Source organism: Centroberyx gerrardi, chromosome 1 (assembly GCF_048128805.1).
Source record: "Centroberyx gerrardi isolate f3 chromosome 1, fCenGer3.hap1.cur.20231027, whole genome shotgun sequence".
In the NCBI taxonomy this organism is placed as follows: Eukaryota; Metazoa; Chordata; class Actinopteri; order Beryciformes; family Berycidae; genus Centroberyx; species Centroberyx gerrardi.
In genome coordinates, this window is record NC_135997.1 from 24,261,691 (window position 1) to 24,405,869 (window position 144,179).

The 144,179-nt window shown below is 42.0% G+C and overlaps 4 protein-coding genes across 4 annotated transcripts; 2 read left to right on the forward strand and 2 right to left on the reverse strand.

Moving 5' to 3' along the window:
- Positions 1 to 1,267: 1,267 nt before the first annotated feature.
- Positions 1,268 to 69,932, reverse strand: igdcc4 (immunoglobulin superfamily, DCC subclass, member 4). The gene is made up of 21 exons (XM_078284177.1): positions 69,927 to 69,932; positions 69,556 to 69,703; positions 36,729 to 37,043; positions 27,479 to 27,620; positions 24,358 to 24,491; positions 16,752 to 16,886; positions 15,860 to 16,012; positions 15,063 to 15,473; positions 14,499 to 14,663; positions 13,736 to 13,873; positions 12,761 to 12,943; positions 10,374 to 10,586; positions 9,182 to 9,283; positions 8,782 to 8,971; positions 7,718 to 7,845; positions 6,109 to 6,279; positions 5,686 to 5,820; positions 3,120 to 3,222; positions 2,700 to 2,931; positions 2,477 to 2,605; positions 1,268 to 1,804 (listed from the first exon to the last, which is right to left on the reverse strand). Exons 1-21 carry the CDS (start codon positions 69,930 to 69,932, stop codon positions 1,268 to 1,270), a joined length of 3,870 nt encoding a protein of 1,289 aa, XP_078140303.1.
- A 12,746-nt stretch (positions 69,933 to 82,678) lies between these two features.
- On the forward strand, positions 82,679 to 90,193 carry LOC139907820 (secretory carrier-associated membrane protein 5-like). The gene is made up of 7 exons (XM_071894301.2): positions 82,679 to 82,800; positions 83,314 to 83,376; positions 83,622 to 83,741; positions 85,718 to 85,874; positions 87,028 to 87,129; positions 88,153 to 88,270; positions 88,798 to 90,193. Exons 2-7 carry the CDS (start codon positions 83,370 to 83,372, stop codon positions 88,975 to 88,977), a joined length of 684 nt encoding a protein of 227 aa, XP_071750402.1. The 5' UTR covers positions 82,679 to 82,800; positions 83,314 to 83,369; the 3' UTR covers positions 88,978 to 90,193.
- A 2,320-nt stretch (positions 90,194 to 92,513) lies between these two features.
- Positions 92,514 to 99,827, forward strand: LOC139907817 (secretory carrier-associated membrane protein 5-like). The gene is made up of 5 exons (XM_071894299.2): positions 92,514 to 92,529; positions 93,137 to 93,293; positions 93,997 to 94,098; positions 97,326 to 97,443; positions 99,771 to 99,827. The coding sequence occupies exons 1-5, from the start codon at positions 92,514 to 92,516 to the stop codon at positions 99,825 to 99,827; spliced, it is 450 nt and encodes a 149-aa protein (XP_071750400.2).
- A 7,693-nt stretch (positions 99,828 to 107,520) lies between these two features.
- On the reverse strand, positions 107,521 to 125,383 carry loxl1 (lysyl oxidase-like 1). The gene is made up of 7 exons (XM_071894302.2): positions 124,059 to 125,383; positions 117,539 to 117,647; positions 116,396 to 116,533; positions 111,961 to 112,117; positions 111,130 to 111,225; positions 110,514 to 110,629; positions 107,521 to 109,032 (listed from the first exon to the last, which is right to left on the reverse strand). Exons 1-7 carry the CDS (start codon positions 125,155 to 125,157, stop codon positions 109,026 to 109,028), a joined length of 1,722 nt encoding a protein of 573 aa, XP_071750403.2. The 5' UTR covers positions 125,158 to 125,383; the 3' UTR covers positions 107,521 to 109,025.
- Positions 125,384 to 144,179: the final 18,796 nt, after the last annotated feature.

The window sequence follows — 144,179 nt, forward strand, 5'->3', positions numbered from 1 at the left end:
ATTCAGAATGAAGGTTCCATCGTTATTATGTGAATTGCAGTTTCAATTTTTTTTTTTTTTTTTTTGTACATTTAGCGAACTGGAAGCAAATTGACTCCAACCCTGCTAATGGCCCAGTATCTTGACAACAGTGTGGACATCGGTACATCCCTAATTGGGAGCCAAATCAGGAGAGTGTTCTACAGATGGGTTGTTATAACATCTCCTCTATTTCTCCCACCAACATAATTAAACCAATACCAACATGTACATGTGAAGAGTTTCATTCCAAAATGAGATATCCACCATTTGAAAAACAGCAAAACTGCTATATGGCATTTTGGAATAGAATGCTTCATGTATTGTACCATATCTGTCTCCTCCATATCTTTTTACACTTTGAATGTATTTTTTTTCCATTTTCCTTCATGTTGACATGTGTTTCCTACTTGTATTGAATATAATCATCTATATAAATATACAGAGGTTATAAATGCGCCTAGAATAATTAGGCACCTGAGACCCCCACGCTCCAGTCAGGAAATGTTAATCTGTGTGTGGGTTCGTGTGTGTGCGCATGCAAGTGTGTGTGTGTGTTTTTGAGAGATATGATGGAATAAAGACATTTATGCAAGTGCATTAGCTTTCTGTGTGTGTGTGTGTGTGTGTGTGTGTGTGTGTGTGTGGACCCTGAGACAGCAGGAGGCTGGAGAGAGACACAGGTGTTCTGCACTCTCAGAGTGTGTAGATACTCTTTAAGGCTTATTCCTCAGTGCCACAGTAGAGTAGCATCCATACAACGAAGCCCAGGGAGACCGATTGAGCCCGCGGTTCCACTCCTCCCATCCACGATGATAGCCTGCCCAAGTGCTCGCTCACTCAAGGAACGTTCCAGACTTTCTCACTCCTGAGTGGAACGGAGCCATGTGCGACACAGTGGGAATAGCCTCCTTCAATCTGCTTCCATCTGGTTGGTTAAGTCAAATCTTTTTCTTTTTTTCTTTTCCTGTGGGCAGGAAACAAACCCAGAGGAAAGCATGGTTGCAATGCAAGAGAATGCATACCCATATACTCTAGCACTAAAAAATATATATACTGTATATACACACATATGAAACAATGGATTCAAAGTACCTATAAAAACTTAGCGAGGAAAGAAAAGAAATCCAATAATGAGGTGCATAAAAATAATCCTTCGGGGTTCTTCCTGGGTAAATAAAAGAAGGGAAATCAGTCTGGTGTTTGTGTGTGTGTGTGTGTGCAGGGGTTGGTGCCCTCCCTGCAGAGGCTATGGGCACAGGTAACTGTGTGCTGTTGAGGTAGAGTGGACAAGGCCGGAGCTGACAAAGGGGGCAGGGGAGAGAGGCAGCCCAGAGGAGATGGCCTTCCCCGGAGCTGAAGGGCAGTGTCTGGAGTCCCCGTTCTCCAGGGGCTCCGGCCTCAGCTCCGCCCGCAGGGTCTTGGGGGAGTGGAAGCCATTGGTCAACCCCACGTCCTGGTGCAGCTCTACGCCCGCGGTCAGCTGGGACCCCGTGCCTTCGAGCTCCCCGTTGTGATTAGCCACCGACTTCACCGGGGAAGGACCCGAAGGGCTTTGGGCCAGCAAGAGTTTTTCTAGAGGCTCCTCTTTTCCCGGCTGGCCGATGGGCGAGTATCTGCCGTCGCACAATGAGGGTCCCCTGGTGTCGTCGGAGTCCTCCTCCCTGTCGCTGCCCGCCTCCTCCTTCTCCTTCTCCCTCCCCGGATCCGACAGCTCCGAGTGAACGATGACCTCTGCCTCCACCTGGTTACTGCACAGGGATGTACACAGACGATCCTCCAAGTCCTGCAACAAAACAATATCGATATCACATCTGGCCGTTCTGTGTATAGTTGATATTAGAGGTAACAAACATGCCCATAACCTTCTATTAGGGATGGGACGATATGCTTATCTTACAATATGATTCAATACACAATACGAGTTTCACGATTCAATACAACCACGATACATTGTAATAAATAAAAGTTCAATCACAATAAAGTCTGACTGTGCAGAATTATGTTTATTTCTGAGCTACAAATATTTCTAGCAATGGCATTGGCTTGCTAGAATGTAAACAACAATGTAAAAATGACATTACAAAGTGCAAATAATATAATTTGGATGGAGAGCTTGTGAAATTATGATGGTCAAGTCGTCTCATTTGTGATTACTACAGAAGAATAAAATGTAGCTAATATCACAATTCATTTTTCTGCCCCACGATACGTATTGTCACATTTTTGTATTGTGATATATTGAATTTCGATATATTGCCCCATCCCTACTTTCTATATATGTATATGTATATGTATATGCTAGCTTGTTTTCAATACCCATCCTTAGAGCAGGTTGGGTTACATTTCACACACATATTAGGCTGCCTTTGCTCAGGAGCACTTTTGCAATGTGGATCACTGTTACCAAATCAACCTGCTTGTTGATAGATAACTGTATTTAGTTAAGTTCACTTACCTTGCTGTTATCATTAGTTAGCATGTTGAGAGTTCCATTGATGAGCGTAGGAGATTCTTCTGTTATGGTGTCTCTGTATCTGGTGATTCTGTTGGCCCAGTTACGACTCACAGAGCCGTTCCAAGCGTCCTGCAAGAACAACAACACAAATGCTATTCCTCTATCAACAAATGTGAAAAAATAATAGAATCCTCCTCCTCCTCCTCCTCCTCCAGGTTTTGACCTTGGGCTCAGCTGCGGGGCCGTCCTCCCCTGCCCCTGGGCCAGCGCTAGCCATCAGGCTTTGCTCCTCGGAGGCCTCTGCTAGCGACTGGCCGGGCTCCTGGCTGCCCGGGGGCATCAGCGTCTCCAGTTCGTGGCAGTCGCTGCACTCCGGCACGGTGGAGGGCACGGGCCAGCCCCCTCTCCTGTACTGGGGGGTCACAGCTGCGGAGTCCAGCCCCCCAGATACCTCCCTGTTTGGAGGAGAGATAGGAGGAGGGATAGTATAGGAGTTAGGGACTATAGGAGACTGAATGTGAGACAAACCGTACAGTTGCTCGGGTTGTGATATGTAGGTAAGTAGGTCAGTAGATACTGTAGATAGGTATATACTAGGGAAATGGGTATTGTGACTGATAAACAAGCACTGTTGTTACCATACCTGGCCTTGCCGTTGCGGAAGCTGAAACACATGCAGAGCAGGATGCATAACAGCCCCAGACACACACCAACTATGATGCCGGTCACTGCATGGATGTCCAGCTCTGTACAAACATCAGACAACATGGAGGAGGAGGAGAAAAGGTACGAATCAAGATAAATAACTATCTGGACAGCACAGAGCAGGGTGTACTTGGATACTTGGGGGCTGTGCGCATGTAAGACAATGTTAAATAGTATTTGCAAATAATTCACAGTATTTGTTTTAACCTGTTTGGAGCACCAGCTTGATGCGGTTTACCACATCACAATAATTCAGATAGTATCAGATACTGTATGTGGTCAATCCCAGACATGTAAACCATATAGACTTTCAAACATTTTCCTCAATGGCCGCAAACTGTATTTCCCTATGTGGAACCTATTTAGTGCTCTGATGAGGTTAAAAAAACACTGTGAATTCTTTGCAAATACTATTTGGCCCAGGTCTGATGTAAAGATGTAAATCCTAGCATGTATTGATTTCTTAATTTAAGACAAACTTCCAGCAGCAAAGAGGTACGAGGCAACATTGGGGAGAGCAGAGCTTCATTGATATTCAGTTATGAGGGTATCTTTGGCAGTCTGGCCACGGACAGGAGAGGAAACAGATGGCGAGAGCTCTCACCCGCCCACCAGCCACCTTAGTCTCATTCACACTGCATACTGGCAACACTATCACAGCCCATGTGACCAAAATAAACCTGTTACTCTGTCTTTTTCAAGGCACGGGGATTAGAGCCAGCGATGTGAGGGTGGGAGAGACACCTTCACAGGCAGGGTGAGATTCAAGCTTATTTTGTTATTCTACCCTCACACTTGGGTCAAATATTAGTGACAAATCATTCTCACTGTTTGTTTTATCACATCAGGAAAATTTAAACAATATCAGGTAACTGCTCAGTAACAAAAGAGTATACTCGACAGACTTTCAAATGCTTTCCTGTGGTTATATAAACCTTTTGGCAATCAAACCCCACCCATTTGGCACTTAAATAGATAAAACAAAACAAGCACGTAATTTGTGACAACTTGTGACCAGATTGGTGCAGGTTACCTTATTGGGGCTGCTGTGACAAGTGGTAGCCTCAAGTAGGCCTATACTTGTGCAGTCACTGATTGTGCAGTCACTAATAAGGATGTTCATGAATAGGCCTAATCAATGATCTTTCATTTAGACCTATTCTTGACTGTGTGCAACATCAATCAGTATAATTAAACTAAAAGATTAATTTATGGTGTGGGGTGTAACTGTTTTCTCAGTGTCTTGGTGGAAAAATGCTATCTTTTAAGTGGACCATGTCAAATAGCATAATGTAAACATTGGGTTCAAGAGTGAAACTCTGTTTGAATTATTCCATATTTCCAACACCGGGATTAGAAAGCAGCTGAAGTAGCCAGTCTGAGAAATTTACAGGTATTGTATCTCTGTATCCTGCAGCGCTATATGCACAGTGGGGTTTGTTGAAATTTCTGGGACTGATAGGCCGACCCTACCAACACTACCAAGCGACCAAAGCGGCTTATACTAGCTGCTGGTCACAGCTAAAAAGTATTTATAAGTAGTACAGGTTGTGGTTTATGTCGTGTGCACAGCAGCACTCCTCTCAGGTGCCCATCTGAGCGCGTTTAAATGCATTAAGTAATTATACTGCACACTCTTAGACTTCACACCCATTAGTTTCACACCCATTAGTTTCAATGTTGAGTGGACTGTTGGCAAGTGCTGTTAGACCTCAACATCAACAGTGCCCCTGACTGAGTCTGAGGGGTTCATGTTGACTAATATAGTTCAAGGATGAGTTTAGGGTTCTGGATATATGACTCTGTATAAAGACAGAGGGGCATATAATGATTGAAGGTGATGCTTAACTTTGATTGATGGAATTACAAAGTGCATAATGAGGTAGCAAGCTCAACCTCAGATAGAGAGTGATATGAGAGTTGAGAAAGTGCTTTTCACAGCAATTCTGCAAGGTAGAGAGAGCAGTAATTCAAAGATCTCCCAGGGGGTCGCTGATGAGACCGCCCCTTTGATATCCACACGCAATATTCTCCTCAAAAGAACCCAGAATAAGAGGAGGGAAATAACAGTCATAACAGTCTCCTGCAGCGCTAGCTGTCTTTACTGGCAGGGACAAATTACCCACTTTAATGCAAAGGTGTGTGTGTGTGCAGCTGTGTGTGGAGTGACAGAAACGTGGAGTGCCATAAGACAGAACGCCAGAAAAAAATACAGGATTTACTGTCATCTTACTGTAAATGCTATAGGTGACTGTTGTTTTCTGTTCTGTCTATGTGGACAGTGTCGTGATTATGAATTGTCCTGTGTAATGTGACACTTGTGGTGTTGAAATGATAACAGAATATCCTGTTGTAGGATCAATAACGTATTACTACAACTACTGCTACTACTACTACCACCAATACCACAATTACTGCTACTAAGACTATTACTGGCACTATTACTACTGTTACTGCTGCTACTATTATCACGACCGCCTCCAGATGTGTCATTTGACGCTTACCGTATTTTTGAGGGGGAGTGTGTACGTCCTTAACAGGCGAGTAAGGCCCCTGCCCCACCTCAGTACACGCTCCCATCTTGAAGAAGTAGCGAGTGCCGCTGGACAAGCCCTGGACCTCCACACTGGTAATGGTACCTGAGAGAGAGAGAGGGAGAGAGAGAGATTTTAACCAGATCCATGGTCCTTCACACGGTTCACATTTTCTTGAACATTTCAGAAGAACAAAGGGAAATCATTCCACTTGTTTCAAGATCAAGGAAAGATCTTTATTCAAGAAAAAATCCTGAAAAGATGAGTTGCACTGAAACTAAGTGAAATTATGTCACCACAATGGCAGGCCTGATTCGAGAATAGGAGTTTAAGATGAATGTGTTTTCATGCTATGCAGAGCCAGTGCCATGTGTCATGCCAGGCAGCACCCACCATCCTGAGAGAGGTTCTTCCACAAGTGTTCAGGCTGGCTGAGGTTGCCGCTGTACAGGATCCTGTAGCTGATGATGATACCGTTGGGCTCCAGCGGAGGGCGCCAGCTCACCAGCACAGAGGAGGAGTCCAGAGCGCTCAGCTGCAGCTCCTCCGGAGGTGTGGAGGGCCCTGGAGGACAAGGGAGGGGGTCAGTAATTAGAGCCCAGAAATGAGGCACCGCAGCTGGGGAACGTATATTGTCTTGGTGGGGGATTTGACATGTCATGTGCCAGCCATCTGGGGTCTCATGTCCCTGCCACCTGGGTACAGGAGAGGTGGAGGGGGGGGGCAAGGGGGAATGGGCTGGGGCTCAGGTGATGATGCATGGTAGTGGAGAGAGTGACGGGGTGACTGGTGGTAATAATGCCATTAAAAGCGGCGCTCTCCTGACTCGCCCGTCCTTGCCACCGCTTGGCTGACGGACGGAGAGAGCTGCTGGCCAACATGAGGGCCACCTCTCCATCTGGGTGTTTTATTACAGCCAATTATCAGCCGCTGATGCCAACTATTAATCCCCCTGTCCGCTGGCCAGCCGCGATCACACTCGCTGAATAGGCTGATCTGCACGTGTCAGTGAGCACACACACACACACACACACACACACACACACATACACAAACATGCATGCATACACAGGCATACACTCACACACACACATGCATTAGGGTATCTGCAGGCTTGAGAAATTTAGACTTTTTGAAACCTTTTTAATGCTACCTGGAACTGAATTTAAGACCAATTTATAAACTAAAATAAATAAGCAAAACATAAATAAGACAATTAATGTTTGAGGGACAAGTCAAACTGTTTAGTAAAGCAGATATGATGAAAAAACACATATTGTATATTGTACAACTGTATTAATCTAAGAGTGCACCTGTCATTGCATGGTGAAAAAAGTAAGGCCCAATATCTATATGAAAACTTATTCCTAATACTTTATGAGGTCTTAAATGTAGGTAATTTATTTTTAGACGCGCACCTCTAGCTGTACCAAATAAAAACCACCACTAAAATTCTGGTCAATGCCACATTACTAAAATGAAGCAGCTCTTCAGGTTCACCGACCATGCTTCCTCTTTTCCAGCAAAGCCCTGCATCATCCCCACACAGCTACATCTTACATCATCATCGTTTTTCATTCATAAATAACAAGTGCATGAGACAGACTTGGATGGCCCACTCAAGTGTATTTTCTGACCAATTAAATACCATAAAATGTGTTTTTTCCTTATATCATAGTTCTACATGAGTTCCAATGCCCTCTCCCCTCTACCCCTTCTATATACAAAACCTATGCTGCTGATTACCAAATGAAAGGCTTTAAAGGCCATAAAAAACCTGGAGGAAACTCTTTGTTCTCTATGATTATCGGATGGTGTCCTAATTGGCCATCTTTTCTTCCGTTTTTCTTTTGTTATGCTGTATTTCTTTGTATGTCTTTCCTAGCAATTTAATGTCAATGTAACATGTAAATGTAGACTCTATACAGCATTCTGTCTTTAACATGTGAAAATGAAAACAACCTTATCTGACAAAAGAGATAGGAGCATACTACAGACTCACGGTCAGACAGAGTGGACTCCTCCACGGTGCCGCTGAAGGGTCCGACCACGTCCACTCCGTTGGACTGCACTGCCAGCTCGTAGCGGGTGAAGGGCTTCAGCGCCCCGAGCAGGATCTCCTGAGCAGAGCTGCAACACACACAGGGAGAGGGAACGATCGAAAGACCTGTGAGTATGCACTGTATGTTTTATATTATGCATTGATAAAAGGAATAATTTACTTTTGTTTACTTTTAGTCAATCAATCAGCGGAACTGACTGCAACTCCACTACTGTCACTGTGTAGACTACAATATTTTTTATGACCTTTTTATTATTTTTTATTACTACCAATACTGTACTATTTGTAATGCCTGCAGTATGCCACTTTACCCATGTCCATGCTACATAAAACTCAGAACTTGCTTACCATGGACATTGGTGTGGTGACTTTTTTGTATTTATGTAAAGTGACATATAAAGTCCACTGTCTATTGCTTGTCCTGCATTGTTCTCTAAACGTGAGGTCCTGTTGTCCCTGTGCCATGTGTGTCAGTCTGTACTGTGTGCGATGTTGGTTACAGTATTTCTCTAAAACAACGGCACCAAGACAAATTTATTGTACTTGGCAAATAAAATGATTCCGATTTAGTTTCGTTTATTTGTGCAAATGATAAAAACACTGGAAAAAAAGAGAGTCAAATAAGTACAAACTGTGGAGGCGACACCCGAGAGGGGCTTACGAAAACAACAATACCTCCAGAACGCCTCCAGAACAGTCAATTTTTTTTTGTGTCCCAGAACTGTGACCTCTGTTTTATATCACACGGTTTTGGATTTGCCGCAGTGGAGATTTAAACACACACTGGCCTTCAAATAACAAGAGGTGCACTTGAAATGAATATTTTTCATTTGGAATTTTTCATTTTCATTTGAATCTCGAATGTGAGAGCTGTGAGAACTGCAAATAAGTACCACACTCTGTGTCTGAAGTTGTTGTGTAAATTCTGAAAGAAGTCCAGGGGCAGTGCCATTTATAACATTATACGTTTGATTAAGTTTCAGTTGTTCGGCCTGAGTTCTGACCTGGTGTGGTAGGAGACCAGTGAGGCGTTGGTGATGCCCGCCGGGCTGCAGCGCACTGTGTAGTTGATGATGCGTACGTTGCTGAACCGCGGCTTCTCCCAGCGCAGCCAGATGGAAGTGGAGCTGTTGGCCGTGGCTTGGACGATGCTGGGGGGCAGCGGAGGGGGGCTCCCCATGGGCAGCAGTGATGCTTTAACACATATGTACACATGATTTGATTCACTTTTGTTTTGATTCCAGGAAAATTCAATTGTTACTGAGGTAAGGTTCATATATTACAAGTTCAATATGGGGTTTAAGGGCCGCTCAAGGATACAAAAAAACCTGATCACCAACACATGCTCACACACACACCAGGCATAGGTACAGGCACATACACACATGGTAAAATAAATCTTACTTCTATCATGGCCCTTTTCTGTCCTTCCCTTCCAGACGGCAGCTGCTCCGTCTGTTTGCTTGTTGAAAGCCCAGACTCTCACCTCATACTGCCGGTCAGGCACTGACACACACACACACACACACACACACGGAGAGAGGGAGAAAGATAGAGAGAGAAAAATAATTTATAGATAAACAGGACGGGTGGATAAAATAGTGATCTTGGTAGCCATACATACAGTAGACATACTGTACCAAGCAAACCTGATCATGATTAATGGATTTCCCAGCCCCCTGAACAAGCTCAATCACCTCTTGACCACAATTAGACCATGTGAGCAGCATTGGCTCTCACCAAGTGCACCCTCTTTCAGAGATCAGTCTTTTAAGTACTGACATTAGGCTCTACTTTTAATCTAAATGCAGTCAATTCATGTCTGCTCTCTCTACACACGTCCTGAAAACCACAAATGGCCACTCTCAAAGTGCTACAGCCTACATTCAAATGCTTTCAACTGAGAGCCAGCTTGTCTTTCAATGAGACTATGACTTATTAATTTTGTCAACATACCAGCCATCTATTAAATGAGAGGTGTCTGTCAAAGGTGAAAATGTGTGAAAGCAGGTTTTGAATTAAGCTCTGCCTGAAGTCTGCCAAGGCCACCGGTGAACAAATGAATGGAAGCCATCCAAATCTTTAAAAAATTACATTGCTCATGATTATCTCACACTTTTTTAAAGCAAAGTGGTCACCACTTCCTTTAGTATTTTGTCTTTATTGAGACAGTTGGAAGAGAGAAAGAGTAAGGAGCGAGGGCTGTGGCAGGATTCAAGATGAGGTACATGTGTGTACAGAGGTGAGGGTCTGCTGTTCTGAGGCTGCACAGGAACACTGACTATAATCACTACATCTAAATACAGGTCTACTAGGCCATTGCCTGCTTTGTAGCTTGATTTGCATGAGTTCATTCATGCCATTTCCAGTCCCAGCGGAGTTTAACCATTCAGGCCATTCAGGTGTGCACATGGTACTAAAAGGCAGAAAGTGAAAGAAAAATATAATTGAAAGCAAGTTAAATTTGGAGAGGTTTCTGCCTACAACTCATTCTTGGTAACCCAGAGTCGAATCAGAATTTTATATTATGTAGGATTTATATATATTTTAATATGGTAATATTAAAATCTGACTTGTGAGATTAGCTACAACGTACCCAGCCCAGTGAGGAGATGATGCCTGGCCTTCTTACGGAGCCTGATGGTGTGGGTCTGTGTCGTCCTTTCCCCATTGGCTGGCTCCTCAGCCTCCACCTCTCTGCAGGAGAGCTTATAACCAGAGATCTGCGTGTGATTGGGCGAGGGCTGCCACGTCACGTTGAGGGTGTTCACTCTGGCTCTGACTTTCAGCTCAGTGGGGGCGAAGATCACTGAGAGAGATCGGAAGAGGGAAAACAAAAGGAAAACATCAAGCCCACATGAGGTGACATTACGGCTAAACACATGAGAGACTCTCACTCTGGCTATATATTGACCACTTGTTTCTGGAATAGATCACTGATAGTGTTTAGATACATGCAAAATTGCTAATAGGTCACATGTCATATCCCATATTTGGGATAAGCTATTCATGCTCTTCCTATCCATCGTCCTATAACTCTCTATACATAAATTAGCAGAATATTCAGAATATTATCTGTGAATCAGAGCTCACAAACAACGAAAACAACAGTAAATTGGAAGGCGTTCACATGCCTCAATATCCCAGTTACTATCAGCTATCATAGTGGAGTTTCTCAAAATTGAGATATGAGATTAGCCCATCTATTGTAAGCACAATACACAAATTAGGCATTCAGCTGACACGTGTCCAAATTGAGCAGGAAAAGGTTCAGTGGCTTGGCTCAAGGACATTTTGACAGAATGTGTGGCTGTTGCAGGGATTGAACATGTGACCTTACCATTATGGGCCAGCCTGCCACCTATTTACACAGAATATGTGAGTATCGTAAAAAACAAAACAAAACAAAACAAAATAAAACATAATATGAATGTGCGTGTAAATACACACCCCCACTGACACAGTGGCAGGATGGCTTTTCCTGAAATGCCATGTTCTTTTGTTGGTACGTGTGCATGAGTGCTCAGTCACTGACATTCTTTTGTTGGTGTGAATATGTGAGACCTCAGGCGCCAAGCAACAGACACAAACACCACCGCAGCAGACAGGTGCAATGTCCTGCTGCTTCCAGCTAGAATATAATAGTCTTCAGTTGGTATGTGTATGTGAGCTGATGCACAATATCTTGGAAGTACCACATGCATAACTAAACCGCAAGTCCAAGTGAGCTTCAAGGTTACTAATGCTCAGTGCATTCACATTTTCTTTATGTTCTGTGCTTGTGGGTGTGTGCATGCATACTTATGTACTTCCTTTGACGTGTGCATTCTCTGCGCCGACATTTGCATGACCAAAGTGTTTTATATGCTGCCCACTGCCGAGTACGTTCTGCACTTCATCTTCTGTGCTGGCCCTTCCAACTGGATCGCTAACTTGACTGGAACGATGAATCCAGAATGTTAACTTAATGCTGCTCACTGCTGTGTATGATGCTGTGCTGTGTCTTACACCCCTTTCACTAGTGACGTGGGAATACCTGGGAAACACTGATTCACGGGGGATATGTTGGATAACCGTCAGTGTGAAAGGGTCGACCCCGATCAAGATCAAGAGAGCCAGATCAAACTCTGCCCCACTTGGTGTGAAAGTTCAGTGCTTAAGCTGTATGGCTTTGTGTCTGAAGCCTCATTGTGTTCACCATATTGAACACAGAATGTAAACACATCTGATTTTTATGCAAGGTGACAGACCATAGGAAATTCCTCTGTAGTATTCCAGGGTTGTGTGTGTGAAAGTCCTGGGTCAAGTAGTATTTACAATTAAGTCTAAGAATTTGTTTTAATGTTCTTGAAGTACCAGGGTGGGGCTTACAGTATCAGGACAATTTGAAAGTGTCAGATTAGTTGTCAATCACAGAGTAGTATACTAATTTTACAATACTTTCCTATGATTGCCCAGCCTTTCTGGCATCCATTGCATTATCCTATGAGGAAAATGCCACTCATCTGGCACCTACTGTTAATAGGATAAAACAGTTTCCCACTGTGGCCCTGATGAAAAATTCCATGACTTTTCCAAGACTTTCCATAACTAAGTCAGAACGCTACTTTGACCTAGAAATGTCATTTCTTCCTGGTTTGTTAATGTTGTTTTTCGTGGTGAACAGTCAGTATTGGACAACTATACTTACCACTATAGTTGGGTTTACTGTGGAGAAAAACACCTGAAAGCTACCATTTAATGCAACAAATGTGTGAAACAAGTTGGAAAATACATTCTGGTACTATATATTCCTGTGGAGTGAACTGTTTTCCCTGATATTCCCCCACTTTCCCAGAGAATTTATCAAATCATCAGACTTTCCCTGTCTGGAAAACAGCTCTCAAAATTCCATAATATTGCAGAAATTCTATGGGAACCTTAGATGAAACAAATCACATGAAGAAAGTGCAATGTGACCCAGGTCTGGTTCTGGTTTCCTACCCATGCTGTGGTTGCTGTGGTTGTAGTGGGCTAGTGTGTGGTGCAGTGCCCACTCTGATGGAACCCCAAAGCCGGCTCCTGTGCCAGCTGCCATCCTCAGCCGGTAGGCCTGGTTGGGCTGCAGCTCTCTCAGGGTGAACTGGGTCTCATTACCCCCCACCTCCACTGAGAACACATTGTCCGCTGTTGGAACACACACACCCAGATACAAACACACACACACACGTCATACACAGATATACTACTAATGGACATCTTGTGTATCTGATGCACAAAATGTCCTTTTTAGCGAATATGCACCATTATATTCTTTCATAGCAGCTTGATGATTCATTAGACAGTTTGTGTCATACAAGAAAAAATACATGTTCTTATATCTACTGTGCGAACATTGCATTTTATCCCAAAACAACAGGCACTACTTTATATAATACTGCAAATACACTGCCCTCTCAAGGACAGCTTGTTATGAAAAGAGCTCCATTCCGAATGAACTTGATCACCCTATATATTATAGAGAGTCATATATTATATATATATGTTAGTTATTTAGATTATTCTGCTCTGCAGTTTACTTTGACATCGTCTTTATAACATTTTATATCTTGAGTTCATGTGTGCATAGCCCTATCAAACACATTTCTACAAATTTCCTATAACACTCTTTAGCCATTATGACCTGTTTTCAGAAAAAAGAATAAAATAATGAGGAATAATAAATAATGAAATAAAATAAAATGAAGTAGACTATCAATTCTTCCCTTCTGATGAATAACTGAAACTGAAAGAGATTCCAACATCTGGCAGCAAATCTGGCTTGCAGAAATTCTAGCATTTTGCAGTAAGGCTCCTGAATTATATTCTTGTTTGTAGCAATATTATATGAAAGTGTGCTTTCACCGCCTAGCAGGTACCTTCTACCAGTACAAGCCAAGCTTTTTTTGTCAGTTTTGGGGTCAGAGTTAGGTTGCTCACCCTGATCCAGAGTGGTGTACTCGATGCGGTAGCGGGTAACGGCTCCTCGGCTGTGCTGGGAGGACAGCGGGTGCCACATCAGCCTGATGTCTGTGGGGGAGGTGCTGGCTATAGACAGCTGAGGAGGCGCACTGGGCACTGGAGGAGGGCAGAGGAGGACATTATGAACAGCCTGATCATGCACAATCTTTGGTTTTCACATCTTATTGATGTGTACAGTCCCTGGAAACTTGTAAAAACCACTCTACGTATTACGAAACTATAGTTATTAAACCTTTAAAAGCCATGGAGGTGTGTACCAAACCAAACTACGGAAGGAGACAAAGAGGCTTTCAGCGGTGACCTGTTGCACAGATGTGGTGACTCTACTACATAGATAGGTTGATATCAGTGGTAACCACATTTGATAGATAGGCAACAACAATACACTATATAATCACTGAGAGTACTGTAAAAATAATGCTTCAGTGGATTAAGGTGTATCAGGAGGATATAAATAAAACTGAATTTTAAAGAAGAGTGAAAGAGAGAGAGAAGTTTTTTTTTTATTCACTGTGCGCTGAAGCTGTGTTGTATCTTTACTTAGCTACAGAGTAAATTTAACTGCATTTTAAATGGCTGCATAAACTACTGGTGATTCATGAACTCTTCAAAAGCCTTAAGAGTTACAAAGCTGGCAGGCTAATAAGGTTTACACTGTGACTCAGTGAAACATTGGAGGTTGACCTTATTTTGCCTCTGTGCACAATGTCTGATTACTCACCATCCTCCAGCATCTCCACGGTGACAGGCAGGGATGGGCGACTGGCGCCCATGGGAGAGTAGGCCACCACAAAGAAGGTGTAGGCTGTATGGGGGAGGAGCTCTTTCACGTGATACTCTGTGGTGTCGTTGTTCATCGCAAACTGGTACTCCACATTATCTGAGCCTGGGACGGATGAGAATACACAATCGCATCTTACAGGGTTTTCTATGACAGTGTGTACACACTTACTGTATGCTTACATGCACTGCAGCACCATCTCCACCACAGGATACCAATGACAGCCACATACTGGCTATCATTATCACCCTTGTATCTCCAAAATGTTTAAAAGAAAACAGCCTTGGTTTTAGCTTGTTGACCATTCATTTTTGAGTTTATCCAATTGATTTTTTAAGTGTTCCATGACCCCAAGGGTTGTAGAATTATCTCAACCTATAGAGGAGCATGTGATCCTTTAATTAAAGTTAAAAAATGAAAATCAAGTCATCAGAGTTACGAGGTTTTCTCCCGCCAGCGACGATATGCATGCAGGCATAAAGGCGCACACTCGCACAGACGCACCTGCGGCGCGTTGGCAGTGCACGGAGTAGCCGATGATCTGGTCGGCGTTGTGCTCGGGTTTCTCCCAGGTGAGCAGGGCGGTGGTGCTGGAGTAAGGCGCGGCGGACAGGTGGCGAGGAGGGCTGGGCAGACCCTCCCTCACGATCACCGTCAGCTTGGCGGTGGCGCAGGCCGTGCCCAGGCTGTTGTCCGCGATGCACTGGTAGTAGCCCGCGTCCTCCAGTGCTAGTTGGTTGATGAGCAGGACCCCGGGGCTCTGGGTCTTCACCCGCCTGTAAGACTTGATGGGCTGGCCGTTCTTCAGCCAGTGCAGCGCCGGGGGAGGCTCCCCAGAGCTGTTGCACACAAACCTGGCCGTGTTTCCCCGGGAGAGGGACACCGTCTCTGGGGGCTGGAGAATCACCGGAGGGGCTGGTGGAAGGAGGGAGAAGAAAGCTCTGACTTATAAGGGACACTGATTATACCTACACTACAAAATAAAAAGAATGAGTATTTTGGCTTGAAAACTATTAAGTATCTATTTTTTCAGATCGGCAGAGGAGAGGCAGGATCTGAATTTACAGATGTTTTTAAGAGTTTGTTCCAGAGGAAAGCAGATTATGAATGAATGTCTATGACATTTCCAAAGCTTTTTGCATATGTATGATTTTCCATAACTTTCTCAGTCCTCTAAGACAAAATTTTAAAACTCTTTGACTTTTACAGGTTTTCCATTACAATGGGAACTTCAAGATAAACTTGCTCTGTGACTTATGAGCAAACTAGTCTCAGAGATGCCTCATCAATATGAGTCTTACCAGGCACATACAGCTCAGCAGCAGCGATGACAAACTCTCTGGTCTTGGGTTTGTTGGCCCGGCAGACATAGACGCCGGCATGGTGACGCCTAGTGTCCCGGATCACCAGGTTCGTTTCCAGGACGACCACATCAGTGGAAATGGGCTTTCCGTCTGATCAGAGCGGAAAGGAACAAAGGACTGTCTCAGAGATCAGGTATGATAGTGATGAAAGTGAGATTGGCCTTAAGAAAATTGGAGATAATTTCTCAGGCTTTCAGTTGCCTGAGAAACAGCACAAAGGACAGAGGCAGCAGTGTGTCAGCGGCAGGTGATTTGGCCTGTGTGATCCCACAGTCTGACCAGCAGGTGGCTCTGTGACATTCCAGTCTGGGTTCAGGGATGTTTCTGTATTGGCACGTTGCTCCTCGACTCTCTAAGACAACTGGGGAGACATTGCCAAATCTGACAGCAGGAGAAGGGAATTCTGACAGTTTCACATGCCATCATTCTCACTGGGGCCGCGTTGTTTACAAGTGTGTGTGTCAAAGCACCGGAGGTGCGAAAGAATCGCCTTGACAAATACCACAGAACCACTCAATGTTCCAGCAATCAGAGCTTATCTCATGTAAAGCATGGCTCACAACACTAAAGAATAATGGAGGAAGAGCCGAGAAGAGACAGCTATTATCTCCAAGGTCAGTGAGAGAAAGGCCATATTACTGTAATGCTCCCAAGTATGCAAATCTGATACTGCAGTGTTGATGTTCTGTCTTTGTGTGTGAGAGATAGAGAATGAGGGAGAGAGACAGAGATATTGAAAGAGAGCGACAGATAGAAACAGTGAGTGAGATAAATAGACAGGGTGATAACTAGAGAGGGAAAATAAAGTGAGAGCGTTTGGTAGCTTTACCTTGCCTGCTCCAGGATACCAGAGGTTTTGGCTGGCCTTGTGCCATACACTCCATCACAGCAGGACGGCCCAGCACCACCGTGGCATTCTGAGGTGGTGCCACAATCACTACTTTGTTCAGGGCTTGTGTAGAGCCTATAAACAGAAAAACTGGTTAATTTGTAATTTGGGTTTGTGGTTGCCTAAATGTTAGAGACGTGTGCTTGTAACTGGAAAATTGCCAATTTGAATCCCCAGCCCGGGGGATGAGTAACGCTATCCCCTCCCTCACCAACTACTGTTGAAGTGCCATCAACATTTCCTCATTTAACCCCCATTTGCTCCAGTGGCGGTCCAACATGGCCAACAGTAGCTGATTGTGGGTGTACTGGGTAGCTTCCAGGCTCCCATGGGTGTAACTGTATGAATGCGAGGCAGGGTGTATCTGGAAAAAGAGCATGCATGCTCAGCAAAACTTTTCACTGAATAAATTAAGGTTAATAAGATGAGGGGAAAATAGAGAATGGCAGCCCTCGTTGCACAAATTGTTAGAAGCGTCACCTTTATTTACTACATATTTCAGAAAAACTCTATGGGAAGAAAGTCATTTATTTATTCACCATCTCTTTTTTCAATTTGAACAAGCTGCCCACTGTAAACACCACAATTCAGCACAGCATGACACAACATAACGTGACAAATATGTAATATCAACAACTGCCTCTACTTTTTTACTCTGGTTACTCAGTATACAATTAACTTGCACTTCCCAGAATAAAATAATTCTTTTGCACGTTTTATCAGTCAAAAACCTTGCATTTCCAATGCAAGTACATTTTCAGGAATTTAACAAATTTGGATGGTATTATCACTGATGTCCATATTTTATTGTTGACCTTTTACAATACAATGGTTTAACTTGTTCCCTGGGTCCATGACTCATGACTGCCATCTGTCAATTACAGTACAAACCTGAGATGGATAACTTGAATAGACAAGATTTCTGAGGTTTCTGATCAAGGCTCATCGCGATTTCTGATGACACTAATGATGCTTGCTTTCCTCAATGGAGTGCCACCATGTATACTGCAATAATATTCTATCAGTTAAGTGTCCTTTGGACGCGTGGTGTCCAGTATTTTTAAGAAAAAAAATTCTTTTACCATCTATAGGTGAGTGTCCACTGCCTACTGTGACATAGATTAAGTGTATATAAATATAAACACTGACTAGCCTTGACCTATACAAATGACATCCAGACAGGGGTAAACCCCATCCTAACCTCTATGGACAACATCTCATCTCATCATCATCATCTCATCTCTCAGCAGGAGCTCTGACCTCAGGCCAGACAGATCAGCTGACACTGACACAACAGTATCCTTTGCCCTGGACACAGGCCATGATGTAAACATGTTTGTGGCAATGGAGATGGTCAATACTGCTATTGCCTACAGCAAGGATGAAGCTCATCAAAACAAAATGCGTGTTGTTGATGTAATATTACAGACTGTGAACAAGTGAACATATAGTACGAGATATATAAAAATCAGAGAAAGAAAGAGGGACAGAGAAAGAGAGAGTATATAGTATAGTATAGTATACACATAATAAGGTCCCATGTGAAATTTTGGTCAATAAAATGTTTTATTCATGTAACTGTGCAAACATATCTTAACATGTGGCTGAAATGATTTTTATAATGTTTATAAATAAAATAAAATAAAAAGGGTAAATTGTCTTTCCCTGGGGTATTTGAAAGCTTTGATGTTCAATTTCTGACTTTTTAAGAAAATGACTTTGACAAAATGATTTTGTCAAAATGCTGCCTAGTATTTGTGGCGGCCTTTGCAGCACCAAAGAGAAGACTGGCAGAGACAAAGGCTGCAGACACATCCCACAATGCCCTTCACTAACAGAGAGCAGATACACCAAAGCACTTACGAACCACTGACTGTGGAGAAGGACTCACTGAGGGGAGAGAAGAAGAGGAGGAGGCGGTGTTTCCCGAAGAAAGGAGAGGGAAAGAAAGAGGATGGGAAAGAAAGAATGCCTTTGTGAGAGAAAAGGCAAAGGCTTACTTTTAGAGCTGAGGCACGTCTCCTCTACATAAGGATATAATTCATTTTTCTTGGAGACACTGTGCGTGAGTTCCCAAAGTACCAATGGTGTCAGAGGGCCTTGCGCCACTGCAGCCCGGCTCAGCCCAGGCTGTCTCAGCAGCGCATAATGCTAATGATCCCCAGAATGCGGCCCGGGATTCTGTAAACACGTTATAAATTAATCATTGAGATTACATACGGCACTGCTTGGTTATGCATGAGGCTTTAAGTGGGTCAGTCTGCCTTTGCAAGGACTGCACTGCAGGGTGCGCCTTCATAGGGGTCTTCTGTGGATATGAAGGGTGTGGGTGGTGTGTAAGGCACGTAAAAAGAGAGGGGAGGGCAACTGAATGTTTCATATTTTCTCCATGTTCTCAAGTCAAAGAAGTGAACTTGATGCCCTCAGCATCAATCTCTCAAAGTGTAGCCATGGGTGTTGAGGTATTCTATTCATAGAGCTCTGAAGTGGAGGCGAGTAAAGTGATGGCATTGAATCTGACATCTGTTTCATGTAACGGCTCATAAAAGAGCCTTGAGTAGCTTCCTCCTAGGGTTCCGTGGCAGCAGCAAGACCACCAAGGGAAAACAGGCTTGGTGCATCAGCCTCCCTTATAATTGGAGGTGTGAAAATAAAAAAAACTGCACTTTCTCCACTTAATTTCCAAGTATGTTTTGTATGTGCCTTGAGTGTCCAAATGGTAATGTATTACCTGTTGTATGTGTGTGTGTGTGTGTGTGTGTGTGTGTGAGAGAGAGTGTGTGTGTGTACATGCAAGTTCTGTGTATGGAATTTGTATTTGTGCTGCCAGTAGATACACAGATAAATCTTCAGCTCTACTTCCTTGCCTTGTCCACAGGGTAAACTTATGTTGATTTGGTCTGGTTGTGTGTCCAATGCGCTCCACACAACCTGGGGGGTATTATTGAAACCCAGTGGTTTAGTTGGTTTAGTTTAGGTTTGGATTGTCAAGAGGGGGTTTGTTTGGGGTTGTCAGGCCAACATGACCTCTCAGTCGGGGGCAATGGAGGTGGTGCCGCTCTACCATGGGCTGCGGCAGTGGTGTCCCAGGTCTAAATCAGTCCATATTAGATGGCTAGAATGAAAGCCAGCAGTAATCTGGGTCTCAATCCCCAATACGGGAAGTGGAGACTTCATCCAAAGGTAGTAAGGCACACCTGGATGTGGTCACAGACATCAGACGGTCATTCTTGTATGAGATGCTAGACAAAGGAACGGCCTTTCCACTCTCAAAGTAACAGTACCAGGACATTCAGGTCTTAGGGAGTAGTCTAAAGGTCTATGAGAGGGCATCCTCGGCCAAAGTTAACTGAGTGAGGCCTTGTTATATCATGGAAGGGGGGGGGGGGGGGGGTGACACAGTTGTCAGGCCAGTTGCAGTGGGGTAGAGAAGGGCCGAAGATCTTAGGGGTTAGGAGGGTTGGGTCAAAGAGGAGGGATTTCCGCAGTCATTGGACTCTAAAGTGACTGTGAGACATTCTGACTGGCTGTTCTGGGCCCTCCTGGAGGCCTCCAACAACGTTTACAGAGGAAATTGGTGGACTTTTTTTGGTCTGGACACCACTGCCTTAAAGCTGCAGTCCTGCCAGTGCATGAGGCAGGGCAAGGGCTGATGAAACTGGAGAGTAGGACAGTGGCTTTTAGACTCCAGGCAGCTCAGAAACATCTGGACTGCCAAGACATCTGCTGGGGGGAATCTGAGGGTTGGTGGATCAGGGTTGGACTGCCAGTTCTTTCTGATGAGACTGGACAGACTGGTATCTGTTTGTGTCTACATGAGTGGAGTGCGTAGAGCCTGGACCGTGGGAAGAGACAATCTTTCACATCCCACTCGTTCCAGTGGAGTCGGTGACATCAGACGCTGTGAGGCTACGCATCATGAGGAGTGGTGTTACCACACTTGGCCCCCAGAGGCAGCTGGGGACAGAGAGGTGGGAGACCCTTCAGGAGCTAGCACAGCAGACTGGTATAGCATCACTGAGACTGCTGGAGAGGCTGAAAGGAGAGGTGCCTGGCCCAGTGCTGGAGTCTTTCGATCAGCCCCAGTTTCCCTCTGTGACTGTGTCAGCCAGGACAAGGGACTGGCGAGAGGAGAGTGAGTGGCTGCTGACCTTTGACACTGAGCCTGGGGTGCTTTGAGGAGTTAGGGGGGGAAGGGGGAAGGGCTTCTATGCTGCAAGTTTTAAGACCAGAAACGTTAAGGCTCTCCACTATGTTAGGTAACATCAGTGGCAGGAGTTTCTAGGGGGCATAGGGTTTAGATGGACAGTGCTTTAGGAGCCTCCTTTGTCTAGAGATCAGGTGATCTGCAGTGGAGGATTCTACATGGGTCCTGGCAGCAAACACTTTATTATAGTATTACTATATTCACACAAATACAATCAATTATATTTACAAAAAGCATACCTGCTTTAGTTTGTTTATGTTTGATTTTAAATTCATAACTACAAATTATTTTTGTTTCTGTATTTACTGCCAGTTTAATAATTTAGTAATGATAGATTTAGCTATTTTTTATGTGTGTGCATGTGTGCGGGTGTGTGTGCGCATGGTGAAGTGGGTATGTGAGGTGTGTGCCTTGGGATATGGATGTGAATGGGTGTTTTTTATTATTTATTTATTGTGAATTGAGGATGTCTCTTATTTGCTCTGTGGATTGATGATGTTTAATTAAAGAATGTCAAAAGTCAGTCTCTGTCTCCCTTCTGCTTTCACTCAATCTGTCTGTTTCTCTCTCCCTCTCTGTTACCCTTTATTTCTTTATTTCTCTCTCTCTCTCTTTCTCTCTCTGTTTCTCTCTCTCAAAAGACACAAAAGCTGTGCCTCACAAAAAAGACACAATGGTTTCCACACAGCGGCCAATTAAAATTGACTGATCTCTCCAGTAGCTAGTGAGAGAGCTTGATAATGTGGCATGGCTTTAATGTGGACTCCCTAATGATGAACACCTCACATTGTTGTTGACTAATTGACTGCACAGTGTAATTCACTCATGTAACACCTTGTAGTTTGCAGTAACACTGCAATTTTGACCAAAGGGAGAAGGGGCGTATGCTGCCATCCGCATATTCACATGCACATGTTCAAAGACATTTTGTGAATATTTTATGCACAAGAGGGACAAGAGTGCATTTATGCACAGTATTTGATTTGACTCCATTGAGAACAATGCTTTGTGCACTTTGCATATAACATTAAAAACATACTACACAATGCCAAATTATATTTCAACAAAAAGGGAATAAAATCATTGCACATATTTAGAGAAAAAAAAGCACATTTCTGACTTTTTTCAGTTATCGCTATTTTGTATTGTGAAAATAGTATGATTTATTTAGTTTGTCAGCTCCCCAGAGAGAATTTCATTTGAAAGGTGCATAATAGACATCACCTTTCCTGTAGCACTTTCCCTGCTTTCCTGTCATGCTGATCTGTGTTGATACATGACATTTTGAAGCACTCTTGTTTGGTATTTTGTTGTTCTGTGCCGTCAGGGTGTGCAGTAATCCTTGTAGTAATGCCAGGAAAATGACAGAAAAACAAAGGCTATGTTGCTCTCACCTTGTAGGAAGAGACATTCCTCTGATACAACTCACTGTGATGTGTACAACATTTGCAACGGTGCAGTTTAAGGCACTATGATAAACATTGTCGAGAGGTGTTACAACGGACAATCCTGCAAACATGTAAATGTTTTCCCCACCGACCAACACTTACCTAACAGCATAGAAAGAGATTAGTGCCAGCAGAGATTGTATTTGAATTACATACATTTTAAATTATCAGGCCCATATTGAACCACTGAACTGAACCGCTGAACAATTTGCCACTCTTTCACCAAGTGGGAAGAATAAGACTGTATCATTCGCTGAGGAGATGAACAAGGCACAGGACCACATGGCTTGTGGTTGGTTAAGTGCAGACTGTTGGCTCACTGTTGGCAGGCTTGGAGGAGGTGACTGCCTTCCTGTCAACACTCAGGGATTAAAAATAATTAGAAATATAGGAAATTGGAAATAGGAAAACTGAATGTCAATTGGGAAAACCAAATTTGAAGTTATACCTAAAAGTTAAATTCAATTAAAATCATATTCAATTTCAAGCCATTGCATTAAATTTCAAATTGTGTCTTACAAATTACATTTTTAAATTAATTTATTCAACAAATACGTTCAATATGAGCATGACAAATTCAACTGTATGCAATTCAAATACTATCTCTGCTGGCACTAATCTCTTTCCAACAGCTGTCTAAATTATTTTGTCCTCTATTCTCACCTGCAATTAATTTTCTATTTCTTCAATCAGAATTCTAAAAGATATGCTGTAATCACTCTAGTTTCATACTATCTAGAGAAAAACATGAAATGTTACATTTGGATAAACTAATATTTTTTGAGTAGAAACAATTCTTAGGCTACATGATGGCGTCATCTGCAGAGACGTAATTTGTAATTGTTCATTAGCAACCCAATATCTATGAAAAATAGTGCAGCACATAGACGTGAATTCTGGCAGACATGATGCTGAAAAAACAATCCACTGAAACCCCCATAGGCATTGTCTCAAGGCCGGAAGAATGTTTTTAGGCAACTAAGAGTATAGATATTCAAAATCAATATCAGACAACATCTGTAACAAAAGAGCATGGTCATCAGTATGAAGTACTTTCGACACATAAGGCAGCATAAAGGTGATAGTTGTCAACAAAATTCACACTATAATGTACTACTAATGACACAGCCGAGACAGTGTTATGGCCAGGCCTAAGGCTAGACTGGTACACACCTAAATTAGATTTTTTTTTTAAATGGAAATAATTAACTATTCAAAAATTGAAGAACAGGATGGCCTCGAAATAGCTTGATAGCTATTTAGGTCACTTGGATCACCCTCCCTCTAGTGTGAAAAGGGAGTACAGTGGGACTCTCTTGACACTGAGAATTACTCTCAGCAGACCAGGTGGGATCCCTAAGCCACATTATAATACACACTGAGAGCGATGACTGAGGGGCTCAAGTGACTGATGTGGCCCCCTCTACTTCTGCAAACTCCAGAAATCATTAAGAAGGTCAGTGCTAAGGGTGTTAGAACGAATTTCAAGATTCGAATTTCAGTCAATTGTCAAATATTTAGAGTCCCAACCTGCCCATTGAATGCATCAAAAAACATCAGTTTTTCCATCAGTCAAATGAACTGAACGTGTCACTGACTCCTCACTCCACCTTGGCTCCACAGACTCTCATTCTCTGTTGCTCTTGCAATACTTCTACTAGCAGCACTGCAATACTTCTACTAGCGGCATCATGGCAGAAAACACTCCTAATTTAAGAAGCTGTTTGGAAGATATTTCAAAAACAAATCGAGCACAAATCGCAAATTGTATTTGCTTTAAGCAGAGCCCCACAACGTCCCACTGGAGCAGTCATCTATCACACATCCCAGCCAGTACCAGCAAGACTTTCTCTGCCTATCCAAATACTGTAAACACTGCAGCGGACCCCACCTGTTGTGACGGCGAGGCTGGCTTCGCGGCTGAAGTGCTTCCTGGCGGAGTTGGAGGCGACGCAGCGGTAGGCGCCCTCATCCTCCTTGGTAACCCCCAGAATCTGGAGCACCCCATTAGGGAGGGAAATGAACCTGTCGCACACAGGAAAAAAGACAAGGAAAGGAGGAGAATGAGACATAGAAAAAATATGGATAAAGGGCTTAGTGCTGTGCTGATCAGCTCTGTATGAGATGTGCCGTGTCCTCACAGACCTCCTTCCTCATTCATTCAGGAGGGAGACAATTGAGTACAACCAATACTCAACTCAAAAAACGGACTGAAAACGAAAAGGCAGGAAAAGAAAGGAGAAGGTTGTTTACTGGACAAAAATGAGCTCTCAATCTGGGTCACAGAGAGAGAGAGAGAGAGAGAGAGAGAGAGAGAGAGAGAGAGAGAGAGAGAGAGACACTTGTGCATCACAGAATCCCCCCCCAAAAAACATTAGTTTTTAAAAAACAGTATTTAAAAAACAATGGTTGCAAGTATGCATTTTATCTCACGGGTGCAACTTCTACTTGTATTGTTGATCATTTCTATGTCTGCCTTTCACCCACATCCCTCCATTTCTTCCCTCTCCTCTGGAGGTCATGTTCCGGACGCTCTATCACTCACAGTCTGGAGGCTTCTCCCCCCAGGGCCTGGCATTCAACTGCCATCCCACAACCTCTTACAGCCTCTATCATAGCCTATTAATCCCACCAAAATATGATCAGTGGTAGCCCAGAGGGAGGGGAAAAAGAAAGGGCAATGGTGGAGAGGAAGCAGGAGCCAGAGAGAGAGAGAGAGTAAAGGGGAGCAGAGAAGAGAGAAAACAAAGGAGGATAGGGAAAGAAATAGATTGAAAGGAAGATCGGGAGGGAGGGGATAGACGAGCCAGAGAAACAGAGATGGAGAAGGGGGAATAGAGAAGAGAAAGAGACAGAGGGAGAGAGGGGTAATAGCGAGGAAAGGAAGTGAGACAGCGAGGAAGCGGGAGAGAGAACAGAGTGAGAAAAAAGCCAGTGATGTACCACCCATCCATTTGCTCATCTTTGTGAGAGGCCATTAACAGCGGCTGGGGTGGGAGAGCCACATCCCACCAATAAGACCTTATAAGCAGTGAGCTGTTTGAGGGTCATACAGGGCTGTGGCAGCCATTAGCACTCAGTCCTGTGCAATAAGGCTGCAGACAAATTCCAAGGCGCCAGGGCTAGTACAGTCACAGTAAAATGTCAGTACCTTTAAGTGGCCCAATAAATGAGAATATATAGAGTATTTTGTGTGCCAGAGAGAGCACTGCCATTTTTCATGGCTGTGGCTGTATACATACTCATATTTTCAGAAAGCTTTTTCTCTAGGTGTAGTACCATACAAGCTTCATATTGAGGAGTTCTTTTAGCCAGTCTTTGCCTTTCCATCAAGGCAAAGACTGGCTACTTTAAAGAATCTGAAATATAAGATAGTTTGGATTTGTTTAACACTTTTTTGGTCACTGCATAATTCCATTTGTGTTATTTCATAGTTTTGATGTCTTTACTATTATTCTAAAATGTGGAAAATAGTAAAAATAAAGCAAAATATGGTGTGTCCAAACATTTGACTGGCAGTGTATATGTATATATATATTTCCCAGGTTCACGTTTAAAGTGCTAAAATAATGGCCTCTTGGTATTTATTTATAGAAGAATATCTAGACTAAATCTCATTGTCTCCCCCTTAAATGAGCTACAGTCGGGTTCAATTTTAGCAACTTTGATACACTTCTGATACTCCAGTCTATTTGTGCTAAATACCAGGAGTGATTGAAATGACAAAACCTTGGGGGGGGGGGGGTTTGGATCTTCTAGTAATTCAACCACAGAATTCAGAAGAGCGGGTAATTACCATTGTGTTGTTGCACTCCATTCACAATTAGATATAGATAAAACCCAGCAAAGCTAGAAGGAATAGGCGTCATGTGAAAACCCTTGGCCTCTGTGCAATTACTGAAACAGAACACATGATTATCACAAACAAGTCTTTCACTCCATCTGTCCGTTTGCGTGTGTGTGTGTGTGCGTGCGTGCGTGTGTCTGTGTGTGTGTGCGCGATTTGAAGCAGCATGCATGCATACACAAGGCAGCCTATGGACTCTGCTGAACTCTTGATTGAGCTGTGAAGTCTTTCTACGAAATCAGGTAATAGCAAGAATGAGTAAGCAGATGGACAAAAGGGATATGGGTGTAATTACATTTCAAAAGCACCAAAGCCTTAAAAAAAGAAAAGCCTTGATAAAAGCAGGATGAAAGGAGTGAGAAGAGTGAAGGGGCTGATAGAGGGAAAGATGGAGTGGCAATGGGGTTGCGTGGTGCGGGTTAGTCACGTCCTGTGGATTGTGCACAGGAGCCGGCAGGTGCTTGATGGCCATGGGGGGGGTTTTGGTAGAGTGGGGTGGAGTGGGGCGGGTTGGGTGCTGGGGGTGGGCTGCCTGCTGCGTGGTGTAAAACAAACAAATGCAAACGTAGAGTGGCCTTTGGCGGCCGTGACCTTCTGCCTCTATTACGTGCACACACACATACAGTATGTGCACAGACACATACACACACACACACACGCACACACACACTGGAAGCCTGTCCTTATCTCTGAACTGTACTCCAGATGGTAAACCCACATGTATGCTACGTGCAGCTGGAGGGTCACAGCCCACCTGATTCAGCTGTTCAGATCTCTCCAATGGCTTCCCTGTTTTGTAGCGCTTCACATCATATTTACTAACATCAGCCTATACACACACTCACGAATGTATGTGAAAATGTTCACGTGCACACATATTAAGAGCGCCTTACATTTTACCAGTAACTCATCTCCCAGATGACTTAAGGTTATTGTGTCCTCTGTTTATACGACTTTGCTCTTTTGCTGCACAAGTCTTGTGGCATGACATAATGGACACTTTACCAGGGATATGACTAGGACAACACACAGGTGAAAAAAAGCAGGAAATAAAAGAAGCTGCATTAGAAATGAATGGAGTCTCTGAGTCAAAATCCCTAAAATCCTGAAAAAAATAAACTACAACAACAACAACAACAACAACAACAACACAAAGCCGGCTCACCTTGTCTCCTCTGGGACAGCCACGTGGTCCTTCTCCCAGGTAATAACGGGTGTGGGCACTCCTTCAACCTGGCACTCGAAGCGGGCAGCACCCCCAACAGGCACTACTTGGGGTGCCGGGTCCTGGTGGAACTGAGACAGGCCTGGGGGTGGGGGGGTAGGGGGAGGTATAGGTTAGGTCGAAGAGCTTTCACCATGCACTCATATGCATACACACACACACACACACACACACACACACACACACACACTCTTTGGCTGATTCGTTCAGGTTGAAGTTGAGGTGCTAGTGTGGCTTTATAGTTAGAGAGACCGTCTTGTAAGCAGAAGGCAACAGGTGTGATCCCCTAAACAGCCAAAGTGTCCGTCCCTGTGAGTGTACCTGAGACTAAATGCTTAAGTATAAAGTGTGTTTCACAAGGGGGAACCAATTAACAGGTTACGACTAGCCCTAATATGTGTTGTTCTCTTTTTGTACGGGAGAGAAGTTTTGATGGTAGATTCATCACCATGATTCACCAAGCAGCACTTATTTCAGTAAAATTTCATCTTTTACTACTGGTTATTCCTTTGTCCTCTTCCACCAAAAAACATCAAATTTTTTCTGAAATTAAGGCTGCCCTCAGGTTCAGCTATTTTGTTAGTAATCCCTGTGATTATCAGTTCATGACTAGTGGATTATACTTTTTAAGACATTTTTAATATACTACTAATATACTAAGTGGATTTGAGACCAATTTAACAACCAAAATAAACAAAAAGATGGCAAAAGCAGAATATTTCTGATTGAACATAGCTAAGGAAAGCTGTGAAACAATGACTTAGCAGTATAATGAAAAGGACACCAGAAAAGTTTATGTTTAGGGACATGATGTCCACAATGTTTAGCATGCTGTACCTAAAACTACCTGTCCCCCAAGAGTGGAGGACAAACTGCATGTGCAAGTAATATAATACACCCTAAGAAAATAAAACTGACACTACTGCTGATCTGATGAGTAAATATCACTGTAAACGTAAAACTCAGTTAATACCACAACTATCTAATTTTCAATAGCAGCATGAAAATGAAACTTAATTAAAAAATAAACCTGCATAACATTTTTGAAAAAAATAACCTCTAATATTTTTCACACTTTTTAAAGATCTGCAAATAGAAATTTGGGGATTTAGTCAGGCTTGGACAATTTGTTTTCAGGGCTGCGGTCGAATAGTCAAAAAAATACGTCCTAACTCCTATTCCTAACCACTTTTCCTTGACCTCGTTGGAAAACGTCATGAGGTCAAGGAAAGATGTGAAGGAGAATTCATAAGGACTTAGGAAAAGACAACCGCGGTGCTAAGAGAATCCGACTGCACTTACACTAGGCTACGTAATTATGCGACGGCGGATGTTAATGACGTGGGTCTGCCGTGGTGAAACTACAATGTTCCGGAGATGGACTACTAAAAGCGCATCTTAGATACTTCGCCCCGTGCATTCTTATTGTGTTGTTTCATGCAGGCTATATAAACGTGGACAACCCAGTGAAAAATATTGCTTCATCACCAAGGTTGGAATTGAAATAAAAAAGGAATATAGGCTACCAGTCACAAAAGTGAAACGAAATGGTTGTCACATTGAGAATGGTTGCTCACGCTCACCCTCCTGTCCACTCATATTTATCGACATGAATCCCAATTAGTATGATTGTATGAAAATTATTGTTAAATTCATGCAAGATAGGCATAACTTGTTAGGCCTACAAATCTGCTACTGTACATATCATCATTCTTAAGTTTCAAACATGTTGAATTAAAAACATAATCTGGCTAAAAACGTCTCATATCCCTTTTTCTTGAAAGACAGACTTCTGTGTTATGGTTAATATGCTGATTATGATCTGATTATAAGCCTATGCATATAATAGCTTAAAAACCACCACACAACTCAGTAAACACCTTGAAATGTTGACTTGATTGTGCTTTGAAGTTGTTATGGCTGATACAGGCCTTTATTAAGGCAAGGGTTTCAGCATCTGTGACTGAAGTAAAATTAATTAATGATATTCCTAAAGGCTGGCAATACAACAACGCTCAGAATGAAGAAATAACTAATGCAAACTGAGCATAGGTTACGCTACAACGTTAACTTCACTTTGATCATTTTACAACAGCAGCGTAACGTTCATAGTTCGCCTCTATGGGTTTAACATATTGTTGAAAGTTCAAAACATATAAGCATATTAGCAAGTTATGGCATAAGATGGAACATGCTTAATAAGCAACGGTAACCTGCTTGATGATCTGCGTCCCTTGTCGGTCATGATCGTTTGTTTTCGTGAACGGCCGAATGGTGCGTTGTTGCTGCCGCAAAGAATTGTGGGACGGCATTATCTCCTTTCCTTTCGTAAAGGATGGTCCAGTGTATCCTATGCTAAAGGAGCTAAGTAAGGAAGCACTGAAGCACCTTTCCTTAGCATGTAGAGAATTCGAACAGCTCTTATCATGCTGCCACTTAGGCACTTCCGGGTCATTTCACTCAGTTAGGAACCTTCCTAAGCAAAAAAGACTATTCGACCGCAGCCCAGGTCTGGGTTTGGCTGGGCTTCCATTTTCACAGCCTGCATGCAGTTACACACAGAGGAAAGCTTCCAGGGTAACACTGGGCAGCAGGGGGCAGCAGTGAGCGCTGTCTGAGGGCCTCTAACCTCTGACCCCAACAGGCTGTTGGAGAGGAGGACAAAACTGGCTGGCTGGCCCAGCCACCTCGACTGTAGCCCTGACTGGGGAGTAGAAAAGGAGGGTGGATCACAGGAGAGAGGAGAGGGAAAGACAGAGGAGGGAAAATAAGGCAGAGAGCAAGAAGAAAGGGTCGAGAAAAGAAGTAGACGCCAAATCCCAACTGACATGACTGTGCTGAGATTAATGTATATGGAGGGCAAGGCAGAAAACAACATTAGCCAAATGATTCACAATGAATCACATCATTTCCATGTACAGCAAAATGTAACAAAACAAGGTGAAACATCCTTAACACAAAAGAACTTGGTAATCAGTGAGTCTTTGTGGTTTCGGCATCCCACTGTAACACATGAACTCCATGTGGAGCCAAATGCGGAACTGATTCAGAAAAGATTTACAGAATTAGTCACACAGCATGAAAACATGTAAAGATTATCCAGCAGTGCTACATACATAAATCTACCTACGCTATTTTTTGAAGGAGGGACAGAGGCAATTCACACATTGCAAAGTGCTGCTGCTAGCAGATGTAGTGTTAAATAGGTGGGTAGCTGTACTATGAACTCCAGTCAGTGATCTCCATGAGGTGAAGAACACCCAATATGAACAAAATTACCACAATTACCTTTCAGCAATAGATTATATTATATTATGAAACTTTAATGATCCATTTAGGGTGTCATGTGCTTGTAAAGATCCAATTTTCACTTACTCACAACTTACGTCACTCACTATGCTTTATACTATGAATTTATATCAGAAACATCATCAGCGTGTCAACTGTATTCCACTTAGCTTGATCTTCATGATTAATTGGTTGGTATTGGAGTGCATAAAGTGGCAGCTGGTGTCCAATTCACTCATCGGGTGAGTGACATATTGTAAACAAATATAACCCACACTTGGCCGATTCAAAAAAAGCAAAGCTTCACCAGTCAGGAATATAACCAGCCTGCCCTTGGTGACCGAGTTGTTACATTTAAAGGAGCACAGACAGGATAAAGCCATGTTGCCAGCTCCACAGCACATACACCCACACCACCAACCCTAACCCTTAAGCCTAGGTCAAACTACAAGACTGTTCAGGTCTTGCCCGAGTGTTTACAGCTGGGTGTTAACACTAGGCCACAGGACAAAGATGGCCGTCACACATGAACACGAGGGATCACAAACTACCCGTTCAGTCACAAAGGGGATTGGACCATTTATAGCAACAAATGGTTATACAGTTGTATTTGCCGGAAAAGTCTCTGCTCTTGAGGATGCCCCCCAAATGAATCCAAGCAGCATGTGAGAGATTCTGTGGGGAGCGAAGTAAAACCCCAAGCCATAGTGGACTCATTCAGTAATATGAAGACCAACGTAAAACCAGACATAATTCAGAGAGAGCCTGCACAAGTGCCCTGTGTACAAATAGCAGGAGGACGTTGGGGAGGCGGAGGGAGTTTTGCATCGACTTGGGTCAACAGCAGCAGCGGCATGAATGGGCAGTGTGAGCTGTCAGATTATAAAGACTGCCTCATTGACTTGTTTGAAGTCAGTTTGAGTCAGCTGATAGCCGATCGTCTGACAACATCAGTGTTGTCTGAACTAACGTGATGCTCCACATTCTGTCATTCAAAAACATCTTTCCATTTGCTCAGAACAGTACACTGTAAATACAATTACAAAATAGCTGTTCTATAATTTCTTGCTTCATGGGACAGAAGCTGCACATTACATTTACATTACAAATGTATTTTGAAGTGACATTATTACAAGGCTAATATTGCTGGAGAATTTTGTATGATACTTGTATGACAATTAATTTGTAATTGCATACTTATATGGATTGATTCAGCTGATTCATTTAATATAATTTTATATGAGATTTATTTCTCCAAATTGCATAGCGACTTATCAATAGTTGATATAAACTATCTATGTGAGTGGGCGTTGTTGCTGTTAAATGTGACTTCTCTTCCGGTTTATTCTCTTTTTCTTCCCCTTGTATCTAAACTCCCATTGGCTGTTGCCAGGGTCACTCTCAGATTTCAGTCTTTTACCACCTCACACTACAGGAGCCCGACCAGACTTCATGATTGAGAGACTTGATTTCACAAAATCAAACATGTTTGAAAAAATCACGTCGGACCAAACGGGCAGCGACCGCAGTCTTCCGACTAGCTGAGGTTCAAAATCGGGCTTGGGATCGGCGTTAAAATCGCGTAGTCTGACCTAGGCTTAACTCACCAACTGTCGGTCATGGCAACAAGCTGCTCTTCAGTGTTTTCCTACTGAGCAAAATGGAACAAAGTTTCTCAATGAGTACACAGAGGCTGACTCACATGCTTGGCCGTGGTAGCAGACTGCATTTTATCCATTTCAGAAAAGCTTGCAGCGGCTGTTGTGTGGCTAGTGTGGCAGGCGGAGTTGATGATTAACCCCTGCCACTTCCAGCCATTACACAGCATGATACCCTCATGTAAACACACCACCTGTAATACTGCCAGAGAGCGCCTGACGGGGTGCCAGACCCACTGTGTGTGTGTGTGTGTGTGTGTGTGCGCGTGTGTGTTAGTGCATGCGTGTGCATGTGAGTGTGTGCGTGTGTGTGTGCGTATGTGAGTGAGAATGCTTGAGTGTGTTTGACTGCATGTGTGCCTAGCTGCTTGTATCTCAGTGTTTACTCAAGTGTGTGCCTTGATGCCTGTACACAGTCTGCCTGTGATTACATTAGTGGATCACTCTGCATGTGTGTGTGTGTGTGTGTGAGTGTGAGTGTGAGTGTGAGTGTTGAATAACAGCTGATCAGCGAGAGTGCACATTAGCAGACATTAATGCGAAGCGGGTGGGGGGTGTTCAGAGAAGACACTTTGCCCATGCTGCGATGGAACAATGGCGGCTGGCTGGGCCTCCACCTCCGCTCTGTCAAAGCATGCGTGGAGCAACAGCATAATCATATTAGTCTTTTCCCAAGACTCTCCATGCCTTTCCCCGGGCTTGCTATGACATTCCATGGCAGATCTGTCTGACACCATGCAGAGAGCGCACACTCTGATGTTGCAAAGTTGACAGTGCTTTACCCTTTGCGTGTGATAATATACTGGGCTGTTTTTCAGGCCGTGCAAATGAGTAGCGCTCCCAGAAAAAGGCGACAAAGCGAAAAATCTATTCAAATGTTTCCTAGCAACAAGATCTTCCTATGTGGTTAAAGAAAATTTGGGGCCATAACGACATAAGAAGCACACAGGAAGCTCTTTACATTGCCCATAAAGAGCTTCCTATAGCTTCCTGTAGAAAGTCACTACCTCCTCTTTCTTTGCTGTCTCATTTGTCTTTCTTCATTGCTTCCTTCTCCCTCTCTCTCCTGCCCTTGACTTTACCCCGTCTCTCCCTCTGTCTTTGTCCGTCCCTCTATCTATGCCCCATTCTTTGGCCCCACAGCTATCAGATTGCAGCTTTTTCCCCTCCCCTTGTGCTAGCAGATAATTCTACCCATGACCTCCTCGCTACCCTGCTCTATGGCTGAGTAACACTATGATAACCCATCAACCATGCTATCAACTTTGATAGATATTTGTAATGGTTATTGGTAGACACTTGCCATATGAAATTTTCATTTCCCATTTACAATACACTACCCTTGAGAGCTTGAGTAGATGCAGTCACTTCTGTCAGTTTTGGCAAGCATGCAGGATGGTAATTGGCAACCTTGATGAAGAAAAGCCATTCATGGCTGTAATACTGTTAATTTTGAAAATTAAAAGGTTTCAATGAGTCTGCAGTGAAAGGTCCTGTTAGATGTACTTTTAGTGCATTCATTCTCTGGGAGAGAGATTCTTCTACTTTCAGGATAAATGGGTGCATTGGCATTATACATCATAAGAGAATGAGAGTTTCATCTGCATTAAGATTAGGTTTACTAATTTGCCTTCAGGACTTCTCATGTAATTAATCTGACTGAAGATGTAGATGAAGAGAGATGAGATGCTGTGATGAAAACGCCAAAGTAAGCTCACAGAAGTGTGCACAAAAAAAAAGATGCACATTATCTGTCTCTTAAAAGAAAGATGAAAATGCACTGCTCTGCACTGTCCTGTATAAATGAAAGCCATTACTGCATCAACTACATGTTTCAGGTATATGCCTTCGTCAGAGCACTATGATACGAAATGCACAGCACTGTGACAAAGACATAAAACCAAAACATGGTGAGGCTATAATCAGTTTATTTGCATGGAGGGAAGAGCGTGGGTTGAAAACCGTTATAAAGCTGGTAGGCTCACTGCAGCAATCTGTGTTGTGTTGTGAGAGAGGTTAACTGGCCTGATTAATGTCAATGCTGTATTTTATCCAACGTTATCATTTACCCATGTGTGCATTTGTGATTGGCATGAGGAAGGTAAAGTATTTTTGCACATGGTATGCAGCCTCTGGCATCTTGCCAAGAGAAGAGTGAGTGAGAGAGACTGACAGGCTCTACACATTTTTACATTTTTATCTTTATTTAAATAGGGATACGGTCTCTTTCACTGTCTCTCTGCCCTCTCCAACACATTCACATGCGTCTGGACAAAGCCACGTGCATCACACGGCAACCTGCACTGAGAGCAGGTGACTTTCATAATGACTTTTCCCAGATGCAATCTTTGCTACGTTCTTTCTTCAGTCTAATTTCTGGTAGTTCAAATACAGCAGGAAATGAGAGTGTGCGTTCAATGTCAGCCTGGCTGTTCTCCTTCAGCCCGCTGGCCCTGTCTGCACACTGGTCACATCTATCTCACAGCCTCTCACCATAGATCAGATTCACCAGCCACACACACATGCACATATGCACGCACACATTGAAGGACATACTTAATAGTCTCCAAGGCCTTTCCTTTCACCATCGCCACAAATTCCCTTCAGCCTTTTCCTCCCTCCCTCCATCCCTTCAACTTTCCCCTCCCTCCCCTTTCCTCCTTATTGTCCCCATGTCCCTCAAACAAGCCATCCTCATAAATAGGCATGTGACAGCTGACAAAAGAGGGGACATCCACTGAGGATACCGTCTCATTTTACACAAAGCTAATGACTGAATAAAGACTGCCACTTAAGAGTGTGAGAGAAAGAGGCCTCCTTGAAGGGGCGATTAAAAAGCTACAGCCTTTCCTTCCTTCCCTCTCCCCCTTATCTCCCTGTTTCTTTCTCTCCTTTCATCCCTCTCTTCCTCCACCGCCTCCTTCTCTCTGTGCCTTTTAACAGAGTGTTGCTTAATAGTGTACCTGTTCCCAGGACACTCGCTAGCTCTCCACCAGACAATAAGTCCCCTGTCTGAGGCAGAGGAGAACCAAGTTCATCTCCAGCCATGCAAGGAAATCCCCTTGAGGAATCCATCGGTGTGTGTGTGTGTGTGTGTGTGTGTGTTCATTTGAATGCATGCGTGTAAGGGACAAATCCATTTACATTACATTTACATTTAAGGCATTTAGCTGATGCTCTCATCTAGAGTCATTTGTAATACGAGACCAGGTAAATTTTTTGTGTCTTGCTCACGGATACTTTGACAGGACACATTGGCTTTTGCAGGGATCAAACCAATATTCTTTCCATTACATTAGTGGTTTTCACCCTTTTTTTCCAGCTATGCTCCTTTCTTAACGTTTAGAGAATGTTTTTTTTAATAAAATTGGTTCTGCTTGATTTTTCCCCCTGCCTCATTGCAATCCCCTGAAGTTCTCTAGTGCCTTCCCTAGGGAGATGCGCCCCACTGGCTGAGAAACACTACACTGGAGTTTTAGTTATACAAACATTTCTCAGAGGCAGAGCTGCTCTAGGCACTCATTGGTATTTCATTGGTGGAGTGAAACCTCAGTGGGCGGAGCCAAAGAACCACAGTTTTTCAGAGCTTTTAAAGATAGCTGGAAAACTTGAATGGCAAAGAGTGAACTCTGGTGAAAATATAAATAAGCAAGGACACTGTTATAGATGCCAAGCACCCTACACAGTTCAGCAGTATTGCAGAGAGATAAGATGTATGATCCTGGTTCAGTGTGTTGTCTGTAAACATTGCTATGCCTCCTAATGGCCACTAGAGGGCAGATAGGCTGTGAGTGAGTGAATGAATAAACGAATGAATGAGTGAGTTACTTTCTGGATCCATGAGGTGCTTTGCATCTTCATTCATGATTTCATGACACATGATTCATTAGCTAACAAGCTAACCTATAACTTAGTATATAAGCGCTAGCCTTCATGATATTAGCTACCTCCTCTATTACCTCTTGCGTTTAACACTGGGCTTCAGTGTAATGTTACTTTTTTGGCTCTACCTATTGAGGTTTAACTCAACCAATGAGATTATCTCTGCTTCCACAGCAGCTCTGCCTCCAACAAATGCTTGTATAACTAAAACTCCACTGAATTGAATTATAGGACATTCTCTCTCTCCCTCAAGCCCACCCGTCCACATCCCCATCCCCATCCCCCCAAAGAGCCCTGGATGCACCCTCCCTGCTCCAGGAGATGCCCCTACTCCCCTTTGGAAGCTCTTTCTGGACACCTACTTGCCAGGAGCACGGTGATGGTCCGGCTGGTCAGGGCTCCCAGGGCGCTGGCGCTCACACAGCTGTAGCCCCCCTCCACGCCCCGCGGAGGCTGGCCATCCTGAGAGCTGGGCAGCAGGAGGAGCGATCCGTTGGGCAGATGCTGTAGGAAGTCGCCCCCATCCAGAGGCAGGGGCCGGCCGTCCTGCAGCCAGGTGACATTGAAAGGCGCGTCGCTGGCCCCCAGGTTGCAGTCCAGCAGGAGGGGCGATCCTGGCTCCAACACCACATGAACGGGCCCGGCCCCGCAGCTCAGCTCCACCGAAACAGGCTTCTCTACAGGGGAGAAGGGAGAAAAGGTTGATTTACAGTAGCGTGCCCTGCACCCGCCCTGTGATCCCTACGATTTTTCCACTTTCTGGTGCATTATCGCAGTATCGCAGTATCGGATTGCAGAATCTCTCAACAGGAATTCATGGTTACATTTTTGCTAGTTGGGTCCTACAAACTTGATCTGGTAACCTCTCATCGAATTGGTCCATCTTGGATGAGTTGTATGTAGCGCCAGAAGGGCCGTGAGGTAGTTTTTTCACTGGAAAATTGTATTTAAATTATAAATCTTCATATCTTAGTTGCAATTTCAAAAACCAGGCAAAATATTTCTCTGAGATAATCAGTAAACATTCTCACAGACCTAAAATTCTGTTCAGCACTATAAATTCTCTTCTCAATCCCCATATCTCTCACGATGTTGAAGCATCCACGGACATCTGTGTGATTTTTTTGAGGTTTTTCACGGAAAAAAAAAATTGAAAACATTCGATCACTGTTCCCTCCCCCTCTCTCTGACACCCGCCCCAAAGCGTAGGGGGCTCGCCTACCTTTAATCATTTTCAACCGGTTTCCTTGTCTGAGTTGAGGAACATAGTCATGCACATGAAACCCACTACCTCCCCCCATGATGTTGTGCCCTCCCATATCATAAAAGATACTTTTGATATAATTGGACCTAGCATCCAAGTTATTATTAATTCTTGCTTAGCCTCTGGCACTGTCCCCGCATGTTTTAAACACGCACGGACATTCTCAGTGGCTATAGGTCAGTTTTCCTCTTCCTCTGCCCCTGTCACCTATGGGGTCCCTCAGGGATCCATCCTGGGGCCAGTTCTATTTTGTCTGTACATGCTCCCTCTTGGAAACATTATTAGGAAGTATAACATCTCCTGTCACTTTTATGCTGATGATTCACAGCTGTACCTCCCACTCAAATCTAGGGATTCCCTACGGCCTCTCCTGGACTGTTTCGAGGACATTAAAGGCTGGATGGCAAATAATTTCCTTCAGCTAAACAGTAATAAAACTGAAGTAATTATCTTTGGTCCCTCTCAGTCCAGAAGCCATCTCGCCAGTAAGCTAGGCCACCTCACCCCGTATGTGAAGTCACATGCAAAAAACCTGGGTGTTATCTTTGATTCTGAGCTCTGTCTCAAATCAGTTCTGTTGTTAAAAATAGTTACTATCAGTTAAGAACCATTTCCAAACTCAAGCCAATTCTGTCTTTCAATGATATGGAAAAAGTAATTCATGCCTTCATTACATCACGACTGGACTATTGCAATTCCCGTTATTTAGGCCTTCCCCAGTTTTCATTAACTCGCCTGCAGATGGTCCAAAATGCAGCTGCAAGGATGTTGACTGGTACTAAAAAGCGCGAGCACATCACCCCAGTCCTAGCCTCTCTTCATTGGCTCCCTGTTCATTTTAGAATTCAATTTAAGACTTTGCTGATTGCTTTCAAAGCTCTTAAAGGTCAGGCCCCATCTTATATCACAGACCTTATTCACTGGCACTCAGCTCCTAGGTCTCTTAGATCTGACAACAAATTTCTCTTGTATGTCCCACGGTCACGACTAAAACTAAAAGGTGACACAGCCTTTGCAATTGCTGCTCCACGATTGTGGAACCAGTTGCCGTTAGATATTAGATGTGCTCCCTCCATCTCTGTTTTTAAATGTAGGCTGAAGACACATTTTTATTCTCTGGCCTTTTTGGCCCACTAATATTTTAATCTGTTGTCATGTCTATAACTCTGTATTTTGTCCCTTGTTGTTGCTTATTGTTGTCGTCGGTATGTTTCTCCTTGTGTTTTATTTTTACTTTGTAATTTAATGTTCTTTGTACAGCACTTTGGTTAGCTCAAGTTGTGTTTAAATGTGCTCTAGAAATAAACTTTACTTACTTACAATATGGCATTTTTTCTTTTCTTTTTTTTGTTGTTGTTTTGTTTGTTTTTATATGTGCAATGAACTTACACTTTAAATTCTGTGGAGGGAGAAAAGGTAAAAAAAAAAATAGGGGTGGCTCGTTAAGAGAGAAGAGAGTGAATGAAAAAAGAGGAGGGGAGAGATTGGGAAAGAAAGGGAGAGAGAAAAATGGAGAGGAGGTGAGGAAAAGAGTTAGAGTCCAAATCCCGACTGACACCACAGCGCTTAATTAGCGTTCATGAGGAAGCGGGTTCGCGTGAGAAACAGGTTGGGAATGAAGTAAAGGTCAATTGTAGCCTCACACTTGCACATGCCATTCTTGCACTACCTTCAGTAGGCTAAGCTTATCTGCTTATGTATATTTTATTGTTAATGGTTTTAATGTGCACTGTCTACTGTTTTATATGTTGTGCACTGACATCTATTTAGTATCTAAATTAAGTTCTACTCTTTTCAACTAGAAAACTACTGGGAAATGCAATATACTGAATGCTTCCCTTAATGCTCAAATAAAGTACAGTAGCAAAGCATCTTGGTACTTAACACTTAATGCTTTTTCAGGTGAAATTTTAGCTGGGAGAAAGAGAGAGACTAATCGAACCTTTTCAAGCGTTTGGTTCATAAAGATCTCTTCAGATAGCTATAATTCACGTAGACTAAGTGCATATTGCGATTTAATTCTTTACCAAAGTTGACAAAAGATGGCCTTCAGTTTAGTGCTGCATAGCACAAAGTAATAATGAAGTAATTAATACCTGAAGAATGTATTTAGCTTGAAAATACACATTCAAACACTAGCTTCCATATCTGACATTTTCTGCCTATTTCCCATTTTTTTAACCATATTTTGGATTTTGTAATCAAAGTGTTCATCCTGAGAATCTCTGTGTTGGTGAAGGGAACGGGGAAGGGAGCTGACACTGAAGTCATTTCCAAGCATGTTCAAGGGATAAGCATGTGGTAGAGTTCCCTGCTAGTACTGTCATTGCGAAAGGCGTTTTGACATCTGGCTTAAACTTTATATCTACAGTATGGATTAAATAAATTAAGTTAAATTTGATTTCAACAAGCACGTAATTTGTGATACGCTGTGAGCGGCTTGGAGCTTTCAGAAGGCATGGCGGTCATGTCACTTTTTTTGTTTCAGTTTGTGGCCTCAATCAGGAATCTGAGCTCCTGGCACAATAAAAAGGTTAGGCTACTCTAGGCTATATATTATATATATATATGTATATATATATACATATATATATATATATATATTCATTTATAGGCACAGAGCCGGCAAGATAGATAACTAATTAGGCTACAGAGCAATCTAAGACAGAGAAAAAAAGGCACAGCTTAAAAACACAGAGCGAAAAATCACTATAATATTCCTATAGTATGACAAGGAATAAGCATGTGGTAGCATGTGATAGCTAGTGTCTCTGGTGCTCTACAGCGAGTTCATAGTGAGTGGGTATCATCGTTCATTCATTGTTTTCAATCGAGAAACTGATTTTCTGTGACTTTATTGTGTATAGATACAAGTCAGCAACAGGATAACATGGCTGCGTGTCGCTCCGACACACGTGTGTCTAAATGCCAGATCAAGAAACCGTGGATATTGGCCTTGAACCCAGGATGTGTGGCGTGGTAAACCTATTCATTACCAAGCTAAACTCCGTGATGCAGCCAAAGTGATGCAGCAATAAGGCTCATAGAATCTTTATAGCTGTGTCCCGCAATGACACACAACGCACAGTAGCCAAAGTTTTTTTGACATTTTTGGGACCGACCGACAGAGTGACTTTTACAGCTGCTGGTCGCAGCTAAAAACCAACATAAACGGGTGATACACTCCTATGAAAACATGAGGCCTTTGCAAGTTTTTTTTTTTTTCTTGAGCTAATTACCATGTGTGATGCTTTTTTATAACTGTTCCAAGTTTTTGGATCTAATTATAAGTTTTCAAGTTTTCATTTTGGACTTAATTATCAGTGCAATGCCTTTTCTATTAATATTTTCAAGTCTGTGTATCTAATTGTCAAACTTGGCTATGATTTCACCATATAAATAATATTGAGTTAAACCTAGTGCAGATAAGCACAGAATCAAACCTCTCTTTACCAAAGATCTGAAACCGTTTGACCTATTTTCAAACTCGTTATAGAGTAGAGCCACATAATACACACAAATATCAGCCTGTACACACACACCACACACACATATACACACAAACACGTGTGCATCCGCTCTCCCACATACATGCAGACACACACGCACACACGCACAAACACACACACAGCGGCTGTACGGGCAGGTTTCCTTCAGCTTTTCTCTCTCTCTGGCGTTGGATTAATTAAGTTAATGGGAGATGGAATTTTTTTCCTTGATTAAATGAGGCCTGACCCCCCAGCATCACTTCCTGATGAAGAGGCTGGGTAATGTTCTGAAAGGCTGCACGACTCTCAGGCACACACCTGCCACCGAGACAACATACGCATGCATGCACAAACACGCACGCACACAAAACACATGCAAACACACACACACACACACACACACACACAAAGACTTAAAAACATGCACAAAATCTTACACGCGCACCAACACACACAGACGTAGATCACCTCCGCGGCTCCTCTCTTCCTCTCTCCCATTTAAACTAATTAGGTCTCATTAAGTCATTAAAACGTTAGCAGCCATTTCCCAGCTCACTGCCAGTGGTTTCACTTGGCCAGGGCTAGGGATCACTCTGAGTTGGATATGGAAGCCATTACGCCGAGTAGAGGTGTGATGAGGAACACACACACACAAAAAAAAACCCCCCAAAAAAACCCCCAGGAAAACAGGAATCTCCCATTTAGGAAGGAATGTTTAGAAGTGTTCCTTTTTGAAAAGAAGAAAAGAAAGATTCTGAGAAGAAAAAATCACAGCCTTCTGGAGTTATAGCTGTATGACAAATTGTTCATTTTTCTCTGGGAGACATGATACTGCACTTCTCTGGGCCACAGCAAAACAGATCATTACTGTAGTGGGTATTGTATTCTAAAATGAACATATATGTATATATTTCGAAAACAACAACAACAACAAAAACCTTGTATGATCCAGTCCCTTTTTTCAATTTTCTCAATCAAGGACTAACATAACCTACTAGCCTTTAAAAAAGTAGGTGGGGTAAGCATAACACATTTTTCAAATGGCAGCGATCTCAACTGGGAATAAAACTCTTCATATTCACGCACAAGATACATGTCCTAGATCTGTGCCTCGACATGTACAGTACACACACTAACACATACCTGCACACATATCCCCCCCCCCCCCCCCCCCCCCACACACACACACACACACACACACACACACACACACACACACACACACACACACACACAATAATTGTCAGTGTCCCATGAGGACACAATGCAGTGAAGAGGGGGGGATCTGTGAAGTGGCCATTTTGCCATTTTACTGTACTGGTGGGAGCTGCTGGAAGGGGCAGGGTGCACTCTGGGATACGGCGGCTGTGCACTCTCACTGAGCTGTACTGAATGGATTGTAATGGCACAGCGCCAAGTAGCTCACAGCTTACTCAAAGTAGAGAAAGTACCATGGTTCACACAAGGGAGAGAGAGAGAGAAAGAGAGAGAGACTGAAACAGAGACAGAAACGGAGAGAAGGGGAGACAATCAGAAACAGAACAAAGACACGATAAACATATCCCTCCCTATGAATGCTGAAGTCCCCCTCATGGCCAATCAGTAATAAATGTCACCTTGTTTGAACCTGTAATTAGTTAGTGTGATTCTGATAATGCCACAACACACTGATGAGATGCATCTTTGCCCCACATTTCGTCAAAATCTAATCGGCAGCGTTTAGGATATCGGACGGGCAAATGAAGGACTGAACGAACACACAGAGACTGATCCATAGCCCCGCTCATGATGAAATAAAGTAGACAAAAACAAAGAGAGAGAGAGAGAGAGAGAGAGGTGGGGGTGGGGGTATTTAGGGATCTGGAAGTTCCCCCCTCCGGTCAATCAGAAAGGAAAAAAAAAAAACAGAGAGAAAAGGCAGGGAAGGGAAAAGATGGAGGAGTTAGGAGGGCAGCGCTCTCGATACTGTCAACACTTATTCTGCCTGGCCATTTCTGTTAGGGGCTCACCTCTTCACGAGAGGTCAGATGAGGAGAGAGAAACAGGAGGAGGAGGAGGGAGAGAAAGGAGAAGGTGGAGAGAGCGAGGAGGAGGAGTAGGGTGACCCAGCAGCGAAATGTTTCACCTGGCCCAGCTAACTGTCAGCAGAGACTGGACACCCCATGGCCCCGGGGCCACAGCTCAGGTTTCCACAGCCTCTTGTTAAGTTATACAATACCTCAGGCTTTTAATGAGCTGGAGATACACACAAACAGGCAGGGATAAGATGATAAAAAAAAACAAAAAAAAAACACACATGCTAGTGGGGAAAGACAGTGCTGTGTTTTCACCCTACAATGATGTGTTTTTTTATGTAATGGACAGGTTGTATTAGGACTGGGCAATAAGGCCTTACATTTTTTACCTTGGTCCACAAATATTGCATTCTCCATTAGTGTCATGGCCATTAGTGTCGTTAGCATTACTATGTTAATTAAAATAATTTTGCTAACAACAAGCTAAACACTTGAGCGCATATAATTTGCATAAGTCCATATTTAGGCAACGCTGACATCAGACTTCCGAGGTCTATGGCGAGTTGTCTTTTTGCCCCTACCACTAAGGGACTCAAAGGGTCGCCAAAGTCATCAAGTTTCAAATTCTACTGGTAGCTTTACATTAAAAGAACACATGCACTGGACTGCACTGGAGGAATGCACTTACCAAACATACCGATATGTGGAAAATTAGGTCGGCGAAAGATTCATAGTCTCGGTTTCGGTAAATTTTCAGTATACCGCCCAGCCCTATGGAGTGTTTCTTTAACCAATGTTGATTTTTATCCCACAATGTGTTTTTATCTTATGCTGCTGTTTGTTGCTGTTTTCATGTACTGCTTTTGATTTGCTTCATGCTGCTGCCACAAATTTCACTACAGGGACAATAAAGCTAATCTTGTCTTATCTTCTCATATTCATACCCCACTCGTAGAGCCAAGCATCCAAGTCATGACTCTGTAGATTGTCGGTGAACCAAATCTAAACTGATTTGCCAATCTGACAACAGATTAGTTGGCCTGTCCTAATGTACATCATGTTGACTTTTACATAAGTGACCGTCTCCGCTGTCAACAGACTGAAAAATGGTTACGATTAATGGCTTTGTAACGCTAACAGGCATCAAGAAAGACTGGTAACATCACAAGCCGTGTGCTGCAGGTACCTGGGAGGTCCGCATGTACTTATAGTCTGGCAAGTGGATGAACAGATCATGTACTCATAGCAGGGTGAAAGTGGTCAAAAAGAGCATGGGAAGGGATGAACAGAGGAGTGGGGAGAAAGTGTTTGAGAGACCGAGAGAGAGTGAGAGAGAGACCGAAAGATAGAGTGAAAGAGAAGAGAGAGCATTGCAGATAAGAGAGAGCAGCCTTGAGACTCGATTGAAAGAGAGCAGTGAAACATGATTAGAGACGCTTTTGTGAAGAGGGACCACTAAAGCATTCGAAAGCAGTGATAACTAGATTGCCTTGTACATCTCCCAAATTGACAGAGCGGCAGTAGATAATTGCTATGAGTTGTGCCTGAATGATGTTAGTAATTCTTTGTGCTATGTGTGTGTGTAGATGGTACTTGTCTAAGAAAAACAGGGTTAGGACATCATTGTGCACTGCACCCCTAATACAGGCTGGGTAGACATGGACAGATGGTCTGATTGATAGCATTGAGCAATTTACAGGCACACCAGGAAGGAGTGAGTGTGTGTGTGTGTGTGTGTGTGTGTGTGTGGCAGTCCAGTACCACTAAACAAAGATGGGTAATGCATCAATAAGTAAGTAATGCATAAATCATTGGTACAAATTACAAATTCTCTTCCAAATTGACCACAGCAAATATTTCAAAATATACTACACAATACAGGCAGGAAATGAATTATATTTTGTGTTTTCAAAATCCATGTACCATCTGTCGTTTGAGTCTGATTGGTGCATAGCTACACATATTCAACTGGTCTAACCGGAGGCCTTTTGAATGTCCTAAGCGTCCTGCTTGTTTTTATCATGGCATATAGTCTCATCAGCTTAACATCACAGCAGTGAGCTGCTCAAGTAGTGCGATAAGGGGAACGATGCATATGTATCTTGATGTGTTGAAAATGCAAAATTGCTGTCCTTCAAAGTCGGCATTTAAAACACAAAGTGCATGCTCTACATACTCCCTATCTGTCCCATTAACCTCGCCTGTGGTGTCATTGTTTGCTAATTCAATTACCTGCATCGATAACGGCCGAGTAAAAAATAGCCCCGGTTATTAGGCTATGTGAGCTTGTGACCAAAAGCTACCCGGCGTGTGAATAAATCGATACTTTGCAAAGCCAGGGTCATGATAATCCGAGCAGAGGTGCAGCTAGCTGTAAACCCCGGAGGGAAACAGAGACGCTCGGGTTTCAGCGCACAGGTGGAAATGCCAGTGCAATAACAGTGGCACCAATTCTCCCTGCCAAACACACCTCATTATTGTCTAAACATTTAACCTAGTGGGCTTTTATCTGCGGCTTCGCGTGCTAAAGTGGTGCTTCGGCTATCAGGTTCTTCCCGTTAAAAAGCAAAACACGGGAAGGGAGGGAGCACAAAGTTTCATTATATGCCGATGATTTATTACTGTACATTTCCAACCCTTCAATGTCCATTCCGAATATTATGTCCATTTTAGCAAGTTTTGGCAAGGTATCAGGGTATAAGGATAACATCTCCAAAAGTGTTTTATTTCCCATCAGTACTCGAGCCCAAAAACAAACATTTAGCTCTCTCCCGTTTAAAGCTTTAAGTCAGTTTCGGTACTTGGGGGTCACTATCACCAAAACATTCTCTGATTTGTTCAAACAGAACTTTTTAGAACTTTTTAAACGTACAGAACAAGATTTTGTAAAGTGGTCAAATCTCCCCATTTCACTCGCTGGCCAAATTAATATAATTAAAATGAACACCCTTCCTAAGTTTTTATTCTTATTTCAATGTATCCCAATTTTTATCAATAACACTTTCTTTAAGAACCTAGATAAAATAATCTCTAATTTTATCTGGAATAAGAAGCCCCCCCGAATAAGGAAAGATTTTTTACAGAGACCCAAGTCAGAGGGCGGAATGGGGCTACCTCATTTCAAACTCTACTATTGGGCAGGCAATCTACGCGCACTCTCCTTTTGGCTCCAAGTTCAGATGCCTGCCTGGCTCTGCATTGAAACAAAGTGTTGCTCCCCATCTTCTTTATCAGCTTTGCTCTTTTCGTCATTGCCCACCACACGCTCGTATTCTGCAAACAATCCATTAGTTTCACACTCACTTAAAATTTGGTCTTTAATAAGAAAACATTTTGGGTGGCATTCTGGCTCTCTTCTGGCTCCTTTGGTCCCAAATCACTTATTTACTCCATCTCTCTCTGATGCAATGTTTCAAGTGTGGCACAGAAAAGGCATCCATTCCTTCAAAGATCTTTTTATTGATGGTATATTTTCATCATTTCAACAGTTACAAACTAAATTTGATCTGCCACATACACATTTCTTCAGGTACTTACAGTTACGCAACTTTGTCAAACAAAACACTACATCCTTCCCCAACATTCCACATAGTTCACCAATGGAATCCATATTTTTGTCGAATCCTTTGATTAAAGGAGGCATTTATATAACACACTTTCATGTTTAGATTGTACCACCTCCTTAGATTATGTAAAAACAGCCTGGGTAAACGATCTAGGAGTAGCTATCACAGAAGAACTATGGACAGAAGCCCAGGCACTGGTACATTCCTCATCAGTCTGCGCTAGACATGGGCTCTTGCAGTTTAAAGTATTACACCGAATGCACTTATCAAAGAAAAAACTTTGCAAAATGTATCCAAATATAGATCCAGCATGCGACCGATGTGGGCAGTCACCATCTTCACAAGCCCATATGTTCTGGCACTGCCCAAGAATAACAAAATATTGGCAAGACATTTTTCAATCACTATCAGACATCATGGAAAGACCTGTTGATCCTGATCCACTGACGGCAGTCTTCGGAGTCAAAGGATCTGATCTCGTGCTAACCAGCTCTCAATATAACATGATAACATTTGTAACCCTTCTAGCACACAGGCTGATATTATTAAACTGGATTCAAAGACAGGCTCCAACCCACTCTGCCCTTATGAAAGATGTTATGCAGCACCTGCACTTGGAAAAAAATGTAATTCTCATTGAGAGGGTGTGAAGACAAATTCTACCAGATCTGGCAACCCTTTATAGACCACTTCAATAACAATGCGCTTACCCTTCCCACAAACTAGCCTACTTTAAACACGAGTCACAAAAGCACAATTGACCTATTGGACATTCAATTACATTTTTCGCCACTTTTTTTTTTTTCCCTCTTTTACTTCCATTATTTCCTTTTTACTTTTTCTAATTAATCTTGTCTTAATACATTTTCGTGTTGTCTATATTTGAACTGAATTTGCAAAAAATTAAAGTGCAAATTGCAAACTATTTTGCAACACTCCTTTTTTCCTCATATGTGTACGATAACTCACCTGTAAAAAATTGATTTGTTTCATTTCTGTTCTCATGTATATCCGTTTTTTCTTTATTTAGTTTTATTTTTTTATTTTTCATGTTTTCTCTATATCTGCATTGAAAATTCTTTTTCCTATTTTCAACTGTATGTCTAACTCTGAAAACACTGTCAGCAGTTTGAAGTGGATGCTGAGACACACACACACACACACACACACACACACAGACTCAACATACACACACAAGCTGTTAGGATGAATCCATTATCTTTCTGATGTACACTAAGTTCCGCTGTACATCAAACCTTCTTCATGAGCCTTGTTCTGGCGAGGGAAAAAACATATAATCACTCTGTTTAACAGTGAAGATGTGTTGCATGGGCTCAGCAGTTTCACAGAACCTCCTAAGCACGATCCACATGTTATACAATACCTCAGGCCTTTAATGAGCTGGAGATACACACAAACAGGCAGGGATAAGATGGTAAAAAAAAAACAAAAAAAACACACATGCTAGTGGGGAAAGACAGTGCTGTGTTTTCACCCTACAATGATGTGTTTTTTTATGTAATGGACAGATTGTATTAGGACTGGGCAATAAGGCCTTACATTTTTTACCTTGGTCCACAAATATTGCATTCTCCATTAGTGTCATGGCCATTAGTGTCGTTAGCATTGGCCAAACTTAATAAATTCCATACCTGTAATGCATCTGCTTTGCTGGCTCAATTTAGTTGCAACTAAAATATTTGCCGGCAAGACTTTAGGAATGGGCAAGAAAGCATCACTCAATATGACGTGAGGAGGCGCAGTCTGACTCACTGATTGACTGACTGACCTGAATTTGGCTCCTGATGAACTTGCGGCGTGGGAAAATAACTCTCCTCCTTACACAAGTTTATTCCAGTTCCATTACTCAGTTTCCATTCTAACAGTATCACCTCACCTCCTCTGAATATATATGTCGTCTCTCTGAAGTAGGTCATGTCATCATATATGAAGTCCCTTGCCCAAATATGGACTTCCGATTCCAAAGCGATTTCTCTGTGGGATTATGAATGGGGTTTCCAGGCTTTTCAAACTTGGACGTTTTTACCTACGTATATTTGTCTCTCCAATGGCACTGGGTCCATTGATATCCATGTTAATTAAAATAATTTTGCTAACAACAAGCTAAACACTTGGGCGCATATAATTTGCATAAGTCCATATTTAGGCAACGCTGACATCAGACTTCCGAGGTCTATGGCGAGTTGTCTTTTTGCCCCTACCACTAAGGGACTCAAAGGGTCGCCAAAGTCATCAAGTTTCAAATTCTACTGGTAGCTTTACATTAAAAGAACACATGCACTGGACTGCACTGGAGGAATGCACTTACCAAACATACCGATATGTGGAAAATTAGGTCGGTAAAAGATTCATAGTCTCGGTTTCGGTAAATTTTCAATATACCGCCCAGCCCTATGGAGTGTTTCTTTAACCAATGTTGATTTTTATCCCACAATGTGTTTTTATCTTATGCTGCTGTTTGTTGCTGTTTTCATGTACTGTTTTTGATTTGCTTCATGCTGCTGCCACAAATTTCACTACAGGGACAATAAAGCTAATCTTGTCTTATCTTCTCATATTCATACCCCACTCGTAGAGCCAAGCATCCAAGCCATGACTCTGTAGATTGTCGGTGAACCAAATCTAAACTGATTTTCCAATCTGACAACAGATTAGTTGGCCTGTCCTAATGTACATCATGTTGACTTTTACATAAGTGACCGTCTCCGCTGTCAACAGACTGCAAAATGGTTACGATTAATGGCTTTGTAACGCTAACAGGCATCAAGAAAGACTGGTAACATCACAAGCCGTGTGCTGCAGGTACCTGGGAGGTCCGCATGTACTTATAGTCTGGCAAGTGGATGAACAGATCATGTACTCATAGCAGGGTGAAAGTGGTCAAAAAGAGCATGGGAAGGGATGGACAGAGGAGTGGGGAGAAAGTGTTTGAGAGACCGAGAGAGAGTGAGAGAGAGACAGAAAGATAGAGTGAAAGAGAAGAGAGAGCATTGCAGATAAGAGAGAGCAGCTTATTCCATCGTGTGAAGGGCTCATTGCATGAGTGGAATATGGTCTCAATAAAAAAATTTAAATGCAAGTCTCCTTCAAAAATGATCCAAGGCACACTGTAGGGTTTGTGCAAAATTAAAATGCCTTTATTTTACATGGCATTATGTATTTAAAATGACCAACGCGTTGCGACCGCCATAGGTCTTCATCAGGGTCATTGTCAGCAGTAGCTTACACACATATAGTGTTACACTAATGAGTTGAGTGGGCGGATGGTTCTCTATCAATGTGCAAGCCTATTGGTCAAAAAACAAGGAAGTGATATATCATCAATAGAAAGGAGAAAGAAGGAGGAGGAGGGAAGAAAGGAAAGGGGAGGGAAGGGGGATGGAAGGAAGTGAAGAAGAGAGAGAGGAGATGAGAGCAGGGGTAAACCTAAATCATTAAAAAGAAGATAGATATAGCTAGATAGAAGATAGAAGATAGATATAAATAGAGCGACGTATCTCTCCAACCACTGTTCACAGAAGCACCTATGTTCTCATTCAGACGCGCACCGACCCTGAGAGACAAGGTGGTACGGAGCTATCTTCCCCCACCCACACCAACAACCTGGCTACAAAAGCCCCGTGGAACTTTTAAATGTGGGAGTTGCAATCACTGTGATAATGTCGTGAAAATCAATCATTTTCAAGATGGGAGCACATCTCGCACATATCAAATGAGACACTTTGCCAATTGCAACACCACACATGTTGTTTATAGACTGGAGTGCCCCTGTGGTTGTTTCTATATGTAGGATGAACAAAAAGAAGACTAAAAGACTGAGTTGCAGAACATAAAAATGCCATCCGCACAAAGAATGTTGATTATGCTATGGCATTACATTATGTGCAAACGGGACATGGCAACCCTAATACACTGAAAGTCATGGTGTTAGAAGTTGTTGAAAAGGATATTAGAGGAGGCGACCGTCTAAAAAGACTACTCTGAAAAAGCAACGAAATACCCCGGCCTCAATGATGAGATAGACTATTCTCCTTTTCTGTGAAATATCACTTCAGGAATAATAGAAAATTTGCATTTTAATATATGGAACTATTGATGGTTAAGGCGATTGTGTAGTCAATATGTGTTTGTAGTTATGAACAGAAAAATGTGGACCAGGTTATAGACTGAGGAAAGGATTAGGTCCACCTTGACTTGGTAGCCACATTATATCTATCTTCTTTTTAATGATTTAGGTTTACCCCTGCTCTCATCTCCTCTCTCTCTTCTTCACTTCCTTCCATCCCCCTTCCCTCCCCTTTTCTTTCTTCCCTCCTCCTCCTTTCTTCCTTCTTTCTCCTTTCTATTGATGATGTATCACTTCCTTGTTTTTTGACCAATAGGCTTGCACATTGATAGAGAACCATCCGCCCACTCAACTCATTAGTGTAACACTATATGTGTGTAAGCTACTGCTGACAATGACCCTGATGAAGACCTATGTCGGTCGCAACGCGTTGGTCATTTTAAATACATAATGCCATGTAAAATAAAGGCATTTTAATTTTGTACAAACCCTACAGTGTGCATTGGATCATTTTTGAAGGAGACTTGCATTTTACATTTTTTATTGAGACCATATTCCACTCATGCAATGAGCCCTTCACACGATGGAATAAGCACAGTACACCTGAAGTATCCAAAGAGCACCTGTATGTGATCACCACAAAGACTCAGCAGTGTTTCTACTCCATTGTCTTCAAGATTAGAGCAGCCTTGAGACTCGATTGAAAGAGAGCAGTGAAACATGATTAGAGACGCTTTTGTGAAGAGGGACCACTAAAGCATTCGAAAGCAGTGATAACTAGATTGCCTTGTACATCTCCCAAATTGACAGAGCGGCAGTAGATAATTGCTATGAGTTGTGCCTGAATGATGTTAGTAATTCTTTGTGCTATGTGTGTGTGTAGATGGTACTTGTCTAAGAAAAACAGGGTTAGGACATCATTGTGCACTGCACCCCTAATACAGGCTGGGTAGACATGGACAGATGGTCTGATTGATAGCATTGAGCAATTTACAGGCACACCAGGAAGGAGTGAGAGTGTGTGTGTGTGTCTGTGTGTGTGTGTGTGTGTGTGTGTGGCAGGCCAGTACCACTAAACAAAGATGGGTAATGCATCAATAAGTAAGTAATGCATAAATCATTGGTACAAATTACAAATTCTCTTCCAAATTGACCACAGCAATTATTTCAAAATATACTACACAATACAGGCAGGAAATGAATTATATTTTGTGTTTTCAAAATCCATGTACCATCTGTCGTTTGAGTCTGATTGGTGCATAGCTACACATATTCAACTGGTCTAACCGGAGGCCTTTTGAATGTCCTAAGTGACTTGTTGCTTGTTTTTATCATGGCATATAGTCTCATCAGCTTAACATCACAGCAGTGAGCTGCTCAAGTAGTGCGATAAGGGGAACGATGCATATGTATCTTGATGTGTTGAAAATGCAAAATTGCTGTCCTTCAAAGTCGGCATTTAAAACACAAAGTGCACGCTCTACATACTCCCTATCTGTCCCATTAACCTCGCCTGTGGTGTCATTGTTTGCTAATTCAATTACCTGCATCGATAACGGCCGAGTAAAAAATAGCCCCGGTTATTAGGTTATTATGTGAGCTTGTGACCAAAAGCTACCCGGCGTGTGAATAAATCGATACTTTGCAAAGCCAGGGTCATGATAATCCGAGCAGAGGTGCAGCTAGCTGTAAACCCCGGAGGGAAACAGAGACGCTCGGGTTTCAGCGCACAGGTGGAAATGCCAGTGCAATAACAGTGGCACCAATTCTCCCTGCCAAACACACCTCATTATTGTCTAAACATTTAACCTAGTGGGCTTTTATCTGCGGCTTCGCGTGCTAAAGTGGTGCTTCGGCTATCAGGTTCTTCCCGTTAAAAAGCAAAACACTGTCAGCAGTTTGAAGTGGATGCTGAGACACACACACACACACACACACACATACACACACAGACTCAACATACACACACAACCTGCTGGGATGAATCCATTATCTTTCTGATGTACACTAAGCTCCGCTGTACATTAAACCTTCTTCATGAGCCTTGTTCTGGTGAGGGAAAAAACATATAATCACTCTGTTTAACAGTGAAGATGTGTTGCATGGGCGCAGCAGTTTCACAGAACCTCCTAAGCACGATCCACATGTTGTAATTCCATCCACAGTGAGGCTGTGAGTCACTCAACAATGTGAACAGCTGCCGTGTCAGGTGTTAACCATTCCAGCTGTGTTTCCTCCCCTGACGATACAGCAGGGTTCTTCTCACACCCAGTCGTCTAACCGCACACACACACACACACACACACACACACACACCACTCTCACTACAAGGACAGAGGGAAGAAGCACTGCTTGGGTCTTATATGAACAGACAGGTGCTCTTTGGAGGGACAGGTAGACTCAAACGGATACTAGAGTTTATATATTTTTTGGATTCTTCACTTGCTTGTGCAAAATTTAAGAAAAAGAGAATTGTGAGAAGCAGCAGCAATCCAGAAAAGAAAAGCCCGTATCGATCTAATGGGCTTCGTCAGGGTCATAACATACCATAGTTAGTCTGCCCAAATAGGGCTTTTTATCTTTTTTTTTTTTGCTTTTGCTTGTTTGGATAGCTGCTTCTTAGAATTCACACCGTCTCGCTGAAAGGAGGCTGATTCAACTGTCATAACTCAAAGGGTCCTGTATGCACCTTCAGAATAAGTCTTGCTTTGGAGACTGGCGAGTAGACTGAGTTTACATGTACACATAGGGCTGCAAAATTAATGGAAAAAATATCAAAATTGCAATATTGACTAGCGCAATTTCCAAATCGCAAGAGGGTGCAACTTTTCCGCAGAGGGAAAGCTGTTTCTGACAGCTTTCTCAACAAGGTACTGTGCTGAGCAGCCCCCCTGGCCTTCAGATCAAGTTGCACATTGTGAGAAAATCTGAATCTTGTTTTGACTCAAACTGACCAAATCCAAAGCATAGGCATTACATTTTCTCTCACAAAATTTTTTTTTTTTTTTTACATTTTATGAGAAGAAAGAAAAAGCTCCTGCACACGTCTAAGTGAACTTGCAAAGTGACAGCATGCCAGAGCTTTTTCTTTGTTTAACTGTCCACCTACAGTCTTCTCCTACGCACCTATCACCTTGTACTCAGGTGGGCAAAACCTGCACTGTTAAACCTTTTATTAGAAAAAATATAGAAAAGGTGGATTTCCATATGTCTTGCAATTAATGAGCACCACCACCACCTTGACATGTACATCTGCAATCATCAGTAAGATCATACTCTGATCCTCTTTTCACAGTTAGCAGAACAACAAAAGGCAGACAAGTGCACACTACAGTGGAGGGGCAGTGGCGAGACGACGACGACTGTGTGCAGTTGTATGTGTGTGTGTGTGTGTGTGTGTGTGTGTGTGTGTAAGAGGGAGAGCGACAGAGAATGAAAGAGAGAGACAGACAGAGAGAGAGAGAGAGAGAGAGGGAGGCGGAGAGAGACAGAGAGAGGGAGGAGGAGGTGCCCATTCCAGTCCCTCATGCCTGCTGCTCTATGTACAGTGCTCATTCATCCCCAGTCTGGCTTCCTCCAATCACAGCGCAGTGTTCCCACATGCTATACACAGGGCCTCCCAGCAGCATGGGGCCTCCACATGGCCACATCCACTGCCGGGGCCACTTCCATGAGTCAACAAAGCTAGGAACAAAACTAACATGGGAATAACATGGGCCCTGGAGATCCGAATCGGAATCTCTGTATTCGCCCGGCACAATAAACGTACAGGAATTTGTGCTGGTGGCACTGGTGCAGAGACATACTGACGACGTAGAGAGTTTTATAGTACATGCTGACACATGGTGCAAAGACAACAGCTCCTCATGTACAGTGCACTGAAAAGCTGAGAAACAGTACATAGGCGAACGGTTGAAAAACAGACTGAAAAGCAGACTAACAAACACAATAAGAGCCCCCCCCCCATCTCTCTCTCCCTCCCTCCCTCCCTCCCTCCCTCTCCACTGCTCTTTGAAGTCAGGCGCACATACAGTACTTCATAGTGCATTTATATGTGTGCAGGGGATGAGCATATGACACAAGAGGTCAGGATGATGAATGAGACCGCTACGTGACACTACATGGTATATGCTGTATGGAGGAAGGGCATATTGCACTGAATGGGTTTCACATGACACATATTATGTTCACACTAGGGCTCTCAATAATGTCCTTTTCCATCACAGGTGCAGGAGAAATGTGATGTGTTCCTTTAAGATATGCTGAACACGAGAGTAGGTCTGTACACGCATGTGCATGCATGCAAAGATACATAGATGTTTGTTCAAGGGACTCAGGAATATGTTTTCTTTATTGTCTATTGGTTGATTGTAGTATTGGTGATCTTGGATATTCTAGATTTTCTAGATATAGTCAGTCTGGATAACAGTGTCTGCTAAATGCTTAAAATGTAACTGGAAATGTGGCTATACATAGCGCAATACATTGTATTTAGGCAGGCATAGAGTTTACATTGTTTATACATTGCGGATCCTCTAATACATTTCTGAAAACCTGGCAACCCTCCATGGACTACTAAACTTTTGAATTTCCCAAATTGCTTTTTCCTAAGCCTGTGTTATCACTTTTGGAATACTGCCTTAATATACTGTAGCTCTGCAGCGGAGCGACTTCACAACTTGGGAGTAGCTTTGCAATAATTCTTTTATTTGTACATGTCAGTAAAATGTCATTTTTATATTGTCGCTCGCTTAAATGAAAGACTGAAAAACAATAAACAGTAGTGTGTTGCAGATCTTCCTACACCCGAGCCCATATCAGTCAGTCCTTGTGTAAAGACACCTCATTACTCCGATGCTTTATTTCTGAGGCTGGAGTTGCTTGAACGTTTCTCTGCACATCATCCACACCTTACACCACCACCCACACACACACTCCCCTTGGCCAGCTCCCATGCAACTCCTCGGCTGTCATGTGACCGGACAGCAGTGCGGAATGGAAGGAATGTGATCGCATGTCGGTTTACCAAATGAGCACCGCTGGGGAGAGACCACCACACACACACACACACACACACACACACAAAGATAAAAAAAAATCTAAACCACCTAAACCACATTACTCCAACACAGTAATAACAAAGATTATCAGTGATAAAAAAAAAAAAAAGTTTTATAGAGAACATCAAGTTTAACACTGATAATTTGGTACATTAACCACAAACCATTTCTTTGTCCAAATGTCCCTGTGTAGATTTGTGTAATACAAAACAAACAGCGCTACTGTGAGAAGCTGACTGGCTGCCTCCCTTTGACCTTGTGACAGCCTTATCTCACAAAATACTGATCCGGCGGCTTTATTGATCAGTGTACAAGTAGGTGACATTCAAGCCTGCCACCAGTGGCAAGGGAGCAAGACTAGGACTAGGGCTGTGAAATGACTCGATGGGACTATAGGACTGAGGCTGGGACTAGGTAAGGCTCAGACCTCAGATAGTATATGCAAGTATTTTTTTTTATTGTTTATCCTACTTGGAGCATCAGAGAGGTGAGGTTTACTGCATCAGCACAATTCAGATAGTGTCATTTAAGTTACAAATCACAGAAAAATCCCATTAAATTGACTTTAAAGTCAAACTTAAATTAAACTTGATTTTCTGGCAGGCATTGAATTATCCCATGTGGCAAACTCCACCCACCTGATTATCCAACAGGTTAAAGCAAACGCTAAGAGGCAAAAATATAAGACCCAGGCCTCGACTGGATATCAACACAATCCCCTCTGAGCTGCATCAATGCGGCTGGAATATATATTTGTGTTCCCGGAATCAAGGAATTAATAGGTAGCAGTACAGTATTAACAAGTGGCAACAGGTTTGGAAACAGTCTGATTCAATAACATTTGATCTCTGTATGTGATTTGCCTCTTAGTGCAAAAGCTGGCATGGGCAGAGAGAGACAGAAAGTCAGATATGCTTTGGAAGTACTTGCTCCTCCAAAATATGCTAAACACAAAGAAAAAACAATGAATATAAACAAATGTAAAACAAGAGCCTCAGCAAATTGAAGGTCCATGGTCCCTAAATTAATTTTCGTCTAGTCCCCTTTTTGGTTAATGAAAATGTCATCTCATTACAGTCTTGTAATTGCTGTTGTAAGCTGAAGGTTTCTAGATGTCTACTTGTCGTCTAGACTTGTGCATGTATTATACCCGAGCCTGGAGATAAATACAGGCTCACCAAAATAAAACATTAGCTCACCAAGTTATATATTCAGACATTTTTAAGGGGCCATACCGTTCACAAGCCCACAAAGCACAAACAAAATAAAATCCAACAAAATCATTTAAACAGCCGCAGAGGGCAAACCATTCACTGAACTGGAATTCATAGCGGACAAAAGTGAGGATGAATGGTTCCCAGTTTTAGTGAACTCAAGACTTCCTTTCCTTTTATAACCACCTCTGTGCCTAAGATTGCTTCCTTGACAGCATGAATAGGCGCACACAGGTCACCATACAAATCAACATATCCACTGCACAAAGATACCCAGCTGAAATTCAGCCCAGGGCCTCTTTAAATAATATGCATCCTAATTTAGCATGGACTCTCTGGGGAGGGGATCAAGATGCACTCGCAAATCGGAGCTGACACACCCACGCTTACACACAGGCGAGCACACATGTAGGGTGTATATACATAAGCTCACACACATGCAGATACTTAATTTACCGCTAATGTGTAATGAGCTAGTCTCCGTAAGCACTGCTGTCCAACAGGCTCTGGCTTTAAATCTCAAGGGATCTGAGCATGTACGTTCACAGAAATAATGAATAAGGAAGTAGATTGCAATAAGTTTGGGCAGACACAAAGTTCAAACAATGCTAATGACTTTAGCCAAGAGCATAGTCATTTAAAGAGTACAATTTACATAAATACCGCATTTACAATGAAACTCATTAGGGGATTAGAAATGCAATTACACTAACCCATTAGGAGGACCTGTTTACAAAAAGGTGGGAGGAGCGGATCCCTTTGCCAGCTCTGTAGCGCACGACAGGGAAGGATGGAAGATGACAGGCTTGAGGTGGGCTACTGAGGCCCAGAGTCCAGGAGAACTAGGGAAGCAGTGCAAGTGAGTGTCGGTATATTATTATTTTTACTCAGTGCACTCACTTCTGAATCTTCTCAATCATAAAGTACAATAAATACACAGGGATTTGTCTTGGTGGCATCAGAGCAAAGATATATTGACAACTTACAGAAGTTCACAGTATAGCAGAACAAATGAATGGACAACAGGGCCTCACATGCAGTGTAAAGGGGCAGTGCACGACACACCAGAGACAGGAGACAGGCAGCATATATCAATACACATTCAACATTTAATATGAAGTAATTACCAAGTACTATTCAAACAGAGGATGACAGTATAACCTCCAAAACTAGCACTACGCCACTGGCATACTGATGCCTCTGGACTGGCGGGGCACAGTCAGATCATTAGGCAGAGGCAGTCAGCTGGAAAATAGCTGGTGCCAGAAACCCTATAAACTCGGAAAAGTTAAAAGGTTTTGGGGAACCTTTAAGGGTTCCTCAGATTGCAATCATAGGGGAACACCCAAGGGTTCCTTGAGAAACTTCTTCATTAAGGGTTCATGAACCCTTTGATGGTATAACAGTATAGTGGACCAAACCCTTATGAAGCCTGTGATACATTCTAAAATATCTTAGTATCAAAAATATAAGTTATGGTCCAAGACTGTGGCTTATACAGATGTAATGTAGCATTAATGTACAGTAACATCGTAACTGCATTTTGCAATTTCCTTAAGAGTATAATGACACAACACAATTACAAGAGTTGGTTAGCTCACAAGTTTGTGCTATTAGTATTTTCATGTACCTTGGACTATTCCCAATATAATGTAATATGTCAACAAGTAGATTTCAGTATTCATTAGTGTGGTTTTGGGATACTACTTGGTATTGTGATGCTTTAGCTGGTATTACACTGTAAGGTAACAATGTGGTATTGTGAGTAAATATGATTAATATGGAAATGACTACCAAAGAATATTGAAATACAGTATGATTTTAACTTGAAAGATAGTGTGCTGGCCACCGAGGGAAGAAACTGTGGGTTGTGTACAGTAGAATTCATTGGAGTGGGGGTAAGGTCATACAAAATGTCATTCAACTTTACCACAGTCAGTGCCAAATGTTTTGGGACAGTCATGCACATTACTTCAGTTTGCTGTCCACGGAGATCTCTAAGTTGTATGGCAAGTAAATTTAAATTCGATAAAGTTAATATTTGCTTGTTTAGATTTTATACGAAATAACGCATTAAGCATGATGTTTGTGACCCATCAACCTCGCTAGATTCAAAACATCTTCCTTTGACACTCTGCCAGGCCCAAAATGTAACCTCTTGCATAACTTTACATTCTCAATGATATTTAAGCTAGAGAATGGACTTTGCCCTGGAGTACCCTGGTACTGTGTGTGGAATAAATGGTTGACTCAAAAAACATTTCCCTCCCACCACCATGCCTAAAATTACACAGGGTCACTTCAGCAGCAGGATTCCTACAGGCTAATTTTCCTAGGGTGTTCAGTGGGAATATTAGTTTGTAGGAACCAAACAGCTGAGATGACCTTGTCTGACCTGAGAAATAGTGGTGGAACAGCAGTGTTTTTTTGCCTGGAACTATAACTCAGGGCCTGGCTGTTGACTCAGTTATAGAATTATCCATCTATTCTACAGAGAAAGAAAGTAATTTAGTCCATCGTAGAACTGAAATCACTCTGAGGTGCGCTGAGGTGCTTTTAAGGCTTGCTAGAAACAAGACATCAAAAGTCTGGTGGTGTTGATTGGTCACAAACTTCACACGTGTATTAAGATTGCACTTGGATTGCTTTCATTTAATTAAAATCATCACAGTATTCATTTAGTTTAATTAGCGGGGCTGGGATTAATGTGTATGCAAATATACTGTCAAAATCATTGGCCAACCTGTCTACTTTTCATTTGTTTTCATCAGAAATACACATTTCAGAAGTATGCAGCAGAACAAATCAATTGCGCACTATTGTCCACATTTTTTCACTTCCACTATCTGCAGGAGATAGCAGAAGAAGTCAAAGCAGGGGTCAGGAAGCTAAAATCAGATTAAGTTATCAGAGGCAGATTAATTAGTGTCGGTGGTGGAAGGTTGGCAGTAGCCTAGAGCAGGGATGGGCAAGCATGTGCCATGGAGGGCCAAGAGGCTGCAGGTTTTCATTCCAACCAAACACTACAGCAGCTGACTCCACTGATTAGTTCCTCCTCTCTGGTTGAAGGTGTGCTGATCAGTGAAATCAGCTGCTGTAGTGTTTGGTTGGCAACTACTGTCAAGGTGTCCTTGAGCAAGGCACTTCCCACCGTGCTGCTCCAGTGGAGCTGCTCAGTGACCAACAGTAGGAGACTGTTGTTGTACTGGGCATCTCCCAGGCATGAAGTGCTGAAAAAGAGCATGTGAGCTCAGTCAACCTTTGCTGGATAAAGGTTAAAAAAAAAAGACTAGGACTGAGAGGAGACGTTTCATGGAACTGGAATGAATAAGACTATTATTATATTCAGTTTTGGGCATAGAGTAGACTCTAAATGCCAGAGGGCGCATGTGACTCTTCCTGTAAGAGTCACAAGTTTGATGGCATGAGGGGAACTGAGGGGGACATTCTCAGTCTTCAATGTGGAATCTGCCTCCACTCCATCAACTAACTTCCTTGCTATGTTTGCATTTTTTTCATTTTTATGTAAAAAGACCAAAGGCGTTGCAATAATCAGATACAGTTCAAATCCTGCAGGACCGCAGATGTTACGAGTCTTTTCTTCTTTCAGGTCCATTAAGGACTGTGCAGCATGCCTGTATAAACACACAGACACTCACGCACTTTCACAGCATTCATTTGGTTGTGATGGGTTCAGTGAAGTTGACATATTTTCATTTGATCTTTGGAATGGAAAAAACAAGCTCTTTGTTTGTGGATCTGATGTAGCAATGCCCCTTGCCCTCGAATTCTCCCCGCCAGCTCCCGCGCCAATTCATCCCCGTCCCAGGATCACCCCCAGCCCCCACTCGCCAGCTTCAGTTCCCACAATAACCCCGCAACCATCACCACCCACAACATTCCTGTTCCCCTTTCTGAACCTAACATGAAATGCACACACACAAACACACACACACACACCAACAGTAGCCCTCAATGACTGGTTTTGTTTAATGGCCTCAAAGACAGACTAATAACACAGGACAGTAATCATCTGGTAATAATACATGATAAATACCAATCTGTTAATTTGGTCATGAAGTGCGGTGCCTCTGTCAGTGAATACAAACGTGGCTTTTGTTTCAGAGCACAGAGTTTAACACTTTTTGATAACAATTCTTCAATATTTCAAATGCCTTTTAGCCTATGAACTGTTGAATGTTTATTTGGTGCAACATTTTTAAATGCATGTTTCTTTCAGTCAGCTCAAGACTATCTCATATTGGGCTGGGTACCGAAATTCAGTGTTTTCTAGGTAGTGACCGAATTATGAAAACTGTATGCCAATTTTTAATACTTTAAAACTTCAAATCCAATTTGTTTTCACTCTTATCGCAGACAATCCCTATCAGAGTCAGCGGATACCTGCAGGAGATTTCATCGTCTGGATGTGAGGGCTCCCAGCTTGGCACTCACTATCCTGCCAGGATCTCGAGGGGAGTAACTCTTTATTCTGTCTCTGCTGGGCTCTCTGGGGCATGATTTTATACCCCACTGTATATAAATTGAACCCTCTGGACTCCAACTGCCAGAAGGAAGTGAGGGAGGTATAGCTCCGGTTGGCCCCCTTTAAGGCCCTTAAATGCATAATTGAACTGTGAATAAAGGCGCTTACGTAATATAAATTTGTCTCAGACCAGGGTGGGGCCTCCCTTGATGTACGGAAGCACTTATTGGCCCAATGTGTGTGTGTGTGTGTGTGTGTGTGTGTGTGGGTGTGTGCGGGTGTACAGACGTCATTCTGAGTGTGCAAAGTGCTTTCATCCCAAAGCATATAGATTCCCCCTCTTTCCATCTTTTCAGGAAACTGGGGTGATATCTATAAAACCTGTAATATGTTTTGTCAGGGCAAAGCGTTCAGCACCCTCTACCTCAAACTCAAAGAAAGGAAATTTCAGTGTATTTCAGTTGCAGGTTTCTTAACACAAATGTTTACCAATAAAACACTCGCGTCATATTTGCGCACGTGTCATAAGTGAATTGTTACGCTTCCACTGCAACACACCCACTCACACACTCCTGCTTGCCCCGTGAAGATTCTGCATTACTCTATTGTGTGTGTGTGTGTGTGTGTATGTGTGTGTGTGTGTGTGTGGGGGGGGGGGGGGGGGGGGGTATTCGAGGTAGACCTGTGGCCCTTGTGATAAGCAAGTGCCAAAAATGCACATGAGGATGCATGAATGTTTGTTAGTGAGTATACACACACACACACACACACACACACCTACACACACACACACACACACACACACACACACACACATACACTCACACAAACACACACACACACACAGTGTCTGGTCTGTTTAATGACCTTTAGGCTAATAACACAGCTAAGTAATGATCAGGTAATAATATATGATAAATACCAGTCTGTTAATATGGTGATGAAGCTGGCTGCATCTGCCAACTTTATGCATCTACAAACATATTACATATAAATAAAATAATAAATATAAATATCTCTCAGACAGCTGGAACTTGAAAGCAAGACACTATGGCTACTGTAGTCATTTGCTTCAGGTGTATGTACAGACTTTAATCTATTGATAGACTGATGCAGATCAAATTATCCTGGGTGTACACAAATGAGAAATTGTTTTATTTCACTATTATTTCACTCCCTAGAGGTTTGCACAATGAGAATGTGTAAGAATTATTCATGTTTCACTACTTCAGTGTTCTTACTGTTGCCTCCCCCCCCTCCATATTATAGACTGTAATTCTATAAACGCATAGCAACAAAAACCTTCTCAGCTGGTATTCCATAGGACCAAATTGTACCTAATGGTGGTCTGTGGTTTACTGTGTATCTATTTGGGGATCCGGCATGAAAAAGTTTGGAAACCCCTGTCTTACACAATACACGATGGCAGGTCCACTATGAGCCTGTAGCAAATTGTAAATATGTTGCACATAGTCTCGTTTATGGCACAGTTATCCCACCCCTGTGCCTGCGTCTCGCGGCCCTCGGGGCTACTGGAGAGCATTAAACCGTAACCTAGACTGATACTCGCTCTTCTGCACTGGTCTTTGTCATGTAAATACTGTGGCCAGCCTCTCACCCACTCGTCGCCGCCTGTGTCGGCAGACTCTCCACCGCAATGTCTGTGAAATGAAACCGCTCCAGCAGCCACATCTCTCCGCCTCGGCCCGACAGCTCACGGCACATGGCCCACAAGTTTGTCAAGATCATGTGGGGATGAACATGCCCTTTGGATGACAAATCACCCTTATTTAGCTTTGCACTAAATCTCTGCGGTGTTATCTCATCGTTCTTATGTCAGTGGCAAAAACAAGGCTATAGATGTGCCGTGCCCACAGTCTTTCTAGGTTATTAAATTGAATGACAAAAAAAAGTTCTGATGCCATATTGTATTTGCTATAGGTTTATGACTGAGCCACTGGCGGGGCGCTCAATTCTTGCTAAATAACAAGGCCGAGCCCACATTTCTTAATGGGCTCCATCCGCTGGTTTGATCCTAAACTTCACGCTCGTCGTTGTCGGAGACCTCTGGCCGCCCCGTGGCAACATTCATGTGCCGCTGGTAACATTGTTGCATGGGCTGCTACAGAGGGCAATGTGCTGCAACTTCGCAACGCCGAAGCTCACCAACAAAGCGCGTCCTGACAGAGAGATGACCACGAAGTGAAAAATGAAACCCAACCTCGCCGCTATATCGCCGGACCGGAGAGGCCACATGAGGTGAACACAGAATACAGAGGCATATCGCACTGAGCGAGCAAGGTGCACATTTCGTCCAATAGCTGTCCTATCTTTTTTTTTATCACAGCCCCACTTCAATGTTCTGAGTAATTGCACTTTAGGGTGAAATGAGTGGCCCACTAGCCTACACATGCACTTCACTGGAAAACATGCAGATGATTAAAGTGAGCGATTTACCTTGCTTGGATGGACCACAGAACAGCGAAAGTAGACAGAACAGCCAAATTGTACTCTCCACCGCCATGTAAAGCCTTTGATTTCCACCAGAGGAGTAAGCAGCGTGTGTGTCTATACAGCCAGCTATACTGTTATAGCGACATGCATATGTTGGAATCCGCTATTGTCTCCGCCGGTGCGTGAAGAAGTCTATTTGAATGTTTAGGTCTCTTTGGTGAACAGTCCCCAGGCTTTCCTCACAATAAGGTCGCGTTAGTCGGGGGAGAGCCGTCGTGTCTCTCGGCGCTTCATCGCCATGTTGTGAACGAATGTTAAGTGTGTGTTGGCTGCTGGTCCACACACACACATGCATGGACGCACGCACGCGCACGCACGCACGCACGTTCACCAGACACACTGGCTGGCTGGTCTGCTCTGAGGCTGCTGGTGGAGTCCTGAAAATCTGTCGGTGATTCTAACACACCCCTTCTTCCCCTTTTATGTTCAGCTCCATGCTTTCCAGTAAACTCACAAGGTCCCTGCAAAGCGGCTGTGCTGCAAACCCACTTGCAAAATATATTTTACCCTATAGGCTCCCTATGTCTATCTTTCAGGAATGATTAAACTCGGCAGTGTTCCGTTATCTCTACGGCGAGTGAGTTGCCCCGAATGAACCGAATGTTGAATACACCGGTGACAGATGTTAGATATGCAAGCAGCCTAGGATATGATCACTCGCACTGTATCCAGATAAAAAGCTTTATCTGGAAAGCCCCATGCTCTAATTATGCAAAAATCTATATGGTCTTATTAATATTACTTCATCAAGATAGGCGTTTTAATTATTTTCTTCAGGGATGTGTGTGTGTGTGTGTGTGTGTGTGTGTGTGTGTCCATGGGTGTGCACGTGTGTAATCATGCATCTGTGTGTGTGTGTGTGTGTGTGTGTGTGTGTGTGTAAGCATGCACCTTTGTGTATGCACATGCACGTGTATGCATGGCTGCATGAATGCTCGCGTTATAAAGCAGGTCTGGGTAAAAAATGGAGACCAGGGATGGCACATGTGCACCCTGAGCAAGAACAGGCAGGCGAGAGAGGGAGGGGGGGGGGGGGGGGGGGTGTCAGGGGGGGGGGTGTCAGTGGTGTGCATCCCAATCAACCAGCTCGCCTCCTGCACCGTGTGCTGAGGGACCCGCTGACTTTTGCATGCAAACACATAGCAGAGGAGCCAGCTGGAGCCCAGCCTTCCCAGAGCAGACAAAGACTCGCCCTGCGCAGCATTCTCAGCATCACTGATACCCACAGCATCCCCATGTACAGCAGCATGCTCAGACAAAGATAGGGCTGGAGAGGAATATAAACACAAAAGCACCAGCTTGTACCACTCAAACTTAAGAGGATATCCCTCTGCAGCGCTGGACATGTATACTTAATAGCTGGTATTTACGATGCCGTAAAAAAACAGAGCATTGTTCCTGGGCTTAAGTTCTACAGTGAGATATCCACCATTTGAAAAAGTGACACCTACTCTCACAAATTGCTTGTTGGTATGCAAATAAAGCACTTTATTTTTTACGGTAAAAGTCATGAGTCATCTTGCAACATTTGCTTACAAAATTGTTATTTAATGAGGATAGAATTTTGTTTTTAAATGTTGGCTGCATAATTTGTCAAAATGGATATATAGCATCTAAGAATAATGCTTCAGATATTGCCTGTCATGAGGAGAAGAAAGACTGAGGGCTGAAATGAAGGAGTTTCCTTTGGTAATAATATCTTGTCCATCTAGGATTAGGGTTATCTGTTCTCAACGTATTCATTTAATGCTGATATCAGATTGATTTGGGCTGATGAAATGAAATGGGATGGATGCATTTCCCAGGTGTCTGATTAAAGCAAATGTCTGGGCCGTTGGATTATGTGATTGGATTGGAAAACTAATAGCATTGCTGCGTCCTCTGTGATTGTGGTCAAGCTGTAATTTCCCCGCGTCTCCAGTTTCCCTCCCCAGCTGCCGTAACATAATGAACACAAACTACCAGCTGCTCACCAATCAGTTCACAATGCACTCCAATCGGAATGCACCGATCATCTAAAAAGGAATATCTTGGCTCAATTTAGTCCCAAACCCTTGACGTGTTAATATTATGGTTGGAGGTTTGGCTATGTGTGTGTGTGTGTGTGTATCCTTCATTCTGTCTGTGGTTGTGTGTGTAAATACACGTGTGTATCTGTGATTCTGTGGGTGTGTCTGTGTGTGCATGATTAAAACAAGCATCGTTTCTGTTTCCAAGCTCTGCTGTATGGCAGTTATAGACGGCAACAGTAGCCTAAGTGTTAACAAATGTAAACAGTAGAAGTTTGCAATGCAAGACACGATCATACAATCTGAATACAAGTCCATGCTGCAGACTTCCAGCAGACACGCTGACATGGAAAGGAAATGTCTCGTGTCCCTCCAATGCCACAGAGCTGATCCGGCAGGGGGGGGGCGACCTGGCCTGTTCCAAGTTATGTTCTTAATTATGGGTAACCCGATCCCTCAAACCACAAGCCGACAGAACACACTGCAGCAACAGTTGAAGCCCATCTGTAATTTGTTACCCCAGCGGAGACATGCCTGGCCGTTCACTGCGGTTGGATGATGCGTATTATGTGATTTGTGGCACTGTGATTGTACATTGGCCTCTCATTACCACATTTAAAGCAGTTTTGTTACAAGATAAAACAATGTGCTCCAGGAATTACAGGACACTGTTCCAATAGGGATTGCTTTCTTTTCACAGTGAAAACCAGCCAAAGAAAGCAGGCCAGGACAGCCAAAGATAGAACAGGCCTATTGCAGAGAAAATTATTTACACTTTTGATGTTCTGCCCACTGACGCCAATTAGGGTAGTAAACTTGTCTGGCTTGAGTCAAGCAGCAAGAGGTTTTAGTAGTTTATATTGGCAGTAAGTGGTAAGTTTGTGTTGCTACTTTTTCTTTGAAAACAAATTAGTTTTCTATTCTGAACGATGTTGTAATTGGTTGGCATGGGGCTCTATGGACAATTCCATTGCGCTGCAGGAAATGTCCATCCAAATTATTTAATCTTGTATTCAGTCTTAAATACTTTTAAATACTTAAGTGAATGGGATGACATAATTAATTACACTTGTTTCCAATGCAGCTGAAGCTGTTTCAAGAATCTTCTTGAATGAAGCCGCAATATGTTTGAAGAAGGGGCGCGATCAGCCTTGATATTGTCACTTGTGTTAAGAATATTTCTTGAAACAATTGCATTGGAAACAATCCCCACAGAATGTTTTTTGTTTTGTTTTTTTCACTTGAGAAAAGGTAAGATAAGATATGATTGTAAGACTCAAAACACTGACTTGGTAATATGGATATAGTGTATTTTGTAGTTTGGGCTGGATGTTATAGTTCTAAGGGCACTAGAAGCAACTGCAGGAAACTGATTTCAAAGATTAATGTCACTGTTTTTCACACCCTGAGATTTGAGGGTAGTGACAAGTGTTAATTGTCTGAGGCCATCTCAAGGGTTTTGAGTTTTTTTCTAATTTTACAGGAGAGCAAAAATAACAGTTTAAATGATTGCATCTATTCTAAATCAAAACATAACACAGGAACCAATCATACTTTTTTAGATTAAGATTTAGAAAATTGATATTCCATAAAAACTTATTTGTTTTTTTTTAAGTCAGCATTAAAAGTAAAAGTACCTAAAAATTCACTTGTATCTTTTTCACACCAACATATCATCTCTTTTTGCTTTGCATATTTATGAGCTTAGGAAATAATTAACATCTTCTATCAGATGACACTACAGCAGATTTGTAATTTCATTGTAAACAGCCAAAAATAGTCATGTAATTTATATTAATCCTAAAATCAGCTATAATAAATCCAAAAAGGTAACCTTGGATAACAAGCTTTTCTTCTTCTTTTTAACTTTATATGACTATCATAGTTAAAAGCACATTATGACGGCCCTCATAATGAATTATAACACATTCATGATGTGTTAAGACCATGCTTACAAGAACACATGCTCTTATTGATGCATTGTAACTGCAGTCATAAGACATTATATATGTAATTTGTAATGAATTTAAGCACTAGTGTCTTTTGTGTGACATTTTAGCAGCTTTAGCATTTTCATGTAGCCATACCACAATGCATAATGCGAGGAGGGTGCAGAGTGCAGAGTTTTCACTTCTTTTGTTTTTACCCTTTATTTTAATGTTGTTTATGATTACACATGTCCTTTCACCATCAGGTAGAGCTTAACAAGGGCTTTGATATATAATACTCATTCTTGGCTAAAGTATCGCTTGCGCTCCTTTCGCACCCTCATTTTTATTGTTGGGTCTTACTTTTTGAGTTTCAGCGCTGGCCTCACTATAGTGAACACAATGCTTGGCTACCCAATGGGAGAACAGAGCAACTGTGTGGCACTCAGTCACTGCTACAGTGACAGCCCTAGTAAAACATGCTAATGACGGCAGCCACAAAGGAAAGCAAGGTCAGCTCTGTTTCTTTCTTTCCATTATAGCGTGGCATGTCAGCTATTAGCTTTTCCATCTCACATGTAATGTTATCAAGGACTGAATCTATTCTTTATCATTTTGCCTGCTTCAGCGGAAACCTAAGAAACAACTTTTGCTGTTTTGCAACACTCTATTATTTAAGCTGTATTCAACCAGGTAATCCTACTGAGATGGATGACAAATCTCTTTTTTCAAGGGAGATCTGATCAACAAAGCAGTATTAAGGCAAACATAAAAGTTGCAGATAAACAACATACAAAGGTGTGCATAAGCCAAAAATGTGCAATTTCCAAAACTTAACGATATAAGCGCTCGAAAAGCAGTAGTCTTGTAGCAATGATAGCGGTTCCTACAGTGTGGTTAAACATAAATATAGCCATTTGTCATGAAAAGCACCCATCCAATCAGTTCACCTCTTCGCTCTCCACAAAGGTTACAGTCTTGAAATAGTGAAGTGTTTGTATTTGAATACTGACTGTTGTCGCCTCCATGGTGGCTGTGTTTCACCCCTCCCAAGGTCAGAGACACCCAGCTCCATCTGACAGAGGAGCGCCTCCTGAATAGGTAAGGAAATACCACAGACTGACTGACAGACGGATGGAACAGTGCCCCCAGCTGGAAGTGCTGAGGGGTGACCACATCTTCCCAGACACCGGCATGCATCATTTATGTCAACAGTACAAAGAGAGCCACGCTGAGACAGATCAGAATGTAGAGAGGAAGATTTCCTATAGCAGCAGCATTCTGCCAGGAAGAACACTATAAGTTTTAATGTCATTTTTCCTTTTATCTTCTCTCTTGGCTTGACTGTGTTCACACAAGTCTGTATTTTGGAATCAGCAAAACCTCACTGTTGATGAAAAATAATAATAATAATATATGCTGCACCCTTTACCAGCTCAGTTTAATCAACTAATGTGAGAGGTTTAGTGAACAAACACTGTACGCTACGGTCCATGGTTCATGTTTGGATATGTAAATGAGGTTGGTGTATGATTGCCTCGCCACAATGTTATTCCACCTCCTTCCGCTGGAGGGGTGCCCTCCACATGCTTGGTGTGGAGGAAAGGGTCTCCATAGAAACCAAGACAACGGTGGCACATGGGCTTAGAGGGTGACTGGGCAAATGGTTTACTTTTGGAGGACAATGGCACTAGGGCGCACTGGCACTGGGCCGAAATTTAGAGCACCGAGGGGGATATTGAGAGTCTGACAACAGAAACATATTCTCACCTCATTTAAACTGCATTTACACACCCAGAGCTGAAGATAAATAAATGTATTCAATAAGAAACAAGTGGACTAACGTGTGGGTGTGGGTGTGTGTGTGTGTGTGTGTGTGTGAGTGTGGGTGTATGGGTGTGTGCATGTGTGTGTGTGGTGATGTGATACCTCCATGTCTAATTGAGGAGTTTCAAAATGTGATATCCAGCATTTGAAAAAGGGACACCGACTCTGACAGAATGATTTACAGCACAAACTTAAAACAAAATGTGATACTTTGTATAGGACACTAGGTAACTTAAGTTCTTAAACAAAATTATTTACACACTGGATCATGAATATTGAATTAAGAACTTTACGTGATGATTTTTTTGTAAATGAACTCTTCAGCTATTCACCACATTGTGGGTTATCTTATGGCCACATGCAGAAAGATGCCAAGCTGTTTGGCATTCTCTTTCTAAACCCCCCCCCCCCCCCTTCCTCCACGCCCCCAAGGAAATGGGCAAGGAGGGCTGACTGAGCCAAACAAAACTGTAAGCTCCAGATGCTGTATCTGTCTGCCACGGATGTTCAATAAATGTTGATGCTAAGACTGCAGGCTCATCCTCTCACCCTTCATTTCCTCTCTCCTTCTCCCCTCCTTCCCTCCCTTGTTCTCTGCCACTTTGTCACTCGCTCACTTTCTTACTCAGAGGCAAAACAAAACCTAATATCCTGGTAGATACCAACATCCTATCCAGGATGACGACAAACCAAGCAGCAAAGCAGAGCCAGAAAAGACTCATTGTCCTGCATCAATGCCATGTTGGCAAAGCTGATGGGGGAAAGCTGACTTTCCCATTCTAATCTATGCAGAGCGAAGCGTTGACGGGGAGCTGGAGTGGGAGGGAGTGGGTGGGCAAGTGTCCCTGTTAATAGAGAGTAGAACCACTACTCACTGAAAGAAGCGGCTCTTGTCCTAATTAGCTTAAAAAGTAGATTTTGAATTTGAATCTCAGTAGAAGATTGTGAGGCCTTGAAAAAGGAGCTCATCTCAAGGGTCCCATCAATGGTGGCCTTGTTTGCTGCGGTGAAGAGAGGCAGGTTGAGAGACAGGGAGTAAGAGAGACAGAGAAAATAAAGAGAGAGAGGGAGAGAGAGAGAGAGAGCACTCATAGCTAGCTATGCTGTGGCTTTCTGTATAAGGCCTATGCCAGGGATGGCCTTAACACAGCCTGTCAAAAGCTTGTCTAGACTGAAACTACCACTGATGAATATTCATGGGAAGAGAGAGAGGTGGGAGGAAAAAAAATGAGAGGGAGATTGGCAGGAGTGAGTGTAGGAGATAAGGAGAGAGAGAAGTGCAAAGCAAGGCCACTGGGGACTGAAAGCTGGTGCAGAACATTTCAGTTCTTCATCACCACTTTCACATTTCTAACAGTGAGGCGCTAATGGCATGGTATTATCTTCACGATCCTCATATTTGAGATGAAATGGGCATAATCTCTGTACGTTCTGTGCAGGCAGAGTGACGAAAATGATCTCTGAGTGAGACGAGTCGACCCTCTATCACCCTCTGTGAGTCCAGTCTGAAGGGATTTGAAACCATTCAAAACCCAGGTTTGATGAGCTGGAAACATACATTTCCTCGGCCTTGGTGAACCAGAGAAATGATTCAGATGTGACATGACTTCTGGGTCGGGCTATTTTCAAACGGAGATAAATGTCACAATAGCATATGACGTTTCCAAGTATGGATCAGTTATACTCAATGCTCCTAAAGAACCCACTGGCGTCTTCGGCTGCTTTGATGGATGGGCAGGGTAAAAGGAGAATGCTTCGAGAAACATCCATTTCATTCCGCCAGCATTAGCTCATTGCAGGGGAAAGCCTTGTTTCATCGCACCTCTTACGTTTGGGTTTATTTTTAAACGATGGCTCGGACCAGCTTCCCCTCTCCCGCACCGCAGGCATTAACTCAGTCACCCTCATGCCCCACATGTTAGCTACTAAAACCCTGCTATTACTCTGAAGCTGTTAATGGTAGGAATGGAGGGAGTGAGAGAGGAAGGAGGAGGGAATAACAGAGAGAAAGAGGGAGAGAGAGAGTAACAGTGAGATGTGGGCAAATACGGATGTCTTTGTTCATTTTGATATCTGTAGAGGCGGAGAGTTTGATAGACAGGAGGGGTGGCATGCCCAGCGGTGGATCCCTGCTGTGTCGACACTCATCAGCACACACCAAGTAATAAAGCCTGTCTTCCCTGTCACCTGAGATGTAGTCTGTAGTAAACCCACCTAAACTCTGTTTTACCAACCTTTTTATTTACACAGTTAACTGCCTTTTCAAGCCAATATCAGTCTTTATTATTAAATCTCATAGCATATATTATTGTGACAGTTTGTAAATGAAGCATCAATTCTATTCTGCTAGGCAAAGGCAAGGCGAGGGCAACTTTATTTATATAGCACATTTCATACACCAGGCAAATTCAATATGCTTCACATAAAATACAGAAAATACATAATTTGTCTGGTGAAATGACATTAAAAAAGAAAGAAAGAAAGAAAGAAAGAAAGAAAGAAAGATAAAATAGGTTGGTTGTTCGAAATATCATCGTTGCCAAATAAAGATCATGGTTTATCCTTTTATTTTACCACATCACTTGCTGTCACCGCTAAAAGCTTTTTTATAAGGGCAGACATCTTTGACTGATGTTAGCTGAAACGGGTTGTTTTTATATATATATTTTTTCATTATTATTATTTTTCAAGTGTAGCAGCAGTTCCTTTTACTCATTTCCTCAGTTTTCAAGCACCTTGGTTGCAACAGATTTTGTGTCTTTCTTTGCCATTCCTAAAAGGACAGTGGGCCTATCCCTACCGGGGGATTATCCTATCCTTTGGCTTGTTTATTAATTCCTGCATCCTCTGTCTGTCATTGTCATTGTCAGAATTATGTGGCATATGATGCATGCCTTGCGTAGGAGGGAAGGGGAAAGACAAAGACTTTTTCGTAAGTCCGTTAGGTAAGACAGGTGTCAGACAAGCTATATTTTGTATGTCATCACTGTCTGCTGTCAGCCCGTCTTGTCAGTGTGACAGGAAAACAATGTTAAGGAGACTAAATAATCACACACGCACAGTTTTACTTGCCAAGCTATTTCCAGCATCTTTGTTGTCAGCAACTTCAGCTGTTTTCAAACGACCTACTTGTCTCATCAGAGAGGGATGATGTGCACGCTCCACTTGAGGAGAGGGCGAGGAACCAGAGATGAAGAAATCTGGCAGAGTAGCGTGTTGGCCAACTTTATTCTCCCCTGAGACTCCCCCTGTCTCTCTGTCTCTTCCTCCCTCTCTCTGCACACATTAAGTCAAAATCTCGGTTTGCTTTAGAGGTAGCCTGTGATCAGCCATCATGCAAACGCTGGGCAATTACCATACCTTTTACGAACGATGCTTTTGTCCTCGACATGCACTTGATGCACTAGAGCACAGATGGTTCCTGTACTCTGCCTGTCACAGATGCATATATACAGCATGTGCTTTGAGACAACATATTTTGTCAAATCTTTAAAAATGTTACCTGAAGTGCATTGCTCAGTTTCAATTTCAAAAACACACACATTACATCTTTTCAATTTTATAACCAAAACTCTTCAGATAGCAATTACCTTCAATAATACCCAATAGTTTGATATCATGATAGCATTCATTTTTGAGTATGTATTGATTTTTTCAAACTGTGTGTATCAGTGTATATCTCATTTTGGAACTAAACTCTTAATTTTTCCTTAAAAGCATTGCTTCGTGCGTGTTGTGTTCACTTACCTGGCGGTGGGTCTGCACCTACCTGCTAATCTATTCATGGGGGAGGGGAAGCAAAAGAACACACTGTTCAGCACCCTGTGTATTGTCTCGGCTCACATGTGTTGGTGTGGAGGCAGAGGCTGGACTGCAAAAACATGCAAAACCTGAGTCATGGGAGAAAATGACAAAAGAATTAGTATCACTTGATTCATCAAATGCCATTTGTTTGTCTTGGTAGCATATAGGTGCAGACACAAAACAACTTACACAGTGTCACAGTACTGAACTGCTACTAACAAGTAACTGATTAGCTAGTAACTGACACATATGGTACAAGTACAGCAGAGGCCCACATATATTGCAAGGGGACAGTGAAGCACTTATAGAAAGTAGACTATACATATCACTCTATATACATTCAACATTTAATATCTATGTGCATTCAGCAGGGATACAGCTGGCATACAGCATGGGATACTTTCTCTCTATCACAAATCCACATAGAAAAGTTTTTTTCACTTTTTTTTTCTTGAGCTATCTAATCCCTCTTTCAACAAACCCACAACTCTTGCATGGGAAAGGGTTTCTACTGCATCATGCATGGAGCGTTTTTACAACCAACACAGGCACTATAATTGTATGAGCAAAACTATCTTTGTAAGGATTTTACATGCCATGTTGCTTGTAATATGATTACATAGTGGATTTCAGAATAAAAGTCTCTGCAAGTCTGCATCATCTGGTTGATCTAATATATTACTCATACCGTGTTGCTCATTTCAAAAGTAGTACTTACTTATTACTCCTTGGGAGCTGTAATTTGTTACAATACTTGTTAAATTACTTTTGCATTACAGCGTCAGTATTGGCGATTGCAGCCCCTCTTACCTTGAAAAATCATCATCACTCTAAGTAGCAATGATGTCCCATGTTATTGTTACCCATTTGCTTGATAAAATCTAAATAATGAGAATACATACATCCACCAAGAGAGAGTAAATGTTTCTGCCAGCACTTGTCTTAGTTAGTTGTGTGTGTGCTCATGTCAACTGGGACAACAACTACAACAACAACTAATTCAGATGGAAATGGATCGGCGGATGAGGGTGGGATATAATGTTTGGATGATTCAACTTCAAAAAACCTTTCAAGAAACGCGCTAGAAGGGAAATAAAAAAGTAACAAAAGTGCTCATTACTGGGAAAAGTAATACAGTAATGCATGAATATTACTGTAACGTTTTACTGAGTAATGCATTACCATCCAACGCTGGTCATGAGTTATGAGATGCCCTTGAGCAAGGTTCTTTAACACACTTTTGCTCAAATTGAGCTGCTCAGCAGCAGTAGAAAACTGTGGACTTCCCTGGATAAATACAAATTTAAATCTTCAAGATGTGCATATAGATTCAGACGGCTGTTGACGACTACACTCATGTTACACCAGCCTACTTGTACCAGTCAGCTTTAAGTGCAGGAAGGATTCTAATCCATGACAGAGAAGCAGGTTGTTGAGAGCCAATTACAATCCAAATTGCTTTCTCCTGCTCATTACTTCCGTCTGTGTAGGAGCACCTTGCAATTGCAATTGATTCAGTGATTCAGGTCCTGAATTACCATTTGAATAACCTCATTAGTTCTTGTCCTTAATTAGTGAAGCAGAGATTTGAAAAAACACAGAAGTGTCTATTGGCTTCCTGCGAACAAAGTCATTCCTTTGTCTCAGTTCCGCACTCTTCTGGGCAAAGGGTGAACCAAGGTAAACTGCAATCTAGTTTTAAAGGAAACATCCACCCTAAAAACAGCTACTGGTGATGTACCTTGCATTCCTGGCTCCATTTTGTTGTTTGGCGGTGCATTTTTCTTATTTCCACAGATAACTTATATATACTTTGATATATAAGAACGTATATATGATGTGACGTCACGTTGAGATATTTACAGCAAAGCTACAATGGAGTTTAATAAAAGAAAAAAATCTAGCTGTCAAAATATCAGGTTTTGGTGTCAGTCCCTCATAAATAATGAGCAAATGCTTCTTTCTAGACTCACCATTTTGCACTGAAATTCAACAATCATACAGGGAGAAATCCATCAGAGAAGACGCAGAGATACCAATTTCTCCAACCTCAATAGTCCACAATACAATGCAGCCATAAGACGTTGCATTCTGTGTAAGGGGGTGCAGCTATTCTCACTAACTGAAGTAGCAACACTTCATCACAAAATAATTCCTGGAATGCATTGAACATCACAGACTGATGAAACAGTATAAGAATATCCAAGGCTGGAATTTTGCTTTAATGCTCATAGATGCACAAATTGGCAAATTGACTCTCTGTCTGGTCTTACCACACTGTTTTTATTGTGCAATTTGTGTTTTTATTGTATTGTTGTGTTGTGTTTTATTGTGTTGTTTCATTATGTGTCTTTACTATGTGTTTTTATTGGAAACTCTGTTCGCAAACCAAATTTCCCTCATGGGACATTTAAGATTTGAACTAAAATGAATTGAACATTCTGTCTCTTACAAGTCTCTAGGAATGAGTGTGCCTCATGTGTATGATTCTGTTTTTGTTTTTGTTGTGCAATTTGGTTGAATTATTACATGTACCTTAACATGACCTGCCTAGCAGAGGTGTTACCTACAGTGTGTGATCATTTACTCTGACAGTGCACAACAGAGTACTAAATACTGTAAAGGTGCTATATTGTGATATTTGGTGATAAAGGTGTTATACTGTGATATTTGGAACCCAAAAATCATACTATGATTAATGTACTACAAGATTTGATCGCCCCCAAGGAAACTGTGACCTCACCAGTCTGCTTTTGCCCATTAGAGGATCATGTCTGAGATACACACTATATCTCAAAGCAGGATAAGAGAACATTCCCCTAAGTGACATTAACCCAAAGACAACAAAGCTGCTCACTTCCAAACTGAACTACGATTGAGCTACATCAAGCCTAATGGATTCAGCCTCTCAGCAGTTCAGCAAGTTAACTCTGAACCCAGAACAGCCCACATCGGGCATTGTGAAGTAAAATTTTACTTGTTTGCTGTTAGAAGGCAGCATTACATGGCCCAAAGAAGAAAGCCCCATTTCATGAATGGATGTACATTGATTCTTAATTGTAAAATAAGTCTATGTGTGTATAGTGACAGTTTTTGTGAAGAGGTGTCAACCCTTTGGACACATCTTCACATAATGTGTATCAAATCCCTGGATTCACTGTAACACCTCCTAAACACATCCTGATACATTTTGCTGCTTGACTGATAATGCTGTTAAAACACACGTGAATTTACCCTACACCTGGACACTTGACAAATTAAAAATAACATGACTTCAAACAACTGTTGTTGTCTTGCTGAGTTGTCCTGAGAAAGCACAGAACAAAGCAAATCTCACTAACGTGGTATATTGCATTATTAATAAAGCTAACCGTGCATATAAAGACATAAGAAATACACACATAACATTATCAACTGCACTTCAACAAAAGCATTCACAGGCAGAAAACTAAGCCTAGAAGTCTTTCTGTTCACAGTTATGCTTGTCTTTCTCAGCTTCTATTTGTTGGGGTCAGGGAGCTAACCTGCTTCAAAACAAGAAAAGGAAAATACAGCAAATGAGCAATTATATAACATTACAAGACACAATAGTAAACAAATCCCTGCAGCTCACTCAGCAGGGTCAATCATTGGAAGCAGAAAAGAAGAAGACAAAAAACATTACCTAATTCACCCCATCACAGCAAAATGTCACCAAAAAATAAGACAATTTTGAGAGTACATTACTATCTATCTATCTATAACAAAAATGGTACAATTTTTCATCATGCCAGTTTCCTAGGTTTAGCTCAGGTAAGCCCAGGGATGTAGCTGTGTGTGGCTTGACACACTGAAAGACAAAATTGAAATAAACATAAAAATCTCTGTGAGATTTGCTATGGCCAATTTGCACAATTTCCATGGAAGGCTTTAAACAAGAAGAAAGAGCCTCTGAGGATCATGATGGGAATCATAATGTTCAAGCAGAGCGTACTATATGCATTTATGTGTGACAACATGGAGTAAACAAGCTGTGCTGAGTTTAAGTTTACCACAATAGTTTCTCTGGTATTGAACATGAGGCTGAAATGAGACTTCTGGAGTGGCTCGGCTAAAAGATACATTACAATGGTGTCCAGATCCAGAACAAATCAACTGTAGACCTGGATCATATTGTATCATTAGTTGTAAGGAATCCCTGCACTTCTCCAATCTGAAGTGCATGGAAATATACAGTTACAACACACACTTTTGTTCTGTTTCTTGGGCGTAATTCGGCAGAACAAAAGGGACAACACTTCTGACGAAAGAGTTCTATGTTGCACCCATAAGGTTTCTCTTACAGGAACAAGCCAAATGAAGATGATAAGAGGCAGATAATTTAGGATGATGAGCAAGAAGATATGACCAGCTGTAGATGTGGGGTGTAGCAGGGGGCAGCATGCAGTGCAAGAGGACATTTGGTGTGTGGGTATAAAGCCTGAGAAAAAAAGATAAAACAGGAAATAGTGGGTGGGTAAACAGCACTGAACAGGTGTGTTTTGGGCCTGGATGTAAACATTGCGATGATCTTTGATTCCCTGACCAAAGTAGGTAGACGGCTCCACAATAGGAGGGCTCTATAAGAGAAAGCTCAGTAGAGTTCTTCACTCTCCTAACAGTGAGTAAACCTGAATCATGTGACCTCATGACTCATGTAGGCTGATAGGGGCGCAGCATGTCTGTCATGTAGGTGGATGCTTGCAATAATAATAATCCAGTTGATCCCCGTAGGGAAATTCTCTTTCCGCCCGCCCGCCTCCACAGGGAGGTCAGAGCGCAGGGTCGGCTAACCAGCAGCTGCTCTGGAGCTGGGAGGGATTCAGTGACTTGCTCAAGGGCACTTCAGCAGGGAGGACAGAGAGGGCTTGAACCAGTATAGAGTGAGTATGGAGAGCCTAAAAGTTATTTTTATATTAAAAAATACAGTAATATGGTTGTTTGGCTTGTGTGATAGGCTAGTTTATTTAATAGCGTCAGAGACGAATCGTCAAACAATCTGGATGAGCAAAACTTTTTTAAAATTAAATGAAGAAAAAACTGAGATTCTCATCATAGGACCCAAAGCCAAAAGAGACATACTGTACTCAAATTTAGGCTTCCTGGCAAAACAGATAAGAAGTGAAGTATGGGACTTGGGTGTGATTTTAGTCTCTGACCTAAGTTTTAACTCTTTAACAAGGTCACTAAGACAGCCTTTTTTTCCATCTCAGAAATATAGCTAAAGTGAGGCCTTTTTTTAATTCAAAAAGACGCAGAATTATACACACTTTTATCAGCTGCCTGGACTACTGTAACTCTCCTTTTACTGGGCTACCAAAGAAAAACATAGATAAATTACAATTAATTCAGAATGCTGCAGCAAGAATTTTAGCAACAAATAAAAGAAGAGAACTAATTTCTCCAGTACTGGCAACCTGTGTCTTTTAGATTTGATTTTAAAGTCATTTTAATTGTCTATAAAGCACTAAATTGCCAAGCACCTTCATACATTAAAGATTGTTTATCATTTTATGTCCCTGCCAGAGCGCTGAGGTCCTCCACTGCTTTTTTAATTAGAGGTTCCAAGGGTTTTACACAAGAACACTGGTGAAGACAGCTTCTGTTTTTGCGCCCTAATAAACTCTGGAATACAATCCCACAAGAACTCAGCATGGTGAGCTCTGTTGGTATTTTTAAGAAAAACTTAAAGAAGTATCTTTTTATTCTGGCTTATAATTCATGTTCATATCCTTCATTTTTCTCATACTTTTAGTCTGAAAAACCTGTTTTTATCTTGTTTTATTTTACTGCTTGTTAAGTATTTATGTTTAACGCTAGCGTATGTAATTTCCTGTTTTTATTTATTATTATGTGAAGCATAATGGGCTACAATTCTGTATGAAAGGTGCTATACAAATAAAGTTATTTATTATCAAACATCGTTACAAACCAGCAATTGGGGAGGGGTAAGAGCTCAGAGCAGTGCGATATCGTGGGAGTTTGGAATCTAGATGCTAAATATTGATGGGCCATAGTTGAGAGCTCAAGTAGTGATATAATATAAAACTGTTATTGAAATCAGAGAAATGGTGACCCTTGACATTAAGGACATTTCAAAGAAAAAAAGGAGCTTTCGTCTCATTCCAGTGAGCCTGCAAGGCTCAGCTGGTGAATGTGTCATTGTGATAATAACAAGGTCATCGGCTCAAAAACTAAGATGCCAATAATCTTTGAATCATGATGTCATTAATTACAGTGAGCCCCTGCAAAGTAGAGAGCTTGTTGATTTTATGATGGATGGATAGTTACACAATGGGTTCAGCCAGGAAAACTGATTGATAAAGCACAGCAAGTTGCATCATCATTGCATCCATAATCAGAATAAAGAATACCCTCTCGGGTATTATTGCTATGTTATTGCATTCAGGAAGTGTTTTCATTTTCCATTTGTGTTTAGGTTTCTATGTGGAAGTATACATGTATGAATAACTTAAAAGGTAAGGGTTTTCCAACAGGGCAACAGGGGCAAGCCATTACAGATTTTGAATGTCATTTAACACTTTTCATCTTAGACTGTATAGTATAGCCAACTGTCCTTGTATAAATCGCATGCTGCTGTATGGTCTGCTCTGGAGTGCAGCATACTCATTTGAAAACATCCTTACCAGGTCAAAGAACTAGCTGACATCTGTGGCAGCCATAGTCTGACAGATAATTTAATTTCCTCCTCTTTATTCATCTTAGAAAAAACTGCATGCGGCTGTGAGAATACTGATTAGGTGTTATGAGAAAACATGCATTTGTGGGAAAAATAGAGGATTTATCTCATCAGTAATGTTAAATAATTAAAGGCAAACAAGATGGCTCAAACCTATAAGTATCATTCAAGTGAAAGAAATATGAAATCACCCTATTCATTACACATACCTAGGTTTTTTTAAATGATGACATTTTTTAAAGTACGTATTCAAGTGAAAGTTTGAAGCTATATGCAATTATATAACAGAATGTTTTTCTTTGCTTTTAAAATGTTCTGAAAGACATGAATCAGATGATTTATCAGAGAAGATAGAACCTGATAATCTGACATTGGAATTTGAAAAAATCTACAGAAAACAGAATTGGAATTTAATTGGAATTTCAGGAAGTTGAATTTAATTCAATGAAATTCTGTGAAACAAAGTTTTTGTTTTTTCTTAAGACATATCTGAGATTACACATTAGTATTATATATTATCAATACTGAATATCATAAAATGTTACCACCTTTCAGATGGCATTTGATGCATAACATGTAATCTTAATACATATATTGTGATTGAATATATTTGATTTGTTTAACTGTATTTTATTTGATTCATAATGTTTGATTTATAATGTTTTGTAAGTCAAGACAACCTCTCTTAGAAGTGGAATTTCATGGAATTAAATTCTGTTTCCTGTCATTCCAATTCAATTCCAATTCTGTTTCCTTACAGCTGGGTGCAATTCCAATTCCAACTCCAGGAATTGATTTAGAATTTACCATTCATCAATTCATGAATGGCCCCAACCCTGGTTTGGTCACTCTATACATTTCAAAAACAATAAGTCTGCCCTTGTACAGGGACCTGTTGTGACTAATAACATGACATGAAATGTTGGGTGTTTATCACACCAGTCATGTATTTGCCTTCAGACCTGTCGTTTTGCACGCTGGGCTTGAACCCAAGCGCCACAGCACCGCACCAACACATGTGACTTTCTGTTCTTGAATTACCACAACTTCATCCAGTCTGCTAAATGAAAAAAGATCCCTCTCAGTAAGCCAAGTGTAGGTTTGCCAACTCAGAGTGAGTTTACTGCCAAGGGGTTGTATCCTGTGGAATCAACCAAGTTACACTCTCCCTCCACACCACAGAGAAACAGCAACCCCAGCTGGAGAGCTGGGCTCAGCCAAGCATCCAGGTCAGTAACACACTTGAAGTAAAACAAATTATTTAGCCAATTCCTTCAGGGAACTAGGGTTATATTCCTATTCCTAACCTGTGGTTTTATTGGTTATGGTTTTACCTCCTTTCCCCATAAGAAATCCCTGGAAACAAAGGAGTTCTGAACGTATAACCTGACTGAGAGCCTTTGTGGAATCCTTACATAGTGTGTGTGCCAATATTTTTATTCCAAAGTCCAGGCCACAGGCCAACTGCTGTTTTTGTTGTTGTTTTTTTTACATCATAAAGATAAATAATAAACTATAAAATAACAAAATAAACTATGAGGTTTTCTTTGTGTGACAGCATCACACCCTGTTTCAGATTTACTGTGAATATTTGCAAGGTATGTTCTCACAAATTGGAAGAGAAGGCCTAGAAAGAGTTGCACTGAGTTGAAACATGGGCATTATTGCTACTGAGCCAACACAAACACATTGTCAAGCATGAGAAATAGTCTTTTACTGAGTGTAATCTACAATAGCTGTATCCCAGATGGATACAAAGGATGCCACCCCTTGTCCAATACTGTGGGACACAAGAACAAGCCCAGCTGGGGAAGGAGCCAGCACAGGACGCCATCTAGCGTTGCGTTCAGTGCTGCACTTTAAAACCATGGACTTTATTCCTGTAGCACCACCCAGTGTCCAAAACAGAATAATACGTTTTTCATATGGGCTGAACATGTTTCTTTCAACACATCTTAATCTCCAATTAACCTACTACTAACAGCCAGCAGGATTCCATTTATCCCATGCGAAAACAAACCAACTCGCATCTTACTAAACTAGATTTTATTCAGCAGCAATCTTTAAACAATCCTGCTCAGGCCATTCAACAAGACAAAACTGGTTCGCACTTCTCCTTGATCCACTCTGCTCTGTTTCCCACCGTCGGCTAGCCCGGTTCAGCACCACGGACAGAGCCAAACAGCGATTGGACCAAGAACACGTCAAGGATTAGAGAAGGCTGCCTATTGGTCTGGACAGAAGTGACAGCAGATTTATAGACGATGATTGGCCGACGGCGACGACAGTGAGGATTTATTGCCCTGGTTATATTCTACAGAAGAAAGTATCCTAATAGTTTGATCGTTGACGTGCAGACATCATCGGTTGTCAGTCCCGTTCTACGGTGTCGTGGCATGCAGCGGAGGGACAGTCAAGGAGAACCAAGGAGCGCGCGGCTGCTTTCTGGAGGAGGTAAGCAGATTATGTTTCCTGTTGAATCCGTAATTCCTGGCCATGGTGGTCAGGTGTCTGTCAAAATAGCAAACTGACGTCCAAGGTAAACACTGCGAATATTGCTGGCCGATTTATAAAGACATGAGTGGGGCTCGACCGTTAACTAACGAACTGTGTCTGCGACAAGCGCGCACGCCTGCCATCCCCGAGTATGCTACCATTTTCTGAAACCGGAAGGGTTCAGTCGTTAAAACCCTAGAGCCACCATTGAGCTGATGCCTGGAGGCAACACACCGTCTGTTATCCCCCCGGCAGAACGTGTCGACGCTAAGCTCAACTCCACAGCTCTGCTAAACGCCTTCCTTCCATAATGTATGCGGTTATGGCAATTATCGAACAAGACCTGCTCCCCTAATGCATGCCAATGCGCCTCATCAAAGCACTTATCACATACACAGGGGGCTGTAGAAACAAGGCAGCATGGATAGAACAAAGTCCTGAACTGCACAGTTTCTTCTTCTTGTCGTACAGGTTCAAGAGACTGAGGAAGAAATCCACCTAAACAGCAACATCGACATTGTGTCCACATGGCTGGTAAGCAATTCTATAGTAATTTATTGGAAATGGAAGAGAAGGAAGAAGGATGTTTTTATATATTTATTTGTCTGCATACTTGTATGTTTTACATGTTTATTTGTCTGCATACTTTTTATATAGGCCCTCACTCTCATGTAAATTCTGCTTTTATTCAGTTTTTAATGTGAGCAAGAATAGAAGAAAAGAAGACTGCCTTATCATGAATGTACTATGTCTGACTGTTATGACATGACTTGTTGCAGAGCCGAACTTCCCCCCACTGCCAGGATTCATCCCTCTGAAGCCATGTTTCTATCAGGACTTTGAGGAGATCCCAGAGCAACACCGCACCATGTGCAAGAGAATGTACCACCTGTGGATGTGTGAGTGGCTAAACTGACATTATAGTCTATTTAGAATATGGTATAACCCCTTTAAATGTAAACTGAAGACCGTTTCTCTATTAGCCTACTAAGCTCAGTCCCATTCACAATAAACTGGATTTCTTTTATCTTTTATATAAGGCATAATTCTTTACATTATATTTAAGATATAAGAGGTTTACACTTGATATCCTCTTGTTAGGAATATGTTCACACACATCAGGCCTGGTATTTATTATTTGTTTTAGAGGAGAATTACTGATCTCTGATTAGTTTTTAATTGTTTATGGGAACAACAGTGAGTGTAGCTCAGTCTCAGTATAGGATGGATATGGGTCCTATTATCATACACACCAGAGATCAGGGGTGGAGTGGTTCAGTTTACAATGCTATCCATCTGGAGAAGACATTTTGAAAAAGCAGCTTCAGAGAGGGTTCTTATAATAAAAAAATGTAATAACCGTTTTCCATTATTTTTAATAAAAGATTTACAGAGAAAGAGATTGAGTTAGTGAGTAGTATTCAATCTCTCAATTTGTCCAAATTGTACTTATTTTTGTGATCCAGATGATTCTGATGTGCGATACTGAGACTAGCGAATCCTTGAAATAGCCTTTGTGTAAAATGGGCTGTTTGAATAGTTCATCAGAGCATAGAGTAAATGAGCCCAATAGATACTTCCCATTACCATTATTCCTCCAGAGTATAAGAAAATTAGATGGTGGCCGACATCGTAACTGGTTTATTTGGTAATGAGCCATAGTATTGATCAGACGGCCTTCATTTGAATCTAGAGCAGTTTAACACTGAAAATGGATCAAACTATATTATTAAGTGCAGTGGGCGTCTTACAATGGAAGATTTGTGTAATGTTAAAAGTGTGTGTGCATGAGCCATCCTCTCCCAAAGCTAGAAACCAGAGAGCCAAGATTCTAGTCTGTAAGGCCGACTCTTGTTGGCTGAACCTCATTTCCACCAGGGTTGTGACTGGTAGAGAGATAATCATGTCACTTTTTGAGATGGATTGTTCTCAGGGAGGCTGACAATGGGGTGATGGACTCAACGCTTGTAGTCTGTTGTTATATGTAGACTGCAGTCAACAAAGCAGAGGAGGTTTTGCCTCTAGATGTTAGATACCCAACGAACATATATATATGTATTACTCTGGACTATCATTGTAGCTAACCTCTTCTCTTTCTGCAGACCTCCTCCCCTTTCCTGTAAATGATAAAAGGAAGCAGGTATCCAAAGCCCCAGTCTGTTTTGGCTGTGAAATCGCCTGTTCCTCTTCTTTCCCTCTGGAGCACTTTCCTGTTTCAGTCTTTCTTGCGTCTGCATTTGCCATTTCCATGTTGCAGTGTGCGGGTGTGGCATGCACATTGCTTGTTTGATGTTATCTTAGAAGTGTTGTTCAGTTTGTCCACATATTTTCATTGTTTATGTTTTGTGTAACATCTGTGATGTGAAGTTTTTTGTTCATTCCTGTCTCATTGCATGTATGGAAGCCAATTAACGGTAGATTTTGTGTTATAAATTGTGCACTTTAGAGAGACTGAAACAGTGTTCCTTAATGGCTGTCTGTAAAGCATTCTGCATTTCCTCTGTGGACCACAAATCGAAACTGATTGGCTTCCTTTGCCAGTTTAGTGAAGAAAGCAGGAACCGAGGTGTTCACACAGAGCTCCACTTAGAACCAATTAACTGAAGTGGGGAGCACTGTAGATTCATGACATTACTGAGAATAAATAGAGAAGGACACCAGCAGAAAGGCTATTCAGGGAACACAAGCCATGCTGTGAGTCAAGTATTGCACTTATTTAACAATATGTTTCTGCTGGCTGTCTTGATTTCTACTTTCCAAACTTTGCTCTTTTCTGCATGGTTTAAACGTGTGTGTGTGCGTGTGTGTGTGTGTGTCAAATACGTACGTTTATATGTGCATCTGTGCCAAAAATATGTCCTTTGTGGTCTCACAGTGAACAGTGCTACACTTGTGGTGAATCTGATCGGCTGCTTTGCATGGATGTTTGGCGGAGGCGGTGTGACCAACTTTGGCCTGGCTATCATCTGGCTAATCATGTTCACTCCCTGCTCCTATGTCTGTTGGTTCAGGCCCATCTACAAGGCCTTCAAGTAAGTCAGACATGAAGTAAAGTATTGTTTTGTTAGTGCTACAATAGTAGATTGTAATGTTATGTTTTGCAGAAGGGTAACTGCTTTTTGCATGCACAATTAGCTGTAATTTCAATCAGGAGAAACTAGGATGAATGCTCAAATGAACATTTTATTCATGACATGATGGAAACTTTGGTGTAAGCTCCATGGAGGAACTCCTCCCATTCATGAAGTTAGGAGTACATCCGGGACGGACGTAGGAATTAGCATGTCCCCCTGGGGAGTTCCTCTGGAGCCTGGACATTGGTGGTGATGGGTGGAGGAGTGACGAAGGTAAGGACAGCAGCATACAGCATAGATCTGAGAGAAGCACAATAGCATAGCAGGTGACGTGTATATACTCCCGTCACTTAGACGATTGGCTCTTTGAAAAAGAGAGGGAAGTGACGGCTAACTCTGATTGGTTCTCTGGAAAAAGAGGGAAAGTGTTCACTAATTCTGATTGGGTAAAGAGAAAGCATGAATGAATGATTTAGGTAGTCTTCCTGATTGAAATTGCGTAATACTTCACTTGAAGCATTATTTCAATAGTAATACAGTAATAACATGTTAGAAAATAGCATGTAGCAACAGAATGATACACAATTGCCTTATATGAAGCACTGTATTAGTAATGTGGTAGTAACATGTTATAACATAACATTGTGATTGAGTGATTAAATTTTGCTCTAATTGTATGGGGGGAACTTATATTATACATAATTATGTATTATATCAATATATATCAGTATCCCTAGGCAACAAAGACACTGGTCTTTATTTCACACGTATCTTATTTGAAGTATATTATATAATATTATATAAGTAATATTATATTACTGTAAGTAATATTATATGTTATCAAGTACTGTAGCACTAAGCAACAGAGAGATTGCTTTTGGCTTACACAATTGACTGTAACACTTCTCCTTACTGTGCAAACAGAGTGGGAATGGCTCATATTACTCTGTAGGCTTAAGTGCAGTCAAACTAAATTTATATAGCATATATAAAATGAAACCAGTAACAATGCACTAATACAATATTATAGCTCAGGTAATGATGAAGGTAGCTTATGAATTTGCCAGTGTGCAAATGTGAATGTTTCCTGCTGTTTTTGTTTTTTCCTCAGGAGTGACAGCTCCTTCAACTTCATGGCGTTCTTTTTTGTGTTCATGGCCCAAGTCGGCATCAGCATCATTCAAAGCATAGGCATCCCTGGATGGGGAGTATGGTAAGAATCAGAGGTTGAAAGTGTAGTGAAATGTTTAACACAAGTAGAAGTACTTGTAAATCAGTTAGATTTTTACTAAGTCACCACAATTGTCCAGCCAAAAAAGAAAGATTTACTCGTTTTGGCATATGTTTTAGAAATAATTCAATGGTTGATTATCAGCCCAAAGGTTGGGGATTGTTCCTTTTGTAACTCACATCAACAAAGCTGCAGTATCAGTGACAGTCAAGAATGACTGTTAGACCATAAACGCTATATCTCATTGTACTCACTACTTTTATGTCTAAAAATAAAATGTACTAAAGTAAAAGAAAGAATACATTCTGAAAAGACACTAGACTAAATTACTAACTAAAGACTAAAGGACTAGCATGATAGCATGACTCAAGTACCAGTAATCACAGTAGTTGTAACTACACAGAGAGTAAAAGTGGACATTTCTATCTCCATCAGTGTTTGTAAGTGATTTCTTCAGTTTTGTAAGATAACATGTCAATCAGATCGTTGTAGTAAGACTACAGAACCTACTGTACCTTTGTATGAAACATTTCGAGTGCGAGCAAGAAGTCCAGGTAGGCTGTATTCTCAACAGACCTTGCTCGCTGCTTTCATTAACATGACAGTGATGGACCACCACAAATTGCCCTCATATAACTTTTATGATAGCCCTGTTATTAGATTTTGAGAGGCAGTTAAGGGGATCCTTAAAATGTCACCTGACTCTTGTTGATGATCAGGAATTAGTATTATGACGGCTTCCATAAAGTTTATAAATGTCACCCTTTAGAACTGGACGTCTTTATGTATGGCTATAAAACTTTTAAACTTTAATCCGCATTACTTAAATTGTTGGCATTTAACATCCAGATGTTCAGTGCTGACATCATTATCAAGAGCATCAGATAATCCAATAACAGTTAATAACCGCTGTCGTGGTGTTCAAAGAAGCAGGACTTACAAATGTCTAAAATCAGTCCATTTTTGATGCAATAGGTGTTAATGTTTAATTTCTTCTCTTTCTAGTGGCTGGTTGGCTACCATGTCCTACTTCAGTTATAACATTCTGATAGCTTTGATCATGCTGGTCCCTACTATCATGTTCACTGCTGTGGCCTCGCTGTCCTTCATTGCCCTCACCAAGGTAAGCCAGGGTGACTCTGGCTCTTTATACAGAGGCTAATGTGCAGAGGTGGAAAGAGTTGTGGCATATTTTATCCAAGGACTGGTATTTCAGCTAAAAAACACTCAAATTCTTTGTTACTTTCCACTTTCTGTAGGCTTTTCTGGAGATTCCATATTGTCTCCCTTTATCCATTTTGGTGTGGTCATTGCAAATAATGTGATAGGCCATCATCAGTCTCATGTTTGGGACTGATTCTATTTTAGCTTATATCAACAAAACTACAGTATATTGTCAGTTATTTGACTATAAATGCCAGAAGTCATTGTACCTACTCCTAAATGTAGGAGTAAAGACCTAAAACATGGCTCAAATAGAAGTCAAGGTACAGACTTTTAAAAATACTTAAAAAATCACATGACTTGATTAGGAAATATAGTGGCATAATTCTAAAACTCAACTCAGTAACAGCAAGAGTAGTTCTAACTGATTACTTTCCACTGCTGAAGGCTTGTAGATGATAACTTGCGATCTTCCCTTGCCTGTAGATCCATAATTCCTACCGCGGCAGTGGCGGCAGCATGACCAAGGCCCAGGAGGAATGGACCACGGGAGCCTGGAAGAACCCTCATGTCCAGGCAGCAGCCCAGCAGGCCGCCATGGGGGCAGCTACCGGAGCCATGCAGGATCAGTACTCCAGTCCACAATACAACCAAAACCAGATGTAGCCTCTTAAAGAGAGAGGTGTCAAAGAAATGAAGTGAAAGGTACATGCCAAAGTGTGAGCAAATGGGGTTTAGGAAACTCTTACCATCTCCCACCAAAGTTCAGAAATGTGAAAGTTCAAAGGTGTGATATCAATGTCTGAGTTCAGTTTCAGCAAAGTCACACCTGCATAGCACTTGTTTCAGTTTTGATATACTTTGGTCTTTAGTCTTTTCCAGCAATTTGATCATTAACCAAACAACAATCTCTGAACATTGGTGGGACACTGGTTTTAGCCTTCCTTATGTTATAGGGCATGCTATTTATTTGTAGTGTTTTATATAATTTCATGTTTTTTTTCTGTTTGGGAAGTTTAATGAAATTCTAGTTTTGGATGTGAATTACTTTAGTGGCTCCATTGTGAGAGCTCTGTGCTGACGTATTGTGTTTGTTGATAACTAACTACAGTTCTAACAATTTTTACTAAAGAAAGCAAAAAGGGGATAAAGCTAATATACTGTAAGTTTACTGTAACTGTTAATAATTTAGTATTAACTTATGTAAGCTATATACCAATGCACTGTAACATAGACAAGTGGGTTATTAAGTAATGTTATTTTAGTTTTGATTGCATTTCAGATTCTTAAACCAAAGATGTGACAGGACTGGGTGCGATATCTGTCCTGTGTAGCCTCTAATCTTATTTCAAATGAAGCTACTTTCTGTGACCTCAACAATGTTTCATTACATGTCTATGCAATGTATCAATTGTTGCTCTTTGAAATGAAAGAAAGTGTACCGTGATGTCAAAAGCACATCTCTCTGTATTACAATAAGAAACAGTATTATCCTATTGCACGTTTGAGGATGGATTTAAATAAAAATAGACAATCTCAATTTTAAACTTGATCTAAACCTGAGCTATTCCTTTAGCCTGCATTGAAAAGATCATATTTAGATCACATAAGGATTAAATCAGTTTTTGTAAATCCAGCCTATGCAAAAACAACTGAAATAGAATATATGTTATATCCAACAACAGAAATAATTTGATACTGTCTATAGCCTAAGCCAGTTGTAGTTTGTTTAGGTGTAACAGTTTTGTACTGAATGTCTTTTTAGCACGTGCTCTTTTATAAAATGTTATGTCAACAGTAGACAGTAGCAGACAACTTGTCTCATGCTGTATGGCTATCTGACCACAGAGAGGCGCTGATGGTTTAGTGTGAAATAAAAAGTTCCAACATTTACAGATTACCTTCATTCATCCTTCACAGACCGTAGTCTGAATTTGTGGAAGCACCTTCTTTTTCCTGTTTCTCTCCTGTGTCTCTCCCTCCCTTTCTGCCTTCTCTCTCTTTTTCTCACCAATCACATTGAGTGAGAGCTATGGAAATTAAGGTTATTTTTGAACACTCAGTAATAGCAACAACTGTCACCCATATTGTGTTATTTTGCTGAGCATGCACGCTCTTTTCCAGCAACAACCTGCTTCACATTCCTGCAGTTGCACTCATTGACATCTGGGAGCTGTGCAGCACCACTGCAGTCTTCTACTGTGGGCTACTGAGCAGCTCTGCTGGAGCAGTTGGGGGTTAAATGCCTTGCTCAAAGGCACCTCGTTGATTGCTGCTGAGGGATGGCAGAGCATTACTCATTCCCTTCCCCCACCAGCAAACATCTAGTCATCAACCTGCTTCTCTGACCTTTTGGCTACCACCATCCCCATTTTACCGTTGATCATGTATTCAGTGAGGAATTATCTTCACTGATATTACTTAAAATTTATTTTGTAGTGATGATAGGTAGATAGACATGACACTCCAAATTTTTCCAACAAATTGTATTCTTTTACTGTTTTTTATTTTTTCTAATAATTTATGTTTTACTTCTCAGGAGAGATGAAGAAAGTGTGCCCTTTCATGCTGTTAAACACACACACACACACATTACAGTCTGTACAAAGGTGTACAGACACGGAGACATGCACACACACAGGCATGCATTTACGCACGTACGCACACACACCCTGGCAGAACATGTCGACGCTAAGCTCAACTCCACAGCTCTGCTAAATGCTTTCCTTACATAATGTATGCGGTTATGGCAATTGTCTAACAAGACCTGCTCCCCTAATGCATGCCAATGCGCCTCATCAAAGCACTTTTTCATTCTATTTAGTATATGGTATAACCCCTTTAAATGTAAGGTAAAGACTAAATAATTAGCCTACTATGTAAGTTCAGTCCCATTCACAATAAATTGGATTTTCTGCATCTATTATATAAGGGAAATCCAGCAAGTACTCTTTTTCTTTTCCCAAGTGTCTTTTCTCTGCATACATGAGTCTATTCAAAGTAGGCTAAAAGAGAATAATTCTTTACATTAAATTAAAAGAGGTTTACACTTGATATCCTCTTATTAGGAATATGTTCACACACACCAGGACTGGTATTTATTATTTGTTTTAGAGGGGAATTGCTGATCTCTGATTAGTTTTTAATTAAATATTTATGGGGACAGTGAGTGTAGCTCAGTCTCCTACAATGAGCAGTAGGATGGATATGGGTCCTTTTATCATACACACCAGAAACCAAGGGTGGAGTGGTTCATTTTACAACTTTTTTTTAATGAAAAAGTGGCTTCAGAGAGGGTTCTTATAATACAAGTTGTTGTTTTCCATATTTTTTAATAAAGGATTTACAGACAAAGAAATTTAGTCAGTGAGAAGTATTCAATCTCTTAATTTGTCCAAATTGTATTTATTTTTGTGATCCAGATGATTCTGATGTGCGATACTGAGACTAGCGAATCCTTGAAATAGCCTTTGTGTAAAATGGGCTGTTTGAATAGTTCATCAGAGCATAGAGTAAATGAGCCCAATAGATACTTCCCATTACCATTATTCCTCCAGAGTATAAGAAAATTAGATGGTGGCCGACATCCTAACTGGTTTATTTGGTAATGAGCCATAGTATTGATCAGACGGCCTTGATTTGAATCTAGAGCAGTTTAACACTGAAAATGGATCAAACTATATTATTAAGTGCAGTGGGCGTCTTACAATGGAAGATTTGTGTAATGTTAAAAGTGTGTGTGCATGAGCCATCCTCTCCCAAAGCTAGAAACCAGAGAGCCAAGATTCTAGTCTGTAAGGCCGACTCTTGTTGGCTGAACCTCATTTCCACCAGGGTTGTGACTGGTAGAGAGATAATCATGTCACTTTTTGAGATGGATTGTTCTCAGGGAGGCTGACAATGGGGTGATGGACTCAACGCTTGTAGTCTGTTGTTATATGTAGACTGCAGTCAACAAAGCAGAGGAGGTTTTGCCTCTAGATGTTAGATACCCAACGAACATATATATGTATTACTCTGGACTATCATTGTAGCTAACCTCTTCTCTTTCTGCAGACCTCCTCCCCTTTCCTGTAAATGATAAAAGGAAGCAGGTATCCAAAGCCCCAGTCTGTTTTGGCTGTGAAATCGCCTGTTCTTCTTCTTTCCCTCTGGAGCACTTTCCTGTTTCAGTCTTTCTTGCATCTGCATTTGCCACTTCCATGTTGCAGTGTGCGGGTGTGGCATGCACATTGCTTGTTTGATGTTATCTTAGAAGTGTTGTTCAGTTTGTCCATACATTTTCATCGTTTATGTTTTGTGTAACATCTTGATGTGAAGTTTTTGTTCATTCCTGTCTCATTGCATGTATGGAAGCCAATTAACGGTAGATTTTGTGTTATAAATTGTGCACTTTAGAGAGACTGAAACAGTGTTCCTTAATGGCTGTCTGTAAAGCATTCTGCATTTCCTCTGTGGACCACAAATCGAAACTGATTGGCTTCCTTTGCCAGTTTAGTGAAGAAAGCAGGAACCGAGGTGTTCACACAGAGCTCCACTTAGAACCAATTAACTGAAGTGGGGAGCACTGTAGATTCATGACATTACTGAGAATAAATAGAGAAGGACACCAGCAGAAAGGCTATTCAGGGAACACAAGCCATGCTGTGAGTCAAGTATTGCACTTATTTAACAATATGTTTCTGCTGGCTGTCTTGATTTCTACTTTCCAAACTTTGCTCTTTTCTGCATGGTTTAAACGTGTGTGTGTGCGTGTGTGTGTGTGCCAAATACGTACGTTTATATGTGCATCTGTGCCAAAAATATGTCCTTTGTGGTCTCACAGTGAACAGTGCTACACTTGTGGTGAATCTGATCGGCTGCTTTGCGTGGATGTTTGGCGGAGGCGGTGTGACCAACTTTGGCCTGGCTATCATCTGGCTAATCATGTTCACTCCCTGCTCCTATGTCTGTTGGTTCAGGCCCATCTACAAGGCCTTCAAGTAAGTCAGACATGAAGTAAAGTATTGTTTTGTTAGTGCTACAATAGTAGATTGTAATGTTATGTTTTGCAAAAGGGTAACTGCTTTTTGCATGCACAATTAGCTGTAATTTGAAGCATTATTTCAATAGTAATACAGTAATAACATGTTAGAAAATAGCATGTAGCAACAGAATGATACACAATTGCCTTATATGAAGCACTGTATTAGTAATGTGGTAGTAACATGTTATAACATAACATTGTGATGAGTGATTCAGTTTCTGCTGTTGCTGTAATTGTATGGGGGGAACTTATATTATACATAAGTATGTATTATATCAATACATATCAGTATCCCTAGGCAACAAAGACACTGTGGTTTTTCTTTCACACTTATTTTGAAGTTTTTTATTTCTTATTTGAAGGACCCTATAAGTAATATTATATGTTATCAAGTACTGTAGCACTAAGCAACAGAGAGATTACTTTTGGCTTACACAATTGACTGTAACACTTCTCCTTACTGTGCAAACAGAGTGGGAATGGCTCATATTACTCTGTAGGCTTAAGTGCAGTCAAACTAAATTTATATAGCATATATAAAATGAAACCAGTAACAATGCACTAATACAATATTATAGCTCAGGTAATGATGAAGGTAGCTTATGAATTTGCCAGTGTGCAAATGTGAATGTTTCCTGCTGTTTTTGTTTTTTCCTCAGGAGTGACAGCTCCTTCAACTTCATGGCGTTCTTTTTTGTGTTCATGGCCCAAGTCGGCATCAGCATCATTCAAAGCATAGGCATCCCTGGATGGGGAGTATGGTAAGAATCAGAGGTTGAAAGTGTAGTGAAATATCAGTTCAGTTAACTTTCCATTTAAGTCTCTTTCTTGCTTTTCTCACAATATTCTCAATACTTGAACAAAAAATGTCACCTTAAATGATAGGTTCAGTTTTACCAAACACAATGTCACTTCAGGACTCAATTAAACCATATTATTTGTGGGCCCACACACAAACCTATGTGCTATACACAGTCCTATATAATTTCAAATAAAACTCAAACGTTGCAGGCCTGGTTCGCTGCTTGTGTACGGTGTGGCCCAAAACTAAATGGCCGCTTCACTCTCTGACGAGCAAACAAAACAAACGTGTGGTACCTTATTCAATGTTCAATGTTCCAAGGGTTGTCTCTTACTCACACCCGCGATCATCGGCGTCTGTTCCCGAGCAGAACAGCATGGCGTCTCTCGGCACAGTCTCTTTATCCAGAGATGCCACAGGAACTTTGAGTGTAGACCTGGTAGCCAGGGGCGGGTCAGGGACACTGACGCAAGGGGGGCGGAGCTGTCTTTTTAGGCCCCCACCCACCCATCCTTAATAAATTGCCTACATAAATAGGCTAAATTAGGCTAACATAGCCAAAAATAATGATAGCATGTAGTAGACATAGCCTACAACTTTTTGCAGCAAAGCCAGCAAACAATAGCCTAGTCTAGCGTTGGTTAACTAGAACATGTCTCATAATGCTTTACACCTGTATAATGAGGTCACTGTTCCTCACAGTGAATTATAAACTGTGTACTAGCCCTGAATCTTTTGAAGGTGCAAGCAGTCAATCTCTCAGCTGTATCCAAGGTATGGATACAGCTGTCCATGCCAAAGAAGTAACCTTAGCTCATACCGATTCAAATACTCTATGAAATCATAAAACATCCCTTTTGCCATGTTTTAAATAACGTTTTCATATATGCAAACAAAACACTGCTGCAGATAACTGTAGCTCAAACATTAGTTCCTATATTATTCCTAATCACAGCATTGTATTATGAAGTAGTTTGTTATTGTGAGAATTCAAGTTAACAGATGTTTGGGGGATCACTGTCATTGTGAACATAGTCTATCCAACATTTACTATTTTGATGCTACGAGCTGCAGCTAATGGAAAATGCTACTGCTAACAAACTAGAGTAAACACAAATCAAGTAACGTAATCGGAGTGTGGAGTTGTATTAAATGTGGCGATTACGGCCGATCAAGCTGACAGAAGGCAGGACACATGAAGCGGACACAGGACGTCGGAACCAGACGGTAAATGCGGACTAAACGACGCGATTACAACCTGCACACACACTGGACAGAAGGCATGCCATGGTCTGCTGGCAAATGTAAGTGGCTATGATAGTTTCTTTCCCTTCTGTAGCCCCACTCTCTGTCGGCAGCCGGCTATGTACGGACAAAGTGAAGCTAATTTGCTAGGCTACAGGTAGCTGACTACACAAATAAACTAACGTTATGCCATTACACATAACCGCAGATATAAACTACACGGGTCCTAAAAAATAGTTAAAAGCTTCGGTAACACAATTTGAGACCCTTATTGGTATTTCACTACATGTGTAGGAGAAAGAAAGCCAGCTCTGTGTCGGTCTTAAACCCCTTCAGCTCCCGCCTAGCTCTCCGACGAGTGAACGCCCGGCCGCGGTTAACTCTGGTCTGGTCTGACGCCGTGCTTCGTCACGCTCCTTCATAGCTCTTTTAGCCTCTTATAGAACTACTGCTCCGTGCCAGTAGGTCCATGGGGTTTGGTGACCGGAGTCTCCGGTCTGTTGTGTTGCGGGGGGCCGGGGAACTGGAACTTCATGCCGATCGATCCGCGGGGCTACCTGGAGCTCCGGGTCTCACGCTGCCCTCCCTCTCCCTCTTAGCTGTTTTAGCCTCCTCTGTTGTAGGCTTCTTGTTTTGTTTTGTTGCAGAGGGTCCAGCAGGTTCTCTGCGCGGTTTAAATCGTTGGACGCTGCTCCACTTACATTTTCTTCTTCGTTTGTGTTTTCACTCATTTTTGTTGGCTACCGTTTGCTGGCCGGTGCAAGCTCTATGCTCTCTGCCTCTCTGTATGCCCTGTGTTACCTGCGCAGGCACACGCAACTCGCGTCACTGTAGACTTGCAGGCAACTATAGCCTGCATAAAAGGCTCCAGTTATCGCAGCCCTTTGCAATGTGTTTATCGCGGAAATTCATATCGCGATAATGATAAAAATACGATGCATCGTTCAGCCCTAACAAGAACAGTAGACCTAATTAGGGTGCCCCCTTATTGGGCCCCTGGTGAGCATGGGCCCTGGGGCGTTCGCCCCTCCTACCCCCCTGCCAGACCCGCTACTGCTGGTAGCTCAAAGCGCTATCTGGTTAATCTTCTTTGTTTCCAAGTCGGAAACAGTAGATACTGCCACAGGAACGTCCAGCTGGGCAAGCTAAACGGCGGCTAAAAAGTCTGTTCATTGTGCTAATGAAAAGACACACATGAAAACAACGGCACATAAACTTTGTGTAGAAATTCCTTGTAAAAAAAACGTGTAAAATCTTCGATCGAGCATCGTATCGAGCAGACAATCGAAGAAACCAAATTACACATTTGTGTTCACAAACTCCATTCGAAACTCAAAATGCGACGGAACTTCTCCGTACCACGCCTTACTCTCTCCCTCTCTCTGGTCTCTCTCCCACCTCTCTCTTCCGGGCTGAAACACGCACTGGGTATAGAGCGTTTCTAGGTAAACTTTTTTTTTTTTAACATTCAGAATGTAAAATCCCATGAACTATACTAGTAAGGCATTATGAATTTCACATTTTAATATTTTTAACACTATTTATTCATACTTTTTAACTGGGTTACATAACTTTTATGATAGCCCTGTTATTAGATTTTGAGAGGCAGTTAAGGGGATCCTCAAAATGTCACCTGGCTCTTGTGGATGATCAGGAATTAGTATTATGACGGCTTCCATAAAGTTTATAAATTACACCCTTTAGAACTGGATGTCTTTATATATGGGCTATAAAACTTTTAAACTTTAATCCACAATACTTAAATTGTTGGCATTTAACATCCAGATGTTCAGTGCTGACATCATTATCAAGAGCATCAGATAATCCAATAACAGTTAATAACCACTGTCGTGGTGTTCAAAGAAGCAGGACTTACAAATGTCTAAAATCAGTCCATTTTTGATGCAATAGGTGTTAATGTTTCATTTCTTCTCTTTCTAGTGGCTGGTTGGCTACCATGTCCTACTTCAGTTATAACATTCTGATAGCTTTGATCATGCTGGTCCCTACTATCATGTTCACTGCTGTGGCCTCGCTGTCCTTCATTGCCCTCACCAAGGTAAGCCAGGGTGACTCTGGCTCTTTATACAGAGGCTAATGTGCAGAGGTGGAAAGAGTTGTGGCATATTTTATCCAAGGACTGGTATTTCAGCTAAAAAACACTCAAATTCTTTGTTACTTTCCATTTTCTGTAGGCTTTTCTGGAGGTTCCATATTGTCTCCCTTCAGAATTTATCCATTTTGGTGTGGTCATTGCAAATAATGTGACATCATCAGTCCGATGTTTGGGACTGACTCCATTTTAGCTCATATCAACAAAGCTACAGTATATTATAATTTATTTGACTATAAAGTCCTTGTACCTCCTACTAAATGTAGGAGTAAAGACCTAAAACATGGCTCAAATAGAAGTCCAAATACAGAATTTTAAAAATACTTCAGATCTGGATCAGATTTGGATCACATAAGGATTAAATAGTTTTTTCTGGTCCCATGTAAATCCAGTCTATGCAAAATCAACTAAAATGTTATGTCAACAGTAGACAGTAGCAGACAACTTGTCTCATGCTGTATGGCTATCTGACCACAGAGAGGCGCTGATGGTTTAGTGTGAAATAAAAAGTTCCAACATTTACAGATTACCTTCATTCATCCTTCACAGACCGTAGTCTGAATTTATGGAAGCACCTTCTTTTTCCTGTTTCTCTCCTGTGTCTCTCCCTCCCTTTCTGCCTTCTCTCTCTTTTTCTCACCAATCACATTGAGTGAGAGCTATGGAAATTAAGGTTATTTTTGAACACTCAGTAATAGCAACAACTGTCACCCATATTGTGTTATTTTGCTGAGCATGCACGCTCTTTTCCAGCAACAACCTGCTTCACATTCCTGCAGTTGCACTCATTGACATCTGGGAGCTGTGCAGCACCACTGCAGTCTTCTACTGTGGGCTACTGAGCAGCTCTGCTGGAGCAGTTGGGGGTTAAATGCCTTGCTCAAAGGCACCTCGTTGATTGCTGCTGAGGGATGGCAGAGCATTACTCATTCCCTTCCCCCACCAGCAAACATCTAGTCATCAACCTGCTTCTCTGACCTTTTGGCTACCACCATCCCCATTTTACCGTTGATCATGTATTCAGTGAGGAATTATCTTCACTGATATTACTTAAAATGGAGGAAAAAGTTTAATACAGGTGCTTTATTTTGTAGTGATGATAGGTAGATAGACATGGCACTCTCCAAATTTTGCCAACAAATTGTATTCTCTTCCTGTTTTTTATTTTTTTATTATAGTTTTTTTTATGGATATATGGAGATATTGTACATACATTTTAACCATCTCATAATAGTAATCACCTATTTACTGAGGCTGAGATAAAGGATCTAATACATTGAAGACTCCCTTGAGGACACTTTTAGTTTGGATGCCGACATTATTTCCTTTTGATGCTTTAAGGATGTGCTGCTCAAATAAAATCTTGAACTAGACTGTTAACTTTCATGTTCATAGCTTACAAACGGTTCATTATATTATTATTCTGCAGTCACTCAAGCAAGTTGCTTTTCATAGCACCTATTTGTTTCAATTGTTTGAGTGTTTAGTTTGTTACATTTGCCCCATTTAATCAAGACATTGTACTCAATCATTAAAATGTGATTTTAAATTGTTTCCAATACATTACACACAGCAAATGACACTCAGCTACATTTAAAGACTGTTAAGATGAAAAACAAGAAATAAAGGACACTGTTGTTGCCTTTGGGTGGCAGTATTGTTCCTCTGTGGCTGGCTGCTCATGTAACACTTACACTGTCTCTCCACCGGGGGCGCTGTGACCTTTGTTTGTCTTCTCAGTGATCTCTCCTATGTACAAAGCCTGCACAAGAGCACAAGGAATCTAAGATAGTTAGGGTGATTGAGCTGCTACAGCCAGGCTATGTTTACTTGCCTGTCTAATAATTTTACTCTTGGTAAACTCAAATACACCCAACACAATTTCACCCTCGACATCCTCTGAGAAGGTGCCTCATCACAGATTAGATTCAAAAAGCACTTTAAATGGATTTATCTGTGAATGTCCCCTTCCCTGCTGCCTGCCTCTCCCTGTGTTGAGAATGATAGAATTACTCTGTGGAGTTGGAGATGAAATTACACACTGATATAGGTACCCAGAGGACCCACCAGCAGCCACCAACCAGCACTATTATTGCCATAAACATGAAAATCTCTTGTCGGCACACAGGTAGTGACAGCAAAGCCTCATGCCTTCAGGTAAATAGGAGGGGTTGTCAGCTACAGAATCTTGTCGTTGATTCATAAATAATGAGACTGCACACATACAGAGTTCTGCTTCCTGTCCTGCTCTGTTCGGTTCTGTCCCCTTGTAGCGCACATGGGTGGAAACATCCAACTGCATGCCTCCAATCAGCAAGGGAGTGACATAGAAGAGAATGTTTTCTTTCAGTCTTAAACAAATGCCGTTGACCCTACACTACGGCTCAAAAATCAGACCCTCCGAAGATCAGTTTTCTGCTAAATGTCATCTGGGTCTTAGAGGAGGGGATTACATCGGCATGATGGCCTGGTGGTTAGTGAGGTCATTCCCCAACCGAAGGGCCGGGGTTGGATCCCCTGTGTGGCCATACACTACCAGTCAAAAGTTTGGACGCAGTTTTTTTTCACATTTTTCTTTATTTTTGCTATTTTCCACATTTTAGAATAATAGTAAAGACATCAAAACCATGAAATAACACAAATGGAATTATGCAGTGACCAAAAAAATGTTAAACAAATCAAAACTGTCTTATATTTTAGATTCTTTAAAATAGCCACTCTTTGCCTTGATGGAAAGGCAAAGGCTTTGGAAAGATATTCACACATAGGCATCAACTTCACTATTTATATTTGTTTAAGACACAAATTTCAAGCATTTAAGCATAAGCCTTTAGATCAAAAGATAATGAAAAACACAATATATTCAATCAGGTGTGTCCAAACTTTCGTTGTGTACCTGCCGAAGTGTCCTTGAGCAAGATACTTAGCCTCAGGAGTGACGCAATGGCTGGCTGACACTGTACTTCAACCAGAGGGTGGCAATCAATAAAGTATATCAAAATAAATAAATAAATAAAGATTAAGGAAATATGACTGCCCTTAATGCCACACTCTCAGCCGAGAAGAATTCTCTAATTCAGTAAACACGACGCTAACCCCATGATCAGTCAGGCCGACAAGAGAGGGCTGGAGGAGGGGGGAAGAGGGGGGAAGAGGGGGGAGGCGAGGTCCACATAAAGGCCACTGTGTGACCTCAAGTTGACTGAGCACAGAGGGCCTTTATGTTTTACTTCTCAGGAGAGATGAAGAGAGTGTGCCCTTTCATGCTGTTAAACACACACACACATTACAGTCTGTACAAAGGTGTACAGACACGGAGACATGCACACGCACAGGCATGCATTTACGCACACACACACACAAACACACGCATATACACACATGCACACACATGGACCCAAAGTTGTGTTCCCACTATGGGATTACTCAGGCATCCTGTGGGCAAGTTGTGCCAGGGTGGAGGAGAAGAAGGCTGGGTGGGAACGGCTCTCTCCTTACCATGGTGTTTGGTAATGGGGTACAGTAACCTCACTAGCCATTCAGCCACTCACTGTATGCCTGCTAGCATTACAAAAGTATCAATGTCTTCATATAGTCTCTTGACAGGGCAGACAAGCTGACATGGCTAACTGTGTGACCAGCTAAAACACGTACAAAAAAAGATGTTTAGATTGAGTGCATTGAGTTGAGGTGACCTAAAGAAACGCACTTTGGATTGGAAACTATGTGTGGGAGTGAGTCGCTTGAATCTGTATCTGTATCTCTGAACCTGTGTCTAGATCTATTAGTCTCAGTGGGGCTGAGGTTTTGCAAATGGGACAGTGAATCACCGAAAGGGCTGTAAAGAAAAAAAAAGTATGGTGAAAAATAATGTTGGTCATAATTGTCCATCTACAGCTCTTCAAAGTGATTCCTGTGTATCATGGCCTTAGAGCTGGTAGACACTAAAGGACCTCAAAATCCTCTCTTTTTGTCCGATGACTGATCGCATTACAAGATGTCATTAGTCACACAACAGGAGCGAACATCAAAGGATTTCACTAAGATCATCAAAAGTTCTCTGAAACTTGTCTGAGATAGGAATTAGGCTTCTCGTGAATGGATTTATCTCCCATTTGGCAGTGAATAGCAAGGGACAGTTCAAATGTGGTAAAGGGACGTGTGAGGATGCTGATCTTGTACCAATGTCACTTAAGACTTTCCAGCTTTACTCGCTTGAATAAAGCTTAATAGTACTGTACAATAAAAGATTTGGGTCCTATGTAGCTCAATAGGTAGAGTATGGCATTAACAACATTGCCAGTATTAAGGATACAATTCCCACTGGGACCAAATACTGAAATGTAGTCACTCATAGTTCTGTAAGACACTTGGATAAAATGGATAAAAGAGTTCACCACATAACTTATGTTAAGAATTTTCCTCAACAGCAGAATAACATCTGGCATTGTCCAGCTTTGTATGATACAATAGCTTGACTTGTAACCCCAGCTGCCCCTTGACATTTGGTGTGGACTCACACGCACGCACGCAAACGAATATACAAATGAGCAGTTCCCAAGATCTACAGGCATCATGCAGCAAAAATTCCCACCCTAGCTCATCTTCACATGTGGATCATGAGAGGAATCGGAGCGGCCAGCCAGCGACTAAGGAGGGGTCACCCAGCTGTCTGGAGCGGGGCCATGTTAGTCAGCTACGGCGAGGGAGTGCTGCTGCCACCGGCCTGTGAAATCACCGATCTGATGATGGGAGTCGTCCCCCTGACAGCAAAGGAAACGGTGACAGTGGAGGTTGGAGAATGAGTCTGGTGAAATATGGGCCTGTCAGGAGGGGAGAGAGGCCGAGCACGGTGGCGCAGGGCCGTCGCTCCCCGTGGCTGACTTCATCATTGGCACTCCCCATGGAGCCGGTGGGGGGGGTGGCGGGGGTGGCGGGGGCTGGTTGGCGGGAGCCCGATTAAAGCTGGGAGCCTATCTTCCCTCCACAAGATCTACTCATTTGTTCCAATTGCCTGGGACTATAAACACGAATATCCCAACTTCAATTTCTGCCTTTCAAGGAAGGGGAGCCTTAATGAGAATTTATTGCCCTGTTGTTGTAACCGCGCGGACTCCCAGGCATGCTGGAGGAATTGTCCATTTGCATACTCCTTAAAATTGATGAGTGGAGAAAGTGAGGGAACCGAGTTGTAAGAAAGAATACTTCTTTTGCGGCAGTCGCCAAAGTCGGGCCAGATGTTTCAGTGATGAGGCAGGAGGTATTTAAACTGTCAGGCAGAGCACTCGAGTGTGTCTTGAGTCGACGACGCAAGCTGCTTCTCTGTCTCGTATAACGCCCATCGCTTTCGATGCGGAGCGTTAACACAAAAAGTGAGATGTTTGTTAACTCAGATATATACGGTGGAGTCGGCTCTGCATAAATTGTGCGCAGGATGAGCTATTATCAAAACAAATGAGCCAGCGACTGCAGCTGCATATAAATCAGAACACTGTTTTTTCCCTCAGTATTCAAATGTCTTCAGCCATTCTCTATCTCACAGCCAGTGGTTTCTCATCTGCCCCTATTCTTCCTTTACAAAGCCAGCCTCTCCTCTTACCTTTCCCATGCTGCAATGTGTTTATCCCTACGGAAATGAAGATTTCTTCACATCTTTATTCATTTAATTAGGTTGCAAAGCAGAGCTAGAGCCAGAAGATGAATTACCTGTGGCCTTGATATTGTGCCACAGAATCTCTGAGCAGTAGGCTCTGCAGAAATTAGACCTCAAGTCTGGAGGTGGGCTTTTTGGCAATGTCTGCTCACAGACTAGTCCCTCTTCTCTCTTTCCGCTAAATTCAATTATCCTCACATAAACCTGCCGAAGTGGAGAATGGAAGTCTCAAGTCATGTCTTCGAGCCTTGTCTTATTGTAAGCCAGGTGGTCAAATTAGGGTGGAGTGATCTGGGTCTTTGTATGTAGTTAGTCTTTTTATTGATCTGGGGGAAAGCCTAACTGATGTACTTGAGATCTTCGTAACCTTGCTGGATTAAGAGGGTGTTGATAAGGTAAGCACACTGGCCAAAAGGAGCTTACATCTTCAAGATGAAGTATATGAATTTTGCTTGTTACAATGAAAGTAAAAAAGATTTTTGCAAGACAGTCCAGACTATGCGATGAAGATGTGTGCCTTTAACAAGACCCAACAAACAACCTCAATCCCTCTGAAGAAGAGGATTGCCGTTCTTGTAGGAAGTATCCAAGTGGGCGAGTGGGTGTTACCCATGCTAGCTTGTATTATAGTGTCCTCTTGTGAGTCTCCTTCCCAGGCTTGAACCCCAAGTCCTGCGCTTGCAAGCGTGATACACTATTCATTGCGTCAAATCAAAAGAGCGGTCTTGATTTGGAAGAAGGATAGCATTTGTCAGCCGAGTTAAGTCATCAGCTCTGATTGGCAAGTGAAGATGAGCCTTTATTTGACCAGGAAACACGTTCTTATTTACAGCAAATGGTCTTGGGTGGCAGTTGAAGGGGGGAGGGAGAGTTGCACAACAACGCTTGGCACATATTGATAGCCAGTAGCGCTAAACAGATGCATGTGGGGAGCACTAGTCCTGGCTTCTGCTGTTGATACACTATGTGACTAATCAAAAAGCCATTTGAAGTGCACCACTCTCTTAATTAAAGTCTTGATATTTTTAACTTCTAGCACTCAGCGCTCTGACCGCCGTCGCTGTCACCGCTGTCGGGAATGTGCAACAGTGCGTCATTTTCATTACAAATAACAAGAAAATGAAGCCGGCACTGTAAAGAGCTTCCTGGTGGACATGCAGCATTACTGCCTCCACTCCAGGAATACAAGGCCCCATTTGAGCCACTTAACCCCACCAATTGCATGAGAATTCACAGAAGTGAAAACATGGGCATGTTTATGCAAAAGAAAAAAAAAAATTAGTCATATGAACTTGGCTTATGGTCACACTGTATGGTCTCACCCTTTCAGCGGAAGAGGCGAGGTGGAGATGCCTCTCCACCCTTTTTGGAAAGCTAATACTAATACGTAATACACTTCACTACATTATGTGTCTTCATCATTCAATCTTTCTAGGCTCCAAAAACAAGTAAGCACTGCCTATACACACATACGTAAGTAAACACACACACGCACGCGCGCACGCGCGCACGCACGCACGCACACACGCACGCATGCACGCACGCACACACACACACACACACACACACAGACATACTGTATGCTCACAGGCAAGCACATGCAAGCACAGACTACAGCACTTACACAAAACAACATACTGTGGCACAAGTGAATTAGTGTGAACAGCCTGAACAAACAGCCCATACCAAGAGGAAGTCCCATCAGAGGGGTCGGGGTTATGTTGGGACGAACCAAATACGAGAGTGAGAACTGCGTATCAAAACAACCGGAGATATGGATATTTTTTCCTCTGGAGATGGAAAATATTTCCAAGAGGAATGTCTGTTTTCCAAATACCACACGTCATAAATGAAACTGTCAAACCAACTATGTTGTAAGCCTGTAATCCCTGCAGGAAGCAGAAACATAAGTCACTGTTTAGGCTCAAGAGAAACAAATGCTATTCTTTTTGCTGATGCTATTAGCAAAACAGACAACAACCTGTTCATAATGCTGCTTGTATGAAACTGCGTTGAGGTCATACCTGTCTGATTTCTTGATTTGCGATTGGATTTGGGCATACTCTTCAACTGAATGGATGCTTTTGAAATCATATTCCATTGTATTAACACAAGGAGACCCGAGGCTAGACTGCCACACAGGAAAACAGCTGGACCCCCTCACAGTTCAAATCTGTGCAGTGTTGATCTTCTAGAGAGATGAGACTTTGAAACATCCTCAAACACTTTCAATCAGCTTCCTCTCCTCTGATTGACTGTGTGTGCCCGTCTGTATTGTACCTGTGTTTGTGTGCGTACCGTCTTTCTCTTTTTCTCACGTACAGGTCTTTCTCCCTGTTCTTCTCCCCTTTCAATTCACTTCCGTCTGATTCTTCAAAGAGGCTGCATCAACTTTTTTGTTTTGGCAGCACTGTCCATTGAGGTAGATTATTTATTCAAACCCTTAAAAGGGTAAAATATTAATTAGTAATATTTATTAGTAATTTTTCCTCACACTCGGATGCTTTTCTGTGATGAGACTACACATCATCTAGTCTTTTAGATGGTCATGAGATTATGTTGCCACCTGTAGTTACCCCACCGGTGAATATTGTTAATTTGACTACATCTCCACTTCAGCAAGGCAGTGTGGTGCATTATTGCCAAGTCTTTTCCAGTATATCGCTATTGAAGCCTGTGACAGAATGGTCAGAGAGTAGTTACAAATGGTTATGAGGGACATGCCACCATGTTGGAGGATTGAGACAAAGACAAAAGATTGAAATTGGATCACCACCTTCCTGATAAAACATAGAAAATTACATTTTTTGTGCAGTGCTATGCTTGGTATTGCATAAATGTAACTTTGACATTGTCTTGCTGCTTTCTGAGCATAAAAAAATGTAATTTTCTTAGTTTTGTCTGAAAATTTAACTACAAGTGGCCAGATGACGTCATATCGCGTGTGAAAACCTGATAACTCCAATTTCAGTGATTTCCATGTTTTAACTTCGCTTGAAGTTGCTCCTCTATGGGTTGAGGAAACTCTGTGACCATTGGGCTTATGAAAACCATTCAAAACCCATTGGATAAACTCAAAAATGGATGCTTTTTCTTAGTTACTGTAAAGTTGACAATTTGGAGATACACGGTTTTCACCTGACAATAATGATATGATCTTTTGCATAAATAAAGGTTTTTATCACATGAGGGTGAGAGAGCTTTCCTGGATCTAGTCAACTAAACTTGTGGAGGTGGAAGAATCTTTGGCTGTATGGTGATGGTGATGTTGCATGACAGTAATGATCTTCAAATGGAAATAAGACCCAATCAGAGTGTTTTCTCTGGACATCTGCACTCCATGAAAGGGTGTCAGATTGTGGAAACTGATCACATCCTACTACAAGATACAAATTAGTGTGATTTTTTACATTTTATTTTGAGCATGACCAAATGCACAGCACCGCATGGATGTCGCAGAGGCAGTCCTACCATGAAATTCCTGTCTTGTTTGAAGGCCTGTGCATTTTATATGCAGTGTATATTTTTGTGTTTTTGAAAAGGTCAGATTTGCATTCCTGTCTGAATCATGCATGACAAATTCACATAGATGCCAGGGCAAATGCCTTAATGCATTAAACATATCACACCTGATATTTTCTGAATAAGATCATTTCAATAACTTCGCTTCTCATACAGCATTTCCTTTGAACCTGCTGATCTGTCTTCTGTGTTAGTCTAAATTATATTGCACATAGATGTTAAATTGCATATACTAGATGTCTGCTCATATGCAGCAGCACAATGAACCGCCACTGTAACATTAGCCGCACGGCAGTCATATTCCAGTCTGTGCACACAACAATGTGTAAATGTCTTTATTGTATATGACATTTTTGACAGGTGTTCAATGTTAGACAAATTCAAAGTTCATCACCACACTTCAGAGATATAATTGTCACATACTTTTACGCTGTCATTCCACTGAATGTCTTAATCACATGTTGTTGCTTCTGCCTCAGTGAGCATACAGTATAATCTTGAGCTACCAGAATACAAGGACTTGTAGGTCAAATAAAAGAACTGACTATGTACAGTACAATATGAAAGGTCTGTGTACTATGGTAAATAAATTGGATACTATAGGCTAGGCCTGTTCTGCACTTGAAGAGTTTTGTTCCAAAATGACATATCCAAAATGAGATATAATACTTGAAAAATGTGACACCCACACTTACAAAATGCTAGAAATGAAATTAAAACTTACTTGTTGCTTTTTGAAGTATAGCAGGTAACTAAAGTCATTGTTTGATCAATACAGACAGACTGGATCTTCTATATTTTACAAATAATGTTAAACTTCAGATAATTATTTTTTTCTTCCCATAATGGATTAGTGTTTTGGAATATAACTCTTCATTTGTTTGTGTCCAAAATGATTTACTCCTTGATATATTCAATAGACCCAAGGGTTTTCAGATGTGTGCTACAACAGAGTGGTAGGAGGCCATTGTGAGCCATCACAGGGATTTCTAATGGAAACCATACACTCAACGGGAAACAATAGCTCACTCATTTAGAGAGGTAGGTAGAGACGGCTTTCTGGCACTCTGCATCACAATGATAAGTCTGTAGCAGTAGTGTTTTTTTTTTCCACAACACACACTATTGAATAAAACAAAGAATGATTCAGATTATCAAGAAAATAATATATAGAAGTTCATGGAATTTCACAAATTACATTAACAATTCAAACAGGAGAAACAAAGACAATCAGTTAAGACAAATAAAATATTCTCCATCTCTAAAGTCATGCATCAGTGGAATATTGGTAATATACATTCTTAAAAAGGTATAGATGACCTATGTGCCATCTGACCAGTGTTGGTAGCTAAACAAAGCCAGTGTAAAGTCATGGCTTACACTGTCAGAGTCTTGTTTTCTGGGAAGCACCTCTTTGAAAATGACAATTTCTGTCAGTTGAGCTTCCAGTTTGCTTTTTATTGAAATAAGAAAGGAGCAATGGGGACAGAATATGACTGAGGAGATAAAGAGGGGTAAAGCGCCGAGAACTGACAGCCTAGCTTTATGTTGACTGACTGCTTGATGGAGACTACAAATGCAAACGAGACCCGCGGTCTTCCTCTCGCTGATAAACACAACATTAAACAGGATGTGCCCAGAGAATCACAGTATCCCCAGCCTGGCCCAGTGAGGCAGTGAAGAGAAATAAACCAACACATTATAGTTCTTCTGAGTCACTGGGCATCTCCGTCTGTCCCCCAGACAGCATGGATGAATGCACCTAGGAAGACTTCCCCCCTAATTTTATGTGCTGGATTGCAGCTGAACCCTGACTTGTCTGGGACCACTCATTTCAGCACCGGCACCATTTCACGCCTTATTTATAATCAAACGGAACCACTCTGTGGGGGCGTGCACAGATGTTTTTGGCTGTGTGCAGATACAGCAAGCACCTAATTTGAAATGTCTACCATGTTTTCCTAGAATGTAACCAAGCCACATGATGAGTGGCAGAGTAGCAATATGAGGGATAAAGCTGGATTGGGCAAGCAGGGGATGAGGAAAGGAAAGGGAATATCATCATGGAGGCTCTAGGGGTCTGAATTGTTGGTTTATTATGGGCATGTCAGTGTGCAATATGCAATATGCATTATGCAAAATGTGTGTGTGTGTGTGTATGTGTGCATAAAAACCCCACATTCTTTTCAGTGCCAGTGGAACCCTTGTTTGCCATGGGCCCAGGATACCAAAACAGCACAAAAAAACAATATCAAGACAAACGACAACAACAACAAAAGGATTCCATTCACATTTCAATGGAACAGCATTCTTCTGGAGGGTCACTCTGGCTGGGCAGCCTTCCAGCGCCTGATCAAGACCTGCAAAACAAACAGACAACAAACAACACGCTGTTAGACTAGTCCAGACAAAATGAAGAATTTCACTGCAAAATGAGACACCGCACAGTAAATGAGATGATGGAAAATTTGACATGGGCTCAAACACAATGATTGCTGGCATGAAAACTCACTGTGAAATATTATTAAAGTTACTAGTTATCTTGAGTCCATTAATTGCAAAATGCGAAGATTTATTTAAGAAGACATAATCACGTGTGCATTTCATATTGAGCAATATTGAGCAATAGAACATCATTTAAATATAGAGTCAAGTCAAGTCAAGAAAACTTTATTGTCATTGTACTGTCGTGCAAGACAACAACACAACGAAATTACGATGGCACTCCCTGATAATAATAACAATATAGGAACAATATAAATAGGAGCAGATACTCAAGCGCAACCGGTGTGCAAATAAACAATAAACAATTAGCAGCATACAATCTAGCCATTACATGGCAGAGAGTTCAGTCAGTGGAGGGGGGGGGGGGGGGGGGGGGGGGGGGAGCTGTCAAATTGTTCAACAATTTGACAGCTTTGGGGAGGAAGCTGTTTTTCAGTCTTGTGGTGCATGCATATATTGTCCTGTATCGCCTGCCAGAGGGGAGTAGTTTGAAGAGGTGGTGGGCAGGGTGAGTGGGGTCACGGATGATGTTGGATATACAGCAACAAGGTTTTTTTCAAAATCAATAAATAGTCTTTTGGAATGAAACGGTTCAAATATTAAATTGTAAGGATGGAGAGAGCAGTGCTCATAGCACCTACTCATGCATTCCTTTGACTGCAGTCAATACCATAAAAACTTAACCATTAGATCCCGTGATTCATTAATTCTGGAAATGCTTTAGCAAACATATTTTTAAGTGAATGTTTCACAAGAACAGCAAAAAGAAGGGTGATTTGCCGCAGCACTTGAAAGTAATGATGCTTTGCTCATGTATATCCACTCTCTATGAAGTCCCTTCAAGAAGATAGGATAGTAATTCAGAGTGCAATGATACACTTCCTAATAGAGCTATTGAAAAGTTCAACACCCCTACTGCTCCCTTTGAGGGGAAATATGAAAGTTTCAGAGGCCATTAATCTTAACTCGAGAATGAGCACATAATTCATTAAATCATCAGATATTTCAGCAAAGAACCCATTAAGTCCAGTAAGTAATTCAAAACACTGAGAGGCTGTCCATAAAATTGCATTCAGCCTGCACCCTGTCTTGTGGTCCTGTGCAGCTCAAAGTGTAGAGCATGACACAAACCCTGAGCTAAGGTTAGGAGTTCAATTCCCACTCTACAAAATTTATGCGCTCATGAGACAGTGAGCTGCTTTGGATGATAGTGTAGACAAAATGGCATTTGTTGAGATTTTTCCTGAAAAACACAATGACCGGCTTGTATTGTACAAACAAGCTGCAGATTTAGAGAACTCTTTGAATAAAAATTGATATATTCTGTCTGACTTACTGTGCTATCTTGCAGTTGGTTGTTGTGACGAAGCGTCCTGTGTAGTGAATGTTACACCTGACCACATTGTTGGTGAAGTCTGATTCCAGCACCAAGTACTTGGGATTAACCTGGAGCTGGGAGACAAAAGACAGAAGACACGTTACAATTCACTATATTCTATCGCAACGAGAATCGGTGACGCCTCACGGGACCGAGATTGCACACGCTGGATCTGCTTCAATAGAGGATCCGCCTGGGGATGAGGAGTGTGGATTTGAACTACAGCTGCATATGTGCAGCACTGAACTCATTCATGTTTAAACCTTTATGGATGGTTAATGTAAGATCATGTGTGTGTGGATCTTGAAGCCACACCGACTGAGCAAGCAAAACATGCATGAAACATGAAACACAGATAATGAGATGGATGGGACGGCATAGCCAATGAGCCGTGACCTATAGAATGGCCTATAGAACATAAAATTTAAAGACTTTAGAAACTTTCCAACTTCTTTATAACTCTCAGATCAATTTGTTTGGGTGGCCTGGACCCACTGCCTTCCATGAAATGTGACCTTGCGCTGTCCACAAACTTGCCAAGTCCACGCGTATCGGACTCTTTCCCAGCTCTCACCTTTAGTATGTAGTTTCCTGGCTGGATGTCTGTGATATCGATCCACTGGCAGTCGATATCAGCATTGTATGTATCGTAGCAGCCCGGGCTCAGACCCTGACGAAACAGAGGGGAAGAGAGGAGTTCATGAGGAATACCAATCCAGACCACGGGGTTATAGGCTCCTGCCTGCAGGGTCACTGGGGCATCTCTACCTCTGAAAGTTTCTGACACGCTTCATTCTGAGTCATACAACATGTATGCGTTGTGCAGAGGAGCAGGCGCAATTGTAACCCTGTGGTCAAAAGGTAAAATCTGATATGATACAATAAACCTAGTAAGGACTGTGAACAACAACCAGTTGAATAGATTCCTTTCACCATGTCACACATTTGTCATAAAGTGAATTATCACTCAGGAACATACACTCAGGAAAAATAATTTACATGTTAGATATGATCAGTATTGGCTTCATTACAAACAAAAAAAACCCCACCTTATTACTCATTTCAAATTAAATTTGTTACACTACTCATTATTTTTATGTTACACACCCAAAATTGGCGATTGCATTCTCTCTTCCCTTAAAAAAATCAGGATAACTCAATCACCTGTGAATGGTGACCAAATGTTAATGATGTCCAATATTTCTGTCATCCTTATGCTTGATCGAATCAAAATAGTGATAAAACATTGGAAGCTCCCCTACTGGTTTATTCAGCACTTTTAGCCCTGAACCAGTTGAAGTTGAAATTTTGCTGAATACACCATTGGGAAACTTCAACTCAAAGTACAATAGATGTATCTTTCATTGTTCATAATCTCCCCTCATGTTCTCTTGTGCTGTGTTACCTGAGTGTGAGAGGTGCAGGCGTAGCGCTTCAAGTGGCCGAAGTCACAGGTGGTGTCCTCCAGACAGAAGCTGGCCTTGTGTCCCTCGGCCACCTTGCGGCCGGTGCTGACCTCCAGTAAGTCGTAATGGCTGAACTCATCCATACTGTGGTAGTGCCTGTTGGACCAAGCAGAGTACAAGTGTAGTAGTCAAAGGTGGAGCAAACAAGGAGGGTTACGGTTATAATGTGGGGAATTTAAGCTCATTCCACTATTGCATTCAATGACAATCTCAGTGGATGAAGAGCGTCAGCTAAAAAGCTAAAATCTGAAAGGTAAAAATGAACAAAACTCTTCCTCCATTAAAAACAGACCAAAATTTAGCTTGCCTAAATTTACAGTAAATGTAACTTAGAAATAAGACACAGGGCTTGTTTATATGTTCAACCCACTGGCCTCACCTGTTAACATTTACATTGTAAGTGATGTTGCAGCTTGACTGAGCATATCATAAAGTATCAAAGGACAATGGATACTAATTAATGGCAACAATAAAGCATTGATGAAGCAAGACATTAACACCCTAATGAAGTATGAATGCTGTTAATTACCTTGTATCAGTCTGCACGATCAGAGGGGTGTGTGTGTGTGTGTGTGTGTGTGTGTGTGTGTGTGTGTGCATTCATATGTGGGTGTGTATGCATGTGTGAGGGCATTTGCTTGCGTGTGTGTGTCAGTGTATGAAGGTATTTGTGTGCTGGTGGTGATGTATTTGTGTATGTTTGCACAGCTTTAGCAGCTTAGGAAAGCCTGGATGCACATGGCCACTGATCATCTCAGCTGAACTGGAATTTGAAACGAGTGACTCTCAGTGAGCGACTCTGTCAATGAGCCGGTCCATTTCAAATCATTTGTGATATTAACTGCTATCTTGCTTGGACCTCTGCCAAATGTCAAAGTGCCCTGGGAGACTATTCACTTTTTACAAGCCTGCTGCGCGCACTAATTGTGGTACATGCTAACACTGGCATGTTTGCGTGTAAGAAGATGACATCATATTTCCACGTCGATGTTAAAAGCTTACATTTTGATGGTTCATATTGATGGATTTACACACAACGATATCTTTCTGAACAACTGAATTGTTTTATGGTAAAATATTATGGTTCAGTCACTCCATCCTCTGCCTTTCCATATAGGTGGCACTACAGTATAGCACTTTACATGGGGCTTTACTTTGACAGTGTTGACAGTATCCGATTAACTAGGCGAGTTATGAATATATAGGTTATGAATATAGAAATATATATAAACCTTAACCCTAACATGAGGTCTTGACCCTGGGTTGAAGAGTGGTCTTCCAATGCAAATGGAAAACACATTACAGGAATACACATTACAGGGCTTAAATTCCTAGTTATTGAAATGAATTACTCTCAATATTGTTCAGAGAAAGTCACCCTTGCTGCCAATCCTCTAAATACTTTAGCAATGTTTGTTTTGGTTGATGTAGCACAGGTGAGGTAAGCGCTGGACCTCTTACAGTCACACAAACTCAGACTGTATAAATAATGCCTGTATGCCTTACCTCATGGTCCATGTTTCAACATAGCTACAGCTTTTACTGGAACAGTCATTAAAGATTGAAGGATGACTTGGAAGGAAAAGTGGGTACTTTCCACAGATGGAGCAAGTGACAATTTAAGGACTCATTCTTTCCACAGGAGAGGGAACCAATTAAGAGCTGCTCTCAGGTAAAGACCTGTTTGTTGATCTCTGCAGGCTGAGCCCTATCTTTTGCTTTGCATGCTCATAAGAGAATTTACAATGACTACAGACAGAATTTGTAACTCCCACTTGATAGTCTCTGTTAATGCATAACATGCAAGTCTATGTGACTGCGTCTGTTATGTACTGTATGTGTGCTATGTGTGTGAGTGTGAGTGTGTATGTTTATGTATGGCTGGGTGTGTGCTGTCTTTGGACTGGGGAATGGGAGGGCCTGGGAGGTTGAAGTGCAGTCTTTATTTTTCTTCCCACAACAGGCATTCATTTAGATGGCAGTCTCGAGATGATTATCTATGTGTGTGTGTGTGTGTGTGTGAGTGAGAGTGGGAGCCACTGGACTTTGCGCTGTCTGGAAGGGCCCCTTGCCTCCTTGAAATCCTGGATCCCCTCGCCGACTATGTCAGCTATAGGGAATGCAGTGCTGGAAGGACACATAGAGGCTTTAATAAGAATAGCTTGTAATCCTAATATACAAAACATTCCAATCCTTCTCCATACCCATGAGTCATTTTCCACTTGTGTTGCAACAGACAGGACTTTGAGGGGTTTTCACATCACAGTTTGGGGTGTTGAAACACAGAGAAGTAGGTTCTATGGGAACTATTTAGCAAAGGTCTGACATTTGCCTTCCATGAAGTGCAACTGGGATATGAAGACATATCTCCAGGCACCTGCACAAATAGCAACCATGATTTTTGACCTTAAAGGTCAGATAGCCTGATACAGTTGTACTGTAAAGGCTGGAGACAAATCAAGCAAAAGTTGAACTTTATCATTACATTCTGCATTTCAAATTGTGACATGACATCACAGATAAATGAGTAAAGATAAATATGTAGTGCTGTCAAAAAAAATAAAAAAGTAAAAGCAAATAAGCAGAGTGCTTTGGATGACTTCCACTTAGTACCCACAGCGATGGATATAAAAAGAATTTCCTTCCGGAATTCTGTGTGTTCTCTTTGGGTTAAAAAATACAAGATTCCAACTTTTTCATAGCCCATGAAACCCAAGAGAATGCCATTTCCTTCCCTTCTTCTAATACTCAAGTGAGAATGATAGGATTGAATATAACATAAAAAAAATATCTGTCAACTACACAGCTTATTCAACAAAAATGTAGGGCAGAGAAGTTTATTGTGAGAATCTGGGCTAGAGATTTTCTTTCCCTAAAGAGATTTCTTTGTAACCAAACACTCTGTCCTACTAACCCATATCCACACCATCACACTGTAGCAGCCGCATGATCTGGTGGCGGAGATTGACGGGAAAAATTGATTGATTTGTCATTCTGATCACGCTGGCCAGTGGAACGACTGCTTTGGCATGCGATCCCCTGGGAACCGCTGTGTAAGTGCAGACCGGTGTCACACAGCAACATGGCCAATCTCCTAATGGCCAGTCAACATTCCTCTAACATGAGGACAGTCAAGCAGAGCATGGCACCAGCAGCAGCGGGCAGACTTACTGAAACTGAGACAGAGACCAGCCTACATGGAACATAAGGTCATGAAACAGTGAGCGTACCCAAACATCACCTCATCAATAGACCACCAGAGAGACTCGGCCTGGGCCATAATCAGCTTGTTAAAGCAGCAGAAATCTGGCCACTGAGGAAGGTGAAGACACAATGCAAAAAGCATTGCTGTGTTGCGCGAACATACACTGCCTCACAATGTTGCATGCAGTGTGTAATTTACAGTCTTTTGTCTTGAGGCATAGTACATGTTGTTGTGGTGTGACTGAGTGTCAGTATGTATTGGGAAATGTTGTTACAATATCTCTGGACCAATGTCACCTTTAGATTTATTCTACATGGTGATTAAGATGTCTCTGTGTTGGAATAAGGGTATACACTCACAACATCATTAATGAATCATTGCCATATTTGTCAACCCACAATATCCACTACAGGGGGATGGCAGTTAACTAACACAATGAGAATCTAGACTTGTTGAGGCTTGACTTTCACTCGGTCTGCTCAATGAATTTTTAAAAACCCTTTCACAGAGGGAGAACTATAACAAGTATGCTTGGTGTCAACGCGAGGTCACTTAAGCATAAGCACACTCTTGTGTGCCGAGCCCTAACAAACTATTGTAATAAAAAAAAGCCAATTATTCAATAAACCTTCTTTTCATTTTTCATCAACAGTAGTCAATAATAATAATAATAATTAAATGTTATTGTTCCACAAATAGATCCAGTACTGGTGATTACAGTGGTGATTTTCAGTTAGCCCATTAATATTTAAATGAACTGTTATGTGACCACAGGTGTTATCAGGTATTTTACAACATCTTCGAACATGTCTCAGGCAATCAAAACTGATGACAGGAAATATCTATTTAATAATATGGCAATAACACCCGAGAGCGTGTTCCTTACTGTGATTATGGGTATGACAGTGATGCAATAGCCTGCGCCTCAAACACGGTGTGGCAGCACCAAAGTACCCATACAGCTGTTATACAGCACGTACCAGTGCATGTGTACTGACAGAGAAGTTTCTTCAATGTAGTATACATACATTCTGTAAAAATAAAAAACAACAGAAAACCAGAAAGATTGCTAACTAGCTCCTTCATTACCATAAGAGTTGACATTGCAACCAGTAGCATGGCTCGCTCTGTGCTTGGCTGAAACTATCCGTTGTATATTGAGTACTTACTGATGGCAGCTGTGCCACTCCCAGGTATGACGCGGCCTGTTAGGCATGAAGTCAGCAGTCCCCTGGTTCTTAACCCTCTGTGGGAAGCGCAGCAGGACCCTCACATCGTAGTCGGTGGCCTCGGAGCCGTAGGCGGTGCTGAGTGGCAAGCACATACATCAAGACCAGAAACAGTGAGGGGAACTGTATAAATGGCTGCAAAGAATGTCCACATGTCGCTTTCTCATAACTAAGACGAGGAAAAAAAAAAAGAGCAGGACTGGAAAGGCTTGGAGGCAGGAGCATATCAAATAAATAATTCATTTTACAGATTACAGACATCACTCCAAATACACATTTTCAACACTGGTGGAGGGAACAGAACGAGGTACGCACTCTATTACATGATTCACTTTTTTTGTGAGAAGGGAGGGGGCACAACCTCCAGTTCACAATAGCACTGAAGATCTAAGCCATTCGTCTTGTGGCTGTTGTTGACATTGGAGTGTATGGCAAATTACAACAGGCCATCTGTCGGTGATTGCTGCAAACTCAGACAGGATATGAAAGGGCTTTGAGGGATGGCTGTGCTTGTGATGGGGAGAGGGCAAATAGAGCAGCCATGGGGACAGCACACTTCCATCATTTCAATACTGTGTCCTCAGTGCAGAGGCAGTCAAAGGGCCCAGGCCCAGGGCTCAGGGGAGGCTCTCCACCGCCACACAGAGATGAAGCCAACAACAGCCTGTATCCCCCAAGGTGACCAGGTTGCACTTCATCTATGTTATGCTGAGGGTCTGTTGCGAAACTTTTTTTTATTATTTATTTCAGGTATTACTGTGCAGAATGGGTGAACTCCAGGAGTCTAACATAGAATTGTAGAAAGGTTATCAGCTGTGTTGCAAGCAAATGCTGCCTAGAAGTTTAGCAAGGGCATCTTGCATCTTGCACGCTGAATAAAAATGAACATTTTACTGAATGATGTTGCAAAAAATATACAAAATTGAGAACATTTGTTGCTAACATGAAATCAAAACCAGTAAGGGCCGGCAAACTGTTGCTAGTGTGAAAGCAAAATGAACATTGGAAATGTACAAAATAACCAAAAACAGTTAATTCCTGAAATGCAAACAAGTCAGTAAAGACTTCCAGAGTTGGGTTTACCTTGATAGACATTTTTCCTCAGCAGCACAGCGGAGAGAGTACATGTGGGCTCTCTGGATGTATGTGGAGGCCTGGACATAGTTGGGATCAGGAACCAGGTCAGGCAAACCTGAAACAATAAACATACTGTTTCTTTAAGGGCTAAACCCACGTTATCTTTCACAGTATTTTAATACCAATGCCAAATTTGTGTCTGCACTCGCTTAACAGAGCACAATGTTTTACACTGTAAACCAGTGAACAGGTTTGTGGAGTAATAGATTACATGGAATAGGATTACATTAATCTGATTACAAAAAATAACAGTAATCCATTACAGTTTCTGTTAAAACAAACAAACAAATATCCACCACTTACAAATATTGAAGAAATGATTAATTACTTGTTGGCTTACTCAGAAGTGAGATTTTGGACACAAACATAATTTTATAATTCTTGGAATTATTGGTAAGAGCAGTGAAAGTAAAATAATAGACTGCATTTTAACACTGTTATTATTGTTGCATTTGTAGGCAAAGTAGTTCAAAGTAACTGATCAGTAATCTGTAACAGACTACATTTTGAATTCCTTGAATTCCTAACCTTCCCAGCACTGCCAGTGAGGTCATTTCTCAGACAAAAAAGCAGCGCTCTTGGCGGATTTGTCATCAATGTTTCATTACCTTGTATTTATGGTGGTGCTGATGGAGACTATGAGGGGCTACAGTGCAGCGCCAGGGGCTGCAGTTCAAGACTGGGACACACTAGAGAATGCCATTGGCCACTAATTACTGTGCATTCCAGATTATTATCTTTGAGAACTGGGCGTCATAGTTTTCTAATGAGACACTTTTGCTCCGTAGGCCTCTCAGAAAGGGGTGGGGTGGGGGTGGGACAGGGGTTATATTTGGATCTAAGTGTGCAAAAGCCCCAAAAACCCCAGAACTATAACCACATACATTAACATGCATTTCAGGCCTCTCACCAAATGTATCTGGTTCATAGGGAAAGAGTTTATACAAATAATTTCTAGCCTGGCTAATGTGATGTGATGTGCCATGACACTAATCTTAATATGAACCCGTCACTTCAGGTTAACCTTTGGCATAGTAAATGTAGGATGACTAGTCATATCTGTTGGGGATGAAGCTAAACTTAGAAACATCTGAACTACAAATCATAGCAAGGCTTATTGAAGTGCAGTCTATGTTTCATATTTGGGTTTCTGCAAACAAGAGACAGAGAAAGAGAGGGAGAGAGAGAGAGAGAGAGAGAGAGAGAGAGAGAGAGAGAGAAAGAACGTGCGTGCCAGGGCAAAACAACAATGATCTCACACCCCTGCTGTTTTTAAAGTGGGCCAGTGACCAAGTCTGTCAGAAAAACAGAAGAATAAATAAATAAAAAAAAGCTGGCCTGACTTGTCAGAGCTAATGTCTGTCCCATTCCCAGTAAAGGCCATGCCAGCGAGGGTCTCTGGTATAGCTTATCACCCTTCTCTGTTAAGCTCACAAAGGCCAGACATGCTTTAATGTGAACTTGTTTGAGCAACTGAAAGTCAAACCATCTGACCTCTTAAGTCTGGAAGCTTTAATAAAAGTACAAAGTATAAAAAATCAAATACATCCTTTCATTTCGGTTGCGGTATACTGTAACCGCTGAAAAGAAAATAGATGCATGAAGTAATGCACTGTTGCATTCTTTTGATTTCAGAAACGGGAAAGGCTTTAGTTACCATCTGTTTATGGAAACCAGGTAGGAAATTTCCTATCTGGTATTTGTTTGGTGTTTAACGCCTAGGTGAGTCTTTCCCTCCTCAGCTGCAGGTTCAAATGAGGGCTTTGCCTTTCCGGGCGCTGTGTACACATCCTATTTGACAGCTCTCTCTGAGGCAGACGTATAGGCCAGGGGGAAGCTTCCCGGGGCAGACCATGTAAACACTATAAGGGCAGTGTGAAACGCAGAGGTTTTCCAACAGCACTCTCAACCCCCCCCCTATTTTCTCTTCACCCTGGGAAGGCTTTGTTCTCTGCCCCCTAATCTTTGGAAAGTGCGAAATTGGGTCTCTTTCACAGGGATAAAGTGTGTCGAAAAGCCAAAGCTGATCAGCCCTCGACAGCATGTGACAAAGCCACACATTACACTCTAAGTGGGACACGGGGAAAAGATACTGAATCTTGACAGGCTTTTCATACTGTCTTATATAGCATAATAGAGGACATGCAGAATGATTCCCTTTACATTTCTGCTTCAAACTACTCTTTCTTTAGGCTACAGAGGGAATGTGAAAGTGTATGAGTTACACAGGATTGAGAGATTAGAATATGTGAAATTCATCACAAATGTTGATGTCATTTTTTAAACAAGTGCCACAACAGTATCTGAAGAACAAGTTTATGGCAATCTGTACTTTCACAGCTTCTTTTGTCACGTAGTTTATATTCCCCATGTCCTGTGGCAATAAACAGCATTACATCTTATCTATATTCATGATTATGATCAACAATTTAACTTTTGGTGGTGGGGGTGATGTATTACAGATTAATTTTAGCAATAGATTGGTGCAAAAACCTGTTCCCTTCATTTTGAAGATACTGTAGTGAAGCTTTGGACTGCAGTGGCTGCCTTGCAGCTGCCTTAATGGATTAATCCTTAGCAATTATGGACTAATTATTCTCACCTATGACTGCTTGCGGCTTTGTCGGGGACTATGAGAATAAGGCAGAGTCAGATGACAAAAGATGATGTGCTGCAGAGTGTATGCTGGGGACAGCATACAGAAAATTTGCCCAACCAATATTGCACTCAATTTAAGATGGTTCATTGTTCACAGAACCTAATTATTGCAGCATTGAAGATATCTAGCATGGGGAGATGTTCATGTGACAAGAGATAGCTTGGAGGCTAGCAAGTAGGATTTGTGATAAGAAGGTCATCAGTTCAATTTTCCAAACCAGCTGAAAAAGAATTGATGTGGGAATAGAGAATAAGGCCGTCTCCTTCAAAAGCTGCTCCCAAAGCACCTTTGAGCAAGACACTGACAACCAACTGGACTAGTGGAGCTTGGCCATACAAGACTGTGGTAGTACCAGGCAGGTCCTAGGTGTGAATGTGTGTCCTCCCCTTGCAACTCGTCCCCCAAGCCATTGCTGATGTTCAGAATGTGTTCATTCATAGTCAGCTTGCCTGATTAAATAAGGTTTTCTTTTCGAAGTTGAGAATGGACTTAGATTTAGGAGCATGGCTTCTGCACCCCAGCTTTGGAAGAGCGTTGGGGATGGTGTTGTGCACTCCTTTAAGTGGATAACAGGGCTTGGAGTCAGAGTGTCCCCAAGACACCAACCAAGTCTTGTTGATTGATGTTTGAGCCAATATGGCTCCAGAAAAGACACCTGCAAACTAAATAAATTGCTCTAATGTTGCACATATGGTGCAAGGATCCCTATACTTAACGCTTTCAACATATGTTGTGCTGTTTTCGAGTTCCCCATGAACCCCCAGGATACAGGAGCCATGGCAGAGTAGTGCTCATGGTTAGGAGTAGGGGTGTAACAATTATCTGATTTGAATTGGGGAAACCACGCCAGCTGTGCAAGATACAGCTGTGTTTTGACAGAAGAAACCCATCAAAATCAGTCAAAATAAAATCATGAATATCCGTTTCTCTGTTAGTATTTCTTTCTTTTGCATCTTTCTTTCATGCCACACTGTGGTATGACTCCCCTTGCTTTGTGAATGTGGCTGTTCATGTGATGTGGGAATAATCGCTGGAATGGGACAACTCAAAGCAACGATTTGGAAGTGTTCCTGCATTCAAACTCGTTTGATGGCATGATTAAAGTTTTCTGTAGACTTTGGTTGCTCATGGTAATAATTCTCATCTTTTTCACACACACACATGTATTCAATGAGAGATACATTTGAATTTATGTTTTACAGCAAGCCAAACATTGCAATGTCAACCACAAACAAAAATAAGTAGTTGTGCACTGCATTTTATTTTATCACTGCCATGTGGCACAATATGTTTAATTTACAGAACATTATCACATTCTCAGTGGTTCTATTTGGGTGAAATTTCTGTGATACATGTACCTTGCCTATATACATAATTCTAATGGCATTATCATGCTAAAATTGAAATTTCTATTTCAAGGTTGGCTAGTGGTGATTAAAGTCAAATGAGTCAAATTAAAGAAACCATAACAAGTAAATTCTACATTGCTTTTCATGGCACTGAATCAAATCAAATGATATTGAATCATATTAGAAAAACGTATGCAACTATATTGAATTGTTGAACTGCTGAAAGATATCTTTTTTGTATTGAACTGCAGACTACCTTTCGAGATTTGTATCGAATCAGTCAGAGAGATCTACATCCCTGGTTAGGAGGGTCTTCACCATGTTCCATGTTAACAGTATTCCATGGTGTCTATTTCCGGTTTTCTGTCTTTCTCCAGTTTGTTTTGTTATTTGTAGTTTTATAAAATTAAGCAGTGGGATGGGGGTTTGGTCATTGTGAGTCAGTCTTCTTATGTCATTGGTAAAAGTAACTCACAGAGCACTCTAAATAAATATGTGCCTTGAAATTGAAATCACAGCACATTTAACTGTAGCATGCTTGTTTATTTGTACTTGTTAATCCTAACTGTAGTAGCTCACACATGGTCAGGTGAAGTGGATTTATTTGCATTTTGCATGAATTAGTGAGGACTGGCTGGCTGGCTATTTTGAATAATATGGCCAGACGCTTGGTTGCCAAATTGCCCAGGACACTGTTTTATGTACTGTAATGAACAGCCTGGCCATTAAAGTAGTTGTTTATTCTATTACATCGTTGTGTGCTCTGTGCTTTCCTGCCTCTGATACCAGATAACACAAGTTTATTTAAAGATGGTGGCAGAGTTACGCTACTCTGTTTAGCTGAGTCTTAAGCAAAGTTTAGACTTGTAGCTCACAATGTTTATTACCATACTGTAACAGCTTCATCTGAATGCCTTGCCATGAAGCAATGCAATAAAAATGTCTGCCATTGCGGCTATTCCATAGCTCCCATTGGCTGAGCCTCTATCACACTGATTACATGTTGTGTGAGAACACTAAGGCATCTGCGCACATGTTGGCTTCTTCTGCCATGGAAATGGCTCCCAGCTCCAGATTGGCTAATGAGTGAGAGTGATGAGGGCGCATGGTACACCAGAGGCTGCTGCACAGCAAGGTAGGCAAATAAGTAGACCAAGAGGTATTCTGCTGTGTTAAGAGTGTGAGGATCATTTTGGAGGCTCTCATCTCCTCTCACCTCAGACCAGAAACAGCCCCCAGAAGCTAGAACATACTGTAGGAAACTCCCACATGGTAAAGATTACATCACCCCCATATTGTTTGCATTTGCTCAATCATTTTTTTCTCCCTACATTGTTAACAATCAGCTCCAGTGAAGTCTGCTTCCACCCCTCTTTCCTCCCCAGTATAGTGACAGGCTATCAAAACAAAGATGATCAATTGCTAATGGATTCAAAGAAACTGTGTCTTTTGTGTTACGAAACATAGGCTATGTTTTTTTTTTGGCCAGGGTAAAGCACGTTTTGACGCTCCTCCCTCTTCCCCTAAGAGCTCTTACTAAATATTTCTTTGATTTCCTGAGGCTGAGGCAATGGACCCCATGTGTTACAGGGACTTTCCACTCTCTCTCTCCCCCTCAGGGAGTGGTATAGAAACCCCCACCCTTGTTTCCCCTCTCCTGTCCTCAGAGCCCAGGCCCCCGGAGCACCCGCCACCACCCCCCGTCTCCAGCCACCAGTCCCCATATGAGGTCACCACCATTACCCAGTTCCACACTCAGGCCTCCCCATGAACCAATCTATGTCTCGTAGCGTACAACACCCCACACACAGAAACACAGTGGTTCCTGTGTGTGCTCTCAGTGCGTTGGCAGGGCTTTCTCAACACCTGGTTTCAATAACCATGCAAGTGGGAAAAGATGAACCTTGAGTCCACTTTGCTTTTGTTTGTAAATTGAAAGGAGTCCTGAGCAGCTCTACTATTCTGGTTACTTGAGGGCATTTCTTTATATCTGACAGAGATGAAAAAGGACTATCTGAAAAACATGATTGTATGGAATACATGGGATACATGGGAATAGTTTAGAGGTCAGGTGGTGAGCTCTCTACTCCCTTGGGTTCTACATATCTCAAATTCATACGCCCAACACTGCCAGAAATCACATAGCAGAGGAGCTCTTCATTTTTACCTTTTCTATCTCAAAGGCAGAAATAGCTTGGGTGAAACCCAACAAGTGCACAAAATATGCAATGCTTTCCTTTGAGGTTTATGCTTTATAAGTTTCTTGGAAACCAAACACAGATGGATGAATTTGCACTTCTCAAATAATCATCCACTTGATGTTGGTGTTATCCACCCATTATGTGTTTCATCTTCTTCTAATATCATTGAGGTTTGGTCAAGCAACTCAAAACCTGTGAAATAAAACATACTGCAACTATGTTTGTTCACAGAAACAAAAACAAAAGGCTTACTATACCTCTTTGTTCTGGTCGGTACACACTCCCTACGTTGATATTGGGGTTCTCAAGCGCAGAGTTTGGAGAGTTTCTGCCGGGAGGAACGGGCTGCAGGAAGGGAGGCTGGGGTCTTCCAAATGGAGGAAACTGCTCATACTGAGGGCTTCTGACTGGGGGTTGAGCAGCAACTCCTGTCCTGTCCACTAATACTGGGGTGGCCTGGTTCGCTTCGGGGACAGAGCTGGCAGGAGCAGATTCCTCGTTGTAGAGACTGTGGGTGTATCTGCGGTCCAGACCATCTGCAAAGGGTGGCTGGGCGGCCCGTGCTGGCACCACAGGATTGGGCGCATAGCCATAAGGCTGGTAGTAACGGTAACCGTCTTCAGTGTATTCAGGGGGAGAGCCTGGGAGCACAGGGCCCAGACCACCTCCATATCCTACTCCAGTATATCCACCTCCACCCCCATATGCTCCACCACCATACCCTCCCCCAGGCACAACAGGCTGAAAGGGGGGCTCATAGCTCCTGGCTGGGCCCTCCACCACGCTGGGGTCGTAAGGCACGCCTGGGTAGGAAGGCTGCTGAGGTAAGGGGTACTGTGGGTAGGATGGCACATTATAGGAGGATGAAGAGAAAGATGATGATGATGATGAAGAGGAGGAAGAGCCTGTGGACGGCCTGAAGCGAGTGCTAGAGGATGACTGGAAGCGGCTGCCACCTGTGCTCCCTGTGGTCTGCCTCCAGTTATCAGGCACTTGCCCAAAGCCGAAGGGGTGCCTGGCCTGCCCTCGGACAGTCTCGGAGGTTCCTCTTGATGGAGCTTGTCTGCGGACATTGCCTCCCTGAGGTCTGCGCGTAGAGCGTGGGCGAGCATCTGCCACAACCACCCTGGGACGTCTGTCCTGGGCCGGCGCCCCTGCAGGGACGTATTCAGCTCCGCTGTTGAGCAGGCTGAACAACCGTCCGTTGTTCTCCCATTGTATCACCTGCCTCCAAGGGGTGGCGGAGTCCTGCCCCTGGCCCTGGCTCTGGGTCTGCCCCTGAGTCTGTGTGGCAACTTGAGCCTGCCCTGAGCACAGCAGGAAACATACCAAACATGCCACAACAATAGGCAGCATACTGGCCTCAAAGACAGCACAGCTCACCGCACAGGAAAAACCCTTCCAGTCCACCAGCAGCTCAAACTCAAACCACCTGTAGCTCTGTCAATAAAGCATGTGTATCTTCTTTCCGTGGGTACGGCTCGAGTGTGGAGACAGAGGTGGTGATGAAGAGCAAGCCTGTGGTTGAGTCCATCTGCAGGTCTTCACTGCCAGCAATAGAGGAGGTTGAGTGTGCATCCAGGAGCAATCATGCCCAGGAGGGTGAGAGTGGGCTTCAGAGGACCCAGTGGTGGTGTCAGCGTCTGTTAGTGCTGTGAGAACACGTCCTGGCTCCTTGTCGGTCTGCTAGCTCGCCTGTCAGTAGACTGAGCATTGCTCTCTGCCTTCTGGAAAGAAGTGCATGTGCACTGCACGACTGCAGGCTTCTATTTGCCTCTCTGATTGCTTACAATGGGCTGTGAAAAAAGCTCTCTCTAACTTTTTTCTTTTTTCTTTTTTCTTTTTTTTTTTAAGGAGAGGTCCCACATGGCCCTAGTGCTAGTGCTGTTTCCTGGCCTGCAGCAGCCAGGGCTCCATGAGGCTTCCAGAGTCAACATTACCATCTGCAAAGGCACTCAGATTTATATCACATCTCACTTTCCATTGCTCAAATTCTTTTGTCATCTTGTACAAGCGTAGATATGGAGAACATGGCCTTGCTTTGCCCACAGGTGTCTCATACTTGCATACTTGTTTTGTTGCTCATTTCGGAACCTTTTAAAATTACAGTAATCACGTGCAGATGGGAAATTGCTCATAACTAATATGACTTCAGAGAGTAATTGGTAACAGGGGTACACCCTTTCAAAGAGAGCCTCTCTACTGATGGAGTTCACACAATGAACAACAGATTCTATTTAACTGGAGCTTACAATATTCCATAGAGGAGTGAGGTGGGAAGAAAGTTTTTGTGGTATTTCTGATTTGCACAAACCTAGGAATTCATCTGGATATACTGGATATGCAGTATGACCTTCATGTGTTCCTCCCTTCAAAACAATCCTCCTTTTATGTGGTGGGTAAATGTTGGGAAACATGCTCTGTGTCCCCCACCCTAAGACCTATCAAACTGAGGTCAATTAGGAAACAGTGTTCAGCACCCTCCTTCCACTAAAGACACATACACGCACGCACGCACGCACGCACGCACGCACGCACGCACGCACGCACGCACGCACGCACGCACGCACGCACGCACGCACGCACGCACGCACGCACGCACGCACGCCTCCTTTCTCCACCCCTCATTCCCCTTGTTGCTTGTAGTACACTGAAACACTGAATACACAAAAGACATGCATACATGCGGAGCTCCCCAGCAAGACAAGAATGTCTCTACTGTTCCTTGTGAATGCTATCAAAGCAATGTTGCACTCCGAGACCCTAATTTACACAACTGTTCTGAGAGACAAGTCATTAGTAAACACATTCCAAACTGTGGGATTAGAAACAGCCTGGTTACCGCTCGCCTTGATAGAGTGCATGGAGACAATATCAGATTTCCCCCTGTTATCAAAGTCAGCAGTTTACAAGGTGTTTGCCTTGGCATGGCCTTGCATGGGCAGTGGCCAAAATGTGCCACAGACCAAAGAAAGGACAACATTCCTCAACAGGGCTGTAGATTTTAAAATGTAGCGGTCCGGATTCACTTTGTCTCTTTGAAACAGGACCCGGCAAAACAAGTTGATGCACACATACTGCTTTCATAATCCATGTTTTCCCTCAAAACAGGCACAGGTTCTGCGAAGAGCAGCTTCATGATGTTGATTTTTGGTAGAGGAAATGTGTGAGGAAGTCCTCAGGGGAAATGGTTGGCCATGAGGTTGCAGGAGAGGGCATCAATATGGATATGATATTATTACTGTATACCGTGGAGCTGTCTCTCTCCGGACCTGAGCCATTCCCTCATGCTGCTTCACTATGATTCAAAACAGTCTTCTAAATCCAAGCACAATGTTACCGCACAGGGAGGACAGACATTTTATAGTCAATTACTTCTCCCACGTACAGCAAGTACGAGGACCTTTGTTCAACTTGAAGACCAGAGTTCAAGCCAATGCACTGGCAAGTATCTGCCCTGCTGAAGTGTCCTTGAGCAAAACACTGAGTGCGTTTACATGTACATTAATATTCCACTGATATTCAGCATTTTCATATTAGTGTAAATGCCATATCCCATTTACAATAACTGGGATAAGCCCATATCCCAAATATGAAAAACCTGAATATGCCGACATTAACTGGTATATTCCGGCATGCAAACACCATATCCTGTTCATGTTCCATAGAGCCTATCTCCATGTATACACATATACAAAAAAAAATATTGATTGTTCTATGTAAACGCCATATGACCTTGACCAGGATAAAGCTCATATTAATGCGCATGTAAACACACACACTGAATCCTTCTCTACCTGGATCAATAAAATATTACCTTCTTCTTCTTCCTCTTCTTCTTCTTAGTATTACTATTATTCTGACTATGTGAAGAGTTTGCATAACAGACTTATAATAGTCTCACAACAGCTTGTTTCATGAAACATTCATGATCGAACGGCAAACATTTATAACAGCTTCATGACGCATGTATCTAACACTTACTATGTGCCGTGGTGAAATAATGGGTTTCACAATAAAAGTCCCTTGGACAAATGCGGTTTTCCATTCAGTGGTCCCATATATTAGCACAATCTTGTATTTGTACTTGTATTTTAGCACAAGCAGTTTTGTTCTTGCTTATGAACAGTGGGCACAAACACTTATTGGAACAAACACTTATTCAGGGCGGTTTTGTTCCAAATGAGTTCCACCATTTAAAGAAAAATAAAACCTACTCATACCAAATGTCTGATAACACAAAATAGAAACAAATGACTATTATGACTATAGTATTTGTATAGGATAGTATTCATTATCCATGCAGGATAATTATTATACACATAAAGAACGTTTGAGGGTCAATGAGAGCACTTCTTCGCTTGTATATTTAGCATTGAATTTTACCCTTCAGTCAGTTACACCAATATGCTATTACCTCCATTACCATGGGAGGTAGAGTGTGGTTCAGTACATGATTTGAGAGTTTTTTCATCCTAAGGCTCATCTCAGCAGCCCCAGAGTCTTTGCAGGTCTGTCTGTGGTGTTGCCTTACGAGGAGATTTCACTTCCATCAAAGTGACACAAAATGGAGAAATTCCTTGTGGAAGGACAGTGCCAGATTCTTCTGAGCCTAGACTGTCGGTGAGTCTACCCCACTTTGTGCTTTTTTTTTTTTAAGTCAAGTTTCCTTCCCGTGGATTCTGTCTTGTTTTTATCCCTTGCTCCCGCATTCATATTACATGCCATTAGACTTCTTTGGTTAAATTAAGCTTGAGGTTTTATTTTTTCATTACAGATTGATCCCAGGGGATTTTCCTGGAAGACAAGAGATTGTTGATTTCAAGAGGCAGACCAGTAGAGAGCCTCCGAATGCCCTGAAATCCTGTCATTGAAGCATTCCACTGAGATTACTCTGAGTTGCGTGGCAAGGTTCCTTGTTTCTGTGCAACTGCTGTGTGTGTCTCCTGTCTGGTAGAAACACCATGTACTCTGTGAAGTACGGTGAAAGAACTCATTGATCTGAGTGACTATGTGGCACAGGAGGGAAGCCCGGGGAGTAGGCATCCTGCTGAGAGCAACCCGCAGCTATACACAGAATAGGAAATAGGAATGCTCTTAAACATTGATAACTACGTTCACCCTTTAAGTGAATGTATATAGTAGGTTCTAGCTTATCCATGTTGCCACCATAATGTTTTCAGTCCAGAATTCTATGGGATAAATAATTTGGGGCCTCTGATACAACTGATTTATAACTACAAACCCATATATTTTCAAAAGAAATTGTTTGCAGCTTGGCTCCAAGGGATTTTGACTTAGAAATAGTGGTCCAATATATGAAATATTTTCATTAGAAGCAATGTAGCAATGTAACATAGCAATAGTACCAAACTGTTGTGCCATTGGTTGCAAGTTTCTGACTTCCAAAGTTGCTTTCACACCAAAATGATCCGCACCACGGTCCGAATGGAAAAGGGCCGAGACCGGCGATTTTTGGCAAACCTTTTGCAAGATTTTGGTCCGCACCCGAGTCTGCATGGCGCATTCACACCACTCAAAATGATCTGAACTTAGCAAAAAGGTCCTAAAGTCCAGACCAAACGATGCTGGTGTGAAAGCCGCCTTATTGTTGGCTTAATTATTTTCAATATAACATTGGTTATATTGATGGTTATTGGTTCCAGCCTGGTCCGATAAGGTTTCCTATTTAAAATCAGGTACCAAAAATGGCTTTTTGAGGGTTAAATGGTTTTGAGCCAGGCCAACTACAACCCTTTTGGGTCAAATGGGACGTCTACTCTCCAAGGAAACAGACCTGGCCCTGGCCCAATGCAGATTTCATCCTGTTCTGGACAGCTGGACAACAAAAGATCACACAATAAAGGGAAAAGATCTCATAATTATGATAAACTGGCAATTCTTTTTTCATGATGAATGCAATCCGCTTCTATACATTTCAGATTTTTGCTTCACAATATACTTATTTGCTTCTACCGTATAACATTCAAGAGAGAACTGTCTGCTGTACCAATGCAGGACAGATGAAGGATAAATGGCTGCCACTGTAGAACTCCCCCTACCATGTGTACTGTATACTGTGCATTTGTCTGAGAGGATTCAGAGTGGAACAATGCAGCCGCAGTGCAGCAAACATGTAGATAAAAAGTGAGACTGTGTGTATAAAGTTGCACATGATGATAGACCACTTCCTGATGTCTGTTAATAATTTGACACATTCAGCATTCTCTTGTCCTGCAGTTTCCCTTCCTATCTGTAATCTGCTGGAGAAACATTAAAAGATTGCCGTGGCTGCATTTTCAGTGGAACGTTTCCAACTATTTTGCAACTGACTTCTGGGTCAGGGCTGGGGAAATATTTTCGACACATTACATCCAAACGTTCAAGAATGCTGTGCCTTTGTTGTTGGGAAGTACTGGTTTCATATGCTTCTTCAGGTGTTAAAATAGGTCAGTTGAACTAATTCTTCCACTACTGCTGCTGTAAAATGGGTTTTCACAGTGCCGTGAAATCAGGCCTGTAAGTGTAACAATACAGCAGACATGTAGTTTACTGACTTATAGCACAGTAATTCTAGTCATAAAAAATGTTACACACAAGGAAGCAAGGCTAAGCAAAATAAATAAATAAATAAAATAAAAAAATAAAAAAGAAAGGAAAAACATGCTGCATTGGGGCATGCAAAGATTTCCTACTTATAGATTCCTATCCAAACCATTAGATCTATTTTGTATATTTGTTAGCCAATCATGACGTTAGCCATGTCAAATTTAAAATATTTGTCCGTCTCTGCTGTCAACAGACTTCAAAATAGTAAGAACGAATAACTTTGTAATAGTAACAGTCATAAAGAGAGATCCCCTTTGCTTTGATCTGCTCTACTTGCAGTGTCTCTGAAATTAAGTAGTTACTTCCATTCACGTTCCTAACTTTCACTTTACCAAGACAGTGATACAACAGCTGAGGTTGGCTGCTGTAAGCTCATTTGGTCATACTGTCAGAGCAGTCAGCCTTTGAAGTACCCACCTGCTTTCCATTAATTCCATTTTCATTCAAGGAGAGACATCAGGCACCTGCACTCTGTTCTTGGCTCAATATCAGGTACCAGGAAACGGAAACGATTAAAATGCCTTCAATCATGGAATAATTTACATACATTTTTTTTTTTTTAGCACAACATCAGAACAAGCCTTGTAATCTTATACAGATTAGCATGGAGAGCTATTTCTTTGAAGAGACTCAAAGAGAGGGGTTATTTGTGTTACTCACAGCATACTGTAACAAAATATGGTGAGAATCCTTTTGGAATAACTTTACATAGAATAAATCTCTTTTCATGTTGTAATTGCAGTTGGGACATATTTGTACTGTATTAAAATGTGATTACACAACAATAGGATTTAGTTAGAGGTTTTAGTTATGAAAGAGGTCTCAAACGGATGTTGTTTATTTCTGTAATGACAAAAGTTCAACAATATTACTAGATACAGTAAAAGCTAATAATTCTGTAGCTAGGAAGATAAAAGGTCGTATTAGTCTAGTACTATTGGCCTCATAACACACATAATAGCAAAATACATAATTTGACAATTGACAGGGTGAAAACCCCTAAGACTTTATCTGGTTCACTTTAGTTTACAGGTCACTCAGTCAGTGATGACTTGGCAATTCTCAGGAAAATTCTCAGTGAATTTGCCAAATAGCAGGGCCGTCACTAGTCACTTGGGGGCCCTAAGTCAATTTCATTTAGCCCCCCCACCCCAACACATAGAGTCAAGGTTGCCTTCATTGTCCCCAAGAGGATTTTTTTTATTTTTTATTTTTGGACACAATAATGTTGTTAAGTGGAAGTTAGTTTTTTATTATTAGACTTATGCTGAGAGCATAAGATCAACAGAGACCATTTTAGATAATGCAACCCTTACCCAAAACACCGCATAAGTGTAAAATATCCTAAGGAGGTCATAATATATTTTCCCTAACTAGATGACTTATTCATATGAAGTAGAGCATACTGCCTGACCCCCATCTGTCATTAAGGGGCCAAGTTCACAGAAGCTCCAAAATATATCCATGGGGAGAGTTTATTCAGTCCCTGGATGCCATTGACCTAATGAGGTGGAAATCAAGGGGAAAGGAGGGAGGAGGGAGGAGACAGAGAGATAATTGCCTGACAGGTACAAAGCTTTGCCAATGCCTGCCTTCCCCGCAGCAGTGTGACGTGTGATAGAACTGATGTGATTGATGTTGATCCCTGGTCGAGGTTAGCCAAGGGAACAAGGAGCTGTGAGGGGTAACTGGGCTTGTTTGGTGCTGATGAGCATGTTACCACGATGAAATATCCACCAGAGTGTAGCAAACTGATGAGACAAACATGCAGGTGAACAAGGACAGCTGTGTGCACGCGCAGACACACACACACACACACACACACATGCACACACACAGACACACACACACACACACACACACAGACACACACACACACACACACACACACACACACCCATACCTGCAGGCTCATGTATATACACACACAGACTAATACGTAAATAGCAAACATGCACTTGAAGGTCCCGCAACTTTCATGATTCCTTTCATGCTCCCTCCATAAATAATCCAGGTTCGATGAGTTATGACCACATTCACTTCCCTATAGTTATCATGCAAATGTCCAGATGGGCCTTTAGATGCTGGTGTTCACTCCTCACCCATTGTGACAGAACCCAGGGGAATATTAATCTGCTCAGCTGATCTGTCTATCTCAGTGTGATTTCATGACCTGTAGCTCTCCTCTCAGATGCAAACTTCTGAGGCAGGAGCTAATTTGAGCTTGGATCCCCTACGAAGGTGGCCTTTTGCACACATGGCTCAACCTCGAGGGAAGGACACGGAGGCAACACAATCTAAATCAGAGATTATAATGCAAACAGCCCCGTGGGGCTCACTAATGACTAAGGTGAGCCCGAGACGCAGCTCCAACTCTGCATCGGAATATCAATTAGGTCTCTCAGGGACATGGAGATGGAAGGAAGTGACTGGCATAGTAAGCGCCTGCTGCCTGTCTTTGGGCACCGCTAGCACAGCTTATGCACTACGACGACTGCCGTGAAATATCAAGCACAAAGAAAAGGAAGGAAAACAAAGTCAAGATGGGTAAGGTGGTGGGGGGCGGGGGCGCGTGAGGCAAGAGGGGAGAATTCCATTGTCATGTGTTTCCCAAAGCAAGTGGAGCCTGTAAATTTGATGAAGCGGCCTATTCAATTAGCTCCAGAAATCCACAGCTGGTCCCCGGAGAGTCATCTCCACAGATGTGCTGTGTGCTGTTGTCTCCACACCCCAGAGAACTACCCTTCCTCTGTTCTCCCTCTCCCTCTCTCTCTCAGCTCTCTCCCTCGCTCCCCGTTTCACTCTCTAGACAACACAACAAGGTCCTGGTAATCAGATGCAGGCTGAGCCGGGATAGAGAGCATAGAGAAAGACAACAGGCTGAATCTAAAATCATCTCACACCTCCGCTTGATATTGTTCAAGGAGAAAGAGTCATCCAAGGCCCTCCTCTGTACAGACACAAAAGGTAGGCATGCTCAAACAAGCGCGCCCACGTACAGAGTAATGTACAAAATAATGGAAATACCAGCATTCACTGGCTTTGTGACGGTGCGGAGAGCTTCATCTCTTGGAGGGCAAGGTAATGTCATTATGCCATTTGGTGCAACTTTTATCTAGAATGCCTTACACTACACTCTGTGAGAGGCTGCAGCGGACATGAAGCCCAGCAGTGTTAGAGAATCACCAAAAATACCTATCACTCTAATATACTGTATGGATTCTGGTTGATCATCTGATCTCAAAGCACAGCCTGAGGGTCTTCTATAAATTGTTAATCCGTATCATACTTGATATAGCTAGAGAAGAGAGAAAATATAGCACAATACCACAATATGGCACATGATGGCTAACTTCATCATCATGCTATTCACATTATTGGGTGACCACTTGTTCCTCGCAGATCGGGACACTGGGATGTTGCATAGGGAAAGGAATGCATCATGGGAATTGTGATTTTATAGTAGTATTGTTTTCTCCTGACTCCTGAAGCATGATGGAGAGTCAGAGGGACAGAGGGAAAAAGCAAAATAATCTCAGTGATTCCCATTTTAAAGTTTAAGATGAATCACTATTGTGTGTAGGAATATGTACATTTATAAGAAAAATGCAGATTCTTATTTTAAAGGCATTTCCGTGCTTGTTACTACTTCTACTTCAGTACATTTTTACTAGAGTAACAATTTGTCTACTTATCGTAAAATATTTCTTCCCACCTCTACTCTCTCTCTCTTTCTCTCTCTCGCTCTCTGTCTCTCTCTCTCTCTCCCCAACAGACAGAGTGATTGATCTGATACGCCATTGAGTCAGATTACATTATGCAGTTCTCACTGATAAGAGAATAGCGAAACAACTATTTTCTTTTCCCTTATCTCCTCCAAGACGCTGTGTTTCTAAAAAGAGAACTAGCCTCCCTGGCTAGATATCATTATTCATTTTGATTCAAGGCCTTCAGCACTGATTACACTTTATGGGTTAAGAAAATTCCCACCAATGGGCTGCACATACAGCATGGCTGGCTTTTTTCTGAAGGTTATTAAACCCAAAGTATTACATGAAACCATGTTGCACAAAGAGGGGAATTTGCTCCCTTCCTTCCTGGTGGATGCTTGAAACATCTTAATCATTCCAGTCAGGTGTTGAATGTGGAGCTTCTTCCTGAAATTCCCACTTTAAACCCAGTCGTGTTTAAAGTCAGGGGTCAGCACAGTGAGTGCAGGAATTTCAGCTTCATCACACCCTCTCACCCCTGAGACCAGCTCCAATTCCAGTCCTACCGCTTCCCACTGGGAGGATGGAGGCCTCTGGTGTTTATTGTTATGAATGAATATAGTGGAGAAATACAATTCACCACAAATACAGGCCACAACTGAGAGTTTCTATGCAGCTACAGATTACAATGTAATCTAAAAATCAAATTTCATATTGATTTGAGACCAAAAATAAGAACAACGAATATTTAACTAATACATTCTGGTCTGTTTCTAGTTTTTGCCATCATGCTGATCGATTCAGATCAATTTACTTTGTCATTTACTTGACTGTAGAGCTACATACCTCTAAATTTGCAGCTCCAATACAATCCAAAGGAGCCAACAGTCAAACCAAAAAAACGATTAAAACACGTCCATTCAACACAATAACACTCACACTGCAATGAGATCTGCCTTAACGTCTGATTTTCTGATCATCCATGGCCTGAAACTTGAGTATATTGCAGTATTAGATCTGTTATTTTAACTAGTGTGAGCTTGTTAGCAACTAAAAAGATTTATCGCAAATATAAACTGCCAAATCGTTCATGTGAACCTCCTAGTGGCAACTATGGATACATGGGAATTTTTTGCGAGCTCTATTATCCCCGCCTAGCGTCACAAATTGCAGAAGTGTGTCGACACAAGCGACATACTCAGCAGGGAATCCACTGATGTTTGCAGTCCAAGGTATTGAAAATCAAAATTACAAGCTATATTCACACAAATACAATCGACCTTTCTTAAGCGAGAAATGTTTGCTGTAGTTTGTTTATGTTTGGTGATGGTTAATGATTTTGGTCGTGGATGTGTGCAACAAGTTAAACACATGAACGCTTTCAAATTGAAAAGACAGAATCCTGCTCTTCCGCTTCTTCCGATATGACATCAAGATAAGCAGCCAGCAAAGTAAACAAGGAAGTGTGTGAGCAATGCCAAAATGTATCAAATGGTCTATTATAACACTGCAATGTTGTGCAATAATTGTTCAATCACAGCTATTTATAGACATGTTGAACTGCAGTGTGAGTGTTATTGTGTTAAAAGGACATTTTAATCGCTTTTTGGGTTAGACTGAGTTTCCATTGGACCACTTGCATTGTATTGGAGAGCAGCATTCCCTGCGAACTAGAGGTATGTTAGCTCTACAGTGAAGTAATTGATAAAATTTTGATCAGAATCGATTGGCACGATGGCAAAAACTAGGAAAATAAGGCCCAGGTTGAAAATAACCAGAATTATCCTTTAAGTGTGTTTTTTTTAAACCTTTATTTATCCTGAGAAGGTTTTGCTGAGCACATGTGCTCTTTTTCAGTAACGCCCTACTTCTCATTCACACACTCACACACACTCACACTCACACCTAAGAGCTGCCCAGTCCAACCACAGTCTTCTGCTGTTGGCTGCTGAGCAGATTCACTGGAGCAACTGGGGCTTAAGTGTCTTGCTCAAGGGCACCGCAACAGTAGTTGCTGAGGGAGGGGAGTGTTTCTCATCTAGAACATATGCAATAAATATTTCACGAACACATTCTGCCGAGCCCCAATGGAATGATAGAAGATTTTTGTTATGTATGCTGCTATGAGAGGCCAATGCCAAAGTGCTCACTTCAGAGGAGGAGAGAGAGGGAGAGTGCTGTGCAAACCCATTGCAGGGGCTGAGCCAAAAACGACTGGAATATTTGCTCTGGGCTGCCTGATTTAGTGTTCTGGCATTTTGGATTAAGATGGGCAGGTTAAAACACTTCCCAGGCATTTCCTGACGGTACTGTAGGCGGATAAAATTTGGCTGCCAGACAAACCTGTCCACATGACCTGATACAGACGAAGACTAGGGGTCATGCTCGCTCTCTCTCTCTCTCTCTCTCTCTTTCTTTCCCTTTTTCTTTCTCTGGGTCAAATCCCAAGGAAGGCCCCACCTACCCCATTTTTTCTCTGAGATCATGGTATTTGCAAATAATTTTACATGCTGGGAGTCAGTGGTGAACTGGGATAAAAAAAAAAACACAGCCCTGGAAGTTTGACTCACCACAACTGTGCTCTCAAGTGTTGTCGTCATTTCAGGCCTTTCTGTTTATTTATTTATTTTTTTGCCTATGGCGAAAATAAATGGGATTCCATTTGTCAATTGTTCTGTTCTTAAAATGGGTGAAATAATGTAGAAATAAGCAGAAATTACATATGACTAAGTTATTACACATTTTAACATGCTACTGATTTATACAAAAATTCTTAAGGTTATTTTTGGGGTATTTTGCAGACAGACAGTACAATAGAGAGAAGGCGGAGAGAGGGGATGCCATGCAGCAAAGAGCTCAGGCCGGATTCAAACCCATGCCGCTACAACAAGGACTTAGCCTTAATGGTACGTGGTCTACCAACTGAGCCACCGCAGCGCCCCATGCTACTGAATTTTTAAAAACTATTTTGCTAACGCCCATGGTGTCAATGTTGAGTTATCCTCGCTCCACAAAGCCATGAAATGCTGGAATGCTACACTAAGTACAGTATGTCTAGCGATTTTTTACTTTTTTCATTCCAGCTTCAAAACCCATCAGAATCCACCTCAACAAATAAAGAAATGCAGAACAGACATAGATTAGTGTTGGATGAAGTTAAAGAAAGTCATTTTACTCATTCATTTTCACATTACACTGAAAGGGACACATGTAGAACACAGTGTTATTAGAGAAAAAGTATTATTATAGCCTATTTTGGGCGGTTGAGATTATATATACTGTATGGGGTGATATATTTTAACTCAAAACATAATAAAAAAGAACAGAACTTTTACCATCAGTTGTTGACAAGGTTTCCATGCTCTCTGCCCATAAACGTCACATCTCTGCAACTTGGGGATCATAGAAAGTCCCAGCTCTCCCTGTCATATTCTCCCCCTTGTTTATGTTGTTCATGCACGCTCAACTCGTAATTCTGGTATTTCCAACAGCACCCTGAAGGCAGCATAATGTTCATTTGTTAGATTGACTCGGCCACAAATTTATGCACAACACAATGACTCTTTTGTTGTCTCAGCATATGAAAGGTCTTTTTACATTATTTTGTATCGGCGTTGCTGGACTCACTGCCGGCACACAGGTCGACCGGCCCGGATCATTTATGAAATTCAATGATTTCTTATCAATTTACTTCCCATGTATTTTGTAGTACCTGTGTTTGAGTTTTATAACATACTGTAACTTCACTGACTTATATATTATATATATATATATTATATTATATATTTGATGTCAGTTCTTCAAATAGTTTTAACGGCCACAAAGGCACCTGGTGAGTAGACGATTTGTTGCTACAACATCTCTCTTCAACCACATATGAGATTTAGCACACATTCATATTTTAGTGTGGGGAGAATACCTCTGTCAGCCAACACCACACTGTGGTTTAACCTTGTCTAAAATGCATTACCATTTCCAACAACTGAGATGGTGAAACCGAAGAAGAGAGGAGCCATCGGGAATGTTGCGGTTCTAGAGTGCTAGAGATGGTAGAGACACAAATGAGACAAAATCAAACAGCTCTTTTGAATGGCTCAGCAAAATATTGAAAAAGAAAACATTTGCCACGTTTGTTCCTCCTGTCTGAAAGGTGGAGCTTTAAAGAAAGCTTATTGACAAGTCAGCAGGTGAAAAACACATTTGACCAGAGGGAGAGGATGTCAATAACATGCCTGGCCTAATGGTGTTTGATGGTCTTGCATGTTTTCTTGTTTTATCCCTAACTGGTGCAATGGAAAGCGCTACAGCATTAACAAGGACATCACACAAGTTACTGCCCCCTTGTGGGTCTCATTATGGGCAAATGAGAGCTAAGCAAGATTAGACAAGATGCTCCTTTGACTTGTCCCAAAATTGTTTGACATGCATGCTGTGGTTATCTACATAACATTGATTTCATGCATTTTAACAGTGCAGGGCTTGGTTTAGCACCCTTTATTAGCGCCCAGCATCATTGCCCTCCACCTGTCGATGCACACATCCTCATAATCCTCTCACACCTTTATTTATCTTGTGTCAACTGTAACCATGGATAGGAAAAATCCTCACTGTTATCATAAAGATAATCTCAAAACAGTGTTACAACAACAACCATTTTTCTCACTTTAAAACCCTGATAATATTGCAGTCTTATCTGCTGGCAGATATTATAAAGTATACTGTATGTTTGAGGACAAAAAGATCACGCTTTGCTTTTGTCAATGAAAGATAAGCACACAGCTGTGACAAGGTGATAGCACACTGCCTAATGCGGTTCCTCTGGAAGTAAAGGTGACAATGCACACTGAAGCTCTTTAGTGTCAATGCATCCTCTGTCTCCATATCATACTAAATATAGTCCACAGTATATAAAACGCTTCAGCATAGACGTGGTCTTCTCCTTTAGTCCTTCTCAACACACACAGTTTTATGATGGTTGTGTAGGAGCTTCCCTCAGCAGGCATAATAGCCCGGGAGTGCTGACTTGGGATCTGCTTCCCCGGACCCTTCTCCTTATCTTAACCATTAGCAGGTAAATGGCACTGCTGACTCCAGGCCTGAATCAAAAGGCCACTTCAGTACCTTTTTTATAGCAGGGCCAAACCTGTCTGAGTAACAGTAACGCCACCTATGACTCAGATCAGGGTCAATTATTTTGACATTGGCAGTGATATGAGACTTTTATCACAGTACAAGACATCTGGACTAGGCCTAATAATGGTTTGACTTCATGTATTGTCACTAATTTTGGACTTAAATGATCTCCCCCCTCTATCAATGATCTGTTTCTGAAGGGGATCAAATTGAATACCTTCGCAGGTAAACAGGACCGATGATCTGGCTGTAGGTATTGATACGAGAAAAAAAAGAGAAAAGTTCGCTGCAAACTTAGGATGCTTCGCGCATCTTCAATGTGCCCTTCGCAGGGGGTGGGAATCCTTACACAAAAAATAAATATATAAAGGAATCAATAAAGGGAAGGACTTATTATGCTTCTCGTGGCGCTCTTCTCGGGTCTTTATCAAGCTGCACCCTCCCACCCCTATTTTCCAATACCGTTCCCTTCACCCCTTTCAGCCCAAGCGACTGGATTCTCCTCCTCTTGAGAGATAAGCAGAGTGCCCTTTCTTCACCGGAGGAACGCAAGAATAAGAATGCAGCATTCGTCCTCCGTGTTAAAAAAAACAAACAAAAAAAACAACAGAGGACCCCGGCTCCTCGTCCCGCAGCTGAAAATGTCATCCTGGCCGTGCAATAAATCACATGGGGTTGTGATGTGTTTACTTATTACAGTGAGGTGCATCGCTGTCATCCACGCTCTTATTTACTCCTGTGGCCCTCCGGATGCCCCTCCCTAACTCTTCCATTCCTGCTCTACCGCTCCCCTCCTCTCCTCCCTCCCCTTTTCTCTCTTTCTGTCTCTCTCTTTCACACCAGATGGTACCCCGTAATATCATTGTGTGTATGTGTCTCTACGTGCACATAATCCCAAGCATTTGTTCTCAAAAAGTCACATGTAAACGCATATGCCTCTGCACACACATGTGCACACACACAAGCACACACCACAACATTCCTTCTGAAGAGAGCCAAATCCAGCAAATATTTTCACTAACCAGCTGCTTAAACTATGCCCCAACAATAATTTCCTGCCATTAAAGGACACTGGAGACGCTGTTGAAGTGTTCTTACAAAATGGCACCAGACACCAAAACCGATTCACTGTAGAGATACAATTACTCTGCTCTTTATCTGAAGATAGTAGCCATTTTAGAGGGACACAAAATAAAATAGGTAGCAATAAGCACACCGCCTCATTTCCAGAGGAAAATGCATTAAAACGTTACTTTGTCTTAAAATCAATGTTTCATAGCGGCAACATCATGAAAGATCAAAGACTTATATAACGCTATCACTGGCAAACACAGGTTCTTTGCTCTCTCAGCATCCTAACAGTAATACACATCTGCCTGGCCATCCTGCCTTGGTCCCACTGGGATTCATGTTACTTTGGTAGCAGAAGCTTTAAAGTTAGTGTAACAGGCTTGTGAACAGAACTTTGCCGCTTTGAATACCCAGATTGTCTGGGATAATGTGGGCGGGGAAAGTAAATAAGTAATGCTCTCCCCTCCCTCAACAGCTACTGTCAAGGTGTGCCCTACCTCCCTCTTGCATCACTGGAGCTGGTCAACGGTGAATACTGAGGACTGTGGCTGCACCAGGCAGCTGTATGTATGAGTGAAGCATGGCAGACCTGAAAAGCAAGATGCATGCTGAGCAAAACCCTTCCAAGGATAAGTAAAGATAAATACTGCACTGTCCGTGTACTTTGTTTACTCTGAAGGGGTTCACAGAGGTTACGGCAGGGCAACAAAAGAAAGGTCTGCTCACAACCAGCGTGACATAAAAGTGGCAGCAAAGACAGTTTGAAAAGAGCAACACCAGGCAATTACAGTTCAGCTGCTCACCAGAGAATCAGAGGACATAACCTGTTGTAGGGACAGCCATCGCTAAGTCTCTGGAGACGGACAACACTGCCTGATCTGTGATTCGCTATCTCCTTATCTCTCATTACACCCCCAATAAATATTGTATTTTGGCCACTTTGGAAGTTTAGGTATATTCATCTTGAAGAATTTGACATAGAAATTCAGCAATTTTCAACTTCCATAACTCAAAATACAGGTCTGTTTTTCTTCAATATCTACAAACCTTACAGACACAAACAAACTTTTTACAGGCCCAAAATACATGCAATATTCAAGTTTAGCTGGCACATTCTTTCTGTCCTTCTATCAGCAACTCTACCTTGCTACTGTGTCTGCAGGTCATTTAATCAAAACATTCAAAACATACACAAAGCTAGTAGTACAAGAGGGAGGCCATGTTTCCCACTATGCTGCAACAACAGATAATTTAATGGAATTTGATGGAGAGAGCTTCCACACTTTGAGGCTTGTGGGGAGATAGCTTTGTGTGTGTGTGTGTGTGTGTGTGTGTGTGTGTGTGTGTGTGTGTGTGGAGGGTGGGTACAACAACTAAGCCACGGCCCATCTCCCTCTCCATTTGAAGTTGCTGTAGCCCTGGTGCCCTTCCTCCAGCTTATTTCATCTTGGATTAGTCATGGCTGCTGTTGCTGTTAGATGCTGCAATATGGAGTGAACAGAACATGTAATTAGTTTTTTCTCAAATTCTTTTTTCCCTCTTGTGTGCCTCCAAAATTGCAAACTAACTTCATATTCTGGAGATAAATGGCTCACATAGAGGGCAGTCCATTCTGTTCAATTTTGTACAACAGGTGTAATGGTACAAATGCTCAGGTTAAAAAAACTTACATCCATTGCAACCTCCAGTTTCCATATAGGAATGTATCAACACATTTTTCTGCAGACCTTTAAAATGCTATGTTTGTTGGTGACTGGGCCATCTGCAAAGCCTCTATTGATTTGATAAAGGAGAATGAAGGTGAGCCAGCTCTGAGAACAAGCAGGCTGGACCTCTTGCGCTGGCTGCTGGACTTTGTCTCAACAAGTTCATAATCTCTGTTTGTCTCCTGGCTCTCTGCCTACAGCTGCTGAGCTTACGGAGCTGAAGGCATTTCTGTGAGCCGGGTACAGAAGCAGAAGCTGCCCAGGTGAAGGCCCTCCTTTTGTTCCGCAAGCAAAGTCGTGCTTTGCTAACCCTGGGTGTTTGCTACCTGCATCAGTACTTGCTTGGGCTTTTTGAAGAAATATTTGGTCCTATTTCCTCTCCTAGCCCTTCTCTATCACAGGCAAAGATTCTGATGGCAATTTGCCTTCACTTCAATTGTCTAGGCTCTATTGTTTTGACCCGTGCGCTCTTTATTATCAGTTTCTCATAATGTTGATTTCGGGAATTCAAGCTCAATCTATTGTTTCTCTTGTTTGTAAATTGCTCTGTATTAGAACGCAATCTGAATGCCTAAAATGTGAAAATGAAGAAGTGAAGAACGAGTGGTGCAGTGCTTATGCTTAGTATGATAGCCGAAATGCTGCTGTCTGTTTAAAATCTACCAATACACCGCGAACATGCTGTGTTACATGTCACCACGGGTCCCAGGAGTGATGCAGACAAAATGTCAATGCTTTGGCGTGATGGCTAGTAGGCCACATATTGGATTTCAATCATTGTTGCAGCAGGGGATGGCATTTGTAAATCTAATATATCAACTTGGTCATGAATAAATAGTGCTCCAATAATGGTGATGCGGGGTAATGTCTGTTTGTAGCGTTCATGTCTGTGGTCAGAAATGGTCTGTGCTCTGAGAGATTAATCATGCTTGACCACAGGGAGCAGCCGATGGCCCCTGGGTGTCCGGGGCCCAGCAACAGACCTGTGTGACTCTATTGGGTCAAAATGGATTAATTGGGAGCCTGCTGAATAGCCTGCATTACACCTTTCTCCAGGTAGGGTCCATATACTCTGGAGGGTGAGGTGAGAGGTGGGGAGGGGCAGGAGAAAATAACAGGGAAATGCTCTACTTGCTCTAATTGCTGAAACACTTCCCTTTAGGGAGTTATGTTGTGTCTGATAAACAAGAACAAAATAAGGTAATGGTTGTACACAAAGCTCTTTGAGAAAAAAAACCCATAAAAACATTATAGGCTAGAGAATGATGTATCTGTTTCAGTGCATTTCAATACAGACAAAATTCAAATGCCCTTGATGAAAAAACAATAAGAACACAAAACATTTGAATACTGCAAATTTACTCATTTTTTTGATTACGGTAATTGATTGTTTCTCCAGCGATACCTGTTGAGCTGTACTCACCTTTTAACTGTTAGTGATTAAGAATAAAGAGCTATGTGAATAGATAATCATTATGGCCACTTAGGCCATTTACTGAATGCCGTATAAAATCCCAAGCAGAATAATATAAAGTGTCCCTGTTTGTGGCAGCTTTATTCTAAGGTGAGAGTAGAGTGTGTGGCTAGTGAGTGAACTCAAATAATGGGACACTTAACTCAGTGAGGCGCAAAACACTTCAATGGATGCAATTAAAGCAAGGCAACACTCATTTTTCAATCCAGTCATGCCTATCAAATTGATCATGCTTTTTTTCAGTTTCTGAAATAGCAAAGGGGATAAAAAAAAATGAAAAAAAACCTACGGTCAGCAGTTTCTATTCATACCTTTCCTCACATGCGTCTACTCTCTCTGCGTTTTCAGGTTATGATGTAGTGCTGCCAGCAGATGAGCGGTTGGAGAAGTGGAGCAGGGACCTCAGTGCCGCTGCTCCGTGGTCACAATGTGTGTGTCAGCAGGATAGCACAAAGGCCCTGTACACACAACCCTGTCTTTTGGACGATGCCTTGTCAAGAGGAAGGTCAGATGAATGCGGAAGCTAGACAAATTACACATCACCACTGACAAAGGAGCAGGAGAGCGGGAGGACAGCACTGTGGCTCCCAGAGCCTGGATTTGTCTCACATGAGTAATGATACTGGCCGATGGTGGATCATACATGTCATCAACGTGAGCACAGGCTTTCAGAAG

What these genes read in the sequence shown, in the direction of transcription:
- loxl1 (XM_071894302.2), bottom strand. Translation starts at nt 125,157, where the DNA reads ATGCTGCCTATTGTTGTGGCATGTTTGGTATGTTTCCTGCTGTGCTCA. An exon ending in CCTGCACCTCTCACACTCAG is followed by an intron (nt 111,226 to 111,960) that starts GTAACACAGCAC and finishes CTGTTTCGTCAG; the next exon opens with GGTCTGAGCCCGGGCTGCTA. An exon ending in CAGGAAACTACATACTAAAG is followed by an intron (nt 110,630 to 111,129) that starts GTGAGAGCTGGG and finishes TTTGTCTCCCAG; the next exon opens with CTCCAGGTTAATCCCAAGTA.
- LOC139907817 (XM_071894299.2), top strand. An exon ending in ATCCCTGGATGGGGAGTATG is followed by an intron (nt 94,099 to 97,325) that starts GTAAGAATCAGA and finishes TTCTCTTTCTAG; the next exon opens with TGGCTGGTTGGCTACCATGT. An exon ending in CCTTCATTGCCCTCACCAAG is followed by an intron (nt 97,444 to 99,770) that starts GTAAGCCAGGGT and finishes GTCCCCTTGTAG; the next exon opens with CGCACATGGGTGGAAACATC.
- igdcc4 (XM_078284177.1), bottom strand. An exon ending in CACCCCTCCAGCGGAAGGAG is followed by an intron (nt 37,044 to 69,555) that starts GTGGAATAACAT and finishes TCTCCCCTGTAG; the next exon opens with AGAAGCCTGTTTCGGTGGAG. An exon ending in GCACTGCCAACGCGCCGCAG is followed by an intron (nt 14,664 to 15,062) that starts GTGCGTCTGTGC and finishes CATCCGTCCCAG; the next exon opens with GCTCAGATAATGTGGAGTAC.
- LOC139907820 (XM_071894301.2), top strand. An exon ending in CCCATCTACAAGGCCTTCAA is followed by an intron (nt 85,875 to 87,027) that starts GTAAGTCAGACA and finishes TTTTTTCCTCAG; the next exon opens with GAGTGACAGCTCCTTCAACT. An exon ending in CCTTCATTGCCCTCACCAAG is followed by an intron (nt 88,271 to 88,797) that starts GTAAGCCAGGGT and finishes CCTTGCCTGTAG; the next exon opens with ATCCATAATTCCTACCGCGG.